The 125,546-nt window shown below is 37.0% G+C and overlaps 3 protein-coding genes across 11 annotated transcripts; 2 read left to right on the forward strand and 1 right to left on the reverse strand.

Annotated features, from left to right (window-relative positions):
- Positions 1-3,661: 3,661 nt before the first annotated feature.
- On the reverse strand, positions 3,662-29,444 carry acap1 (ArfGAP with coiled-coil, ankyrin repeat and PH domains 1). Of its 4 annotated transcripts, none has more exons than XR_010896494.1 (24): positions 29,250-29,444; positions 28,811-29,085; positions 25,809-25,866; positions 24,410-24,529; positions 23,405-23,458; positions 23,216-23,274; positions 22,799-22,982; positions 22,135-22,179; positions 21,202-21,297; positions 18,440-18,514; positions 18,232-18,344; positions 17,644-17,695; positions 17,310-17,410; positions 16,984-17,095; positions 14,238-14,437; positions 14,086-14,155; positions 13,863-13,957; positions 12,298-12,491; positions 10,002-10,049; positions 9,730-9,902; positions 9,526-9,635; positions 7,918-8,028; positions 7,549-7,790; positions 3,662-4,710 (listed from the first exon to the last, which is right to left on the reverse strand). XR_010896494.1 is itself a non-coding variant. In XM_067401721.1 (24 exons), exons 2-24 carry the CDS (start codon positions 28,861-28,863, stop codon positions 4,616-4,618), a joined length of 2,274 nt encoding a protein of 757 aa, XP_067257822.1. In that variant the 5' UTR covers positions 28,864-29,085; positions 29,250-29,443; the 3' UTR covers positions 3,662-4,615. The 4 variants fall into 4 exon arrangements, 2 of the variants coding, with proteins under 2 accessions (XP_067257822.1, XP_067257821.1); XR_010896493.1 differs by having other exon boundaries at positions 6,338-7,790; XM_067401721.1 differs by having other exon boundaries at positions 7,735-7,790; positions 29,250-29,443.
- A 6,957-nt stretch (positions 29,445-36,401) lies between these two features.
- On the forward strand, positions 36,402-56,420 carry agfg2 (ArfGAP with FG repeats 2). 5 transcript variants are annotated; one of them, XM_067401726.1, is made up of 15 exons: positions 37,226-37,357; positions 37,520-37,568; positions 37,874-37,967; positions 41,039-41,154; positions 41,298-41,445; positions 43,461-43,581; positions 43,825-43,929; positions 45,987-46,019; positions 49,732-49,920; positions 50,101-50,185; positions 50,361-50,407; positions 53,038-53,121; positions 55,332-55,436; positions 55,655-55,725; positions 55,923-56,420. In XM_067401726.1, exons 3-15 carry the CDS (start codon positions 37,914-37,916, stop codon positions 55,968-55,970), a joined length of 1,206 nt encoding a protein of 401 aa, XP_067257827.1. In that variant the 5' UTR covers positions 37,226-37,357; positions 37,520-37,568; positions 37,874-37,913; the 3' UTR covers positions 55,971-56,420. The 5 variants fall into 5 exon arrangements, 4 of the variants coding, with proteins under 4 accessions (XP_067257825.1, XP_067257826.1, XP_067257823.1 ...); XM_067401722.1 differs by lacking the exon at positions 37,520-37,568 and having other exon boundaries at positions 36,405-37,357; XR_010896495.1 differs by lacking the exons at positions 37,520-37,568; positions 55,655-55,725; positions 55,923-56,420 and adding an exon at positions 50,553-50,662 and having other exon boundaries at positions 36,402-37,357; positions 55,332-55,385.
- Positions 56,421-60,303: 3,883 nt separating this feature from the next.
- si:ch73-335l21.1 (insulin receptor substrate 1-B) lies at positions 60,304-121,659 on the forward strand. 2 transcript variants are annotated; one of them, XM_067401727.1, is made up of 3 exons: positions 60,304-61,032; positions 83,129-86,512; positions 119,356-121,659. In XM_067401727.1, exons 1-3 carry the CDS (start codon positions 60,684-60,686, stop codon positions 119,361-119,363), a joined length of 3,741 nt encoding a protein of 1,246 aa, XP_067257828.1. In that variant the 5' UTR covers positions 60,304-60,683; the 3' UTR covers positions 119,364-121,659. The 2 variants fall into 2 exon arrangements, with proteins under 2 accessions (XP_067257828.1, XP_067257829.1); XM_067401728.1 differs by lacking the exon at positions 60,304-61,032 and adding an exon at positions 71,815-71,933.
- Positions 121,660-125,546: the final 3,887 nt, after the last annotated feature.

The raw sequence follows: 125,546 nt of genomic DNA on the forward strand, positions 1-125,546 counted from the left end.
ACAAACGTCACATTCAGACACCAGCAGCTGTGCAGTGTTATTTTAGTATCATTGAGATACTGTTATAGTTTTTATTTTATGTGAAGGTATAATGTGCAAAATGTAGCACTTGGAAAGCTGTCAATTTGTAAATTCACATTCTAAAAAAAAGCCCAATTCTAAACTGGGAAATTTCTCATCCATCACCATGTCCCTTTAGGGGCTCTGTAGAAATATCTTTTTATAGTTTTTCTCAATGCAAAATCATTACAAAATAATGATTTGTGCTGATATTGTCCTAAAGGTCAATATTTTCTTAGTAATAGCTACCATGGTATTTGATATACAGTGCCCTATATCAAATACCATGGTAGCTATTACTATCTGACACCATTACACTGTTTTATTTCAGAGAAGTATGTTGGTAAAAATTCTATTTATTTATAAATGATTTTTTTTTTTTATTATATTATTAGAATTTTAGTATTGTAATAGTGACATATTTGACCTCTGGCACTTTCTGACAGGAAACAGATTATGACGCACATGTACAGCTTCAGGTTTTGAAGTTTTGATGACCTTTGTGGTTTTTATCAATCGCAGTTACTGAGGGCCATTTTGTATTCAAGGTTAGTCAAACATGAGGGCTGCTAGCAAGAACTTTCTCAATTCCAAACAAAGCGTTTAAACTTAGTCATCACATATCAGAAATGTTGTCACATCAAGCTAAAGCTAAGATAAAGGCAAAACATTTTCTTGTTTGGTGCTAGAGGCTAGTAATAGTATACAAAGACAGGGATGGCGAGCTAATGCTAACGTAGCATTGCTAATCCTGTTCAGCTCTTTATTCTTTCTCTCTTTCACGCACACTACTAACATTTCCTTGATTACATTTGGTCTTTTCTGGTTCTTGAGTTGCATAGAAATATGAAGTTTTCAAGATGTTCCTTTACATTCCAGGTCTCAGAGTATTGACATAGTTTATCCACTGAGGTCACTGACTTAAATTCACGTCATCATTGACCAAAGTGTTTGTGTTACATGTTGTGTTCTTCAAAGCCTTTTCTTTTTAAATGTTTTATTTGACATAATACAAGAGATGTGCACACACTAGTGTAGATTAATTTCTACCTTTTTAGTTCTCTACTTCACATGGAAAACCCTTGAATACTAGTCATGCTAGTTTTAAAGACACACTTCTCATAAAACCAAACACGTGAGCCTTAATCTTCATAGACTGAGAGTCAATGAGCTCAGCCACTGCCAGACTTTGCTTTCTCATGTGAGAGGCTCTTAGTGCCTTGAGATTGGCTGCGCACACATTAAAGTCAGCACTGCCTTTATGCAATTAAACATGCAGTTTGGCCAGTAGACCTCAGTATGCTGGCATAGAATGAGAAGTGAAACTCTTCTTGAAGTTGGATCAGTTCAGTAGCGTTATAAAGAGAGCTTGACAGCTGTGCAGTTCAATCACAGTAGGTCTATTAGCATTGGATTGCCAAAGCAGGCAATGACATTAAACATTTCATCATCTGGTTCTTTGAACTTTATAGCTTTAGAACTACACTGCGCAAGTTGACTTTTGATCTAATTGAAAGGTCTGGTAGTCTTAACTTTTACCAGTGTACCAGCTGATAGCATGTACCTGTTATGGTTTAATTTTCCAGGAAGAGCACTGTGTGGTAAGATAGTTTGGTTTTATTGGCACAATTAAATCTGTAATTTAACTAGACCGATTTGAGTTTTAATGTGGTTAAATAAAGTGCTATTTTAAAGAAGTCTCTTAAGCTCATCAAGGATGTTTGTCAATAAAATTTATTATAATTAATATAAATGTCAATATTATTATATTAATAAAATAATATAATACAGACATTACAATTTCAAATCACTTTTTCTGTTTTAATATAATTTAAAGTGTAATTTATTCCTTCACATGATCCTTCAGAAATCATTCTAATATGCTGATTTGCTGCTCAAGAAATATTTCATATTACTACCAATGTTAAAAACTATTCTGATCACTTTTTCTTTGATGAATAGAAAAAAAAAAACATTTTAAATATAAATCTTTTGTCACAAATGTTTTGTCACATTTTAAACAATAATGTGCCCTTGCAAAAAAAAAACAAAAAAAACCTTCCTGACCCCAAACATTTGAATGGCAGCGTATTATATTTATGCAATTGTAAATGGTGTTTCATTGCAAAAATTCTGCATCCTAGTTAACCAGTAGCAGTAGCTTAGAAATGCAAGTCACATGATAAGTCATGAATCATTTATTTAATTAGCTACATATTTTACCATTTCCATGGTAATTCATTTCAAACATGTTGCTTAGTACACTGCATGCTCTCATAACAAATCAATTAACCATTTCAAATCTGTTGTTTTGGTAAAAAAAAAAAAAAAAAAAAAAAGAAAATGGAAATAAAAATATACAGTGAGGAAAATAAGTATTTGAACACCCTGCTATTTTGCAAGTTCTCCCACTTAGAAATCATGGAGGGGTCTGAAATTGTCATCATAGGTGCATGTCCACTGTGAGAGACATAATCTAAAAAAAAAATTTCCAGAAATCACAATGTATGATTTTTAAACTATTTATTTGTATGATACAGCTGCAAATAAGTATTTGAACACCTGAGAAAATCAATGTTAACATTTGGTACAGTAGCCTTTGTTTGCAATTACAGAGGTCAAACGTTTCCTGTAGTTTTTCACCAGGTTTGCACACACAGCAGGAGGGATTTTGGCCCACTCCTCCACACAGATCTTCTCTAGATCAGTCAGATTTCTGGCTTGTCGCTGAGAAACACGGAGTTTGAGCTCCCTCCAAAGATTCTCTATTGGGTTTAGGTCTGGAGACTGGCTAGGCCATGCCAGAACCTTGATATGCTTCTTACAGAGCCACTCCTTGGTTATCCTGGCTGTGTGCTTCGGGTCATTGTCATGTTGGAAGACCCAGCCTCGACCCATCTTCAATGCTCTAACTGAGGGAAGGAGGTTGTTCCCCAAAATCTCGCAATACATGGCCCCAGTCATCCTCTCCTTAATACAGTGCAGTCGCCCTGTCCCATGTGCAGAAAAACACCCCCAAAGCATGATGCTATCACCCCCATGCTTCACAGTAGGGATGGTGTTCTTGGGATGGTACTCATCATTCTTCTTCCTCCAAACACGTTTAGTGGAATTATGACCAAAAAGTTCTATTTTGGTCTCATCTGACCACATGACTTTCTCCCATGACTCCTCTGGATCATCCAAATGGTCATTGGCAAACTTAAGACGGGCCTGGACATGTGCTGGTTTAAGCAGGGGAACCTTCCGTGCCATGCATGATTTCAAACCATGACGTCTTAGTGTATTACCAACAGTAACCTTGGAAACGGTGGTCCCAACTCTTTTCAGGTCATTGACCAGCTCCTCCCGTGTAGTTCTGGGCTGATTTCTCACCTTTCTTAGGATCATTGAGACCCCACGAGGTGAAATCTTACATGGAACCCCAGTCCGAGGGAGATTGACAGTCATGTTTAGCTTCTTCCATTTTCTAATGATTGCTCCAACAGTGGACCTTTTTTCACCAAGCTGCTTGGCAATTTCCCCGTAGCCCTTTCCAGCCTTGTGGAGGTCCACAATTTTGTCTCTAGTGTCTTTGGACAGCTCTTTGGTCTTGGCCATGTTAGTAGTTGGATTCTTACTGATTGTATGGGACGGACAAGTGTCTTTATGCAGCTAACGATCTCAAACAGGTGCATCTAATTTAGGATAATAAATGGAGTGGAGGTGGACATTTTAAAGGCAGACTAACAGGTCTTTGAGGGTCAGAATTCTAGCTGATAGACAGGTGTTCAAATACTTATTTGCAGCTGCATCATACAAATAAATAGTTAAAAAAATCATACATTGTGATTTCTGGATTTTTTTTTTATTTTTAGATTATGTCTCTCACAGTGGACATGCACCTACGATGACAATTTCAGACCCCTCCATGATTTCTAAGTGGGAGAACTTGCAAAATAACAGGGTGTTCAAATACTTATTTTCCTCACTGTACATGAGAACCAAGCACATCTCTCACCCAAAGTAACATTTACATTCAAGTTGCATTAACACTGGCTCACAACATAGTGAATAAAACGAAAGAAAAGAAAAGCAACTTGTCCATTGAAAATCATTTGAATGAGGATAAATTCATTTCCATTTAAATGAGAAACGTGAAGACATGCACTCCATCACTACTGTCTGGCTTTATGTTCCACTTGTTGCTTTCATAACATCTGGAATGTAAACTTGCTTAAATGATAAATTATTGGGCTATTAGAAGGTCAATGCAAAAGGAATAAGGATTGTGCCTGAAGAAATAACAGACTGGAAACCGCAAAAATTATTAATGACATCCTAAAGCCTAAACTGGGATAAATATGCTAAAACCCAGATGTTTAGACCCAAAATCATGTGCACCAGAAAAACCAACTGAAGCAGCATTTCATAAGAGGTGTTAACTGTGGAAGCCATCTGGGTGATGTTTCAGCAAAAAAAAAAAAAAGCCATAGAAAGTGGTAACTTCATTATGTCTACTGGAGCGCCAATATGTGTATATTGGTGTAACATTGACATCTAGTGGTCAGGTGCTTTACTTCATGTCAGCGCTACGGCGCTTAAGCTTCTCTGGATTGTTGGAAGCCATTTGGGAGAAATCCCTGAAGATGTCATGATAGGTATCATCACCTACAGGAGAAAAAAAAAACAAAAAAAAAAACACAGAAAACAAATTATTATTTGCAGAATATTGCCATTGGAATAAGCAGCACAACTTTAAAGGGGCTATATGTCATTTTCATGTATTAATCACTTTTTTATATTTGCCAATGTGTGAACAGCTTGTAACCAAACTTAAAAGACTAGACCTTCCTCGACTTTATGGGGTTGCCTATGAAAGCCTGTAGTAGACTAATTTTTATGTGAGGGACTCGACATCTTTGGCAGGAAAATCAAAAGGACGTGATGTTTAAGCATGTTTCTGAGAGCCTCTCTTACGTTGATGTAAAGAGCTATTCTGTACTTAATATCAATGTGTCAAGCAAAGAAAAGGGATTCATGCAAATTATAGTCTCACATAGCCAGATCTATATATTCTATAGTCTCAAATATAAGCTTTATACTAATCACTATCATCACTACATATTATTTTGAATGGAAGAGCAACGCGCAATAAAACGGAATAAGTCCCGCCTTCTAAATAAGAGCCAATCGCCGATTTTTCAATCGAAATTCATCGCGTCCATGCAGCAGCCATTAGAAGCTCCGGTTCCTATAGAAACAGACAGATACGCACCTCCGAAATGAGGCACAAAGGGCGCACATTTAGGACTGTGCATGCATATTAGCTTGATCCAGCCTGAAAAATACAGTTTTTTTTTGTCATGATTCGAGCGTTTAGAAATAAAATTTATGACACAGTTGTTGTCAGGTTTCATTGGTGATTTCAAATATGAAATTTAGTCGAAAGCTTGATAAAAAGCTTTAGAGAATTTGATGTTTCCCCATTCAAAGAGATAGGAGCTGCACTTGGATGCCCGAGAAGCGTTTCAAAGATGGCCGCCGAGTGAAATGACTTGTCTTAAAAAGAATTTTATTACAATTTCAGAGCTCATGCAAACATATCAGCATTGCTATGAACAGATGCTTTCTTAACTGCTATTTTCTCACCGCTGTCATTTTATTTTTGTGTTTATTTTGTTGATCGAGAGGAAAGTGCGCACCACATATGGATGGCGCCTGGATATTTGTCAAAACACTAAAAGGTATTTCAAACTTCTTTTTTCTCTCCATTTCTAAGCAAAGAACGAAAAAGAACTTCGCTGTGAGTATATCGGGGCAAAGAAATCGTGTACAGTCTCTTGAACATTACTGTGCACGTGTGCGAACGCGAGCAGCAAGTTGCTGGCTGCAGTTCAGTCAACGGCCACCGGTGTCGCTAATAACAAGGGTTTCTGACTTCTACATATAGCCCCTTTAAACAGTCTGCAAAACATCACATTTTTGGTTCTTTTGCATATTGTACATATTTGTTACAGGTGTAAACTTGAATGATCCTACAGCACATTTCATTTTATTTCCAAAACAAATAAGACTAAGTTTGTAATAGTCATATACTGTATGAGAGTGTAAATTATATCCCATGTGTATGTGAAGGAAAACCTGGAGTCTAATAGAGTTTAACAAGGTCTAACAAGATGGTTGAATCAGCCCTGATGTCAACACCAGCACCCAGAAAAGAGAAGAGTTGGATTTGTAATTGCACATAAGTGCAGTTGTTATGCATACATGAGGAAGTACGGTAGCAGAGGATTACCTGTAGCACGCAGTGCAGAGGACACACACTGCAAGCAGTAGACACCTGTCCAACCGTCTCAGGACATGCGCGCACACACACACACACACACACACACACACACACACGCACAGCAAAAACAGATTTGTATACAGAGACAGACAGATGGACAAACTGCCATAAACAAGCCCCCACCAGCAAAACAACAGATGCAAAAAGCATAAGCACCACAAAAAAGCACACCTGCAAACATATGGCACCGCAATAAGAGTATCAGATTCAGAGTAACAGAATCCTATTAATTTTCATATTGGAAAGTAATTAAATTAGTGATCATAATGTTCTGTGTAAATGATCACCAGGAACTGAAGTTAATTTAATGCATTTAATGATGGTTAATAGTAAACATGTTGGTAGAATGGTGGAGATACCCCATGCAATGCCAAATGTCCATGCCAATCCCATAACAGCTGAATCATCTGCATTTCTGAAGGAAATACTAGTGCTTGCAAGGTATGATTAGACAAAGTGAAAGGGAGATAGATAGATAGATAGATAGATAGATAGATAGATAGATAGATAGATAGATAGATAGATAGATAGATAGATAGATAGATAGATAGATAGATAGATAGATAGAAACTGTAAAGAATAAGGAGGCAAAGATGATGAAACATTTCAGCATGGTGATATCTTGCAAGCACTGTAATGACCGGCTGCTGAGTTTATCCTTTACATTATGATAAACAAAACTGCAATGCCTAATCGGGTTTCACCAGACATTAAATAAATCAAACCCATACTAGCTTAAAAATGAAAAACACTGTACATTCCACTTCAGGGGGTTTCTAATAACTGAATAAACACCAGCCATACAAACAAAATCAGATTTGTGTAGAAGTATAGTCACAGTACATGACACATCATGCAAAACCATCCTCAGTACAAACAGTACTAATACCATCTAATAAAACATACTATACAACATTTCATCAAAACATTACCACAGGTACTAAAAGAACTAAAATGAAGTCCAATTCTTTTACACAGTGTTTCTTTTAGTGTCAAAGTTATACTCTAACTTTGGTAATGTTAGCGGTGAACTAATATTGTAACAGTTTTGGAGTTCCCAACAAAACCATGATATGCTATTAAAACATAGTGCTATTTATTAACATTCAGTGTTTCTGTATGTTTTAAAGTGCTTTATCAAAGTGCACATATCCACATACCGTCCTTTTTAATTCTCTGTTACACTCAGTTTTCCTCTGTTATGTCATCTAAATGTACAGCTGGTTAATTCTGACCAGCTGATGCCCGACCACTTAGCTGATTCTTAATGGTTTGAAAGCTTTTCTTAGTGTGTCCAATCACAGACCCAGTCCCCCCACCACCACAGCTCTGCCCCTCAGAATGACCTGATGGAGTGCCGTCCATCTCCCGCATCTCCTTGTTCATCTTGGCTATCCGGAGTCTAGAAGGAAAACAACAGTGGAAGAGATGTTAATCAAGTTATTAGCAGGAAGAACTTCATCAAATGTACTGTAAGTGAATTAGTGCCTTTTTCAGCCGATACTCTCTATCTATCCAAGACTACTTACAGCGTGACGATGTCGGCGTTGGCGTTATCTATGGCTATGCCGATTGGGTCCTTATCTTCGATGTCTTTTGCGTTGTAGTCCGCTCCTCTCTTAAGAAACAGACACACCAACCTATGACAGCACAGAGATGCATTAAATCAGGGATCGGCAACCATTTTGTCATGAAGAGCCATTTTTAGGTCCCCCCCCCCCAATACACAACCATATTTGAAAAGTTCATAACAGCTTTGATGATCAAACATGACTTGATCAATTAAAAATTTGCTTATTTAATTGTTAACAGAAATAGTACTGAACCTTAAATATTTCTGAAGCAGTAATTTTATTTTTATTTGTCAAAATCCTACAGCTTTGTTTGTTTTCAGGTTTAAATTAGATTTGAATAACTGATTTCCAATGTGACTCTACTTAACCCCACTACATGTGAGTATGAGTTTGCTCATCATCTTTGCCAACTGACTGAAGCAATTCATTTAGGCATCAATAGTGTTGCAATAGAATTGCATAATTCCCAGCCCGAGGACGTAAACATATTCTTTTATATTCAGAATGATTTTAGAACTATATCTTTATCATTATAGTTATCGTCCTAGGTGTGAACATACTTTTAACTTACCTTTCTTAACGGGTTAGTTCACACAAAAATGAAAATTCTCTACCCAGGTGAAAAAAAGTACACTTCTATAATGTGCTTAAAGTGCTCTATTTTCACACACTAATTTTGTACTTAATATATTAAAAATTCTTCTTTAGTACTTAAGATAATCTTAAGAACATCTAAGTGTACTCAACTGTGCTATTTTGAGACACCATGATTTTGAACTAAAATGTGCTTTTAATATACTATCTCTGTATTTAAAAAATATTTAGTTACCACTTGTAGTACACTATGGGTTCAAATGTACTATAAGTAGTAACTAAACACATTTTTTAAATACAGAGATAGTATATTAAAAGCACATTTTAGTTCAAATTCAAATTGAGTCACTAAAAAGAACCAGTTTAAAAGAGTCATTTGCTCATGAATCAGACTACAATAGTAGTGCTGTATGTTTTTGTACACACCTAATCAAAAAATCATACTATTATTTTGCATTCACATTCAATACAGACTGCAAACTCAAGTAAAATACGACTTAGGCCCTGTTTACACCTGGTATTAATAAGCGTTTTGTCAATCCAATCAGAAGTGGACGACGCTAAATACAGATGTGAATGTCAATACAATTACCCACCCATAGACTCTCCCCTTGAAAAAAATCAGGACAGAAGTGGTTAAAAGTGGACAAAAAGAGACGGATTAAAACACCAGGTGTAAACGTGTATGTGTTTCCCTCATCTACTTGTGACCTGATCAACCAAAAGGCATCTTAATACCAGGTGTAAACTGCCTTATTTGCCATAGCTGTAGATTCAGCTGCGTTAGCACAGATTCAGCAGCAGGGTGCGCCACCGTTGAAAAGTTTTCCAGGAAACACTGGCAATGAGTAAAAGATTGATCTTGGAATTTTAAGAATCGATATCAAGAACATAACTGTTCAAATGAAGATCACTATTAATCGGGAAATTTATATTTTTTATCCAGCCCTAGTGTCTAAGTCTGTTTACCCTGTATGTCCCAGTATGGTAGCATGGTGTAGTGGTCCCCTCCCGTCCGAGTCCACCTGGTTAACATTAGCGCCGTTCTGTAGAAGGAACTCGCAGGCTGCCAAGGAATTCTGCAGAGAGAAATACACAGTAATTATTCACTGTAATACTCATGCAATACACACTCACAACATGAACAATGGACTCTCACACACACACACTTACAGCCAAAGCGGCTTGTATTAGTGGAGTTCTGCTGTCTTCAGCCACATTGACCCAGTTGACATCAGCACCGTGCGCCAGAGCGTCTGCCATGAGAGGGAAATGCTGCATTGCCACAGATCGATACAGCAAAGCCCCGGGATGAAGACCACTCAGATCCTCCTCTTCATCATTCTCTGTACAATAGGTAGAGAGAGAGTCAGTAAAGAGTTTGTGTGGTCAAATGGATGTGTGAATATCATATCCATGTGTGTGTGTGTGTATGTGTGTGTAACCTTTATGAGAGCTGGAGTTGTTCTTCATTATATCACTTGGGCTCAGGCCTGTAGGGGAAACATCAAGTAACAGCCCACTGATTAGATCAGTAGAAACTAGAACAGACACTAGAACAGAAACATTTTCATTTCAAAAATTTACTACAGTTTTTATTTTCAGATATAATATACATTTCAGTTTAGTCTGGGTTTATTTTTGATAGTAGCAGTTTAGTTTTTAATTTTATGAACATATTTCTGTTTAGTTATTATAGTTAAAGGGTTAGTTCACCCAAAAATGAAAATTCTGTCATTTATTACTCACCCTCATGCTGTTCCACACCCGTAAGACCTTCGTTCATCTTCAGAATGCAAAAAAAACAAAAAACAAAATAATGTCTCATATAGTGATGGCCGATTTCAAAACACTACTTCAAGAAGCTTCGGAGCATAATGAATCAGTGTATCGAATCAGCGGTTCGGAATGCCAAAGTCACTTGATTTCAGCATTTTTGGCGGTTTGACACACGATCTGAATCATGATTCGACACAGAAGAATCGTAAGACTCCGAAGCTTCCAGTGTTTTGAAATCGGCCATCACTAAATAAGTCATTATTTTGCTTTTTTGGTGCACCAAAAATATTCTCGTCACTTTATAATATTGATATTGAACCACTGTACTCACATGAACTGATTTAAATGTGTTTTTAGTACATTAATGGATCTTGAGAGAGGAAATGTCATTGCTGGTTATGGAGGCCTCACTGAGCCATCGGATTTCAACAAAAATATCTTAATTTGTGTTCTGAAGATGAACGAAGGTCTTACAGGTGTGGAATGGCATGAGGGTGAGCAATAAATTACATTATTTTAATTTTTGGGTGAACTAAACCTTTAAGGAATCAGTTGAGGAAGCAACAGATAAAATACACACTTTTGATGCAATGCAATCTAATGCAATACGAGCACTGATCACTATAATAACAGCAATGTTTAAGATGTCATGTGACATTTGATTTACATTGAGTCAAATCTTTTAAAGTGCCCCTATTATGCTTTTTCAAATATTACCTTTCATGCAGTGTGTACTACAGCTGTTTGTGAAGGTTAAAGGTCTGCAAAGTTTTAAAGATCAATGTGAAAGACAAAGTTATTGTCTTCTAAAAGAAAGAATTGATTCTGAAATGCAGAAATGAGTCGTCAGCAATTCCAGTCTCACTTCCTGTTACAAACTTATGTAACAATGTAACACATTTGCATAATGCCAGCATATGGTCTTCATTGGCTGCCCATGAATGACGTCAACTTTGACCCTTAAACACTGTAGTTGTAGCTGAGGCCTGGAAGAGTTTGGTTTGTATTGTAGACATGTCGAGAAGACGCTGGTTTCGATTCTGTGAATTCACTTTGCTGCACTTCAAAAGGATGAGAACTCACGCTAATGTTGATATGGAAAAACAATGTCTTTGTTACTGTTTGTATGTGTATGCAAATGCTGAGGAATCCTCCAGAGCTGAAATTCAAATATCAACACACTGTATGCAGTAGATGAATCACAACAGACTGGGTCATCTGACCAAACAGAGCAGAGTAGACTCTCGGAAAGGAGGGGTTTAGAGAGACTGAAACTTCAAACAAACTGTTTTGAGACCTGAGAAATGAGGTGATGTGCAATGTATATTATGACAAAATTAAAGTGTTTTTTGACATTGGATTCATGTAAATCTATTGCAGCTGACCTCCAAAACAACATTAGGAACCTTTAAAATAGCAGAATAGGGGCACTTTAAATACAAGAGAACACAAAATTTACTTAACTTAAAGTAACAATGTATGAAATGCTCTGAGATCAATCAAATCACTGCAAGTTACATGAAAGTTTGTTTCTGACGATGAAAAGTGCACTGCTGTGTCATAATTTGTGTCAATCTTTTATCAGTATCAGTAAATTTACTGGCATCTCATCGCCATCTGCATGTGGGTTTGTCTTCCTCCACACAGACACACAGGTCAGATTTTTCCATGTCAGTTCATTTTTTCGAACACTATTTTTAACTTAGTTGCATTTTAGTTTTTAATTTACTTTGCATTAATTATTTCATTTCAGTTTATGAATATATATTTAAACCAATAGTTTTCATCTTAGTATTATTTTGAGTGCAGTATCTGAAAATAACCCTGGTGTGTGCGCATTTCTATGCTGAACTGTAGCAGAGAAACAAAATACAGTCTCTTGGTTCTTGGGTGCATGACTTTGCATGTGTATGTGTAAATTATAGCATATAATGAGTTTTTTGGGCATATGTGTCTGTGTACCTGTGAGTCGTGGCAGAGTGGCTCGGTTGGGTTTGGGCTTGATGGGAGGGCGTGTACTCGGTCTGTCCTGTGTGGTTGCTCGGTTTCGTCGGGCACTGGAGCGCCGCAGGACCGTTCCTCGACCAGTCTCAGGGAGTTTGTGGATGAATTTCTTTTCTACATACTTAGAGCGAATCCACGACTCCTTATCCTGCCTGAGAAAACATATACTGATTTTATATATATATATATATATATTCTAAACAAAACTCTGTGGTTTTAATGATGATTAGCACAGCAAAACACTCAAACCTATATTTCAATCATGATAACTCTCTGAATGAATTTAAACAGCATTTATTAATATATATGGAATGTACATAAGTTTGGTCTTGGCGGACTACATCTGCTACGCTGCTGCTGGATGATTGAAAATACATCTACAATGCACATGAAAACATTGAAGTGAATTTAGGCTGCTTCAAGGAAAAATAGGGAGCATATCTAGACAGGTGGTGCTGGGGAAGGTGGAGGGCAAGAAAAATCCTATGGTGCACTGCAATGAACTGATCCGATTCGAAGTCAGGAATAAATAGGTTACGTAGATAGATCAAAACGGAATGACTTAATGACCAATTGGCTTTTCAGCTGCTCAGAAGTTTCATGACTGATGATACTGGAATTTATAACTTTGATGCGATACCTTGAAAAACACTGATATTCTATACCATTTTTGATACCACAGGGAATACTGCCATATAGATATTTTTAATCTTATCTTATAATTTTTTGATAATTTGGGTAATTTTGTTGCAATAGCTTACACACAGTACAACTAAATTCACAAAAAAGACAAGTAAACAGTAACAAAATAATAAAAAATAAACAAATTGCAACAATAGTACAAATAAATACAATAGAATAAAGAGATAAATTAAATAAATATGGCTTTAAGATTTTCAGGTAAGTCTAACAGTAGTATTCGGGTAAGAAATACTACAGAAATTAAATAAAGTAATCAAATGGATATGCTTCATTGTAAAAATTAACTACAGATTAATGCTTACAATTAAAGTGGTAAAAGTGATTTTCTCTGTATTTTGTTCTTTGATTACAATGACAGACAGCAGCAGTAATATTGTGTGTATTTGACCTTTTAAGTGCAATAAGTCGCAGGAAAGAACTCAATTTGGTTCTCGCGAGCAGTTTGAGAGTTGGCTTTATGTGTGCGCCACTTATAGAGATTGGTGCGCGGCACAATTATGCGCAACACTTGTTCCGAAATTCAGGCCCTGTAACACTAATCACACGAAGCAAATGATTTCAGTGAGTGAGAGGCAGGTGTGTGTCAATTTGCCATCAGACAGATGAGAGAGCGAGAATGCGCAGCTGGTATTGGTGTATTGATACTGCAGAAAAGAACTGAAATCATTTCAGATATTTCAGTATCGTCAATATGTCAATATTTTTGACAACACTAATACATATTGTACACACATATACACACTCACAGACACAGATGTATATAAAACATATATACACATATATAAAACTGCCAATTATCTAGTACACTGCATTTACTGTACCTCGGACTAGAGGGGTGGGGCTTCTTGATTGTGATCTCATCAATACGTGCCTCATAGATCTTGTTAATGGCTGTGTTTCCTAACTCACACATGAGCTGAAGTAATATACAGATGAAGAAATAGATGGAAAGAGCAGAAATGGACAAAAAGAGGGGTGTGACTAATCAAAGTGCATAATTAAAAACATGTTTATTTCATATATAAATATAAATGCTTTTCTTACTTTGACGAGCTCTGGCTCCCATGAGTCCAACGTAAGGGACCGTACCTTTGAGAAGTGGACACCTAAACTCCTGCAAACACAAAACCCAATTCAGATGCATGTTCGTATGATATGTTATAATATATAGTTGTGTGTGTGTGTATGTGTGTTACCTGTGTATGCCAGAGCAGGTAATGCACAGTGTGATGCCCAGATTAATAGAGGCCCAGTCGGGTCCAGGCTCCCCGCAGTCACAGCACTGTCCGTTCCCTGAGATAGCCTGCACCTCCTCCAGGGCCTCCCGACCAGACGTTTCCTGCTCCCCTGAACTCAGGCGCACACTTCCCGCAGACACTGAGCTACAGCGATCTCTCTATTAAACGCACACAAATAAAATTTTTGCAAATTCTGCTTGATTCAACACACCTATACTCATGAAACGCACTATAAATGTGCTATATTTAAAAACAAAGCGGTCAGATTTGGAAACATCCTGTTTGGAAACAGGTGAAAAAAGGAAGTAATTTTTTGGTTCTAAAAAATGTCCTCTAAAATAAATTATATAGAAGTACTATTACACAACATGCATTTTCTTTCTCAACTATTTGTTACAAAACTGACTGTGTTCACCTGAATACTTGCCAAGACAGGCATTTTGACATCATTTTGTGTGTATTTGACAATTTAAGCGCAACAAGTCGCAGGAAAGAGCTCAATTTTAAAAGTAAAAATTGGCCTCAAAAATAAATTATATAAAGAATTATATAATATTTACATATTATATAATAAAACAACATAAATAAAAGTTATTATTTTATATTATATTTCAAAATATAAACATTCTTTAAAAGGTAGGGGTAATGTTGGGGTTAGCCTCAGCTTCAGATTTCACACCCATGGACCGTTGGCTGAATGTTTGATGCATATGGCACACAAAATAGGAAACACTTTTGGAGTTTCGAAGTCGTCATCTTATAGGTTGAATTCTGCAGGATTTCCGGGAGACGTTTGTGTTGCGTTCTTTAACGGTCCACCTAAAAACAAAGCCACCGTGACGTAAAACCCCCTCATGGAAGAAGAAAGGCATCATGTGACAATGAGCGCTTATCAGGATCAACTAAACACTGGATTTTCTGGAAGTATGTGAAGTATGTAAAGTTCAAGGCAAGGACTCTTTTAAATATGTCCAGGGCAGGCAGGAGTTACAAGCCTGTCTGTTATTACAGGGACATTGTTACATTTTAACACGCTTAAATATGAACTGTGATTGGTTGCTTTACATGTCAGTCAGGGCGATCTTTGGCCAATGAAAGCTGCGATGGATTCTAGACCTTCTGCTGTCAGTCTGAAGGTTTGGCTACACAAAACTCTGTATTTGGATTGTCACAATATCAAAAATTCAATAATTGATAATACCACTGATATTTCATGTTTCTTGAGGCCATTTTTGATAACAAAAAGGAATATACTACTGAACACACTATTTAAAAAAAAGTACCAAAAAAAGAAGAAGAAGAAGAAAAAAAGAAAATTATCCCATAATTAACTCACCCTCAAAGCCATCCTAGGTGTATCACAATCCAGTCAGCCATCCAGTCAAACACAATCAGAGTTATACTAAAAAATATCCTGGCTCTTCCAAGCTTTATAATGGAAGTGAATGGTACCTGAGATTTTGAAGCCCCAAAAAATGCATCTATCCAGGGGTTAATAAAGGCCTTCTGTGAAGCGATGGGTTTTTGTAAGAAAATTATCCATATTTAAAACTTAATGAACTATAATCACCAGCTTCCGGTAATGGCCGTACATGAACCTAGTTCCAGTGAAAGAGTGATAAAACACCAAACACCAGTCTAAAACCAGTCTAGAAGTCTAAAACGAGGATTTTTAAAGAGAAATGTCAGAGGATTTTGATATAACAGAAGAGGAGCTAGAGTTTGTTGCCCAGCCCTGTTTGTTTGAACCGTGAGAGGCGTCTACTTTCACCTAAGCTTACGCTACTCTTACATCCCATGTCATACGATGGGTCAGGGGTCACTCTTCCACCAGAACTCGACGGTCATTACCATAAGCCAGTGATTATAGTTTGTTAAGTTTTAATTATGGATATTTTTCTTACAAAAACCCATCGCTTTGCTTCAGAAGGCCTTTATTAACCCTGTAGCGGTATGGATTACTTTTATGATGGATGGATGCACTTTTTTGGCCTTCAAAATACAATGCCCCATTCACTCCCATTATAAAGCTTTTTTTTTTTTTAAATAACTCAGATTGTGTTTGGCTGAAAAAATAAAGTCATATACACCTAGGGTGGAGTAAATTATGGGATCATTTTCAATTTTGGGTGAAGTAACCCTTTAATACAACATTACTGAACAAACTGAAGTAAACAGTGAGAAATAAGCAAAATAAATACCTCTTAATAGAGTAGTTTGATTAATATTGATGACCATTTAGACAGTGGCAGGTCTCTTTGACTGCATTTGCAACGCCTAACACATAGTTTTAATATTTTGCAATATATATGTGATTTCTTTGCCCCACCAGTTTACATTCTATTAAAATAACTGTGTTGCCAAGTCTCAGGGCATTCTGACCAAGAAGCACATTTGAATGGGGCATGTAGCCACATCACAGCAAGATGGTATTATTCACAGCGCATATGTGCATATATGCATGTGAATGCTGCAAAGCGAGACAGCAGGTATTCACTACTAACAATACTGTAAAATGATTGTCATCGTTACATTATTTTTTATTTTAACTTTGTAGTTTTGACATTTCTAGTAAGTATTAATACAGTTTTAGATTACTATAATAAGTAATATAATATATTAATAAGTAGTTTTATATAAATCCATAGAATTCGATGGAATGTCTGCACTTAGATATTCAGTTAAACGTGTGTGTGTGACGTACAGAGCTAAGAGTGTCATCTCTTCTGTCCTGAAATGCTGAGGCGATGCTGTTCTGGACAGCGCTGATCCAACTTTGCTGCTGTCGCTCTGAATCAGCCTGTAATAAACAGCTCCTACACAAACACACACACACACATCCTGTCATTTGGAGTATGGGTTATGTACAGACTTGCCTAAATGCATTTATAGGACTGATTACGGTTAAATTGCAGCATGAACCCAAACACGACAAGAATCAGAAAAATGTTGCATGCTCAAAAATACAAATAAATATGACAGGCCAGTTCTGACAGTTTAGTGCACACACACACACAAACGTAGACTCACTTGGAGGGAGAGACAACCTCAAAGCAGAATCGTCTGTCTTGTTCACTGCAGGGCTTCACTGTGCATAACCGCAAGTCCTCCACAACAACAGTTATCTGCTCCTGTTACAGAGAGACAGAGAGCTTTTTTAAATAAAAAAAAGTGGTCTGCATGTGCGGTGTATGTTTCTAATGTCATCAAAAAATGGAACCTTTTAAATGGCCTCTAAATTCTTTCCAATGCCCAATATTTGTGGTTGTGTAGAAGTATCAGTATATGTGTGTGTAAAATGATGTAGCATTACTTTTATTGGTTATTGCTACGTGATCCTTATGTTAGACAATCTGACACTTACATTATGTTTCTTTTGGTAAACAAGCTGGTTCTTCTGAATGGAGAACCAGCGCCTGCAGTATGAACACACACACACACACACACACACACACATCATGGCCATGTAAGGTATTAATAATGCAATCAGACATATGATTGTAATTCAACTCAGAACCTACAGCCTTTGAAATCACACTCAACCCACTCAATGGAAAAAAAAAAATGGTAACAGTTAAAAGAGCAAATACATCTGCTTTATGCATAATATAAATGCGAAGGAATATGTAATATTAAAATGATATGAAATATAAGATTAGTTTCAAGCAGAATATTTGCAAATAATGAGTGAAACTGAATTCTGTTGAATTAAAAGATTAAAAAATACAGATATAAGAATAAGACAGATTCACATCATTGCTTACACATGAAATAAAATAATTACCCTTCATTACAGCTTTAAAAATATAGCTAAAGAATTTAAGGTAAAATAAATGCATAACCATAGACCATTAGACCTCCAAAAACTAAACTTAACAGAACCACTAAATTATGATTAGTTTAATAAATTAAAAACACAAATTGCTCTGCAGATATTGGAAGAGTGCTGTACCTGCTCCATGTTTTGAAAGCATTGCTGGCTCTCTTGTACAGGTAACCTTCCATTGCGATGCCATTGGGTGCATCTGGACTGAAGTCCATAATGGAGTCATCATATGACACATCCTAAAGACAGACACACAAATATATCTTCCCTTAGATACATGTATAGTGTCTTTGTGTAAAGATACAATGGTGCGTGTGAGAGAGAGTCTTACTACCTTTTTCTTGACTGCACCAAGTCTCTGCTCCATGTCCCTTTTCTCTCTTGCAGAATTCAGGACCAGTTGAGTATACTAGTCAAAAAGAGGAGAAATGTAGCTACACATTCACTTTCAGCCTTTCTTGTTAAATTATAATTTATGGACTAAACAAACATGGACACCTAATTCCTTTAATGTCAGTTCTGAACTGACAGAACTTTTGTTATTATATATTTTTTTATTTTTTTATTGTTATTATTTATATATAAATATATGCCGTCAAGGGGTGGGGTGATGAATGTACTGTAAATGTTAAAACTTAAAAAAAATCTTCAAAAAAAAAAGAGGAGAAATGTGTGTCTAAATCAAAGTTACAAGAGCAAATCTGTTTTCCCCCCTGCAGATGTTTTTAGTTGATAGTGTCATAGATAAAATCACAGTGACTGATATTTTCAATTCTAACACTTAGTATGCAGTGTTAGAAAAAGTTATATAGCATATAGCATTACTCCATTAAAAAGTAACTAATTGCGTTACTTAGTTATTTTTAGGGAAAGTAATGCGTTACGGTATGTTACTTTTGCATTAATTTTTTTCATCTGGGCTTTTTTGTTGTTGTTGTTGTTAATGACAAAAAAAATCTATTTTTGGCATATGTTAAGGCCCTTTCACAACAAAGTGAAATGAATAAGCCTCAGGCTGAAGAAAATGTGAATTCACGCCTGTACAGTAGAGGGTGCAGCTCAAACAAACATTTCAGCTGTGCTGCCATTCTGGATTGAAGAACAGGACGCAGGAGAAGAAAGTTCAACAAACTTACTTCAGCAAAGACATTGCTTAATAAAGTGAGATAAAATACATTAAGTATATTTCTCTAATTTAATATAGTTATTTTAGGTTTGCATAATTTTATTATAATTTTATTCATTTTGAGGTATACTGAATGTGTTTTGTGCAAGTGAGATGAGTTAATGCCTGCTCACATTTAGTCTAGAACTATAATAACCATCATCTCAGATATTTTGCTGTAGATTTAAAATTAATATATTACTTTACTAGTTACTTAAAAAGTAATCTGATTACATAACTCACATTAACACAGACTGGTTATATGTAGAAATAAATCAATTGAACTACTACACAGAAAGGTACACAAATTTGTTTAAATTTGTTAAAATGTTAATGCTAATAAGTGTATTGCGTTCTTTTACATTCATATACATAAAACAAAATATTATATGATATTCTAACATTTTTGTGGGTGTTACAACGGTTATTTAAGCATGCAAATCAGCCAGGATATCATTGCCTGTTCAGACAAGTATCTTTTACAGGCCAGATTTAAAAACTCATGCAACAACCTCACAAAACATCAGATTTGAGCGGACAATCACAAACGGGCATGTGAACGTATGACACATGATAGGACAAAAAATCCTGAAGAGATGTAAACACTTTGAGACTGAGGTTTGGACCATTTAACTAGATCTCAGAATGGAAGTTTAATTGTATATCATACAATTATAAACACATGCACAGAGGCTCAGCCTAAATTCCCACTGCTGTATATAGTTATTATGTGACTTTTCTTGTCAAGAGTTGTGATGATAAGTTTACTATAATTGTAGTCTATCTGGGGTGTGGCGGGTTTTTGGACCGCAGTTAGTGAGGAGTCAAATTGCATGTCACTCAGGGCTTAACTGAATAAGAAAGGATGTAAGATATGCTGGGACTTGCTCAACTTCCTGACCTGACTATCAAGAAGAGGTCATGAAGATCACCTTCTTAACTTTCGCTTGCTATATTCTGCGGAATTTCCTGTTCTTTCTCCCTCTCTTTTCCACTCCATGCTGTCACACTGCCTTTTCCGCTCGTCTCTAATTCGCTATCATTATATTGGTAAAAACTCAGTCCCAGCCACATCTAATATATTTAAGTTGTCCCTATACCCCGACAGCGTTTCTATTTTTCCATTTTTAATCTGTATAGTGCCCTAAAGAACTTCACTGCTATGAATAGGCTCTTGAGATCTCTCTTGACATTTTTGCTAAGCTTTTCACCATTTCCTGTGCTTACAGGAAGCTATGAGCAGGTTTTGTGGTTTTCGCAGGCCAGTAGAAGGTGAGTAAGTTTCCTGTCTAAAACTTCTACATTTCAACTTCATGTTCCTCAGTAACATCATGTCTTTTGCTTTGTCCAGACATTTCTGCACAAATATATGAATCTTCAACAACTTTTAAACCTCACTTGAGCAGTATTTGATTTCAGATAACTTGCCAGTATGCAGATATTAGCAGATCTTAGAATTTGCATTGAAATTAAGCCCACAAACTGCAGTTGGTGTTTGTTTATACTCTTAAAAAGTGTTGAGGTATTTCTCAGGCAATTTTACACTTCTATGAGCACGAAAGTATGTGCCAACACACACAAACCAGTGTGTGATACATACTGTTTCCTGTTGTTGCTCACTCTAGCAGAAAACTTCCTGTCATGATTGGCCATCATGTGATCTCTGAATGTACCATCACATTCCTGTCATTAGACCTTCTGTCCTCTTTTTCAATCCAAACATTTCACTTTTCATTTTGTTTTCTTTACAACATGATCAATTTGATGTTTTCCTCTCCAAACAACACATGCATTTGTTCTACTTGGTACTTCACACTTTTCCTTCCTTCCTCTCTTTTCAGTCATGTGCACAAGCTGCTTTACGTTCTTATGACACAGACAGACAGACAGACAGATAGACAGACAGACAGATAGACAGATAGATTTCTTACCTCATCACTCAGCTGTTTGCGGTAGTTTTCCAGTTCAGTGAGAGACTGATAGCCCTGTTTGAAGAACTGAGCCTGGGCCTCCATAAGAGAAAGCATCTGAAACATTTACACAGAACACAAAAGCAAAAGTGACAGTAAGTTACCATTTAATACTGATTATTTTAAAGTGCCCCTATTATGGTTTTCGAATATTGCTTTTTGTGCAGTGTGTAATCAATCTGTTTGTGCATGTAAAAGGTCTGCATAGTTTTAAAGATCAAAGTGCATGACAAATAAAGCTCTGAACTGCTGAAACCAGTTGTCAGTAATTCCAGTCTCACTTCCTGTTACAAACCTATGTAACAATGTAACATTGTTTGCATAATGGTCTTCAATGGCTGCCCAAAAATGATGCCTACTTTGATCCGCCCTCAAACACTGTAGTTGTAGCTGAGGCCTGGAAGAGTTTGGTTCATGTTGTCGGCATATCGAGAAGATGCTGTTTTCTGCACTGCTAAAGTAAATCCACTTTTATGCACTTCCAAGGGATGAGGACTCGCGCTGGAATTGATACGGTAAAACCGACTCCATTGTTACTGTTGTGTATTAAGTGGAAGATGGAGCTGACATTCAGATATGGTAATGTACGTTTGGTTTCCGTCACACGCTCTGTAAGCCGTAGACCAATCGCATCAGAGCAGAGTAGGCTCTCGGAAAGCAGGGTTTAGAGAGACTGAAACTTCGAACAAACCGTTTTCAGACTCTTTGAGAAATGATGTGATGTGCAATGTATTATGAGAAAAATAAAAGTGTTTTTGACCTGGGATGCATGTAAACCTATTGCAAAAGACCTCCAAAACAAAATTAGGAACCTTTCAAATAGTATAATAGGGGCACTTTATTAAGATTCCCAATTATTAATAAATCATATACATTCTGTATTATGACACATACCGCATTGAGAATTTCAGTTTTCTTCTTGGACTCAATGACATTAATCTAGATTAGGAAGAGAGAGAAAGAGAGAGAGAAGGTGATTCATGATGATAATAATACAAGCAAAAGCAAATATTCCAAAGGGGACAATACTGAATTGAGTACATATGTCCATGCATGAAACAAGGTGAGTGTGTTTGAGAATGAGTCTGTATATACAGTACCATAAAAGTATTTGGATACAAATCACAGAGTAAAAATATATAAACAAACCAAAATCAGCAAACAAGTGGTGTATGAAAATCAAAAAAGTGCCACAATGTTTAGTGTTTGAAAAAAGATTTTTATAAAACATTTGCTTGAAAGGCATGTTCAGATAAATACCACTCAGTTTGATATTTTAGTATAATAATGCAATGATATCTAGACTTTTAAGTGTGACTCAAGTGTCCAAATACATTCTATTGTATATGAAAGTATACAGTATGTTTGGTAACACTTTATTTTACAGTGTTCCTGTTACACGTTACATGCACTTACTGTAGTATTAACTATTAATTTTGCATAATTACATGCAACTAACCCTAAACCAAACCCTAACGCAGTAGTAAAGTACTTAATTAATATCACTCAGTACTCAGACAAGGACACCTTAAAATAAAGCATAATCGTATGTTTCTACCTGCAGCACATAGTCCAGGGCCCCTGATCTGAAGGCTCTGCGTGCATTCAGTAGGTTATTGCTGGCCTCTTCCACCTCATGCTGTTTCCCGCGGGGTGCCTGAGCGTTCCTGCTCAGTGCCGTCTCCAGGTTCTCACTGCTACGCTCAAACTCCTTCCGCACATCCTTGAAACGCTTCACATCCCTTAGGGGGAGATAAAAAATGAGTAAATAATTGCCTAGAATTATTAATTTTACAACCAATTCTCTCAGAAGGGCCTCTAATAAAGAACTGCAGAAAAATGCATGAGATTTATGATTACTCTGTACTCAATTGTCGAATTCATGCATATGTTTACAGACAGCTTCATATTATTGGTAGAGTGGTACAAAAAAGAAAATGTGCCTTAGTAAAGAGGCAGAGGAAGAAAAACTTACTCTTTCACAAAATTCTGTAACTTCAACTTTACAGACTTTTGTGTGGTTTCAATCACCTCCTGTTTGGAGAAACACAATTCAAGGAATGGGAGACAAGCCAAAAGAAAAGTGAAAACAGGAACACATCCTCAGTTGGCACATTGGTTACTAGTAGTAACAGTAACAGTAAAAAGGAAGAACTTGACTCACCTCTTGAGCACTAACAATGTCTGACAGCTTTTTAGAAAACTTTTCTAAACACTCCTGAAAGAAAGAAGCGCAGCCTCTGTTATGCTTCTGTAAACTCTCAATCATTTTCAACTCATATAGCTACACAGGAACTTTCCTTTTTCATTTTGCAAAAACTTGCTCTACCGTTCAATGGTTTGAGGTCAGTAAGATTTTGTAGAAGTCTCTAATGCTAACCAAGACTGTTCATTTGATCAAAAATACAGTAAAAACAGTAATACTGTGAAATACTAATAACTTGACTCTATTCAATATCTTTTAAAATGTAATTTATTCCTGTGAAGGTAAAGCTGAAATTTCAGCATCATTACATTAGCTTTCAGTGTCACATGATCATTCTAAATCTGATTTGATGCTCAGAAACTTTTCTTAATATCAATGTAGAAATCAGTTGTGCTGCTTAATATTTTTGTGGAAACCGTGACATTATTATTTCAGGATTCTTTGAATAGAAAGTTCAAAAGAACAGCATTTATTTGAAATCTTTTGTAACATTAGAAATGCCTTTTTTGTCACTTTTGATCAATTTAATGCATCTTTGATAAATAAAAGTGACTTTTTAAAGGTAGTGTACATGCTATGTCTAGGCAGACATGTGTTGTGTAAGCGTTTACATTAGTATTTTTCAAACCTTTCTTTCAAACAGTTTCCAAACTGAGGTAAACCTCTACCAGAGAAAGTACAAATACTGTATCTTCACATCCTATTTTTTACACTACACTGGTAATTGCCGTTGTTTCTCATATCTGTCTAGAATCTATCAAACAGACGCATGTTACCGTCCAGATCTGGAATTTACAATCATATTTTTTCACTTCCTTCTTGTTTTGATGCTGTTTTGGGTGATCATATGTTCATTTACCATCACAGGTATCAGTTAACACACGTGGCTAACCCTGTGTGGTTTCTTGTGTACAGTAAGCAATGCTAATTTAAAATCCGTTACAGGACTGTTGATGCACTCACCCCCATAGTTCGGTCCTCAGAACAGTGGTGTCCCAGCTCTTTAAGGCCATTTACAAAGCTCTTGCTGTTCAGGCAATAGGCACGGCCTGCATCCAGCATAGTGTGGCACTGTTTCACCAACTAAACACACATTTTTTTTCAGGATGTTATAATGTCATATTATTCATAACATAAAAAAGTTTGTGAGCAGTTATTTATAAAGGACCTATTATGCCCTTTTACAAAGTCTTAATTTTGTTTTTCATGTCTACTAGAAGAGGTTTTCATGCTTGGATGTTCAAGAACACACCAAATTTGACACTGTTGCAGCACCTGTTTTCCCAGTCTGTCAGTACAGCTCTGTTTAGTTCCCGTCTCTATGAAGCCCCTCCTTCTGAAAAGCGCAATGTGCTCTGATTGGCCATTGAAGACCATTATGCAAATGTTTTGATCAGTATGTTGCGATTGGTCAGTTCGGTGTTTTGGAAATGTCACGCCCCTTACCATAACACACTACTTTTTTGTGTATGCCTTGGGCAGAAATTATTTAAATGAGGAATATTGTGACGTGTTCATTCCTGGAAGAAAACTCAAGACTACAATGGAGGCGTTTCAGGAAGATCAGAAACAGTGCACACTGATATTAAGAAGAACTCCCTTTGGAGCAACATTACACACCAAAGAAAGTTGAACATGCAAAAATGGAGATGACTATTAGGTCTCTGTGGTTTGAAACTGATTGGTCTAATAAATTCAGGGGAAATTATCTTGGATTGTGGTTAAAAGCCTTTCAATTGGCAATTCCTCTTTCTAGTTCCTCTGCATAACATTATATCACTTCACAAAAAAAGGGACAATGACTTTTTTTTTAAATTAAGGAATTGAGCATTTGACCATCAAAACAATAAACGCTGCAGTATTTGGGATATTATTGTATGGTGGTGTAAGCCTAAATATAAGGCTCCGTTCTGTTATGGTTTAAAACGGTAGCAAAGCTTTTTTTACACTTTCTGAAGAAAATGAGTAGGAGTGGGGCTTCTTGTGCATGCAAAACTCACCACAGTGACGGCAAGATGTTGCTATACATTCACTTGTGTTTTGAATTGTTGATTGTATGCTGCTAGGCAGATGCATACTGGCCCAAGTCTCCATGATAATCTGGTCTCTATATCAATATAAGCCTATGGGACATTTATCATCTGTTTTATTATGCGCAAGGTAAAAATCATAAGTCTGAGCATTTAGAAAAGTAGTAGTACTTGTCTCCTCTAGAAGCCACGGGGTTTGAGGTACCAATAATGTCTGGAACGGAATGAGATACGTGCTGACATTTAAAACTAGAGATAGTGGTTTAGTCGTAAGTGAGAGCACTAGTCATAATGATGATGCACTAATAGTGAGTCTCTCAGCATTTCCTCACCTTCTCAAGTCTCGTCTCCAGTTCATTAACGTTGACCTCCACCTTCTCGATTTCTGCCCTATTGAAACATAACACACACATTTTCACACACAGAACTCAAAAAAGAATGATATCCCATTCATCTTAGCTCAACCCTTTAAAAACACTACATTTACTTTGCACAAAACATAACCAGGTTAAATATGATTATTTTACTCGCTAGGGCCGTGTGACTGTGTGCATATATGTGTACTCCAATGAGTTTATATCAGTGACTGTTCGATTATCTGTGTTTTCAGACTTTCTTAAAGAACACACAGAAAAATAGCTCAGCTCTTTGTAGTTTCCTGCTTTTTCACACATACAAACAGACATAGAAATATAATGCTTATGTTTATAATCTCAAAATTTAATTATTAATACATAAACAGTAACTGAGAAAAAGATTATAAAATAAATTGACTTTTTATCACATTTACCATCCAAGTAACACTATGTGTTATCTAAGTAAAGGCTGGAATACACAACACAACTTTTGCCCAGATTTGCCATAATATAGTCTGGGGGAGTCGGTGGTAGTCGCTGAAAGTCAGAAACAGTCTGACGATTTTGGTCAGTCGTAGTAGACCAATTTCACAGAACAAGGCACATGTTAATGCATGAGTTTAGGTGCGTTGTGCATTCACGATATGTAGGAATTACCATAATTTTGAGATTCTGGCTTGTAAAAATGTTCACATCCTCATAGAACTTGTAATTACAACTTACAACAAACTCTGAATTTTCTGAGAGCTCCCAAAGACTTCATATACACAAAGATAGTGCACTTATATTACTTAAACTGCCCTCCAAAAGTTTGGAAACACCCCTGGCAAAGTGTGGTTTTGGACAATATCAGCATAAATCCTTATCATATTTTGGTGCAAATACATTAAAGTAACTTGACATTATCATTGAAGACCAGCAATAATAATTTTCCTTTTGATTACATAATAATGGTAATATATACATGTCAAAGTCAGACATGCCCCTTTGCCAGCTGTGATGCCTGGTTACTGGTTTAAACTTGGCCCAGGTTTGTAAAAGATTTTTGGTTCAGCACACCTTAATAGCTTCAACAATTGATTGCCAATTAAGTTTAGAATACAATGAACCAATTAGAACCCAGTTTAGGTCAGATAGCTGCTAATGGTAGATATTTTGATTAATTTGAGTTTTTTCTATTTCTAGTATAAACTGTTTATGTAATAAAATATGTTTTCATAGTTTGTGTTGTCCCTTATCAGTGCAAAATTAGCACTAATTAAAAAAGATTCATGCCAATCTTGTTCAAAACCCCACTTTTCTAGGGTGTTTCCAAACTTATGGAGGGCAGTGAATGAATGTGAGATAATGCAACATGCAACATGACAGAATAAGTCCTGCCTTCTATATAGAGTCAATCACTGATTGGTAAAGTCATTGCATCACTGCGGGTGCCGTTACCAAGCTCCAGTTGCTATTGAAAAAGTCAGTGTTTGGGACTGCACATGCGCATTGGCTGGTCTAGCCTGAAAAAAGCTTTTTTAATGCTATTTGAGCATAGGAAACAACATTTTTGTTGTCAGATTTCATTGATGATTTCAAATAGGAAATTTAATCATAAGCTTGGTGAGCAGCTTTGGAGAATCTGAAGTTTCCCCATTCAAAGAGATTAAAGCTGTATTTGCATGACTGAAATAGCTGCCTGAGAGGCATTTCAAAGATGGCCGCCAAGTGAAATGACTTGCCTTAAAGGGACTTTGGAACTCCGACTTGACCAGTGTACCACATGACCTCTGTCGATGTACTGTAGTGTTAATAGTGTTGTAGAAATGTATAATTCTAAGTCTGAGGGCATGAACAGCTCTGAGGGGTGTATGATGCCTTGTTCAGATTTTAAAAAGTTGTGTAGTGTATTCCAGCTTTAAAGTATACTGTCAGCTTATACGGATGTGCACTCATCAAAAATGTACGTATTTGTTAGTGCAAAAATGTGTGTTGAAGAAAAAGTTGTAGCTTCCGTAGCCTTCCGCCCCTAAAACACACTTCCTGTCTCCTGTTTATCATTTCAGTATCTCTCGTCTCACTTCCTGCTCCTCCACCACACCACTACTTAGCAACCAGAGACAGCCGCAGTCTGAAGTAAACTAGGCCTCGAATGTGTTTATGTCAGTGGCCTTTGTACACCTTATTTGAAATTCTTTCTTTTCAGTTGCTCTCTGTATCTGAAGGTTAAAAAGTGTCCATGCATGACTGTGTAGATGAGTTCCACATGCTCTGTATGTTTAGATTCGCGTATGACAGATGAAAAGAGATATTGTGTGTGTTTATGCAAGTACATTTCTGAGTGGAAATGACCTCATTTTTTAACTCACTACACCCTCTGATTTTGCTCCCTCTGCAGCCACTAAAACATGGCACTCAAATTTTCCATGCACTCTAAATCTAGAGCCAAACCACAAAGAAAGACACTTTTATCCACAAGTCGCATACAAACAACCAAAAGGTTTTATCCTGATAACAAAATGTCATCTAAACAAATTATTTTCTAGACAATAGTATTATATATTCGCTTGAATGGTTAAAAAAACGTCCCATTATGATGAAAAATGTGCCACCCTTCTCTCCACAGCGCCACTTAATTATCGCCTCATTCATTCCTTCTATATGGACCTAAGCAAATTCTTTCCAGTGACGCGCGCTACACTAACCGTTGGAAGACATTTCACGCTGATCTGAGAACAGCTTTAATCAAGCACGCTCGGGCCAAAACCTCTCATCTGAACCCACTGACCTGATCCTAGAACTACTTAAAGAAACTTGCTACGTCATCCTTTTTGCACATGACAGTCAAGTTTATCACTTTAACGTGCTGCACGTGACCTTTCTTTTTTAAAATTATACGTGTATAAAGATTTAATGGACAGTATGTATTACTTTTTTTTTACATTATTTTGTGTTGTTAAATATTTTCACAGTGATATTAAAAAGGAGGAGCTTACCTGAATCGCGGGGAGTCTTTCAAGCATTCTTCAAAGTCCAGTTTGACAGTCATTTTGAGAATTTAAAACGACACAATTGATGCGAACAAATTTTTTTTTTTTAATTCCCCACAGTTTCCTGCAAGGTGTGTGTCCGTATAGATCTCCTTTATGCTGTAAAAGTCCAACGCTGTGAGACCAATGGTGTTAACAACATCAGGAATCGTTTAGAAAGTATGAATTAAACCAGTCGTTTCCATTGGATGGTTTCGGTATAAATATTAGTCGGGTGTTGCCTGAAAGCAAAAAAAAAAAAAGAAAAAAAAAAAAGCATCGTTTAAACCAAGTTTGTGTTTTTCATTCAATTCACTTGAACAACGAGTCGCAGAAATAAATTAATAATAATTCGTCAATAATATAAATACAAAAATAAAGGTAAAAGAAAATTAAGTAAACATACCTTTAATAATGGCCTCATCTCTTCCTAAATTCTCAAGAACGCGCTTTCATTATAGGTTCCATTATGCGCGTTAACATTTATTATTAGTCCATAGATTCGTAGTTTATACATCGATGTGTGCTTCCACCCATCAACCACCATGTCCTTGTATGTTTCCCTTGAGTGACTAAAACTTGCTCGCACTTCGCAGGAGAACTTTTTTTTTTCCGCTCTTGAATTTGCCACAGTTGGTCCACCCCCCTTCACGCACTGTATTTCCGGGTTTCGGTGCGTCAATAAATAAAGCAAGCAGGCTGTTTTCAAAAGAGATTAATACTATTTATTATGCTTAAGTAATGCAGATTATTTATGTTTAAGGAGACCAAGTACCTGGGTATAACTGAAAAAAATTATATCTTATTTTAAGCATATAGCCTAGTCATTGGTTTCTATAACGACCAGACAAAATGAATGAATACAATCCCAGTTTTAGATGAAGCGTTTTTCAGGGAGTGTTCTAGTTTCTAGCCTCACGTGTCATCAAAGCCACACTACCTTTTACACTAAATAGGAGTCTTTCACTGCAAGCAGCTTATCCATACTTGTCCCGGTTAAACCTGTTGTTCAGAAGCCCCACCTGACAGCAGTGAAAGAAATCAAGCCAAAACTGAAACACAAGCAAAAGATGTTAATCTGAGTCAGCGATATAACCTTAAAATAAGCCTTAGAATCTTAAAATGCCTCACAGTAACTGCACGCCCACTATATCTAACACACGTAAATAAAGCATTTACCAACATTAATTTCTCTCTCCATGTCTCTTGCTGTAAACAACATAGTAGCAAGTCCACACTAGTTAATAATACACCTTTTAGAATAAAAATTATTAACGCATGGGGAAAAAATGGCAACAACTGCTCTCTTTCTGTCTATCTCTTTCTCATATATATATATATATATATATATATATATATATATATATATATATATATATATATATATATATATATATATATATATATAAAACAGTCCTTTCTGGTTCTCGAATCTGATTGGCTGATAGCCGTGCAATATTTTAGTAATAACAGCACTCCTACCTTTTCGCCGTTTGTTTACTCCGCTTGAAGTGACCGTCATGGCGGCCGAGCAAATCCAACATAATTTTTGCAAATAGCTACTACACTTGCTTATTGTACCATGAACTGTAGTAAAAAAGTGTTTTTTAGGCGATAATGTAATTGTTTAGGCTTGAAATATGTGACTTATATTAATCATAGTGCCTATTTTACAATTTGTTTAAACGTTTTCCGAGATGCAAGCTCCAGGCCATCAGGGCCGTTCAATCCTCGTGTAGTACTCGCTGAGAACAGCTTCATCTCGGCCGGCTGTGTCTTATAGAAGTTAAACATGAGATATAACTCTTTTTGGGTACATAAAATGGGCAATCTTTGGTCTTATTAATCTATTTAATATTAAGGCTATATTTACGGCTACTCGTGTGATATTGCTCACGGTGCCCTGAACTTTTTGTTGTGGAGAAGTTTAAACAAATTCCCTTTAAGACAAGTCATTTCACTTGGCGACCATCTTTGAAATGCCTCTCGGGCATCCAAGTGCAGCTCTTATCTCTTTGAATGGGGAAACATCAAATTCTCTAAAGCTGTTTGTCAAGCTTTTGATTAAATTTCATATTTGAAATCACCAATGAAATCTGACAACAACTGTCTCATAAATTTTGTTTCTAAACGCTCGAATCATGACAAAAAAACTATTTTTTCAGGCTGGATCAACCTAATGCGCATGCGCAGTCCTAAATGTGCATCCTTGGTGCCTCATTTCCATAGGGCGTTATTTAGAAGGCGGGACTTATTCCGCCATATTGTGCATTGCACTTTCTCCCATTCATAATAATACGAGTGATGCATCTTGTGTTATTCTATAGTCTTTGGTTTAAAACAGGGTTAGGTTGTAAATCAATATCCCAAGTCCTTGAACATCTCATGGAGCACTGTACAATCCATCATGTTAAAATGTAAAGATTATGGCACAACAGCAAACCTACCAAGACATGACACCGTGAAACATGATGGTGGCAGTATCATGGGGGTTTTTTTCAGCAGGGAAAGAGAAGCTGGTCAGAGTTGATAGGAAGATGGATGGAGCCAAATACAGGGCAATCTTAGATTAAAACCTGCTAGTCTGCAAAAGACTTGAGACTGGGGCAGAGGTTCACCTTCCAACAGGATGACCTTAAACATACAGCCAGAGAGCAATGGAATGGTTTAGTTCAAAGCATATTCATGTGTTGGAATGGCCCAGTCAAAGTCTAAATCCAATTGAGAATCTGAGAATCTGAAATTGCTGTTCACAGACGCTCTCCATCCAATCTGACTGAGCTTGAGCTATTTTGCAAAGAAGAATGGGCAAAAATTTCACTCTCTAGAGATATACCCCAAAAGACTTGCAGCTGTAATTGCAGCGAAAGGTGGTTCTACAAAGTATTGACTCAGGGGGGCTGAATACAAATGCATGCCACACTTTTCAGATATTTATTTACAAAACAATTTGGACACCATTTATCATTTTCCTTCCACTTCACAATAATGTGCCACTTTGTGTTGGTCTATCACATAAAGTCCCAATAAAATACATTTTTGTTTGTGGTTGTAACGGGTAAAAATGTGGAAAAGTTCAGTGGGTATGAATACTTTTGCAAGGCACTGTATATTTCAGTGGTGTGCAGTGGTATTTTAAAAGGAAGCAACGCCCTCATTTATGTCTCTGTTACACAATTTTCCTGGTAAAGTTACATTACATAAAAAGAAAGACCAAATTCAATTCTATTTTTGTATTTTTACACTATGTAATGTTCTATTTATTAAAACCAAGTACATTTCATCAAGTTAGTGTTTTTATGCATTTTTACATTTATTCCAAAATAATAACTAAAGGCATGTAACAATTTAAACAATATATTATTTATGAACTAATATTCATATTTTCTTTTTATTAGTCAATTTATTTTCAGCAGTCATCAAGCTTGTACACACTGGTCACTCACTCACAGACACAAAGACGTACCTTGCTGATTGCTCACTAAAACCCACCGCAGCCATCATGTTTTCAGGCCATTTCGAGTTTGATTTTGACATGAAATAAAGCGGTGATATCTAAGTGACAGTTGTTTACTTACTTTTTAATTAGTCTTCCCATTAACGCCATCACTAGTTGCGTCCCAAATGACGCACTATGCACTTATGCACTTTGTACTCATCCATGTAGTGCGTGAATTGTATAAGGTTATTTTGTCATTTAACAACAGAGTCCGATACCCCCTCTCCCTCCGCTACATAATTAAAGCTGCGACAGTTGAGTGCATGAAGTGTCCAACATTCCACACTTCGTTTTTTCTGTTAATCATCCAGCTATTTAAAGTGCACTTTTTCTTTTTGGAATTTTCTATGTACTACGCACTACCTTCTAACGCACTACTTGCACTATTTGTACTCAAAAACGTCATAGAATAGTACATAAGTAGATGAATTGGGACGCACCTACCGTCTTCATAAAGTATATCAGAGATGACGTGTTTTTGTAGGACAACCCGGAAGTTAGCGGCGCACGGGTTCCCTTGATCGAAAGCCATATGCATTTTTCCCATAAACTTTTGGAAAATCGCAAAAAACAAGCTCTATGTTTAACAAAGCGTTATCAAGATAATCTTTACAAGTTAACACAACATTTATACATTTTGAAGCCTAAATAAAGTCATCAGATATAAAAAGCTAACAGTAGGCTATAAACGGAGCACACCGTGGTCGCGGATCAACGTCACCACCACCAAGCTTCCTCAAACTTTATTTAAAAAACTACTTTATTTAAAAACATGCTTGCTGATTATGATTTGCGCTGTATATGAATACTGATCCACTTTTTCATGAGAAATGCTGTCCGAATGTCCCGTTTTTAATGATGATGTCTAAAGTCCCCACCAAAGGAAGTAGTCCCTTTTAGCAACTTGTTACCAACCGCCGTTTTTAAGACACAATAAAGGTTTAAAAAAATCACAAGCGGGCTATAATTGGTGTATTTTATGTCATAGATCAAAACGTGAAAATATTTAGAGGCTTTGTTAAAGGCACAATATGTAAGATTTTCATATTAAAATATCCAAAAACCACTTGCACAATGTTATATATTTTGTTCAGCTATGTACTTACATTATCCTAAATGTTTCCAAGAATTTGTAAATTCAGAGAAATTCACAATTTTAAATAGCGCCTGTCCCTCCCTTGTCACTTGTCGCCTGTGATTGACGTAATATCTGCGTTATCCCTGGTTTCCTTGTACTGCATAGTAACCATGGCAACAGATGAGAGAGCTGCAGTCTAGCGACACGCTGTTGTTGTTTCGGTCAAACATTATGGACCATGGCAAGCGAACTTTGGGACAAAATGAGAAATTAAACGAGGATCAATATTGTATATCAATCTCAAGTGAAACAGTGCTGCGTTACCTAACAATTTTAAGTTGTCAAGTAAACTGACTTGTATTAGTAGTATTTCAGCTTTGTGAGTAGTTCAGTAGAATGAAATGTCCTCATTCCTTTATATCCCCTGGGACTCGCGTGTGGCTCTGATATCTGTCTCTCATTAGCAATCGCGCCCGCGATTCTCGGCCACACCCTGCTTTAAACCACGGTCATGTTAAAAATTCACTCATCCATAAACATTATTTCGCCATAAACATTATTATATCCATCGGAATGACGACAAGTTTCATGAGTCCACGCTCATTCACCGCGTCATCAATCTACGCCTTTGTTATTGTTTTGAAGAGTTTAGCGACCCCTAGTGGCGAAAAAAAAAAAAAACATACTGTGCCTTTAACCACAGACCTTATTTCAGGCGATTTAGCAAAAACCCATTCAAAAAAATAAACGACTTTAGGGTGATGGAACCGGAAGTCCTAAAAGGCTAACTCGCTTCCGGGTTTTGCATACAAAAACACGTCATCTCTGAGGTACTCAATTCAGGCTGATTCGACGAGAACACGCACAAAAACAAGAGGTGGGATTTATCGCACAAACCAATATGATCGGTTAGGGTGTCCAATCATATCCAGTCATAGTGTGATGGAGGCACTGCCTCCTCTCACGTGACTTTCCCCCATTCATTCTCAATAGAGTACCTCAGGGATGACGTGTTTTTGTAGGCCAACCCGGAAGTTAGCGGTGCACAGGTTCCCTCCGTTGAAAGCCTAAGCATTTTCCCCATAGAGTTTTGGAAAATCGCAGAAATTAAGCTCTGTGTTTAACAAAGGGTTATGACACTTACATGTTTTGTCAATCAAGATAATCTTTAAAAGTTAAAACAACATAAATACATTTTGAAGCCTAAATAAAGTCGTCAGATATAAAAAGCTAACAGTACGCTATAAACGAACACACGATCAACGTCGTCACCACCAAACTTTATTTAAAAACATGTTCGCTGATTATGATCTGTGCTGTGTATGAATACTTATACACTTTTTCATGAGAAATGCTGTCCAAATGTCCTGTTTATCATGATGACGTCTAAAGTCCCCGCCAAAGGAAGTAGTCCCTATTAGCAATTTGTTAGCAACCGCCGTTTTTAAGACACAGTAAAGGTTTAAAAAATCACAAGTGGGTTATAACTGGTGTGTTTTATGTCATAGATCAAAACGTGAAAGTATTTAGAGGCTTTGTTTACCACAGACCTTATTTCAGGCGATTTAGCAAAAACGTAATCAAAAAACCCATAGACTTTACGCGTTGGAACCGGAAGCCCTAAAATGCTAACTCGCTTCCGGGTTTTGCCTACAAAAATGCGTCCTCCCTGACGTACTCTATCATCCCCCCACTAAACCCACCGCACGCTTTGGGAGCTCTGCTTTGTTTCTGCTGAAGGGAGGCACAAAAGACGCGGACTCCCCGCTGTAACTTTACCTGCGGGCGTCGCTGTTTGGCAGTGTTTCTTTAGAAAAACAAGTGACTTTTACACTTTTTAATGTCAGATTTTGTAACATTTGTGTTGTTTTATTTTTGTAATATTGATTATTTTCTCATCCAGTTTTTTTGAGGAGGCACTACCTCCCTTGCCTCCTCGGAAGAAACGCCCCTGGTATATTACATAAAGTAATCTAAGAGATAGGCTAAAGTAATCTTTAATCACAAGTTTAAAAATAGTGTGGATTGTGCAAACATTTACCTCTCTACAGGGGCGTAAATCGCGGGGGGGACAGGGGGGTCAGGACCCCCCCTATCTGAGTGCTGCCTATCTTTGGTATTCATCGTATTTTGGTGACTTGGTTGTAAACAACTTAAAAAAAAAAAAAAAAAAAATATATATATATATATATATATATATATATATATATATATATATATTTTGAAGAATATTTTGGCCAATTTAGACAGATTTTTTCATTGAACCAAAGAGAAACAACTCCATGCTACACTAATAATAGTAGGGTTTCTTCTGTGCAACATTACATATATTCTTTATAAGTAAAATTTTGGCTGTTTTATTTGTGTCCCCTTCAAAAATTGCTCTTTATAAATTTTATGTTTATTGTCTCCCCCCCCCACTGTCAGATGAAATTTACGCCCCTGCCTCTCTATCACAATTATCCCTGATATAATGCTTTGAGGCAACAAAGCATAAAAGTCAGAGAAACTGTAAAAGAAATTAATAAACATCTGAACATTCTAACTGTCCAACATTCTAAATGTCCAAGTACAGGTCTCTGCAGGACAGTAATAGGAGTTACCAGATCAGTGGACGAGGCCATAAACAGAGGGGCGTTTTTGAGAGCGTTACCTGATTTGCCCACGTCAGAGTGTGGGTAGGGTTTAGGGGTGGGGTCATTTTTCATTGCATGATTTATAAACACCCACCAGTTTCAAAACACCCACAAATACAAAAACGCCCACTTTTGTTCCACAGAGACCTCATACTCAAAATTTCTGTTAACCAAACTGAAGCTAAATTAATGTTTTGCAAAACTGTGACCTCTGCTGGCAGCTAGTTGCCACTGCAGGACACGCATCCTGTGTTTTCACTCACTGCAAGACCAGGAACCAGGCCAACATTACATCAGTGTAACTGGTGAGATGTCTCCGTTAATGTGATTTAACTCAAGAATGTGTCAACAGGATGCACTCACTTAAAATTCGTCAAGTGTTTTCGGTTTTGCTTCTTTTTTTTTTTTTCAGTCGTAGTCCATGATGGACACTGCATTGATTTGAGTGCTTCATGCAAAGAGTTAATAAACACATTTTTTATTTCAAACGTCATACAGAAGGGCGTGATAAAATCTACTCGTGTCCAAGATAGAAAATCTCACGTTGCTGGGTAACCCTGGAAATAAATGAGCACAAAATAATGACCACGCAGCCATCATAAACACAATATTGTTAAGCAGATTAGTCCCTACTTATCCCGCGGCGTTTATTCGCCCCCCAGAGGCACTGTAGTACTCAAAGTTGCCTCCTCCGTCCCCGTCTTGGTTTCTGTTCGCAGTCTCCCTAGAATCCCTGGAAGGAAAGACGGGTGCGCAACAGCAGAGAGAGAGACTGCGCGCCGCGAACGATCTGATACTGTGCGAAGGGAGAGAAATCAGCAGAGCGAGGAAGAGTAATGACGAGAATCGGATTTTCTTCGCGCCCAGAGGAGAAAACCGCAGCAATGAATAAATAAACAGGGCGGTTGTAAAACTCCGGCCAGTCGTGACCACGAGAGACTACGCATGTAAGATTCTGTTCATGAAAATTCAATTCAGTGCATGAGAAGACGACCAGCCGCGTAGTCGCTCTCAGAATGCGGGCGTGAGAAACATACTACGGCGGGGGAATTAAAGTGCAACGGTGGGCGAGTGAACGGCTCCCCCACAACCATCTTGAGGGCCAGGGGGTGTGTGCGACTACAGGGCACCAGCATGTCGAACCGAAAGCACCGGGACAACCAGGAGATATGCGCCCGCAAGGTCCGCGAGCTCGCCCAGACGGGAGTGAACAAGCACTGCTTCGAGTGCAACCAACCTGGGGTGACTTACATCGATATCACCGTGGGCTGCTTCGTATGCACGTCGTGCTCTGGAATGCTGTGAGTGATAACACCAAACTGCATGTGATTATGTCAAGAATTTCATTAGCAGCCTATTAAACTCTGGAAAATATGTAGCTATGTCAATGCAGCGCTGTCAGTGAGATTTCTGGTTGTGTTTACATTCAAGATAGTCGGTAATTACTACTTTGTCATTTTCAGGCGTGTCCCAGTCTCGCTTGTGTTACGTATCATTTCGTCATGATTTCAGGTTTGGCATCAATATAGCGTGTTTTTTTCTGCATGTCAGCAAGGGAATGGTGTGATTCCACTTCAGTTTACACACGATTTCAATCTGCAACTGCACTTACGAACAAAAATAGCACTGGAGAAAAACATGCAGCCCTCTTCCTTCACTGTTTTTTTTTTTTTTTTCAAGAGGTTACTCTCATTTTCACAGCCCTGTCACACTCTCACGCTCATTTATATTAAAAATAAAAGCAAACCCGTTGAACGCTTCACTCCTGGTTCTTGTTTAACCACGCAGTTTGTGCTTGCGGTTTGTTTCTGTTTCAGGAGAGGGCTCAACCCACCCCACAGAGTTAAGTCTATTTCCATGACAACCTTCTCCCAACAGGAAGTGGAGTTTTTGCAAAACCATGGCAACGAGGTGAGTGGCGGGTCTTCTAGTACATAAGTGATGCTATGCGACTTTTATGGACAGGAGACATCTGGAAACCACTTGGGGGTCATAAATCCAAATTTCTTCTTGTGCAAAATTCTACACCTCTTGACCACAAAGCGAATAAAGGGTACTCTGTTTGGTGCCTGATTAAAATGTTGCTTGTTAATCGTATATATTACTTTTTAGAATACATTATTTATATAATATGCAAATTGCAGACTTGCTTGGAAAAAATGTACTTCTTCAGAATATAGGGTTATTTTTGAATGGAAATCAATGGGGAAACATGCTATTTGCCATCATAATGGTAAAAATTCCTGACCCCTAAAATAAACAGTAAACCCAAAGCTCAAAGTAGCACAGTCCTGTCACCCATGCAAAGAGGGCATACATTGGAGAAGGAAGGGAAAAAGCAAAAAAACAAACAAAACAAACAAAAAAAAAACCTAGGAAATGACTGTGAACCGTTTTGGTTATTAAAAATGAAATGATTAAAAAAGACCCAAAAATGAAAATTCTTTCATCATTTACTCACCCTCAAGTTGTTCCAAATCTGTATCATTTTCTTTGTTCTGTTGAACACAAAGGAAGATATTTTGAAGAATGTGTTAAACATGACATCCATAGTAGTTCTTTTCCTACTATAGAAGTCAATGGTGCCCCAAAGCGGCCTGTTTACAAAATTTCTCCAAAATATCTTCCTTTGTGTTCAACAGAACAAAGACATTTATACAGGTTTGGAACAACGTGAGGGTGAGTAAATGATGAAAGAATTTTCATTTTTGGGTGAACTGTCCCTTTAAAAACTAACCAGCCACTTTATTAGGTACATGTGCCAGTACCGAGTTCCTTCAGAACTGCCTTATTTCTTCGTGCCATAGATTCAACAAGGTGCTGGAAACATTCCTCAGAGATTGTGGTCCGTATTGACATGATAGCATCATGCTGTTGCTGCAGATTTGTCGGCTGCACATCCATGATGTGAATCTTTCATTCCACCAGATCCCAGAGGTGCTCTATTTGGATTGAGATCTGGTGACTGTATAGTGAACTCATTGTCATGTTCAAGAAACCAGTTCGAGCTGATTTGAGCTTTGTGACATGGTGCGTTATCCTGCTGGAAGTATCCATCAGAAGATGGGTACACTGTGGTTATAAAGGGATGAACATGGTCAGCAACAATACTCAAGTAGGATGTGGAGTTTAAATGATGCTCAGTTGGTACTAAGGGGCCCAAAGTGTGAAAATATTCTGTTGCAGCAGAAATCGAGACTCATCAGACCAGGCAATGTTTTTCCAATCTCCTATTGTCCAATTTTGGTGAGCTTGTGAATTGAAGCCTCAGTTTCCTGTTCTTCGCTGACAGGAGTGGCACCAGCGTGTTCATCTGCTTCAAGGTTCAATGTGTTGTGTATTCTGCTCTTCTGCAGATCTCGATTGTAACGAGTGATTATTTGTTGTTGTTGTCTTTCTATCAGCTGGAACCAGTTTGGTCATTCTCCTCTGACCTCTGGTACCAACAAGGCATTTTCCCCCACAGAACTGCCGCTCACTGGATATTTCCTCTTTTTCACACCATTAAACCCTAGAGATGGTGGTGTGTGAAAATCCCAGTCGATCAGCAGTTTCTCAAATACTCAGACCAGCCCATCTGGCACTAACAACCATTCCACATTCAAAGTCACTTAAATCAACTTTCTTCCCATTCTGATGCTCAGTTTAACCTCCAGCAGATCATCTTGACCATGTCTACATGCGTTGGGTTTCTGCCATGTGATTAGCTGATTAGATATTTGCATTCACAAGCAGTTAAACGAGTGTACCTAATAAAGTGGCCTGTGAGTGTGTGCGTGTGTATATATAACAAATAAATGTATTGTTAAAATTGCAAAAATAGAAAAGAAAAAAAAATCTAGAACATAATATAGCATAAGAAACATATTATATACCATCCATCAACCACCTTATGTGTAACATAAATTCTATTAATAGAAAACCCCACATGTGTAGTGGATACACTTTCACGGTTTATTTTTGGCTGTATTTCTTGTGTGTTTGTGCGTCTAAGTGCATTTCTAAAACTAGCTGGGGAACAGACTAAAAGCATTTGATGGCTTCCATCGTTTAAATTGCAAAAGCAGGGTAACTTAGTTTTGCACTGAGCAAATGAGTAGATTGCTTAATACTAAGAGCTTACATTAAGTTTTATAGATGGTGTGTGGGCAAAGCATAAAATAGATAGAGTTTTTTAGTTGGTAATATACTGCTGGTTTTCCCATGAGTGTGTGACTGAACTTGCCTTTCTGGTAAGCAAATCTGAATGGGGTTCAAGTACAGACAGTGCTCTTTCACTCCTCAGCCAACACACACATACTCACTTTCACACCCACAATTGGCACTACAGGATTTTTGCTCATTGCAGTTGCTCCGAGGGTGGGCGCCATGCTTGTATAACACTGGCAAAAAATTCTTCTGACTCATTCCTCCTCTCCTCTGTCAGTAAAGTATGTTGAATATGAGAAGGGACAGACCAGCACAGCAAATATCAGTGCTGGTGCTGACATTAAAGTGAATGATAAATTAAACTACAGGGCTAAATAACCACTAATCCATACACAATTCACAATGTGTAACTGAGCCTGCTCAATTGCACCTAAGCTCATTCGATGCTAAAAATACATGCCATTTTGACTCCGTTTTACGTATTTTTGTAATTTATGTCACTGAGCATCTGGGTCACTGTCTAATTTGTTAAAGTACCTCAGACATAATATTGCACACAGTTTTCAAACATTATCTGTTTGACATGTTTACATTAACTATTAATGTTCAGTAATAATAAAGCTTCTAAGTTAATTGCAAACACAAACCCCAAAGAAGCAAAATACTTTCTAAATAATGGTTGCACAATCTCAATTTTACATGAAAATCCTAGCAAACATCTCCTTTGAGAAAGTACTCTATGCAATATGAAGATTAGCCTGTATAAGGCTGTATAAACTTTAATGAGGCTTAAAAAGGTGATTAACTGTGTTTTTGGTTTATGGGGGCGTTAGGTTGGAAGGAGGACCTGGCTATGCACATTTGACCCCAAAACAGATGGCTGTTTTGATGCACGTGACACACAGAAGCTGAAAGAGTTCTTGCAGGACAAATATGAGAGGAAGAAATGGTGAGTGAGAAGAAGTGTGGTCATAAAGGCAGTTTCAGTGTGGATCAAACTAAATTATTAATACATGCACTGAACCCTACTCCCTGCATTATCTATAGTTGAAAGTCAAAGAATCCAATACTAACAAGTGTTTGTTTTTCCAGGCATTTCTCTAAAAGCAAGATTCGCAGAGATGCAGAGACACCATGGGGGCCAGGGGTTCAGGCTGTTCCAGCTCCACATGGGCCCGCTCAGAATCAGCCTCCACTGGGACATCCTTTGAACCCCACTGCCCGGCCAACTCGTACACTGGTGAGGAAAAAAAAGGAGGCCCAGAAATAAAAAAAATGTAAAAAAAACAAACGAAAAGACAAAAAAGTTCAATAATGTCTTGATGAATTGTTATTATTATTATTTGACTGATAATAGTATTATCAATCCCTTAAAGGGTTAGTTCACCCAAAAATGAAAATTCTGTCATTGTTTACTTACCCTCATGTTGTTCCACACCCGTAAGACGTTCGTTCGTTTTCAGAACACAAATTAAGATATTTTTGATAAAATTCGATGGCTCAGTGAGGCCTGCATTAACAGCAAGTTAATTAACACTTTCAGATGCCCAGAAAGCTACTAAAGACATATCTAAAACAGTTCATGTAACTACAGTGGTTCAACCTTAATGTTATGAAGCAACGAGAATGCTTTTTGTGTGCCAAAAAAACAAAATAACGACTTTATTTGACAATATCTAGTGATGGCCAATTTCAAAACACTGCTTGATGAAGCTTCGAAGCTTTACGAATCTTTTGTATCGAATCAGTGGTTCGGAGCGCGTATTAAACTGCCAAAGTCATGCCCCCCAGTGGTGAACCATTGAAATTTCAATACTCTTATGATGTAACGAAGCCTCGTTTACTGAAATCACATGACTTTGGTACTTTGGTCACTGATTTGAAACAAAAGATTCCTAAAGCTTCATGAAGCAGTGTTTTGAAATCGGCCATCACTAGATATTGTTGAATAAAGTTATTTTATTTTTTTGGCACACAAAAAGTATTCTCGTCGCTTCATTACATTAAGGTTGAACCACTGTAGTCACATGAACTGTTTTAAATATGTCTTTAGTAGCTTTCTGGGTGTTTGGAAGTGTAAATTAACTTGCTGTCAATGGAGATTTTATCAGAAATATCTTAATTTGTGTTCCGAAGATGAAAAAAGGTGTGGAACAACATGAGGGTGAGTGATTAATGACAATTTTCATTTTTGGGTGAATTAACACTTTAATGTAATTTCTTTCTTTTTTTTTAAATAATAATAATAATAATTATTATTATTATTATTATTATTATTTATTAGAATAATAATAATTATTATTACAAATGAAAATTACTATAAAAGACTTTAGGAGGAAAACAGTATGCAAGGCATAGTGAAGAAGTTTTAAAGCTGTAATTTATCTTTAAAGAACTAAATTGGTAAAATTATTTAATTATTTAACTAAAATAAAGTATACAAATAAGCTTAGTGAACCTTAGTGAAGTTTTAAAGTCCCCTTATGTGTATGTCACCCAATAATTTTATCCCTTAAAACTCATCTTTGATCACCAAAATGACATATTTAAATATTTTTTCCTGTGGAAAAAAATGCCTTAAAATAGCTTGAATGTAACTCCACACCCTTGCTTCATTTATTATATGCAGACCTATGAATATGCTAATTAGCCCCGCCTCCACTCGCTCACATGAGCTCAGATCCACTCTGTCAACTTACTGAGGTAAATGCTGCACAATGGTATCGCTTTTTACAATGTCAGACACATAACATTAATTAATATGATTAGCCTTTTACTTGACTATGTAATAAAACAGCTAATAATGTATTGCTAATGTTACGCAGTGACTGAAAACTGTCTTTAGATCACTGCAGTTTTAAAGATACTACAGCATACTCAGCAATGGTGTTGACTTGCACATGCAACATTAAAAACTTGATTTTCACCACAGGGGGAATTTAAAATTGTAATTTCCCTTAAATTAACTAAATTATTATTATTATTATAAATCAAAAAGGAAAATCAACTATATCACTTGTATCAGTGAACAAGCATTAAAGCTGTAATTTTACTTTCATGAACTACATTATGAGCTCAGTTCTGATTTACTACTGTAGCAGGGCCGTTTAAATTAAACCATGAGAGTAAAGGAGGGTTTGCGGTTTGAGCCGTTTAACATGCTTTCATCTCTGATCTGAAAACCACCCCAAAAATGTGTCATATCGAGGGTGCTGATCTGATTTTTAATATGCATGTGTGTGTGTATTCCCACAGTCGCAGTCCCAGTTGTCAATATGGGACAGAGCTCCTGCTGTCTCTCCAGCTGATAGCCGTACTGAAGTGTTCACTGCCAGACCAACTCGCTCACAGAGCTTCAGAGATCATCCCATTAAAGGTACAGCCTTCATGTGCTCTTCTCTACCCTTCTGCTCTTCCCTCCTTACCTCTGTTTTTCCTTCTTCTTTTCCTGTCTTCCCTTCCCCCTCCTTCTGTCTTGTCTCTCCTGATTAATAACACAGATGTACTGTATGGTAAGTCATCATTAGACTGTGATTTATTATTTAATTTTTATTTAAATGTTTTATTTTTCTCTCCTCCTCTTCTCTCCTTTCCATCTGTTTCTCTCTTTCTGTCTAAGACACATTGTTAAGTGGTGTGGAGAGACAGAGGCCAGGAATATTATCTTCTGGAATGGGACCCCAGAATCATCCCTCCTCCTTTCCAGCCCTTCCACGTCCTTCAGGTACACAAAGACACACACACATAAATTACACATAAAAGACAGTCACATAAAATCCTGTCACATAAAATACAGTTCTATGAAGTATAAAGTGGGGTCCAAAAGTCTGCATTGACAATCTTTTTCAAATCGTTTTTGGATTTTAATACATTTAAAACAAAGAGAAGATAGGATGTAAATTTAATAGTAATATATTTAAAGGTACTCTATTTTTTTTGTTCAAATTTAAAGGTGCCCTAGAATCAAAAATTGAATTTACCTCGGCATAGTTGAATAACAAGAGTTCAGTACATGGAAATGACATACAGTGAGTCTCAAACACTATTGTTTCCTTCTTCTTATGTAAATCTCATTTGTTTAAAAGACCTCCGGAAAACAGGCGAATCTCAACATAACACCGACTGTTACGTAACAGTTGGGATCATTAATATTTACGCCCCCAATATTTGCATATGCCAGCCCATGTTCAAGGCATTACACAAGGGCAGCCAGTATTAACATCTGGATCTGTGCACAGCTGAATCATCAGACTAGGTAAGCAAGCAAGGACAATAGCAAAAAATGGCAGATGGAGCAATAATAACTGACATGATTCATGATATCATGATATTTTTAGTGATATTTGTAAATTGTCTATATAAATGTTTTGTTAGCATGTTGCTAATGTACTGTTAAATGTGGTGCGTGATTTAAAAGGGTCGCGTGCTGAATCGGTGCATAGTTAATGACGCCCTAAAATAGGCAGTTAAAAAAAATCTATGGGATATCTTGAGCTGAAACTTCACAGACACATTCAGGGGACACCTTAGACTTATATCAACTTACATCTTTTAAAAACTGGTTCTAGGGCACCTTTAACTTTTAAGTCAGTACATAACCCGTGACATTCTACCTGGAGCTGTTCACGTCCTCAGACTCTTATATGAATTATGCGTTTGTATGGCAACATTATCAACAGTGAAATGAATCTGCAGCAGTCAGGTGGTACAACTAGAGATCTGCAAGTAGTTTACGTTCATTATTATTGTAATGTTATGCGCTTTGAGACATGAGGTAACTTGACGCTTTGCAGACTCTTCTCTGGCTGTGCGTGTTCATGTGTTTTGAAGGAGGCGTGGCTTTGGAGAGCTCTCGGAAAGGAGGGTGGAATCTTATGCTTTCAAAGCTAGCTTTCTATTGCCAGAAATTGCCAACCATACCTTTAAGCAAATGGAAAAACAAAATATATGAAACTATACAATTCATGTACATTTTACATGAATGTATATCATGTACTTTATTACTTAAAAAATTATAATAAAATTTGCATTAAAGGGATAGTTCACCCAAAAATGAAAATTGGATGTTTATCTGCTTACCCACAGCGCATCCAAGATGTAGGTGACTTTGTTTCTTCAGTAGAACACAAATTATGATTTTTAACTCGTTAGTAAGGTCTGATCGCGTTCTGACAGCGGCAGTGATGTCTCGCTCTCATTGAAGTATATGCGCGAGACATCACTGCCGCTGTCAGAGCGCGATCAGACCTCACTAAGCGAATGCTGAACGCGGTTGGACATAGTGGTGTATTAGAGTTAAAAAAAATAATATAAATACTGTTCGGTTTCTCGCACAAACCGATCGTTTCGTGTCTCAGGACATCAATGTGTCGTCACGAGCTGCAGGGTTTAATTTGGACTTGTCTATGCAAGTTTTATTTACTCTTATAGTAGAAGTTCCCATCCACTAGCATTATTTGACTGACAGATGGCAACGGTTGGAGTTAAAAATCATCATTTGTGTTCTACTGAAAAAACAAAGTCACCTACATCTTGGATGCGCTAGGGGTAAGCAGATAAACATCAAATTTTCATTTTTGGGTGAACTATCCCTTTAAAAATCGTTTTAAATTGGAAACCGAAGCATTTTAATCTGGAGTCACAAAATTTTAGATCCCACTGTATATCAATATATATATATATATATATTTCTGCATTTTTTTTTTTTTTTTTTAAATGTATTGTCTATCAAGTCTTTCTTCACTGTATCTCATCTTCCCTCCTTTATCCTTTATTTCACAGCAAGTAGCACTTTCAAAAACAGCTTTACTTTAGGTAAGTCGCATAAACGATATATATGTGATTCTGACTGATTGTGCACTGCAGACACTTCAGCTTTACCTCAGACCATCTGGCTGCATTGCTGAGTGAGCCAGCCATGACAGGCATAAAAGTGTTGATGTAATTGCAGATACAGTATAAAGTTTGTGTATATGAGGGCTGTGAGTCTGTCAGAGAGAAAGAAACAGAAAGAAGCAGAGGAAAAAACTTACAGTATGCAGACTTGAACCCCCATGGAATAATGCTGTTAACAGTAAACCAGTGGTTTAGATCAAGATCAAATGACCAAGCTAGACACAATGCAAGATAAACACTATTCAGTATGTTTGTGGCCACAGTATTATGTTAGACAGTACATCTAAAGTTAAATAAGCTACAAAAGCTAAGAAACTACTCTTTGGAGATGTTTCTCACTGCAGTGGCCTCAGACGGAGCTTCTAAATACCAGCAGTGCCATGCTAAAGTCACAGAATGATACTGAATGTGTCCTGCACATGCTCCAGCCAGCTACTTCAAAGCCCTACATCACTGCTCTGCCAGGTCAAGGAGAGACAATCTGCTCTTTGATAGTGAAAAAGGCACAGGCTTTAAAGTAAAGGTATATTTAGAAAATCGCCCAGGGCAGTGCCTGCTTTGTCTCACGTCTGTGCTTGCATGTAGCCTGTTGATGTGAAAGAATGTGTAGAATTATTTGTAGAATACACTGGCATGCCAATATAGGATATTACTACAGGAGTATGAAAAAATATGGAATTTGATTTTAATCATTTCCAGGTCTGGATAAGAATATTTGTAAATATATAAAATTTTAAATATATTTAAAACTAAATGTATCATAAAAGCAGAATGTTTTTCATGGTGTTTGGAGCAGGCAGTCAAAAGTTTAGCAATCATTTAGTAATCATTTAACACAATTAATAATTTTCATTATGCAAAACTGCCTTGTCCTCAAAAAGTTTGTCCTCAAGTTGTTCCAAGCTCTCTGCTGAACACAGAGGATATGATGAAGAATGTGGGTTTCCAAACAGTTGAAGGTAGCCATTAACTTCCACAGTATGGAAAAAAATAATATGGAAGTGAATTGCTACGGTCAGCTGTTTGGTTACCCACATTCTTCAAAATATCTTCTGTGTTCAGCACCGCAATGTGTTGGAACAACTTGACGGTTAGTAAATGATGTCAAAATTTTCATTTTTGGGTGAACTATCTCTTTAAAGGGGTCAAGACATAGATTTTTTTATTGTTTTAATATGTTCCTTGAAGTTCTGTCTGAAATGATCTGTTTTTAAGGGGTGGCTCCTTTAAAGGGTTAGTTCACCCAAAAATGAAAATGATCCCATAATGTACTCAACCCAGTGCCCAAGGAAGTCGACCGGAAGTTGAAGTCGACCGCATGCCGCCATCTTGTAGCAGAACTTCACTTGCGTTAGCATCCCATTGACTCCCATTCATTTTGGCGTCACTTTGACAGCGAATAACTTTACATCTGAGGCGTTTAAAGACTCCATTTGTCCATTATTTATTTCTAAACATACATGAAAATGTATAAAGGGCTCCATTACCTTCTATGTTACATTATGGCCCCGTAGAAACAGTTTTTGTAAAAATAGGCTAACGATTGCGTCATAACCACTTGACTCTCTGTCGCACAGTAGAGAAATTACCGAACAGACAGGAGGAGAAGTTCGCAGGCAATAGTATGCATTAACTTAATATGGCGTACTGGCGTTACATTTTAAAATACTATACAAAATAATTAATCAGAATACTTACTCCTGCTCACTCACGCCAAAGAACTCCCCGCTCAAGTTCGCCGTCTCTACAAGATTAACAATGGCAGTTTTCATGCACAGCTACTAGAAGATTTACATCTGTCAGACAGGTTGCTGACGTCATCAAGCTTAGTTTGAGTCTGCGCGTCAGAAACGGAAGTGCTAAAAATCGCTAAAAATGGGCTTCACTTGTCTCAATTGAGTTCCAATGGGGTCGCTGTGTCCATTTCTTTTACTGTCTATGACCTCAAGCCATCCCAGGTGTATATGACTTTCTTCTTTCAGGCAAATACAATGGAGTTACATTAAAAAATATTCTGGCTCTTCCAAGCTTTATAATTTGAGTAAATTGTAACCGATATTTTGAAGCCCAAAAAAGCACATCCATCCATCATAAACGTAATGGAGGAAGAGTGAACTTTGACCTGACACATGACGTATTGATGAACACGGAAGCGCAGAGGATAGAGCAAAACAAACCACAGGGCACGAATTAGAAACGATAATTTTTAAAGAGAAATGTCGGAGGAGCTTGAGTTTGTTGCCCAGAGAGGTGTCTATTCTCACCTAAGCTTAAGCTACTCCTACATCCTACACCGGAACTCGACTCTCCTGAACGGGTGGTATTGTTTTGAATGGGAGAAAGTCGCGCAATATGGCGGAATGAGTCCCGCCTTCTAAATAAGAGCCAATCGCCGACTGGTAAAGTCATTGCGTCACTTTAGCGGCCGTTAGAATCACCGGTTTCTATAGAAACAGTCAGACACGCGCCTCCGAAGAGACGCGCATTTAGGTCTGCGCATGCGCATTAGCTTGATCCAGCCTGAAAAATACAGTTTTTTTTGTCATGATTCGAGCGTTTAGAAACTAAATTTATGAGCCGGTTGTTGTTAGATTTCATTGGTGATTTCAAATATGAAATTTAATCGTAAGGTTGGAGAACAGTTTTGAAGAATTTGATGCTTCCCCATTCAAAGAGATTACATGATGCCCAGGATGCCCGAGAGGCGTTTCAAAGATGGCCGCCGAGTGAAATGACTTGTCTTAAAGGGACTTTGTTATAGTCTACAAAAGTTATAAATATGGATAATTTTCCTATAAAAATGCATTGCTAGTGTAGACGCCATCAGTGATTACAATGGGTTCTATTTGCTTTTGATGCGACACTCACATCCAGTGTAGGGAAATGTCAGCCTTTAAGCAACTGAATGCCAGTTGGTGGCTGACCCAAGTCAAAGGTGCGAAGATGTATAACTATTCATCGTTGTCTTTTTCTGGAGCCTTTTTTCAAGCTTGACTAATAAATGCTTTGTTCATACTAAAGGAGGATGTGTTAATCTATGAAGTTTGCAGGATGTTTTAATGGTACAAATACCTCATATATGTCAAAAGTTAAAGGCAATTTTGAATTCTTGTGTCATGAGCCCTTAAAGGAGAGGAGTGCAATGTACATTTTTGTCTCACAGGTAATAAAAACAGGCAGAAAAATCCTATTAACTTAAATTAAAGGAGGGACATGAGCCACATCTACAGACTAGAATATCATAGAGACTCAAGTGTCTGCCCTTTTGACTTGGGTCAGCGAGCAACTGCCTAGCAACCACCCAGAATAACCTAGCAACCACTGAATGATGCCCCTAGAACAACACCTAGAACACCTTAGCAACCACACAGCAACAGCCTGACATCACTCTAGTATTGTGTCAGCAAGTTGTGCACTTTCAATCTTCTTTATAAAATGTAAAAACTATAGTACCATATCATTTGTCTGACTTATTTATATATAAGTTTTTCATGTAGTATTTATATATCATTTTATGTCAGCTTTATATCAATCAATGAAAATTCTTTTTAATAGTTTCAGGTTACAATAACAACACTGATTGCAAAAGCATTTAGAGCATAATCACAGAGAGCCTCTCTGATTGGTTTAGGTCGCACTCTGTCAACTGGGGGTGGAGCTGCATTTAGAGCCTTCCCTAAATCACTGAGTTTGGATTTTGGGGGTCTAAGCCATGCCCACAACACGCTAAGTTCTGCTGCTCCGCCCCTTGTCACTCAGGATAAGTATGCAGCCTTATCACAGCTTGATAAAGTGTTCTCAGACAACACACCTGTCACAGGTAAGACAAGGTTATGGGTATAATATATATATATAAAAAAAATGCCTTTTTCTTATAAAATTATTAAGCTAGTCCATAAAGATCTCAAAATAATATACAACATTTTGTTGCATTTCTGTTTGCATGGTGGAAATCTACATATGGTATATAGCTTTGACAAGCTCTTTTACACTTTTGTAGCCATTACAACAGCTCCCTCTGATGGACCCCCTCAGTATAGCACCCTCTTTGGTAACCGGCTTTCCTCAAGTTCCACGCCTGCAAGGTAAAACTTTAAATAGAACAGAATTAGTTACCAAACATCAGTCTAAACTAAATAGAACGATTTTTCAACCCACATTACTGTTAAGATGTTTGTTAACGGCTTTAAGAGTTCATTTCTTTGAACTAGTGTATTTTCTTTTTCTGTTTCCCTCAATCTCCTGTGCTCTCTTTTTCAGCTCCCCAGGTGTTCCAGAGGCAACATCTGGATCTCAGACGTTTGCAAGTGAGCAATTCACAGCAGGGCTTTTTAGTTTAAAAATGATTTTGAACTACAATAGGCATGACATTTTGACTTTGACTTTGGTTTTTTAAAGCAGCTATTTGTGAGTAAACAAGTAATAATAGATTATCCCATGTTTTTTAAACAGAACCTCATCTATCATTATCAGCGCTGAGTAGATTACTTTCAAATTGTAGAAGATTACTGATTTCAGATGACATGACATGACCTAGTAATGTAACCCATTACAGATTTAAGGTAATGTAATCGGATTACTTTTTGATTACTTTTGACCTAACTCATTTATCACATTTGATTTGCATAGGATAATCTTGTCATATTGATATAAAAACACAAAGAGAAAGAAAATATATTCCATTCTTCCATTACATTACGTAAGGGTTTCCCAGACTAGGGTTCATGATTTTAATAAAATCATTAAGTAAAAAAATCATACATTTAAATAATTAAAAAAAAAATCTAAATAAAATATATTGTATTTGTTTGCCTGCATGTCATTTGACCATTAGCCAACATCAGAGAACTGTGTGTGAACATAATTATATTATTAAATATTATTATTATTGACCTAACTTATTATTCTCAGGGGGGTACTTCAAGTAAATATATTAGGTCAAAGAGGTTCAGCTGACAAAAAAGGTGGGGAATCCCTGCATTTCATGTAAATATGACATGAGGTGAATTTGTATGTTTTAATGTGTTTGACATAAGCCTTCCAAAACAAGTGAAAGTAACATGAAGGTCAAGTATGGTAACCCATTCTCGGAATTTGTCCTCTTCATTTAACCCATCCAAGTTTGTGCACACACAGTAGGAGTAGTGAGTAGTTAACACACACTGCAAACCGTGGACACACACACCCAGAGCAGTGGGCAGCCATTTTTGCTGTGGCATCCAGGAAGCCATTAGGCCATGACTGCCCAGTAGTACATTATTACAGTAATACATGGTTAGTAATACATGGACAGTAATAATGGTTAAATGACTCACTGAATGACAATTCAAAAAATAACTAGATGAGTAAAGTTTGTAGACAGACTTTAACTAGGCTTTAAAAAGCCTAGCCAGAAGGTTTGGAGTAGTTTTAAAAGCTTGAAGTTTGAAGCATTTTAGTTTAGTTTAGTAGTTTAAAAGCTAGAAAATGTGTAAGTAAGTGTGAGTGAGTGTGTGTAGATATAGTTAGTAAGATAGATAGGTAGTTAGTTAGTTAGTTAGATAGTTGTAGTTAGTAAGTTAGATTGATAGTTAGTAAGTGAGAGTTAGTTAGATAGTTAGATAATAAGTTAGATAGATATATAGTTAATTAAATAACAAGTTAGATATAGTTAGATAGTAAGTTAGATAGATAGTTATATAGTTAATTAGATAAGTTAGATAGATAGTTAGATAGTAAGTTAGATAGATGTTAGATAGTAAGTTAAATAGAAAGTTAGATAGTTATAGGCCTATAGTTAATTAGATAACAAGTTAGACAGATAGTTAGATAATAAGTTAGATAGATAGTAAGTTAGATAGATAGATAGATAGTTAGATAATAAGTTAGATAGTTAGATAGTAAGTTAGATGTTAGATAGTAAGTTAGATAGAAAGTTAGTTAGATAGTTATAGGCCTATAGTTATTTAGATAACAAGTTAGATAGATAGTTAGATAGTAAGTTAGATAATAAGTTAGATAGTTAGTTAGTAAGTTAGATAGTTAGTTAGTAAATTAGATAGATAGTTAGTTAGTTAGTAAGTTAGATAGATAGTTATTAAGTTAGATAGATAGTTAGTTAATGAGTTTGAATGGCTCAGTAATAGTACATAGAATGGAAGCTTCATTGAGTTTAATGGGCTTCAGTTTGTTTTGATTTGAATTTGACAACTGAAGATGATGGAGTGTTCAGATTTTCATTGCAAGTCTATGGGAGTTTTTCCAAGTTTTGATCAGCATTTTTAGGAAAACCGTAAGTCGGATCAGTTTGAAAAGATACAGCAACCCGAGTCAGAACAGTCTGAAGGTCTGGGCCGAGTTTGGTGGTTGTAGCTTTAAAGCTCTAGGAGGAGATAGTGTTCAAATTTTCGGTCCGAAGAATAATAATAAGTTTATATAGCAGATCAGTATAGCCGGGGACACACCTAACGATTGTAAGGCCGATTATGAATGTAAATTGATACTTATGACTGAACGCGCTCAAACGCGTCCAGTCAGAGCCAGTTGCCAGTTGCAATTTAAAACATAAAAAAAAGAAGTAGTAGGGAGAATCAATGAATTATGAATAATTCACTGCCATTGTGAGTACACATGTAATCAATAAAACTGTAAGTAACTGTAGTCTGATGATGAGTAATTTAAAATGTAATATAATCTAGTTACAAGTACTGAGTTTTTGGAATCTCATTATGTAATCCAGATTCCATGTAATCAGTTACTAACCAGCTCTGCTTGGGTGTGACATGCAATATTTGGACGATCGTACAGCATGACCTCAGAAAGCCGCTGAGATGGAAACATCTGTAAATTCACAATAATTAAGTCAAAACAGGGATTTGATCCAAAGTACAGTTCATGTTAATGAGAGACCTTCTGCAGTGTGTGGCTCATAACAACACTTTTTCTCTCTCTGATTCAGATTTCCCAAACCCCTTCAATTCTACAGCCAGTTGCACCCAGCCTGTTCTGTCTCCTAGTAACCCCTTCAAAAGCACAGCCTCAGGTAAGAGATGTGCCCATGCCCACATCATGTTTTGGCTTTTGGAAAACAGGAAGACTGCAATTCAGTATAATTGCATTTTTAGAAGAAAAAAGAAAAAAAAACTGAGCTACTAGGATTAGTTTGTACCTTTACTATATCAATAAAATGCCTTTATGGACTGCGGTTATTGTAAATAAGAAATTGACTGTAAAGAACTGCATACAACTCCTATAGTTTCTCAACCTAAGATTAAGCAAGCCTTCTATTTACCAGTATGGACCACTGAAAGGTCCATACAGGCAAGGGTCAGCAGTAATCTGATTGTGGCACACAATCCCATAGTTATGTCTTGTGAAGGATACATTGTTACAATGCTATAAATCTGACAGAGTGTACTTGGCTTAAAAGGAACTTAATCCATAAAGCAATGAATTTGTTAATTGGATATTGCTGATGTTCTTGTGTGGAACTATTGCGAGACCTTACTTCTAATAAATCAAGCAAAGCGCTTACTCCCACAAATGCTAGTGGTAGATCTCAAAGCCAACACAAACAGTGATGTCACTTGGGAAAATTCCAATGCAAAGAGAGTGGTTTGTTGGATTTATTGTTGAATGAAGTCCAAGTGGTAGAGGAAATAATACACTTTGTCTTTAGCAGTCAGCACATTTATCATTTTATCATGATGTCCTGGATATTGAGTTCAACACACTTTTCAAATATGAAAACTGGCTTTTATGTCCATATCTATCTATCTATCTATCTATCTATCTATCTATCTATCTATCTATCTATCTATCTATCTATCTATCTATCTATCTATCTATCTATCTATCTATCTATCTATCTATCTATCTATCTATCTATCTATCTATCTATTTGAACACAAAACTATCACTGTCGCTATCTATCTATCTATCATCTGATTGTATATCGATTTACACATACAGTACAGTCCAGTCATTTGGAACCACTAAGATTTTTAATGTTTTTAAAAGAAGTTTCGTCTGCTCACCAAGGCTACATTTATTTAATTAAAAATACAGTAAAAACAGTAATATTGTGAAATATTATTACAATTTAAAATAACTGAACTGTGTACTATTTAAATATATTTGACAAAGTAATTTATTCCTGTGATGCAAAGCTGAATTTTCTGCATCGTTACTCCAGTCTTCAGTGTCACATGATCCTTCAGAAATCATTCTAATATGCTGATTTGCTGCTCAAGAAACATTTATGATTATTTTCGATGTTGAAAACAGTTGTGTACTTTTTTTTTCGGGATTCCTTGATGAATAGAAAGTTCAAAAGAACAGCATTTATCTGAAATACAAAGCTTCTGTAGCATTATACACTACCGTTCAAAAGTTTGGGGTCAGTAAGAATTTTTTTTTTTTTTTTTTTAAGAAATTAAAGAAATTAATACTTTCATTCAGCAAGGATCCATTACATCAATCAAAAGTGGCAGTAAAGACATTTATAATGTTACAAAAGATTAGATTTCAGATAAACACTGTTCTTTTGAACTTTCTATTCATCAAATAATCCTGAAAAAAAATATTGTACACAAATATTTTGTACAATTGTACACATTAAATGTTTCTTGAGCAGCAGATCAGCATATTAGAATGATTTCTGAAGGATCATGTGACACTGAAGACTGGAGTAATGATGCTGAAAATTCAGCTTTGCCATCACAGGAATAAATTACTTTGTGAAATATATTCAAATAGAAAACATATTTTAAATTGTAATAATATTTCACAATATTACTGTTTTTACTGTATTTTTAATTAAATAAATGTAGCCTTGGTGAGCAGATGAAACTTCTTTTAAAAACGTTAAAAATCTTAGTGGTTCCAAACTTTTGGACTGTACTGTATATATAAAGAGATAAATAGATATAGATGGATAGAAAGTAAAACTAAAACAAAACTATCACTCTGTGTATCTACACATACATAGAGAGATAGACAGAAAGTAAAAGTAAAACTATCTACACATTCATAGATAGATAGATAGATAGTAAAACACAAAACTATCACTCTTGTCACTATCTATCTATATCTATCTATATATCTATCGTCTGGTTATATATCAATCTACACATACATATAGATAGATAGACAGGCAGACAGACAGTAAAAGTTCAATAGTTTTGTGTTTTATTTTGTAAATAAAAGACAGTTTGCATGTTTAAAAAAAATGCATGTCTTTCTGATTGACAGATGATGCCTCCTCCTCAGCTGTCTTTCCTCAGTCTGTCTCTTTTCCTGCATCTGCCACCCAAAGTGCTTTTTCACACCAACAGTCTAGTAACCAGGAGGCGAACGGTAAGTATAGCAAGCTTAAGTCTTTAAATCTGCTTAATGGCAGCGAAACCAGTTCTTAAAATAGTCCACTAATCAATTAAAAGAATCAGTAAGGAATTAGCACTGAAGACGAGACACTGCAAAATGAAAACTCAAGATGACCGATGTGAGAGGCCGTTTTGTTGATCTGAACTGAAATTTGTGTGCTATTTTGATCCTGTTGGCTTGTTTGTTTGTAGGTTTCAACTCATTTCCTGCCCCAGAGTCCGTCCCCAAAGTCCCACGACCAATGTCTGTCAACCCTTTTACTGTAAGCATGATCCTCTTTCTATGCTAAGAGTCAATAAAACGGGTGTAGTAAATAAGCTTCCGCCTAGATATCATAAATCTTGCAGACTGTACTTAGTTTTAACTGAATGGCAGGCTATGTACCTTCTATTTCTGTAAGCATACAAGTGTGTGTGTGTGTGTAAAGGGGTTAAGAGTGTTTTCCATTTCTTCTCTTAGGGGAATGTTTACCCGAGCAGAGGAGCATCACTGAACCCTTTCATCTGATCCCAAACCGGCCATGGAGAAAAAGGAGCGCGAATGGAGCTTGTTTACTTTGCCATACCTACAGAAAACATCCAACACTTTTGCGTGTGTATGTGTCTTCATGTATGTTTAAAGATGTGAGTGTTTGTTAGCAGATATTGTACATGTAACTATTTGTACATGCTTTGTTGTATGTGTGTGAGAGTGTATGTGCCCTTTTGTACCAGATGCTATACAGTAAATCAAGCTGTGTGTGTGTGTGTTTGTGTGTACATTTTTGTCAGTTTTGCCTAATATCAGTGGTGTTTTTTCTGATAATAGGAGAACTTCAGATGAAAGGTGCTTATGAGAGACATTAACACTCACAAACACACACACACACACACACACACACACACACACACACACACACACACACACACACACACACACACACACACACACACACACACACACACACACACACACACCCCTAAGCTGCTGCTTTGACCAGTAGAATTTCTTGTGCCAATATCATCCTAACCTGAGTGCCCACTTACTTCACTCATACACTGAGGTCAACACATTACAATAAAATAGTAGCAATTCAAGCTTCAGATCACCTCGGTAATGCATTTTTCCCTCAGTGCCGATTTGGTTTAATTGATTCCGATGCATGTTAATAAGATGGCATAAACGATACAGGCATTTACGCCACTAATCTGTCTGTGTATGTATGCCAAGCCTTTTCTATTTATTTTGACGTTGACGTTTATTTCAAGCGTTACTAAGTATTTGTGTGTGCGTTGTCGGACTGCATGCGCTTCTCAAGTTGAGCAGGAAGCTGCTGAATGTACTGCAGTTTCAGTGACTATGAGGGAAAAAACATTTCTTGTATGGACCAAAAATTGTCTAATATTGTCAAGTTTCCTGTATAATGTAGAGATAGTTTCTTTTGCAACAGGATTCATATAGAATGTCTTTGTATCGAGATGTATCCATCTGCATAAAGCTATCCATTAATTGTTGTGTCTATGTGTATCTGATTGTCCATGTGATGCAAATCGAATTGAATTTGCTGCTTTTGAAATTTCATGCAATATCTTTTTATGACAGCTTCATTTATATTTTTCTGTGAAGATCATTATAGCATTATGAATGTATTTGCACTCTATGAACATTAGGGCTTTCAACTGAAAATTAAAATGAAAAGTATAAATTTCATCTCTCTCCTGATGTAGTCTAATTTTTATTACTGGGTGACTATACTTCATCTAGAATAATTAAGTTAAAAAATAGAGAGAGAAGCATTACTTATAAATATTGATTTTGATGAGCCATTTCAGCTTCTAAAAATATCAATGTATCACCTTTTCATTTATTCATGTAAATTTTAAACCTAAAATCCTAAAATTCTTGTCCACAATGCAATGGACCAATTAGTCCACTAGATGTCACAGGTAAACCATTTTAATACGATTCAATGACGACTCAGTATTCAATAAAGAATTTTAAGATTATATTTTCTTCTTTTTTAGAATTAAAATTATGATGTACACCTGCATTACTGACTTATTTATAATGTATAGACAAACCCTTTTTTTTCTCCTGGTGGAAAGTTAAACCAAAAATGTTTGGCATCTTCTGAACATATTAAACAGCTCAAGTTCTGCCTGCCTTTGAAATCAGTCTTTTGGACAATTGCTCTATTGTCACTCATATTTATCTGCCATAAATTAAGATATTTATGATGACAATGATAATACTTAACATTCATTCCTTTAAACTATCAAGTATTTATGTCAGCAACTTAAAAAATACTAGTAAATAATCCAACAGTGATTAGTATGTTTTTTTCCTTGGAAATTAGTACTTATTCATTGGATTCTAGTACATATTATTTTGCTTTTTAATTTTAAATTAAATCTTAAAGGGTTAGTTCACCCAAAAATGAAAATTCTGTCATTAATTACTCTCCCTCATGTTGCCCCACACCTATAAGACCTTTGTTCATCTTCAGGAACACAAATTAAGATATTTTTGATAAAATCCGATGGCTCAGTGAGGCCTGCATTGAGAGCAAGATAATTAACACTTTCAAATGCCCAGAAAGCCACTAAAGACATATTTAAAACAGTTCATGTGACTATAGTGATTCAACCTTAATATAATGAAGTGATGAGAATACTTTGTGTGCCAAAAAACAAAACAAACAAAAAAACACTTTATTCAACAATATCTACACAGCAAAATCTCCAGAGTTAAATCAACTCTGATCAGAGTACATATGGTCCCTCTCTAAATAGTGTTAAAATAACACTAAAGCAGAGTTAAGGTTAATGAGATAATTAAACAATTAATTAAGTGATGATTGAGCATTAGTGATGAACACCTGCTGTTAACAAGCAGAATCACTGATGAAAAGAGAAACACAAGAACTACAACTGACTTCAGTCACAGCCTTATTAATTGCTTAATTATCTCATTAACTTTAACTCTGCTTTAGTGCTACTTTAACACTATTTAGAGAGGGACCATATGTACTCTGAGCAGAGTTGATTTAACTCTGGGGATTTTACTGTGTAGTGATGGGCGATTTCAATGAAGCTTCATGCATCATGAAGCTTTACGGATCTTTTGTATCGAATCAGTGGTTCGGAGCATGTATCAAACTGCCAAAGTCACGCCCCCCAGTGGTGAACCATTGAAATTTCGAAACACTTATGAAGTAACGAAATCACGTGACTTTCACGCTCCGAACCACTGATTCGAAACAAATGATTTGTAAAGCTTCGAAGCAGTGTTTTGAAATCGCCCACCACGTGATATTGTTGAATAAAGTCTTTTTTTCTTTTTTTGGCGCACAAAAAGTATTCTCTTCGCTTCATAACATTAAGGTTGAACCACTATAGTCACATGAACCTTCCTGGGTATCTGAAAGTGTTAGGGTGCGTTCACACTTGTTTGGTTCGATTAAAACGAACCCTGGTGCGGTTGCTTGGTTAGTGCGGTTCATTTGAGCATGTGTGAACGCTGCCATCCGAACCCCGGTGCGCACCAAACAAGCTGACCGAGACCGCTGAAAAGATGTGTCTCGGTCCGCTTCCAAACGAACTCTGGTGTGATTCGAATGATATATGAACGCAACACGGACCAAAGACATGTAACCGAACCAAAAACAGGAAGACGAGACCCTAAAAAGGACAGAATCATCACGCATGTCGGTTTTTCTCGTTATAGTCGCGAGTTTGCCCATGACAGGCATAAGACGCGCGTCTCCATGCAGTAGATCATTTGTGTGTATTTGTGTGTGTGTGTGACGGAGGGATTCCCGCCGGTGTTTTGACTACTTTACACATTTTATAAGCTCTTCACGAGTTCCGAGCTGGCCAAAATACCATCACATGCAGGCTACACACCGCTACGCACACACAACGAGTGCATTTACCTCAGAAAACAGCATTGTTTTGGTTGTTAGGTAAGTTCCATCTCAAAATAGGCAATACGTCATAAAATCCGACCAATCAGGTTTTGAATGTATCCCTATGCCTTAAGGTTCGGTATCTTTTGGTTCGGTGATAAAATTGCCAATGTGAACGCTAACTGGACCAGGACTAAATGTTTTTTTTTTTCTTCTTTGGTCCGGACCAAATGAACCAAAAGAACCTAACTACAAGTGTGAACGCACCCTTAATTATCTCGCTGGCAATGCAGGCCGCACTGAGCCATCAGATTTTATCAAAAATATCTTAATTTGTGTTCCGAAGATGAACAAACATCTTATGGGTGTGGAATGACAAAGATGAGTAATAAACGACAGAATTTTCATTTTTGGGTGAACTAACCATTTAACTACTATTTAATTCAACAGCAAAAGTCTGGTTATGAGTAACAGTAGTTTTAGTTAATGGGAAAATTGATAAGAAACAAAAGGTATAACTGCTAGTATATACTTTAATATTTTTATTTAAATGCATACTAATCACTACTGGAATAAGTATTAGAGTCTAATCAATAGTTAGTGAAACTGAAAAGGATCTCACTATATGTAATCATTTAACTAAAATTATACTAGTTTTTTTTAACGAATAAATGTTTGCCAAAAAGGGATAGCTGGTAAAATTTGTTAAAGGCAGTATTGAGTCAGGACAGTCCACAGGCGAATGAAATCCGATTCTGGTCCGCAACCTCGTGCTCTACACAGCTACAGCCACTCTGCGCGCGCGCGCGCGCTCTCAAGATTCAAATAGCTTTATTCTTTTAATTTTCTCTGTCTCTCTCTCTCTCTCTCTCTCTCTCTCTCTCTCTCTCTCTCTCTCTCTCACACACACACACACACAGTAACTACAGCAGACTGATGAGTGACAGAGCTTCACAGTAGCAGTGAACGCTGCACTGGAGAGGAGGGGTGACAGGGAGCTGTCTACTGTATGCTACAGTAATGAGATTATTCCGCTCCCAAAGCTTCTTCTAAATAGTAGTAGTTGTGCTATTTCTCGCACGCCGCACCACATGTGCCCGCGTGTGCACGGTCGTGGACTCGTCTGCTCACCCGTTCTGCTCGACCAAGAAAAGCGCAGCGTTTGATGACATTATTTTTTGGAAAGAAACTGCTTGTTGGAACCTCTCTCGTCCTTTGCGCACATGACTTTTCTGAAGGAACGGTGGTGGACTGAGGTTACATCTGTTGTCGTTTGCGACTTTTAGGGCTGAACTTTTATTCACCGTGGTTGAGCGAAACAGACCCCGCGAGTTATGGAGAACCAAACCGATCTGCAGAACAGCACCGAGGACGTACGTAAAAGCGGGTATCTCCGCAAGCAGAAATCCATGCACCGGCGGTACTTTGTGTTACGGACGGCTTCAGAGCGCGGCCCGGCCCGACTCGAATACTACGAGAGTGAGAAGAAATTTCGTGGTAAAGCGCCCGTGCCCAAAAGGGCTCTGGCGCTGGAGACGTGCTTCAACATCAACAAACGGGCCGACTCAAAGAATAAATACATGATAGTGCTGTACACTCGGGCTGAGAGTTTCGTGGTGGCGGCGGAGAACGAGGCGGACCAGGAGGAATGGTACCAGGCGATGGTGGAACTTCAATGCAAGAGTAAGTCTGGGAAATACAAAATCAAGCGATTGCAAAAAAGTGTTGTAATTAGGTGATAACGTGGCAAGCTTCGTTTAATTGTATCCTGCATGTCAGCTCATCCAATTTCGCTTGGCTAATAAAATAAATATTTAGTAACTACGTGTGAAATCGTAGATTAGAGCACAGTGTTAATAAAATGCAACACACTAAGGACGGTGTGTCTCTTAAGTTTACTAGTAGTTATTTCTACCAGACAGAAGCGAAACCAGAGATGGTCTTATTATTACTTCGATTTTACATTCTGCACCGTTTCTTAAGGGGGTATGAATACTGCGAATTTGTCTGCTGACATTGGTGAATCACTCGCACAACAATGCTAATGAATGAACAATAACATCAAAGAAACATGAGAACTGCCAAACAACAAGGAAAAACAATAAATAAAAAATATAATTTATATATATAATATGACTTAAAAAAATTAAATGAATTCATATCACCTCTAGTGCTATCTCACTTTTTCCATTTCCTGTCTAATCTCTTATTGGTTCATTGATATTCTATTTATTATTAGCATACTAAGCAGAAACTTAAATTTAAAAAGTACTAGTACCTTTCAAGTTCAGGATTTCTTTGGTCCAAAAGGTTACCAGTTACTAAAAAATAAGTACTAGTTCTAATTTTTCTTAACAAGTGTAATTAAATACTAGACACTATTGGAATAAGTACTAGAATCTAATACATAAGAACTAGTATCTAATAAATAAATACTAGTATCTTTAAAAAGGTACTAGTAAAGAATAAACACTATCTAAAGAATAAGCACAAGTAGAAAATGAATAAGTACTAGTATCTAATGGAATAGATACTAGTAGCTATCTAAAAAAATAAGTACTAGTAGAATGAATATAGATACTAGGCCCCGATAAATCCAATAACGAACTGCTGTGACATAATTTCCAACCAAAATCAGGCCAACACAAAGTTTGTTTGGAGTCGTTTTGTTAGTTTGAAACAGCTTGCCTACGGCTGGTAAACACTCTTGTTTGACCACTCTTGGTCCATGTCGATTACGTAATTGGTAGGTGTGTCTGCCTTCTTTCACATGGAAATACTGGCTGCGTCCGAAAACTGTAAAATGCTGCTTTCTGAGGACACATTTCAAGGTAGGAAGGCATCAAGGCACGTCCGAATCCAATGATAGCCTCACTTCCTGTTTCCTGAGATACCTTCATCTGATCGATTTTTGAAGGAAGCATAGATGTATCCTTAGCTGATATCCCACAATCCTGTGCTTTCCATTCTGTGACAGTTGAGCTAGAAAAATAAAGATGGCATCCGAAAGTTGCATTTGCTGCTCAGTTTGTGTATAAATGTATGATTTTGATCAACATATTTCAATTTTGATATAATTTCTATCGAGAAATTACTACTGTAGTAATTAAATATTTGTTTTGTTCTCACCAAAGCTCGTGCCATATTGCTGTAGATCATTAAACTGTTACGCTGCCTCAGAAGTCTGTCCGAAATCGTGAGGTACCTTCATGTACAAACGCTGCCGTACAAGTCATTCTCTTATAAGACAGCGAGGCAGCAAAGCTACCTATGTTTTCGGACGCAGCCCTTATCTGGGGTGCGTTTCCCAAAGCGAACTATGGTCGCAAGTTTCGTCGTTACCGATAGAGTTCAATGGGACTTACGACCATAGTTGGCTAATGATGCTTTCGGGAAACACACCTAACCCTGGTTCATTTCTCCTGTTCGCTATGCCGAGGTCAGACGTCGGCGAGTGAACACATAAACACGCTGGAGAGCTGCTTTGTAGCAGAACTTCTGATGAAACGAGACACTAACACTGGTTTTAATGTTTAATACGGTAAAACTGCTTGATTTTAAAGCAATTATATAAAGTGCTTTACAAATAAATGTGACTTGACTAGAGTGCCGAATTGCAGAGCTCGTGCAACCATATCCACTTTGCTATGATCAGCTGCTTTTCTTATGCTTTATTAAAAAAAAACCTTGCTGTTTTGCTGTATTTTGTTGTGTGTTGTTTATTTTGTTATTGAGAGGAAAGCACGTAGCACATATTTACATATTCATCTAAACGCTGCTCTTAAGCCGCCTTTCCACTGCACACGACATTTGCATCTGATTGTCGCATTTTGCCCCCTAGCGGCAGTCGCACGGAACTTTGAAATTGGTAGTGAAGCAACCGTTACCCTCGGCTTATTCCAACCCAGCAACCACCATGGTAAACTGAACGATTTTAATGATTGTAATATATCCTTACAAAGCAAATGACCCTCAATATATGAAGAGTTTGGTTCCAAAACGCTATAAATCCATTTTGATTAATTTGAGTAAAAAGGTGTTTTCTTTACCAAGAAATTGGCAAAATGAAAACCACTCTTTTCTGTTTCAAACTTTCACATAGCATCTTTTGGTTATAAAAACATTAAAAATTCAAATCTAGATTTTGATTTTCAAAGGTTTATTATAAAAATTTATTATTTTTTCCCCAAAATGCAATAAATGCATGACACGTTTTTTTGTTTTGATTTTTTTTTTTTTTTTCAAAATGCAATTAATCCATCAATATAAAAGTTATTTTTCATATTGAAAGTAAGTTAATTCACATATATGACAGCCTCTGAACTTTGTCAATACTAATCGTATGTACATGCATTTGACTAAAAATACATTCAGTCATCGCTCCCAAAATGAATTCAACGAGTCATCTTGTTAATCTTATAAATGAATTATGTCTCTGTTTGTCATTACCGATCAAGGCGTATCTGGCGTCACCGCATGGTTAAAATAAACAGTTCAGTTTAGGGAGCGTGATAGAAGTTTGATGCTGTCGTGAAACAAGCAACAGCCGGCATTTTTCCTCCTCCCGACTCGAGTGCCTCGCCTTCTTAATCTCCTCACGTAAATGATTTCGATGGCTTGCGTTTCTTCCCCACCGCAGAAAGCACCACAGGTTCAGCAATGTTCATCGAAATTATTAATTTTTCTGTTTTTGTTGATCACAAAGTACAAAGTAGATAAAGGATGCGGGGTGTATTCAGAGCGCCGCCATTACTGTTTACAGTGCATGGAATGGTGCGCTGTGATTGGTTGAGCGGATATATCGCGTTCTGCAGAGAAGTGAGACTGGCGTTTGTCGCGTTTTGGAAAGAAAGGGAGAAAACATGACAGAATAACACAACGGATATCGCATTTTGCGCAAAATTAATAAATGACTTTTCAATACCGACCAGATACAATACTGATTTTGGCGGAAACTCAATTTTTTTGAAAATGGCGTTTATCGCGTTTTGGAACCAAACTCTTCATATCTAAAATAAAAAAAACATACTAGTAGATTTTATAGAGCTAATACGTAAAAAATGTATTTAATAATCATAAAATATCTTATTTTTTGACATAATTATTAATAACCACCATTTGAAAGAAATAGTGTTTACAGAATAACATTAAAGTGTTAAAATATTGGTAATTCTACCTTCGGATCATATCCGGTCGGCCGGTCGCATACGGTCTAGCCGCCGAAGTTCAAATATTTCAAATCGGATCCGAAATTTCCGCATTCGCATATGATCGGAACTCCACGCAGCCCCCGTACTTCTCTCCATTGGAAATGAATGACTTCTGGTCCAGCGGCTGTCATTTGTCGTGTGCAGTGGAAAGGCGGCTTGAACATTGTGGGCGGCATCGAATATTCGCTAACAGTATATCGCTGGTCACGTATTTCGAACTTCATTTTACCCCTAAGTGAAGAACAAAAAAGAACTTCTCTGTGAGTGTATCGGGGCCTTAAATGTTAAAATGGCTTGCCATACATCCTCCACAGTCTTTCTCATTGCATTAGTAATACAGCTGCTGCTGGTGGTGTTGAAACGACAGTGTTTTTCTTCCTCTCCAGCAAAGTAGTTGCCCCCCCCCACCCCTAAGTTGGGTAGAGGGGCCTCCTTTGCTGTTGAAGAAGGGAAAGACTGTTATTGAGGCTCAGCATGCTCCTTATCCACGCCACCCGAGCATGTGTTATCATGTCTTCTCACTAGAGCTCAACTTGCGTAAACAATTGAGATACGCCGCGTACTTGCTCAGTAACCTTTTCCTCCAATCTTTCTGTCAACACAATGTTATGTCTTTACACTTTCCCTTTATATCTTTTAAATAATATTAAGAATAGGCAAATGTTTCAGTCTCTATTTCAGACAGTGTGCAAATGATTCTATGACGTTTCTAATAGTCAGTCATTTTCAGTCGACTGAGATTGTTCAACTTTTGTATTCGTCAGAAATCGGTTGATGTTCCTCATGCGCAATCCAAATTAACTAAACGTCAAGATGATCTAAACAAAACAAACAATTATTGTGATATTTTTGTGATATAAAATCGGTAATAAATGATAAATAATGATATTACTTACATTTTTAGATTTGTACGGTCACCTCTTTGCAACAAGTTACCTTGACAAGCTGCGAATTTAGCTCACTGACTAACTTGTAATCTATCTTAACGATTGAAAACTATAACTATACTTATATGTATAGCCTTTCTTTGACCACTGCAAATAAATTAACGACAATCCTGCAAATAGCAGCTTCACGCAACCAGGTTTCTTTCTTGTGATACTAAAGCTTTCTTCATTAATTCCTTTTGGCAGATTATCAGCATTTCTGTATTATTCTGCTTTCGTGACACCTGTGTGGAATAACTCAGCTAAATAATCTCTATTAATGCCTTCTAAAAGCTGCAAATTAAATCACATGGATAATTTCTTTACACAATTGGTATTTCAAAAAAACTGAATATTATATAACCCGTCATTCCTCTTAGAATAAACTGTACTGGTAAAAACAGGTACACTTGCAAAGAGTAAACAGACAAAAAGGGCAGTGACCGTGACTCCAACAGCAATTACACAGCCCCGCGTGTTCCTTGGCTCCAGGAGATACCACTAACAAACCCAACATGTGACGCAACCCTTGCAAACCAATATCAAGAGTCCAAGGTGCTATTACTGCATTACATAATGAGTGCATAATTACCGCACCAACCATATGCCATACCATATGTACTTTAATGCCTCACATTACATTAACACAGAAAAATGCTGATTCTGAAAAGGTTTTGTTTGCAACCGAAGGGTGGAATTTCACATATTTACTCTGAATGCAATGCAAAGCCTCTTTGAATATACATGGGATAAAGACAGAGTGACAGAATGTGTTTGTGTTGAGGCAGTGAGGAAAGGTGAGTAAAGGAGATGACGGCGTAACAAGATGCGAGGGTCAGGCTAGAGATGACCCTCCAGTTGTCGTCCATAAACCCCCTAACTGGATAACAAGCTAAACAAACCAGTCTACTGAATGGCTGTTTAAACATTTTGACATATGTCTTACCTCCATACATGCTTTCCGCTGGGGTTGACCTGTTGATGGGCTTGACAACTGCGAAAAGACCTGAGGGAATGTTGTCCATACTTACTTTTACACATTTTAATGCATTTACTCGCTGTCCATATTCTTTACAGACATTACTAGGCATGATGATTGGGAATCTGTCCAACGGTAATCTGCACCCCCTGCTGTTCAAATTACGCTGGGGATGAAATTTCAGTTGCTGCTTTCATCTGCTTTGATTCATTCATATGCTATTCATCCAGTCTGGGGTTTGACCTATTCCTTTAAATGTTTGTTTTCTTTCATACTGATTTTTTTCATTATTTGACTCACTTGCATGCATCAGTGTTAGTTATCAACATATTGACAACTCGACTAGTCACGTATTAAATATTCTTTTTAATGAAGTTTTATTCGGCTTTTTAAAAACCCACAGGATCTATGCTTTGATGTTTACATAAAACTGAGAATTGACTGGTAATCAAAACCGTGGGTATTTACTAACAAGCACAAGTATTTGCACCCTGAACAACCATTGCACTGTGGGTAGGGAGTGGGTAAGTGATGCAAACAGTTGAATATTTTCCCTTTGACTAAGGTTTTGGACTTGCAGCTGTCTATTTTGTCAGTATATTCCTGACTAACCCCATACTGAACATTGAGACCGCAGTCATTAGAAGCATCAACTGTGGAAAGTTTTGAAAACAGCGAAGAACAATGCTGGTTCAGTGGCTGAAACACATATTGAACCGCATGTGTGCACAAAGAAAGTTAAATACAGTTTTTTCATATAAAGAAAATGTTTAGAGGAGTGTTTATCAGATGGGTCACATAAACATACATTAGCGTGCAAAAGTTTGGGGTCAGAAAGTAAGAACCAAATACTTTTATTCAGCAAGTTTCAGTAAAGACATTTATGCTGTTCTTTTTAACTTTCTATTTATCAAAGAATCCTGAAAAAAAATGTCATGGTTTCCACAAAAATATTAAACGGTGAGTTCACCCAAAAATGAAAAAAATTGTCATCGTTTACTCCAAACCCATTCCAAACCCATACGAATTTCGTTCATCTTTGAAACACAAATAAAGATATTGTAAATGAAATCTGAGCACTTTCAGTCCCTCCATTGACAGTCTACGCAACTACCATTTTGACGCTTCATAATGTTCATAAAGAAATTGTAAAATTATCCATATGAATTGAGCGGTTTAGTCCAAATTTTCTTAAAGGTGCTAAAGAGGATGTTTTGTTTTATACATTTTTGCAATATTACTTGAAACTGTCTTATAAAAGACTATTTATTAGGTGCACTGAAAGGAATAATATTAATATACATCATCTGTGCACGAGGTAGGGCCTTAAAAACATCAATATTGGCCCTCTGGCTTGTCAATCACTGCCGTGATGTTCCTTGTGAGAGACGAGCGCGGCTGCGCGCTCCAGTAACTTTCCACACTCCACAGGCGCCGCATGCAATGTTGTTGTCCTGAGACAGGAGTAACAACTGCAGATTATGAGTTACCTGCGGTGAGTCCGACATAATGAATCCACTAACACGACACAGCGAATGCCGGTGGTAAACACTCTTGTTCCAATACTCGTGCATGAGTTTTGGGAGGCGTTCCCTCGAAAAGGAGGGGGGCTGTTCTTACGCATGCGCTCATTTCAAAAACTCACTAACAGTCTTTGGTTTCTCAGTCGAAGAAAAGATCCTCTTTATCACCTTTAAGAGACATGGTCGCTTTATATGATGAACAGATTTAATTTAGAGTGCGTGCGAGACTTTCAAAAACAACAACAAAATAATATGACCAACCCCAAACTTTTGAACGATAGTGTATATAATGAAAAAAGAGGGTCCTGGGAAACTCACCTGCATTCCTGGTGTCATGTGGATTTCTAATGCAAAATTCAATTGAACAAATACCAAGCAGACTCGCCGCTGTGAACAGATATTCCATGTTCGGTATTTGTACAGCTGCAAACAGGGAGAAGAAATTAGGTTGGAGGAACTGTTTTCTCACCATTGGCACCACATATGAGCAATATTTGCAGGTGAAACCCACTTTACTATACAAGCGGGTGTCTGGTACTTTGAGATCAAATGCTACTTTCTGTTCAATGAATCAAAATAAGGGATTTTATTCATTTAAATACTTTCTTTAGTCAATTACAAAGATCAAGCCACGTCATGCAGGTTCTGACTAAATGATTAAACAGAAATGATCTTTGTGTAATCAAACAAATCTTTCTTTACTTTACACAGCACCACATCACATCACCACTGCTGTCTCAAGGAAAACACTGTATTTGTCTGTGTGTATTTGTACAGTATGTGGCTGTGATGCCAGTCTGGTTCATGGCTGATGCTCAAAGGTTAAACTTCCCTAAGCCTCACTCATCTCCTTAATGTGCTGGTAATTATTGTCTCTGTGAGATCTTGGACAGAAACACACAGCCAACGGCAGAGCTTGTTCTATTTTAACAGATAAATCTGATGTAATGAAGCAGATCACAGAGGGCTTGAGACTGCTATATAGCTGCAAGCTTACTACTGTTTGACCCTCATGCACCCCACATAACAACTTAGTCTGTCCTTAAGTGCTTAAGTGAAATGTAAGCCTGTGACAAAAATATCCATTAGGCTCCTCAGTGTACAGTATATAAAGCAGGACTAGCCCAGCAACAGCTTCTTTCTGGCAGTATAATTATTAGGTTCACTGTAATATAATATATATATATATATCTTTTTTTTTTTCATTATGTTTTACTTACAGGAAAATATTATTTCAGTCTTGAAGAAACTGCGTTTAATTCAATGTTTTAGTTGCAGTTTCTTTGTAATTATTTGTGAAATTTAGTAAAATAGTTTTAGGGGCCGTTTACATGACACCATTTTAAACTAAAAACTGAAAATTGTTAATGCGTTTTGGCCGTTCATTTACTAGACAATGGCGCTTTGGCGGCGAAAACGCAAACTTTGGAAAACGGGTTTCAAACTGCACGCTTTTGAAAACGGTCTCCGTGTAAACAACAAAAACGTGAATCTGTGAAAACGACGATGTCATGTATGTGCGCATTACATGTTTACTCTATAGTTTCATCGCCATCTAATGGTCTGCCAGCAGAATAAAGTGTTTTTTGGTCATTTTCACAGATTTGTATGAATGGGGATCAATGGTGTCGTCTGTATGCAGAAAAGCGTTGACGTGTAACCTTTAAAGTAAATCCTACACAAAATTATTTTTAGTGTTACTTTGGATACAAAGTCTGCTAAATGAATACATTGTGAAATTAGAAGAACACACATTTATGTTATCAGTGGTGACTCACAATAGAGACCGAAGATTCTTGACAGTGAGATAGAAAATACATATTAAAATATCATACATATTTGTAATCATTAATATTAATGAATATTTAATATTTATGAATATGTTAGTGAAAAATGAATTACATATATAATTAGAGGGTATTTTAATTATCTAGGAATAAACAAATATATGAACAATTTTTTTTTTTTCATTTATTTGTATTCCCTCTTATATATCAAAAAATATAAACGGTAAATATATTTGAAAAAAAAAAAAAAATCCTGTGTTAATCACAGTAGTCAGGATTCCTTCCTACAAATTTAAAAATCCCATAATTATCCAGACTCAAATTTGCAAACCTCTCTGTAGATTTTTCAAACCATATTTAGCATAAATGGTTCTTACAGCATTATTTTCAGCATTCTACTTGGTATAGTACAGTCTCTGTTCTGTTTTTTTTTTTTTTTTTTTCATTGGTTTAACACATGCTTATATGATGAGAAGGATTCTAAAACGCTTCATAAACTGCATACAGTATATTCCCCTCTGACACATCAGTTTGATACCGTAAATGTGGTTTGATGTTGCACGATCTCAAAACAGCAAAGTACAGTTCAAAGGAGACTCACTTATGGAAAAGACAAACAGTTTTGCGGAATGAAAATGTACACCTTGAATTCATTCAGTCAATGATGACAAACACAACTTGTTTCCATACTCCGTTTTCTTTTTTCCAAACTTATCCAGGCCTGGAAATTACTCAAATCAAATTCCATACTTTTCCAAACTGTGTAGGCTAAGAACCCAGAGTAGTAAAGATGGCCACATGCAGCAGTGGCAGTCAGTTTATTCCTGATCAACACCACAAATCACTCCTACATAAGCATAATAACACTGAGAACCAAATGCAATAGCTCAGGGGTTAACATTTTAGCCATTTTGGACCGTTTCCCCACATTCTACAGACCTTCACACACATATGCACACAATTTATTGACTTAATTTTCTTGTTTCCTGGTTTTGAGAAAAGGACAACTATTGTTTTGTTTCGTTGTTGATCTCGGAGGGCTGCAAGTCAGAGAAAGGTTGTTGGGTTTACTTGTTTAGGACCAGAGAGATATTTCTTAAATATATCATTATAGCCTGAGAATGCATTAAGACATGGCAGCAATCACTCAGCAGCTGAAGCACCACTTAGCCTGGATAAACTTCTGGGAAATTATTGTATTTCTTCTGGCTTAACCAACAAAGCAGTGTTTTTCGTGGAAATCTGCTTATTATTTTTATGGCTTGTGTCGAGTAAAAATGGCTTGTTTTAGGATGTTTATCTCTAAATGATGAGCATACTGCACAATTCACAGGAGAGTGGCATTAATCGTAGGTGTCATCTTCCCTCCTTTCCCTTCCCTCCTCAGTGGATGTTTCATTAGTTTTTTGATTTTACTACTGCAAGTTCCTGTCTGTGAATGATAAGAACTGCAAAGACCATTCAGGAAAACACAAAACCCCTCATAGTCAAAACAAAAACATTATCACTGACAAATTACGTATCATAGGCTAGTAGTTGCTGCTCCATCTACTGTATAGCAATCAAATTAAATATGTTAAATAATGATTTTATGGATATATTTATAACCGTTATCGTGTTCAATTGTTCTGAATGTGAACAACTGATCTCCCTGGACCAATAGATCACATACAGTTTTTTGGCCAATAACAATTACAGATTTTTTTGCCATCTGAATCAAAAGAAAAACAATCCTAACAATTATTATAGAAGCCTTTATCATAATTTAAGAAAAACAAGATGTGATTTTTTTAAAATCGTTATTGTAATATTCATATGTTGTATATTCAATTATTTCATCATTACATTCACCTTTTTCCATTGTGTTAGTAATATTAGTTCCTCTTTTATTTGTTCTCCTGGAGCTTTAATAGGGGGAACACGTGGTCGTGGGGGGAAGCACATGTGTGCGGACTGAACAAGTCGTCTATGGTCCCTACCAAATAATGTTGCTTGTTTGGAAGTTATTTAATAAAGGTTTTTAAATTATACACATAGTAAATACAAACACTAATTGGTTGATGTTATTTTATGCGCGCCTGACGGATATGAGACGATGTTAGACCGACGGTTACACAAGCTCGTCAAATTTCTCACCTGTGGATTGACTGTTGAATAAGGTACGCTGTCTTAAAATTATTAGATGATGTTTCCCCATGATGTATTCATTTCGGAGATCATATTTTTGATTATTTCTCACTCATTCAGCACTTTAGAAAATATCCTGGCATAAAACTGATGTGAAGTCTGCGCCACTAGCGGCTGTAAACGGAAGTGCAGTCGGTTTGAAGGCTACTATTTGTCAAATCTGACAGGTAGCGAGTATTTAAAACTTATTTGAAAAGTCATTTTTTTTCTGTTTGAAATGCTAATTAGGTGAAATTCTACTTTAATCTAATTGTAATCAAAGTGACACCCATGTGTATTATAACGACATTTTCATTAAAAATACACTATAAAATCTAAGTTGAGAAAACTCAAAAACTTGAGGCAACCACTTTCAGGACATTTTTCAGTATACTCAGTATTCATCAACAATTAATGCTGGTCAAACATGAGTTCTATAAACATTAACATTACATAATAGAGTAGTGCAGGGATGACATATTTTTGTAGGCCAACCCGGAAGTTAGCATCATCCTGGTTCCCTCAACAAAAACCCAACAGGATTTTTCCATTGCAACAACAACAAAAAAGGTCTGTGACTAACGAAAGCGTATGATTCTTAAACATTGACTTCAGGATGATGGAACCAGAAGTGCTAAAACACAAACTCTTTCCAGGTTTTGGCCTATAAAAATATGTTATACCTGCAAAACTTATTGTGACATAGAATGTTCTTAGTTTGTGTAAGTTTGTTAAGAAATCTGAAAAGGTTATATAGAGTTACTTCTATCTAATCTAAAAATCCAAACATTTATGTCATCATAATTCCCCATACTTCACCAAAAACACATTATTCAAGTACACCATTAGTGATCAAAGTTGTGTTAGTTGGACCCTGACCACCACACTTGACATTGTAACACTTAACAGTGTTTATTATTTTAAGTTGCTTATTCAAAATTGACTTTATTTTATGTAATGTCACTTTTGCTACATTATTTTACAGTGATATATGCTAGAAGTTGAATTGGCTTGTAAATGAAATTTGTTTGTGTGTGTGTGTGCTCGTGTGTGCTCATTGGGCAGCATCAGCTGCTGGTGTGGAGAGCAGACTCTTCCTTTCGCTTGTTACATCTTTCATCACTCCAGCTCTAGTTTGGCAGAGTGAGAACCACTAATATGCTTCCATATGGCACTGAAACTGAAAACCACAAACAGATCTGGAAACTTCATGATAATGCTGACCAGCAAAGGGTTCATCTGGGTTAAAGTGGCAATACCAGCATTTGTGTGTTTTTGTGCGTTTGTAGTGATAACAGAAAACGTGTGAAAGCAACTTAGAAAGATAGTGTTTGTAAGTAGGGGACACTTCTTTATTCTATGTGGAAAAACTAGATAATCTATTTAAAAGTGCCCCTATTATATGCTTTTAAAGGTGCCTAATGTTGTTTTGGAGTAGGTTTATGTGCATCCAATGTCAAAAAACACTTTAATTTTCTCATAATATACATTGCACATCACTGAAAACGGTTTGTTTGAAGATTGAGTATCTCTAAACCCCTCCTTTCCAAGAGCTTACCCTGCTCTGGTGGTTTGGTCAGATGGTCCAGTCTGTTCTGATTAGTCTACTGCTTACAGTGTGTGTCGGAAATCGAATACCCACTACCATATCTGAATTTCAGCCCCAGTGGCTTCCTCAGTGCTTTATACAGAGTAATAACTTCGCTATCGAACAATAGCGTTTTTCCGTATCAATTCCAGCATGTGTCTTCATCGTTTTTAAGTGCCTCACAGTGGATTTGGTGCAGAAAACAACGTCTTCTCTATATAATGTCAACACGAACCAAACTCTTCCAGGCCTCAGCTACAACTACAGTGTTTGAAGGTCAAAGTAGACGTTGTTCGTGGGCAGCCAATGAAGACCATAGGCTGGCAATATGCAAATTTGTCACATTGTTATGTAGGTTTGTAGAACAGGAAGTGAGACTGGAATTACTGATGACTCGTTTCAGCAGTTCAGAATCGATTCTTTTTTGTTAGGAGACAATAACTTTATTGTGCACTTGATCTTTAAAACTTTGCAGACATCTTACATTCACAAACAGCTGTAGTACACACTGCATGAAAGGTAATATTCAAAAAAACATAATAGGAGCACTTTAAAGGTTGTTTGTGAAGTTGTTTGCTTTCCGTTGGAGCAAGATCACTCAGTCCTTTGGAAGATGTGTGGTGCAGAATAATCTCTCCCCATTATTGCAAATGATGGCTTGTTAGAATTATTTCCTTATTTAAAATATGACATTCATGTTGTGTAAATATTTCAAAATAATATTTACATTATATGTTTTATGTGTAGTTGCTATTTGGATGTCACTTGTGGAAAATATATGCATTTGTTGCAACAACTGCGTAGCATTGTCTGTTTAGTGGAATTTGTGTTCAATTTGTGAATGTCTGCAGTTGAAATGCTCTTGTAAAGCTATTATGGCTTAGCAATGTGAACTTGATATTATTGCATCTGCTGCTCTGCTTTGAGGGAGGGCAAATACCCATAAGCCCTTGCAACTGAATGATTTTGATTAATACATGACTTGCAAATACTAGTAAACAAAATGTGTACTTAATTGTTAGTTTGAATAGAGTGGTGCAGGGATGATGTCAAAACCCGGAGGACTAATTCGCCCCTGGTTCCCTCAAGATTTTCCTATGGGTTTTTATAATGGGGTTTTACAATGTATGAGTAAACATAACATGATGCTTGGATGTTTTGTTTATTTACAATGTAAATTACTCTCACTCATACCAAAAATGCAATTTTTGAAGCAGTTATGTTTATTTTTGAAAACGTATGTTCCAAATAAGTAACTGGATAAACGTTAAAGTATCCTCAAGTTATATTTACCACAGGCTTTATTTTAATTGGGAAAAACCCCATTATAAAACCCCATAGGAAAATCTTGAGGGAACCAGTGGTGAATTAGTCTTCCGGGTTTTGACGCCGTCCCTGCACCATGTTTTATCTCTATTTATCACTTTTGTAAATGTTAAACAGTTTCGCATGAAGTCACTAGTGTTCCCTTTGGTGAGTGTTGCGTAATATTGGGACGAACATTGTGCTGAGAAAAAGAGTTGACAGACGATACTTATCATCACACCCTAGATACTAAAACATTTTTTGATTTGTGTCAACTTGCAAGTAAGAGTCGTCTACACATAGAAGAACACATTGAAGTAACTTGAAACCACAACAGCTGCTTGAACACCGAAGCTTGTTTAAGTTAGATGTTTTTATATGGTAACCTAAATTAATACCTTAAAGGGTTAGTTCACCCAAAAATGAAAATTATGTCATTAATGGCTCACCCTCATGTCATTTCAAACCCATAAGACCTCCGTTCATCTTCGGAACACAGTTTAATATATTTTAGATTTAGTCCGAGAGCTTTCTGTCCCTCCATTGAAAATGTATGTACGGTATACTGTCCATGTCCAGAAAGGTAATAAAAACATCATCAAAGTAGTCCATGTGACATCAGTGGGTTAGTTAGAAGTTTTTGAAGCATCTTATATCGTTGTTTTTGTCGATAAGAACATCCGCGACATGCACACTTACGCACCATTTAAAAAAATAGCTTGAATACAGCGTGCGTCTCCCTCAGACTGTAAATGAAACTCTGGCGCACCAGATAACACGTCAGTAGCGTCTTACGTCAGCAGTGCGCTGCGGTTCACTGAACCCGAGTCGTGTCCATGTCCAGACCCGGAAGAGAATACAATGCTGAATAAAGTCGTAGTTTTTGTTATTTTTGGACCAAAATGTATTTTCGATGCTTCAAAAACTTTTAACTAACCCATTGATGTCACATGGACTACTTTGATGATGTTTTTATTACCTTTCTGGACATGGACAGTATACCGTACATACATTTTCAATGGAGGGACAGAAAGCTCTCAGACTAAATCTAAAATATCTTAAACTGTGTTCCGAAGATGAACGGAGGTCTTACGGGTTTGGAACGACATGAGGGTGAGTTATTAATGACATAATTTTCATTTTGGGCGAACTAACCCTTTAACTTAGACGTCACCTTGAAATTTTCTAGAGTTTATGTGTGAGTAATACTTGTGTTTGCTGAGGGAAAAGGCAGTAGGGGGAGACTTGAGACAGACAGGGACACTTGGCTGCGAGCGGCTCTCATACACACAGCTGTTTCTGTACTTTCATTCTGCTTATCTTTCAAAGTACCAGGACAAAGAAAGATCAGGACTGAACTTTGGTCCTAAAAACAGCAATTAGGCCTTATTTTAAAACCCTTATGTGCTCACATGCACACAGATCTCAGTTTAACAGCTCTGTGCTGGAAGTGATTGTTCATTTTACTGGCTGTCATACTAGTTAAACCATTAGCTGTTAAAAATAAGTTTTACAAGATAAAACAGTAGTGCATCCAGTTACCTCACTTCCTAACTCAACATTACTTTCATTTGCATAGCATAATGTATTCATGTAGATGCAGTCATAAATAATATATTATATATATTATTTATTTAATATCGCTTGAATAAAACCAGTTAATTTAGATTCTTACGTTGCATTGTAAAACATTTAAATAGTGTTTAAATAGATCCTAGTTTTGTTCATTATTTGAATTTTAAGGAAACGTGTTTATTTATTTACAGACAGCTGCGATTTGTGCTGCAGCTACGCTTCAAAACAACGCTTATGTAACAGTTCCTGTTCCCCTCAAATCCCCCAAACCCACCCCCACCCCATCCCTCTGCTGGTGTAAGGTAACACGCATACCGCCAGTGCGGCTATGCTGTCCTCTAAAATACTGAGTGAGTATGATGAGGGCAGACTTAAGCTCAGATGGAGCCACAACATTGGATCAAATGTGGTTTATGGTTCCAAATAAATCAAGACTTTAACTAATAAGTGATGGATTTGGCCTGAAGCTAAATGTAAGGTCATTTTGTTGGTTTGTTTTGTGCCATACACTGCCACAGCTGCATTAACCTTGCCAGACTTAACCGCATTGTTATTTGTGACCTAATTTCTTGTGTGCTAAACAATTATCATTGTGTGTCATTATCTATTCGGCCTGCGCAAGAAAAGATCTTACACTGCCAATAAATATAGGTGATAACAGTGTTTCTTTGTGAGTGTAATGAATCTGTGTCTGTGGTTGAAAGTGCAGTATGTGCAGTGTTGGAGAAAGTTACTTTTAAAAGTAATTCCATTACAATATTAGTTTCTTAAAAGTAACTGATTGCATGACTTAGTTACTTGTTTATGGAAAGTAATGCATATTACTTTTGTGTTTCTTTTTCTCATCTGGGGTGGGTTTGCTTGTTTGTTTTCAATAACAAAAGAAAAAAACACATAATCTTCAGGCTGAAGGAAATGCAAATTCACACGGTAAAAAAATCACATTCCGGGGGGAAATCCACGTTTTTAGCAGGGTTCACCTGGTAAAATTCGCATTTCAGGGGCTAAATATCATGTTATTTGGGGTTGCTTCAATCCGCGGACATGAAAAACAATGCGCAGCAACAGTGTAAAAGTAAAAGTTTCTGCGGAAAACCCGCTGACTTGGCAACACTGTAGAATAAAACACAACTCTTACTTGAGCAATTAAAAAAAAAAAACACGTGATGGTATTCTAAAGTCATTTTTGCTTATTTATATGGTTGAAGGTCAGCAGCAAAGACATTGGTTAATAAAGTGAGATTAAATACATTAAGTATATTTGTATAGTTTTTACAAGATAATATAAGTCTAAGGTGTCCCCTGAACGTCTCTGAAGTTTCAGCTCAAAATACCCCATAGATTTTTTATTAATTGATTTAACTGCCTATTTTGAGCCATAATTATATATGCACCTATTCAGTGCGCGGCCCCTTTAAACCTCACGTTCCCCCGTCCCGAGCTCTCAAGTGCCTTAACCAGCATAAACAAAGTTCACACTGCTAATATAACCCTCAAAATGCATCTTTACAAAGTGTTCGTCATTCATGCTGCATGCATGCATCAATTCCTGTGAGTATAGTATTTATTTGGATGTATTACATTTGATTCTGAATGAGTTTGAGGCTGTGCTCCATGGCTAACGGGCTAAAGCTAACATTACACACTGTTGGAGAGATTTATAAAGAATGAAGTTGTGTTTATGAATTATACAGCCTGCAAGTGTTTAATAATGAAAATAGCGACGGCTCTGGTCTCCGTGAATACAGTAAGAAACGATGGTAACTTTAACCACATTTAACAGTACATTAGCAACATGCTAACGAAACATTTAGAAAGACAATTTACAAATATCACTAAAAATATCATGATATCATGGATCATGTCAGTTATTATCGCTCCATCTGCCATTTTTCGCTATTGTTCTTGCTTGCTTACCTAGTCTGATGATTCAGCTGTGCAGATCCAGATGTTTTGCCCTTGTGTAATGCCTTGAACATGAGCTGGCATATGCAAATACAGTCGGTGTTATGTTGAGATTCGCATGTTTTTCGGAGGTCTTTTAAACAAATGAGATTTACATAAGAAGGAGGAAACAATGGACTTTGAGACTCGCTGTATGTCATTTCCACGTACTGAACTCTTGTTATTCATCTATGCCGAGGTAAATTCAATTTTTCATTCGATGGCACCTTTAACATTTAATTATTGCAGGTTTTTGCGTAATATTCGGAGTTTGCATTTTACTGTTTGTATTCATTTTAATGAATACTGGATACTGAATACTGTTTTTATGCAAGTATGATGAGTAAATACATGTTCACATTTCATCTACAACTGCAATAACCATCATGTTTAAACAGCACACACTCTTGATTTCTCTGAACATGGGGACAGGAAAGGTGCCATGCAGTCAATACATGAGAAAACATAGGAACTTGTGTTACTTATTTGAAAAAGTAATTTTATTTGAAAAAGTAATTTAAAAGTAATGTTACTTTGTTAGTTACTTAAAAGTAATCTGATTAAAGTGTTTAAAGCAAGGATGAATTAATTTTTTAATTTGATCAAATAAATGCTTATACTCATTTCTGTCCATCAAAGAATCCTGCATAACTGTTTTCATCATTAACAATAATGAGAAATAGTTATTGAGCACCAAATCAACATATTAGAATGATTTCTGAAGGATTGAAAATTCAAAGCTGAAAATTCAGCTTTGCCATCACAAGAATAAATTACATTTTAAATTCAAATTGAAAGCAGATCATTTTAAATTGTAATAATATTTCATAATATTCACACCATTAGTTGAGATAAATTTTGAATACACAGAGCAACCTACAAATGACTTAAAGTTGTCTCTTAGCTGAGTTTGGAGGAACCATTTTAACGTTTAAGATCAGCTTTAACTGATATATAAATTCACTGAAAGTAATAGCTTTTTTGGTCTCCTCATAAGCACATCTTGACCCAACTGTGCTTTTCTTTACAGAAAAGTCTTTCGCAGTCTTATGAAAGCTTTAGTAAAATGCTGATTTATGTATGACCCTGCTGCCCTGTTTTTTGGAGATGTCACGCTAGTGTTTAGCAAGGCCCTCGTAATTGTAGATGTACTGTGAAATTCTCTTCTCATGAGATCAGCAGCCAGTTGCTGCCTACAATGATGCGTGCATTCCCACCTATTCTGGCACAGGATGCACAGTTGCTCAAAGTTGCTGTTAAAATGTTGACCATACTCAGATGTGATTTATTTATCGCAGTATCAAATGGAGGGATTCAATCAGGACGGCACGTTATGTTCTAAAGATCAAAGGTACAGGGACTACAGCCAGCCTCAAGTGGTGTGTGCTCATGTAAAATTTGAAGCAAGTGCTGATTATGAACACCGAGCATGCTGTTAAAGGAGTCTTTCAAAGTAATAGGGGTGGCTTTCTCAGACCTTGCTTTATTGTCTTATGTCATGAAAAAAGTGCACTGAAGGAGGCATTAAATATCTAGTATTTATATCATAACTGACAATAGAAACCCACTAGTAATGGTTTAGCAACCATCCAAAACATCTGGTTATTTGTTACTTTAAGCCTCTTAATTTCTCTTATTTTCTTTTGTTTTAAAATGTAGACTAGATGTGTATGTTTAAAAGCAGTGTTCAGGAGAGTAGAACAGGCAGCGAGAGAGATCCTTTGTATGAATAGTCATTAAAAAGTCATGTGTGGCTTTGTCTATGACTCATCTAATGCAGGCTACCAACATCACACAAGCATTCTGGGCCCCCCACATCACATAGAAATCACACACATAAAGTGGGGCAAACGACCTCTGAATGAAGCTGCTTATTCTTCCATTTAAGTGAAAGAACGGAAGAAAGAATACACGCAATTTGTGACCACAACAGAAATATTCTGGAAACGGTAACGGATATGTTCAGTCAGACTGAAGAGGAGGGTGATCTTTCTTATGCATGCTCTGTGTGCTTTTTGTGCATATGGTTGTAATTGTCTTATTTCTGTTGGAAGCATTGTGATTCTCAGATTCACAGCAAGAGACTGGGTACAATGACGTGTTCTTGTGTGTGTACTAGAGCTGTGTATCCAAACAATATGTACAAGCAGTTAAGTAGCGTTTGAATACTCACTTTGAATCACTTTCTAACCTGCTCTTCTTTGCAGGGACACTAACATACTGACTTAGTATCTCAAACTCTATGCAAAAGAGTATTTTGCATAGTATAGTAACGAGAGATCCACTATTTCCAGATCATAGTGGGGTGTTGATACAGTTTGTAAAATTATTCAAACTTGTGACAAGCAAATATTATGCAAACACTGGAGAGTAATGATTTTGACAAGCAGGTTTTGGGGGGCAAGCTGCAGCAGATTAAAAAAAGTCTTCAAATTTGAAACAGACTTAAAGAGCGAGTTCCTACAGGATTATGAACATCTTGTGTGTTTTCTCAGAGCTGTTGGTTGTAGGACTTTGCCAGCACTTGTACTAATAGAGAGTGAGAGAAAGAACATTTACTAACGGTGAACTCCTCAATCTGTCAACTGATTTGCACTCTGTAACTTTCTGTTATTAACCAGGTGTTTCAGGCCTTACCTTTCAGAGAAAAACTAAGGACTTGTTGGAAATTGAATATGAACATAGCCTGCAGTTGATAAATTGATAGTTGATAAATTGAAGATGGCATGCTTTCTCAGCAGGGAAAATCGAGAAGTAACCGAGCTAATGGCCTCAATGTCAAGGTTTTTCTAAAGAAAATCAGTGGGACTTGGAAAAAGTTTGCCACTGCCTACCACATTGTTCTCAAAAAGGTTTAACCAGTGACTGTATCTCTGTTGAAAACCATCAAAGTTTTGTATGATATATGATAGAATGTTTCCTTATCTTATATCTTTATGACCGTACATCACAATAGATTGGCCCTGTCTCTGACTTGCCCAGAAGAGAATCAGGAAATGTTTCATGTTGGATTTGATGCTAACCACTATGCCACTGCTCTGACACTGTCGATATAGACTACAATATGTTAATTTACATTGACTAATGCTGACACTTTTTGCAAGTGTGGTGTGACAGTTGCGTTTGGTTAGTTATTTTAAAAGGCTTCTTTTGCAGCATAATTGTTTTAATTGCATAATTCTTTTATGATTTTGTTGGCCACAAATTGTCAATCTTTTTACTTCTTGGGACACATTGTATACACTGCAATATCGACTGTTGGCTGTTGACACACAGTGCATCTCATATGAGCATCAAGTGTTCATTTGCAGTTGTATTAGTAATGGCCCATTGACTTTAGTCTTTATCAGTGACCTTTTGTCATCCTTGTTTGCACTTTGTCTAACCACATCTAGTTTTAAAGTTCCCCTGTAGTCAATTATTTTATCCCTTAAAACTCATCTTTGATCACCAAAATGACATATTTAAAAAAAAAAATCAAGTGAAAAAAATTCTTCATGCCTTAAAATAGCTTGAATGTAACTCTACAGCCTTGCCTCATTTAATATACACGGATCAATGAATATGCAAATTAGCCCTGCCTCCACTCGCTTATGGCAGCTCAGAGAGTCTACTGTTACTGCAGTGACGATGACGAGGGAATTTGTTGTTTGTGTTGTGGCTACATGAAATAAATGCAAATCCTTGAATAAGCACGGATTTCCAGCTTATTTACTATTCTAATATCTATGGTTTGATCCATTCCAGAGGCGGCCAAAATCAGAATTTATAATGGACTGAATAGCTCTCTCAGAACTTGGCGTGCGATTCCACACTGACTGACATATACACACGAATCACGGTCACACGCACACTCTCAGAGCAATATTGTTTTAGCTATGTTTTATAGTATTAAAGTATTTCGAAGGACAAAAATATGAACGTTATTGGCTTTACTTCAAGTCATCTGTCACTTTACTTTGGCGCTAGCCCCTATGCGCTCGTACACTTGGCACAGCCCTTGCAACAGTTCTGTCATTAATTAATATGAATTAATATAGATAGCCTTTTGCTTGACTACGTTATCAAATAGCTAATATTGTGTTGCTAATGTTACACAAACCATGTTCCCATTCGCGAGTCAGACAGCTGCCTTCTAGCAATCAGTATCCTTACAAACGCTTTGAACAACTCAGAACATCAGTGGAGAAAGGCTTATAGTTCATCATAACATTGTAATAGACTCGCTATATTGATAAATCTACACAATTTTTCATATCAACAGAGAATTTACCGGGATAACCTGGCTTCTCTCGAGACTTTCTTCAGAGCAGTCTTAGTTAATGATATGCTTCAGAGCAGTCTTAGTTAATGATATGCTAAAGCCTGCCGGCACGTTGTTGTGATAGTCTGTGACATCACAAACACCCACGATTTCAAACCACAGGGTTTTTGGTTTATTGAAGTTTTAAACATAAAATACTCAGCAATGATGCTGACTTATGAATTTGCACATGGTTTGTCTTAAAGCATATTAAAAACACCACATAGACATATAAACAACATTAAAAACTTGATTTTCACCACAAGGGGTCTTTAAAAAATGAAGCTTTCTGCTTATTCAGACATTCTAGAATTGATTATATAAAAGTATTTTATATAGGTCATACATTACTTTTTTTGTTTATTTAAACTATATATTAAGTTGTGCTTACTTTCAGTTTATATGGTGGATTGTTACATTTACCTGATTGTTTATAGTTATACTGACATGTTTTGTTTTCTCTCTCTCTGCAGGTAAAGCAATCTGTGACAGTGCTAATGGGGGAGACTATGGAGTACCATCCCCTGGTCCTGCCTTCAAGGAGGTCTGGCAAGTAAAAGTTTGGCCTAAAGGTCTTGGCCAAGCCAAGAACCTGGTTGGCATCTACCGGCTCTGTTTGACTGAAAAGACAGTCAACTTTGTCAAGCTGAACTCTGATGCAGCTGCTATCGTGCTCCAGCTGATGAATGTGAGGCGTTGTGGTCATTCTGAAAACTTCTTCTTTGTGGAGGTGGGTCGTTCTGCAGTAACTGGCCCTGGAGAGTTTTGGATGCAAGTAGAAGATTCTGTGGTAGCACAGAATATGCATGAGACTCTGCTGGAAGCCATGAAGGCCCTAAGTGAGGAGTTTCGCCAACGTAGCAAATCACAGTCGGCTGCTGCTGGAGCTGGAGGTGGCACCACTGCATCAAATCCCATTAGTGTTCCATCTCGACGACATCACCCCAATCCTCCACCCAGCCAGGTTGGATTCACAAGACGTCCACGGACGGAACCACCAGGGACAACTGGAGTATGTAATAGCACTTCTCCAACTTCTCGCCACAGCTTCCCCCGAACTCGAACATCCAGTGATGGTGGAAAACTTGATGATGGAGGTGGTGTAACAACTGGAGGGATTGCATCATGCTCAAGTCCCACGACCAATGGGTCATGTTCCAGTACCCCTATACTGAGATCAACATCTGTTCGTGCTCCAACCCCAGTCAAGGCACAGCATGCCCTAATGAGATCCACCTCAACCCCAGCCCCTTCAGCTGCACCAAGCCTGCCTTCAGGGTCAGGACATGGATCTGAGTTTTGTGCAATTGGAACTGGGACAAACAGCAGTGTCGGGAGTGGTAATGGTAGCGTTTACAGTCGAATACCTCTCCGACAGCCCTCTGTCTCTGGTTCTCTTAGTGACTACGGGTCCTCAGATGAATACGGCTCCAGCCCTGGTGAGCACTCTCTGCTAACCCCAACAATGCAGGCAGGGTCTGCAGGTAGCTCAGGTGGGCATTCTCTTGGGCATGAAGCATCCAACTACATCCTTATGAATCAGAGAGGAGCATCCAAAACTCAGTCAAGCCAAAATGCATTACCACAGACCAAGAGGGTTCTGAGGCGCTCGTCTAGCAGAGAATGTGAAGCGGAGCGAAGACTAATGAGCAAGCGGGCCTCCCTCCCACCCATGGCCTTAGAGAGACTTGCACCACTCCGTCGAAATGGGGAAGAAGCTGCTGAAGAGGATGACTATGCAATTATGACTCACACCAGCGGCCGAGAATCCTTTGAATCAAGGCAGGATTCTGGAGCAACAGCAAGTGAAACAGGATATTTGGAGGTAGCTGCAGAGGTTAAAGGTGATTCTGGTAGCAGTGAAACGAGTGTCCCTGCTGTCATTGGAAGAGTTAATGGAGCGGTAGATAATGGCTACATGTCCATGTTACCAGGAGTTACAGCTCCCCCAGTATCTCTTTCTCACTCCCTCTCAGTAAAAGTTTCAGATCCAGACTCAAAATCTGCAGATGACTACATGGCCATGACCCCCAATAACAGCATTTCACCCCCACGGCAGATCCGTCCACCACCTTCTGGTACAGATGGCTACATGATGATGTCTCCCAATAGTAGCTGTTCACCAGACCAACGAGGGGTCCCTACTGCCTGGGTTGGCAGTAGCAGTGCCGACAGCCGAACTGGCAGTGACTACATGAATATGTCACCAATAAGTGCCCGCTCTGCCAACAGTACCCCACCACCACCTGAGCCCCACACTCCATCTGACCAGCATCCTCAGCAGCCTCCACCCAAGATGGTATATTCTTATTATTCTCTACCCCGCTCATATAAACATAATACTTCACCACACTTTGAGGAAGAACCAGGAAGAGGGAAGCAGTTGGTTAATGGTGGTAGAGGTCTGGGTGGAGGTAGGGGGCTTAGTAATAGCAAGTCCAAGCAACAGGATCCCCTTGTGGGCCGACATCTGTCCCTTTCATCGTCCTCATACTCCTCCAGTTCTGCTAGCAGCGAGAGCCTGGGTGAAAGTGAAGAAAAGGCCATCAAAGTGACAGGAAGAGCAGCAGGTGCTACTGCAAAGGATGTTGAGCAAAGATCCTTGCAGCAAAGACAAGGATCTGGAAGGGTAAAGCAAGGGCATCCTGGTCAGAGGGGCCGACCTCTTAGCCTGTTTGTGGATGTCTCTAAAGCCAACACTCTACCCAGAGTCCGTGAGACATCCATTCCTCCCGAGCCTAAGAGCCCTGGGGAGTATGTCAGCATTGAGTTTAAGGGTGAGAGGAACCAAAAGGCAGGAGGTAATGGAACCAGAGGATTTCGGCAAGATGCTTCTCTTCCACCCAGTGCCCACTGCCACTTACCCAGGCCTACCTCTTGTGTTGCTGGTTTTATGCCATTCTCACATAGCTCCTCCACCCCCATCTCTCCATCAACTGCTTCTGAGTATGTCAATATGGTGCTAGGTGTCTCACCATCCCCCTCGCCTATCTCTCTCACACCACTTGGGTTTCCCCCATTCCCTACCCCTCCTGTCATGCCTGCAGCAGCACCTAAAGCTCACGATGAGCACATATCATCGGTTCTAAATGAGGATGATGCAGAGAGTGAGATGGGACAAAGAAAAAGCAGGCAGGTGTCAGTACCACAGCCAGGAGACCTGCCCACAGCCTGTGGTGACTACACAAAGATGGCCTTTAGCATTAACTCAGTCAGCACGTTAAGTTCTACATCACCAAAAGCCTCTTTGCCCGACCAGCCTGAGTCAGCAGTTCCAGCCCTGGGTTTGGGACTGGGACTAGACTTTCCACTTGCCAAAGTCCCAAACCCAGATCATGGGGCTAAAGTAATCCGAGCAGATCCACAGGGTCGTCGACGCCATTGCTCTGAAACGTTCCAAGCTCCTTCCTCACTTCTACCTTGCTCTGCAACATCCTCTTCCTCTACATTCCCTGATCATGCTCAAGTTATGGGCCGTCGGCTTGGTTTTGAGGGTATGCTTTGGGGGAACAGTGGTTCAGCAGACATCTCGTCTCAATATCTCAACCCTGGACTACCCAGTCTATCAGTTTCACAGACATCATCCATGGAACAGGGCCTCAATTACATAGACTTGGACCTGGCTAACAAGGAAAGCACCCACGCTGCCACAGAAGGGCAAGCAGCTGTTCACACACCTGCTGCCCGTATCTTTTCCTCTGTGCTGGGTGGAGGAGCAGCAGGGAGCTCCGTAGGAGCTGGAGGTTCAAGCGGGAGTGCTTCAAACCTCAACATGTACGCTAGCATTGACTTTTACAAATCAGAGGAGCTACGGACACACCAAGGTAGCAGCAGCAGCAGCAGCAAAGATGGTACAGGTAAGATCAGCTCTAATCTCAAAATGAGTTTAGTCTGAAAAGTATTAAATCTTAAATCTCACATACAGTATAAGGTTAATTCATATGTTCACCAAACTGAACAGATTAATTATACAATTGAGTGCATACGTTTGCATGTTCCTTTGTCTGCTTGGTTTATAAATCTCTTGCAGAATTTAGACCAATATAAGAGATAACAGATTTTATTTTTTATTTAGTACTGCTCTTCAGAAGCTAGATATTTTATAGGATATTTCCCACAAGACAAAATAACATTTTACACCAATAATCCTGTTCAAAATTTAACACTTTACTTGGTTTTTAATAAAATGTGGTCTTTTCACAAAACAGTACAAACAGTCAGAGATCATTGCAAAAGCTGAACTTATATGATGTATACCTTGGATGCACTGTAAGTTGCTGATAAAAGCATCTTCCAAATGCATAAAATGTACCATTTAAAAGGATAAATTGTAAAAATTCAGTTATTTTGCCTTGTGGAATATAAATATCAATTATGCGAAATGAGAATGCACTGAGGGCCGTAATAAATAAAATGTTCTTTTTACAATCTCTTATTTTTAATAAATGAAAAAATTCTTGCATATTCTGCATGGGGTATGCAAACTTGTACATTCAGCATTATATTAGCATTATATTAACACCCAATTAACTCACCTGATGACCTAATCATGTCTGATTTCTTTACAACATGTGGTTGTATTTATCTCATCTTTAGTTCCACTTTAGTCAATAACAGGCTCTGATGATACACTGGAAACATAGTACAGCCTGTTCCATAACAAAACTTTATGAGGCCATGGTTCACTTTTGTTCTTTATTCATACCCACCTGGTGCCTCTATATACAGGAGCCACCTGTCTGCTAGGCATTACAATGTTAACAATACTGATCAGAGAGCAATGGAAAGTTCCCTTTCGCAAATCTCATAACCATTGCTTTTGTCTGCCGCCTCTGTCATTCCCTGGGATCCTAAATTTGATTTACCATTTTAAATGTATTTTAGAAATTTCCAGTGTTTATCTTTGAGCTAAAACATTAAAGTGTCCTAGATAGTTATGTTTACAGAAGGGTTACAATGACAGGGTAAATGGCTAAATACAGTCTTTTCATTCTGTTTGCGTTACTGTCTCTTTGAGTTCTCTCTGCGTGTTTTTAAATGCACGTATGGGTTTGTGGCTGGATTCGGGTTGCCATTCAGTGATGGGATGTTTGCATCAATTGTCTTTTTGTACAAATATCAACAGAGCAAGAAAACCACATATGTCTGAATCTCCTGTTTAGTTTATGTTATGCAAGAAAACAGTGACTCTTGTGGAATAATAGAAAACTTGCAGTGGTTGTTTCTTTAAAGAAATCTCTGATCTAAGTTTCGCTTTTGTAGTTTTTTTGCTAAATTGTTGATGGCCCCAGTTTGCAGCCTGATCTTAAATCAAATGTTAAGATTACCACTGAGTATAGAGTTGGATTAAAAACTAGAGAGAGAAGAGAGAATGATACTGACTCTTTTTTGCAGCAGCGAGTGGGTAAGTGAGTGTTTTGCAGTTAGTGGACAGCATGGCATCGGCGCTGGTGGGAATGCGGCGTGCTGGCTGTGAATGTTGAGAAGGGGCCAACGTTGTGCTGGTCCAACGTGGTCACAACCGCAAGCCCCCCTTTTCTGCATGTAATAAATGATCCTTTTGTTTGTGGCTTTTCTCCCTGGCTGCTCTTTATGTGTGTGTGTGTCTGTGCCCTTGCGTGTGTGTTTCAGCTCCAGTAGGCTTGAACTCATCGCTCCCTTCGTTTTTTTTTTTTCTCTCCTTTTTTTCCCCCTTTTTTTTAAATAAAACGTTTCTGTCCGAGTAGAGTAAGAGAGCACAGACAAAAATAGATTTTTGGGAGAGAATGTGGAATGGGAAGTCCCCCCCCCCCCCCTAAATTTGAGGAAGGATTAAAGCAAATGAAAGGAAGAGGGAGAGATGGTACAAGGGTGAGAAAGAGATGGCACAAGAGGGAGTGAAACAGAGAAAGCGTGAGACAGACAGACAGTGTGTGAATGGCAGATGGAGAAAAGATGGGAAGAGGGGAAAGAAAGTGAGAGACAAACAAGAGAAAGAGAGTCAGATGGGTTTTCAAGTTGTGGGAGTTGAGGAAATCGTATGAACATTTTAGGGTTCATTTGTTTGGGTTTTCAGTACCTTTGAGAGAACAACAATGAAAGCAGTTTCCTTGGCTGAACTCCAGATTGGGTCTCACTGGCCACATCCAAACTCCCACTAGCAGTCGAGGGAAAGAAAATAGAGAATGGGAAGAATTAGAGGTTGCGATACTAGAAGAAAATGAAAGGAAAGTGTTGGGAGAGAAAGTTGAGGTTGAACGGAATGGCACCAGAATGCCTGAGAAATAAAATGTCTCTTACTTAGAATGGTATATAAAGAGGCTTTTTTCTTGTATGTGCACGAAAGGGAAATATCCTCCTATCAGCACGGCAGCCTCTTAATATATGCTTCTCAATGTCTCTCAGACACACACCTTCATACCCATTCACACGCTGAGACTGTTTGAAGCTCTGGCAGGACTTAGTTCTTGCTGTGTGGTAGTGCCACGTGTATCTGAGTGTTCTGTAGAGAGCAGTGGATTTAGACAAGCGCAGCTACTGGCACCGTAGGAGGTGAATTCCTCTACTGTGCCAGTGTGTTAACAAGAGAGAGTAAGAGAGATCATTCATCCAAATCATAACCACAAGATAATATTTACCTAAATGGAGAGTTACGGGTGAAGTGAAGCTAAGGTAGTTTTCAAATCTCCAAATTCCACACACAAAAACCTATAACCACCTAGTACACACATGGAAACTTTAGCAGTTTTGTAACGGTCCTCTACAGTGATATAGTTGCTTAACTGGGTAATAATGGCTTTTTTTTTTTTACTACTCATGGGGTTTTTGCTTAACTGGATCATAGTTTATTTTTTCGCACACATATGCATTTATGGTGTCGCACAAGACACCATTTATTCAGAGAATGTCGTTCCTCGTTCCTTAAACCTATGTACTGTATACTTATAAATGCTACTCTGGGACTTAATTCATGCTTTGCAATGCACACCCAACCACATCTGGCTGAGATGCCAAAATATTTAAAGGGATATTCTGGGTTTAGTACAAGTAAAATCGACAGCTATATATGTATATATGTATATATGTATGTATGTATAAGACGTTTGTTCATCTTCGGAACACAAATTAAGATATTTTTGATAAAATCCGATGGCTCAGTGAGGCCTCCATTGACAGCAAGACAATTAACACTTTTAAATGCCCAGAAAGGTACTAATGACATATTTAAAACAGTTCATGTGACTACACTGGTTTAACCTTAATGTTATAAAGCGACGAGAATACTTTTTGTGCGCCAAAAAAACTAAATAACGACTTTATTCAACAATATGGGCGATTTCAAAACACTGCTTCATGAAGCTTTGAAGCTTTACAAATCTTTTGTTTCTAATCAGTGGTTTGGAGCTTATATCAAGCTGCCAAAGTCTCGTGATTTCAGTAAACGAGGCTTCGTTACGTCATAAGTGTTTCGAAATTTCAATGGTTCACGTGACTTTGGCAGTTTGATACGCGCTCCGAACCACTGATTCGAAACAAAAGATTTGTAAAGCTTCGAAGCTTCATGAAGCAGTGTTTTGAAATCACCCATCACTAGCTATTGTTGAATAAAGTCGTTATTTTGTTTTTCTCGTCGCTTCATAACATTAAGGTTGAACCACTATAGTCACATGAACTGTTTTAAATATGTCATTCGTACCTTTCTGGGTGTTTGAAAGTGTTAATTGTCTTGCTGTCAATGGAGGCCTCACTGAGCCATTGGATTTTATCAAAAATATCTTAATTTGTGTTCCCGAAGATGAACGAAGGTTTTACGGGTGTGGAGCGACATGAGGGTGAGTAATTCATGAGAGAAATTTCATTTTTGGGTGAACTAACCCTTTAATACTACACACCAGACATTGATCTAGTAATCTATCTCTGTTTTTTCCTCTCATCTCTGCATTGGAAACCCGTTGATGATATAAAAAATGCTGGGTTAAATATGGACAAAACCAGGCATTGGGTTGTTTTTACCCAGCCATTTTTTTTCAACCAATTTTGGATTTATTTTTTTTTTAGCCAGCAATATAGTAATATATCACCCTCAAATAGGGGGAAATTTGTGGGGTATTGTAAGCTGAAACTTGACCAGACCAGAGACTTATATTACATCTTGTGAAAGAGGGCATAATAGGTGCCCTTTAACCCAACCTGCTGGGTTTGTCCATATTTAACCCAACTCGGGTTGTTTTTAACCCAGCATTTTTTAGAGTGTAGTACAGCTAAATGTATAAATCCATGGAATGGTCCAACTCTTATACTTATAAGAAAACAGCTATGTTGAATCTTAAAATTTTACAACTGAGTCACTCCTTACCAATATGTTTATCAATGTCAATATTGATTTTATTTATAGCATTCCTTGTACGTGAACTGTGTACCTACATATAACTGATAATCTCTTCTGTAATAATGGTTTATTATTACTGATAGCTGTCATAAAATTGAGTCATCCTCCAGTATCCCAGTAGTCCTGAAGGACCCAAATCTGGATGTAGCTGGTTCGATAGTGGACAGCCAGAAAGGGAAAGTGAGAGATGGAAAGTGTGGGTATAGATTAGAAAGGGAGATGGAAAGAACTTATAGCGAGAGACTGAGAGGGATTAAAGTTGACAGTAGGTAATCTGTGGTTATTTATGCAAGTCCACGGGGCGGAGTAACGTATGGTCCCATAGGATTCCATGTCCTTGCAAACCCTGTGGAGCTGGAGAGAATACAAGCGAATGCACAAGCAAATCTTCTGGAACACAGCGTTCCTACTGAATAATCCGAATAGGATTATGTGCTACTCAGACAGCTGTAAATGTGACTGTACTGCTTTGACGTAAAAGCTGCGGAAAGAGGAATTTTATATATGATTTTTTTGTCTGATTAATTTTAGCTAAAACGCACTAAATTTTGTAGCTATAGTTGTTAAGTAGCACTGGTCCAGGAGGGCAGAAAGTAGGACGGGCTTGGTAAGGTAATATTGGATGTCCTTGTAGAACAGATGTAGCTGAGAGAGACGAACAAAGGTGTCTGTTTCTGTAGAGAAGCCCACACCTGGGCTCTATAGCTGCTCTTTTCCTCAGGGTGGTTCTGATATAAATGGGAATTTGAGTGTTGATGTGGGCTATAGAATTACTCAGGTAACAGCTTATAGAACTAGCATTTTTTTAAAGGTGCGGTAATTATTTTTTCCAATGTTAAAATATTTTCTCCTCACCCAGTTTTATATGCAGAGATGACCATAAATAAGTCACATGTTGGTAGACTTCCCTAAAGAGTGTAAACATTGTTGCTCTAAACATTGGCTATATTTGTAATGGAACACTAACATACTGCATACAGTATACACTGTATAGCATACTATTTTGAAAAATGGTATGTTAAGCAAAACATGACATGGGGGTAAGTAAATGGTGACAGAACTTTCCTTTTTTTATCCTTATGCTTTCAATCCTTTTTGATTATACACTAACATTCAAAAGTTTGTAGTTCGTAAGATTTTTTTTTTTTTTTAAGAAATTAGTACTTTTAGTTAGCAAGGATGCAGTAAATTGATCAAAGGTGGACATATAGGACAATTATAATGCTAGTCTTCTATTTGAAATCAATGCTGTTCTTTTTAACTTCCTATTTATCAAATAATCATTTATAATAATATGATAATTATATGAAATGTTTCTTTAGCACCAAATCAGTATCAATAATAAAATTATTTCTGAAGAATCATGTGACACTGAAAACTGAAGTAATGAATGCTGAATATCTAGCTTTGCCAACACATTCTTTACGTTACATTTTAAAGTTTATTCAAATAGAAAATGGTTATTTAAAATTGTAATATTTCATAATACTATTGGATTTTTTTGTATTAAATAATTGCAACCTTGGTGAACATAAGAGACTGCTTTCAAAAATATTAAAAAAAATCTTATCGACCACAAACTTTTGAATGGTAGTGTGCTTCCAATTTTGTTTGTTGCTGCTGGTGGTGCAGAAATCACATACTTCACCTTTAAGATTCAAATACTGATTTAGATGTTTGTGCATGTGAGTGAAGTGAAAGGGCTCAGCAATCCTAATTCAAAAGACTAAAGCTTCAAATCTCCTTACAGTCCAGGTAGTAACTGTGTGTGTGTGTGTGTGTGTGTGTGTGTGTGTGTGTGTGTGTGTGTGTGTGTGTGTGTGTGTGTGTGTGTGTGTGTGTGTGTGTGTGTGTGTGTGTGTGTGTGTGTGCGCGTACGTTTTTGTGATTTATGAGGACACAAATTTGTATGATGACATGGGTATTACACTGGTATTACAACGTAAACTTTCATGAGTAAAATAGCTCTAAAAACATACTAAGTGAAGTTCCTAAATGTAATTGAGGGAGGAGCGAGCCCATCTAATCTTCCAATCAACAGCCAGAGTATATAAGCAGCTGCTTACCTCTCTTCAGTCTCAGCTGTTCCAGCATCCCTCCACCTCCCCAAACTTCACCTTCATCTCAGGTACCTTGCCCTATGTAATCACATCCTATATTTATTCACTGGGGGGGGGGTATCAGAGCTCGAGTTGAAGCTGCTTCATCGAGCCCCTCCTCAGTGGACAGCAAGCCAAATTAGCTAACCTGTTTAACAATGTTTTATTTGTAAAAATGCAGAATGTTTCCTGTGATGGGCAGGTTTAGGGGTAGGGGTAATGTAGAGGGATACAATGTACAGTTTGTACAGAATAAAAACCATTATGCCTATGGAATGTCCCCACAATTCACAAAAACAAACCTGTGTGTGTGTGCGTGTGTGTGTGTGTGTGTGTGTGTGTGTGTGTGCGCAAGTGTGTGTTTCTGTGTATCTGGTGGCTGCTGGTCCAGCTCTATGAATGGAGCTGTTATGTTTGGTTTTAGTGATTAGAGACTGAACGCTGAACGAAGGTTTCAGATTTAAGATCTGTTGACGTGCCATACAAAACCTACAACATTATCCTTCATCAGTCTATAGACCATCAAGTATAATATCCTGGATCATTTACTGCAAGTAACATTTTAACATTGTATTACATTTTAACGTTAACATTTATATATATATATATATATATATATATATATATATATATATATATATATATATATATATATATATATATATATACACATGTGTAATTATTGTTGTTATATAAATGTTTAATAAATAAGAAATATTCCAATATTTATTTATTTATTTGTATGTATTAATTCCAGTGATGTGGTTATGTAATGCTCATCTATGTAGTATTACATCTGTGGGCAGTGATTACGTCAAAGTCGCTACATCTGTCAGTAATACCAAAGCCACTTGAAGGCAAGCCTGCAAGGTTAGCAGCGGCTGCTGACGCCGTGGTACGCAGGGAAGGAGACCAGAGGCTGTTTCTTTGAATGGATGTCAATAGAGGAGAGGCTTCACTAATGCTTTTGTGAGGAAAGCTTATCATTTAATGAATCATCAGCCTCTTGGCTAATCTTCAACATGTTTGCTTCTAAACATTCATTTTGGATTGATCTATTATTTATTTTTAAAGTTTACAACCAAAAAATGGCTCTTTTATAAGAGAAGTCACGGACAATTGTGCGACGGGTATGATTCAGTTTACGGCACTTCTCATTCATTCCTGTGGTATCCTCAAACATTGATTGACAGTTGCACAACTCTGAATGAAATTCAGTGACATCAAGGCTGTAATGCGATTGGTTATCAAGGCACACGTGATCCAAGTTAGCCGTTACACTTTCTCCAATGGTAGAGCCACAGATCCTTGTATCTCCCAATAATAAGACCATAGCTGTGTCCGAAACTGCTCCCCTACAAAGCTGGCACGGAGGTATGTATAATTACAAAATAAAGTCATTAAGTTTGTTATTGTTATTAATATTATTTTATAAAGTAAGTAATGTAGGATAAAAGTATAGTTTTATCAAGTGTTGAGCCCTTTCTGTGACAGCTCCAGCTCTCCGACACAGTGTATATGTCAGCATCCGAATTCACTCACTTCATTTTATTCACTCTTTGCAGATATAGTGCACTCAAATGCCATGCACTATATAGGGATTAGTGAATGAGTGAACAAGTGAGCGGTTTTGGACACAGCTCATCTCTGGTAATACTGACCCCACTCCACCTGCAGCTATACCCACAATCCTTAGAGGCTAGGTGCTATTGCCCCTCCCCCACCCACACTACTGCTTTGTGCCACCACTCGTCTATTCGGTGGGCCTGCTTAACTCAGCAGAAGTGATTGTAGAGTTGGACTTTTATAGCACCAGGGTGTGCAGAAGAATAAAACGAACAAGGTAGAATTTAGACCCGCACACACAGCTTGTGCAGAGCGTGTTTCTGGGTGCTTGCCCAGCTGTAAATGTATTATACAAGTGCCCAGCTGTGAGTTTATTGCATGGTGAGTGTGTGTGAGAGTGGCATCAGTTTAGAGCCCAGGGCTACTGTTTTTTGACACTTAATCTCCCATTGACTGCATGGAGAGAGAGGAAATGGGAGGATTTCAGAGCGTAAAGGATGAATAGACAACTCAATCCCTATTATAGACTGAGCAAGGGAGAAGGAACAGAAAAAAGAGAGCTAGACTTAGCCCAAAACATATGTATGCAAGTGTGTGATTGCAAACGCTTCTAGCTACACAAGCTTTATTTCATGCATAGTTGCAAAATATGTCGCATTGCATTCAGCTTTTTTCACAAGGGATGCTGTGGTCTTCTTCTGTGGTCTGTTTTCTCATTCAGACCTAGTACTGTTGTGGCGGAGCAACAGTTTGAATTCATAGGCATTGAATTCATTTTATTAACAACTACACCCACCCCCATTCCTAAACCTAACCTTAGTGATTTATAGTGCATACACACTTTATGAGCACATGTGTTCCCTGGGATCGAACTCACGATCACATAATCACATGATTGCATATTGTTATTGCAATGCTCTACCAATTGAGCTACGCAAAACACGAAACATGACGCAGATAAAAGGGAACAATGCATTAAAATGAAAGTGTCCTGTTGTCGAAAGGGGCGCAATTTTAGCAAACGCTCCTATGGGTCGTATTTCATGCATTAAAATGAAAGTGTCCTGTTGTCCATAGGGGCGTCACTTTAGTAAACGCTCATATGGGTCATATTTCAGGGAAGTGGCAAACGACCTATATGGTCGTATTGGTTGGAGAACATGTTGATACTATCCCATGAGGCCACAAGAGAGGATTTGTGAATAGCAGTGACGCAACTGACACTGGTAGGTTACATGGTAATGACAACATGGATTACATTTATACTACACTAATTCATACCATGTAAAATATACCTTTTTAGCGGTCACAAAGTAAGTACTTGATCAGAATAAGTACCTACTCGAGAGTATGCGATTTCGGATGCAGCAATGTGATGTCATGTGATTTTACCGGGTTTATACTAAGACAGTAGCTGCATTTCCATTAGCCTTCAGATTGCGCAAATTGAAATTGCGAATTGAAAATACGCCCAGTGGAAACACGTCAATTTTGCAAAACTCCCATATATCATTCGCATGAGGTGGTTTTTCAGGTAATTTGAAAAAGGAATATTTCGTAAAACTGCAACGGAAACATTATTTTTTTGTATTTATAGGTCACCTGGCATAAGTAAAAGTTGATCATTCTTTAAAGATGCCGCAGTATGTTTGGACAGAAGATGAGACAGAGTTCTTTATTAAACTCATAAAAGACAAAGAATTATGAGAATACTGGATTCTAAACAACAAAGAAATGCCACGATCAAGACCTCAAAGCAGATAGGAGGGAAAAACACCCAGAAACGCCACATACGTAGCCACTCCCAAGTTTAAGGGGCTTTCCTTGCCATTAATGCTTGGATAACACGCCTACGTCTCCTTCGATTAAAAAATGTCTAGTGTGGTGGCTGCGATATACTTAAACATACTAACATCCGTTGCCATGATTTTTGTAATGACTTATGCAAAGAGGAAAAATTACATCTTAGTAACATAAGATCTGTTAATGGAAAGGCATAATTTCGCAATAATTTTGTATCAACATTTAGAAAATTTCGCAACAGTTTTGTACAAATCTGTAATGGAAACCTGGCTACTGATATTAAAAGACCAATTTCAATATACACCTAATTGATGAAGCTTACTATGTACAGGCAGTTTCTCATCAAGTGTTTTTCTATAGAAAACTATTATAAAGAAACCACTTGCGTTTAACGTTTGCTTTCACATTCTGTGCTCATCAACTCATCTGTTTTAAAGTACACACAAAAAAATAACTCTTTGAACGAACATAAAAAAATCATGGAAAGGATTTCCACATGATTAAGTTGCTTTATTTCATCATTATGCAATTCTGTTATTCCAATTTAATGTACTTATGTTGGGTCAACTTAATTTATTAAGGTTGATTCAACTTATATACTATGGTTGGGCACAGCTTAATTTAATAGTGTCAGCCCAATTAATTTGCAATGTTTTGGAAAATAAATAAAAAGCATAAATAAATAATAAATTGTTTTCATATACATTGATTTTTTTACAATTAATTCTTCTTGTTTAATTTTGTGATGTTCTGTGTTAGAAATCTAGATGTAATACTGGATGCACCCTAAATTGCTTTAACCAAAAACATTGTAAAGCCTAAATTGATCATAAGTCCATTGGTGGCAATGGTTTTACAATCAACATAGACTTACAATGCTTTTGGGAAATGCAATCCAGAGCACTACCACAGTGATTACTTTCTTATTAAAGTAATTTGAAAGTTTGTTAGCAGGTCCTCAACCCAAGCACAAGTGCAACACTTCACCACAATGGTAACCCTAAAACTATTAATTAACAGAAACTTTTAAATACCAACATAATAGAACAATAAACATTAAAACGTCTTTCCATTTTATCATCTTCCTAAAAACTGCTTAAAATAACACTTTATTTCAACATTTACACTCCTAGTTCAGCCCCTTTGCAAAGCATGATGGGAAGTGAAAATCCTGTTTGATTGAGTCCTGGTTGTGTTTACTTGATTTAAACATGTTATTCCAATATGAAAACATCAAGTTAAGTCAAAGAGTAATCGTTTCAAGTCAATTTAACATGAATCAATCACATTTAAACCAGAAACCTGATACAATGGTGTTGAAGCAAAATAAATTGTTTATTAAATAAACTGAACAGCATCAAAAAATCTTTTTTTGAGTTTATGCATCATCAATTAGATACTGAATTTCATCTTTTAATATCACTGTTTTTCACGTTAAGCGTTTTAGAAAGTCCACGTTTTAAGTGTTTGAAATACTGAAGCAGGTGCTGTGTATGGATCACAAAGCATATAGACATATTTTGTTTTCTTCTTTTGAGAGGTGATCTAAATATTTGTGGCTTGAACCAGATGGAAAATGGACAGGCATGTGCTGGATGTTTTGCCCTCCAGGTCTCCGTGCCAGTCACATGACTGAAAACTATGAATAGAATCTTGCTGAGCAAATTGGTTAACAGTAGTTAAACTGTCAATAGCACATCCGATTTAATAGCACAGGTAACTCTATCGCCCCCTCGAGCTCTGAGGTTTCCTACCACAGTAATGCAAGAACACACATTCATTTTGTGCAAGAGGCCCATGTTCTTGCTTGCATCGACAAAGTGTTCACATTAAAGTGAATGAGCTTTTACTACCCGTGCACACCTGGATGAATATTATCATATATTCACCATTCCATGTGTTAGTTCTGGAACTGAACAAGTCCTTTATCTACATTATTTACCTATCAGATTTATTTCAATAGTTCTCTTGCACAATGTAGACCAAGGCCAAGCAATGACTCACGACACAGGCAGTAAGGAGCCAGTATTTTGATGAGTAGCCAGAGAGAATGAACAAGAATGAGAGTGTTATCGAGTTTGATCCTCCATCTTATTGCGTCAAAGAAACAGAGATGCGCATGGTTGCCATAGTAATGCATATGACCATGCCTCGGTTTTTCTTCCTCCGTGACCTCACTGATAGTTCTTCCTCAAGTTTTCATTGCTTGTTTCTAAGCATCATGTCTATTTTTGTCCATTTTTTTCACTGGCACTTTTCTTTACCTCGTCTCTCCTATTTTCCTTTTTTTTTTTTTGTCCATCCATACAAGCTTTTTTTATATTATTAATTTCAGGGAAAATTCCCATTCTAAACAGTGACACGGGGCAGTGCAGTCGCCTGTCAATGACGTCAGTTACCTTTGTTACCGCCCTTACTGACGTAGAAACCACATGACAACAGTGTCGTGGACAAATGCGGAAGTAGTGACTAGCGTCCAGCAAACCATTAGCTTGCTTCAAGCAGTTCCTTATTTACTTCTTGCATGTTTTATGATGGATTGTGTTACTTATTTATGGAACATAATTATACTGTTTACCATCTGCCGCTGGTTCTGTCGACAAGGACAGTTCATGTAAACGTAAGCGTACGGGCCAACCAAACGACCCAAGAAGAGTTTGGGACAAGAGGAGAGAAAGAGCAAGGATCAATATCGTTGTTGCATTTTCTAGATGGAGAGAGCTTCGCGACAAACTTCACCTAGAAAGAGATGGCGATCTCGCTTGTGTTTTACTCGACAGGTGAGTTGTTTTGATTCGTATCTTTACAGAAAACGTATGCCATTATAACGATCAACACGATTAGTATTATGGGGCATACACGCCAAACACGGGGCATCGCGTCTGATCCATAGTCTGATCGCGTCTTTGCATTGACATCAAACACAACATTTATATAACTTTACCTCATCCGTTAAATCCATGATTTATCTTTCCGATTGATGCCCGTCAGCGGTTGGGTAGAAGACAACAAATCCCATCATTCCACGTACCTTCTTAGCGTCATCAAACCACGTGATTTTTATTGTTTTGGTAGTGCGCCCTCTAGTGGCAGGTCCTACAACCTGTACCTTTAACAATAAGGATTGTTTCTGCTGACCTCATCAGGTCAGTAGTTCAGATTTCTTTTTGCCAGTATTTTCACTGGCCTCACCACAAAAAAAATAAAAATAATACATTGTATTTAGGAACATCCTTTTTATACGATTCAGAATGAAATACATTTATATTTTTCATTAGACATTTAACTTTTGTTTACAAAAAAGTTACAATGTTTTTAAAGGCTTTTTAAAGACTAATTTTCAATAAAAGCTGTAAATTCTGCAGCAAACTTGCCAGTGTTATTTCAACACTGATCGAGTTAAATTTAACTCTGATCATTTTACTCCAAGGAATTGATATTAAAATCAGAGTTGGAATTATAGCTTGTGTGTTCATTCATGACAGCTACAAATTAAAACAAAGGCATACAGTGAGTTTTAAAGATTTCAGTCTTTTTCTACTGATATATTTTCCTTGATGGTGACAATTTACAACTGTTCACAATGCATTTACAATAAACAAATGTTCAAACAGAAGACCAAATGTTTAAGACATAAAATCACATATAACTATACAAGATCAACAAATGTTATCACAAGATATAGTGAGAGCATCTGTCTTGAGTGTTCTTTTTAAATCAGCTGACACTTTCAAATCGGGCAATCAGAATCAGATACAGCTTTATTGCCAAGTGTGCTTGCACACAAAAGGAATTTACCTTAGTATTGAAGCTTCCAGTACACACACATAAATATAAATGTAAATGTAAAGACACATAACATTTGAAGTCCCCCTGTAGTCAATCATTTTATCCCTTAAAACTCATCTTTGATCACCAAAATTACATTTTTAAATGTTTTTTTTCCTGTGAGAAAAATTGATTCATGCCTTAAAATAGTTTGAATGTAACTCTACACCCTTGCCTCATTTAGCATAATGGGATCTATGAATATGCTAATTAGCCCCGCCTCCACTCACTCGCACTAGCTCAGAGATCCACTCGGTCAACTTACTGAGGTAAACGCTGCACGATGGTATTGCTCTTTACAACTTCGGACACATAACGGTAATTAATATGATTAGCCTTTTGCTTGACTATGTTATCAAACATATAATAATGTGTTGCTAATGTTACACAATCCATGTTCCCATTCGTGAGTCACACAGCTGCCTTCTAACAATCAGTATCCTTACAAACACTTTGAACAACTCAGAACGTCAGTGGAGAAAGGCATATAGTTCATCATAACATCGAAATATACATCCTACACCCGCCAAATTACTAAATCTACACGATTTTTCATATCAACAGAAAAATATACCGGGATAACCTGGCTTCTCTCGAGACTCCCCTGCTAGTTCACTGTTAATGATATGCTAATGGTTTATTGGTTACAAGGTAGTTTGTGATGTCACAGGGTTAGAGATTGTCTTTTTTTACTGTAATTTTAAGGAGAAAATACTCCGCAATGGTGTTGACATGAATTTGCACATGGTTTGTCTTAAAGCATATTAAAAACACCACATAGACATGTAAACAACATTAAAAACTGTTCCTTTGCCTAGATGTTCTAGTGCCGATGACCGATCATCATAATCTCAGAGATCTACAGAACATTTCCATTAAGTGCATGTGTGAGCGTGTGTGTTGCGTGTGTGTGTGTGTGTGTGTGAATAATCTCTTTATCTCAGACCTGACAGGGCTCATTCCGTTGAGAGTGAGGGTGTCAGCTGAGACCGTGAAGACAGAACGATGGTCAGATAAGAAAAGGAAAGCAGGAATAAGGGCACATGGCTCTATCAGGGCGTTTTTTCTCTCTATTTCTATTTTGATTTGGTGTTATGGGTACAGGAGTGCATCGGAGGGTCAATGACTGTGTTTCTCTGTAAAACTTCTGGGTGTGTAGAAAAAGCAAGCATATGTGTGATTGTTTCTGCTGAAACTGGAGTAAGTCTTCTTCAGATCTTGTTTCACAGGTTAAAGGTAATGGAAAGACCCATTCAAGGGCATGTTAGATTGTGAGATCAGTGCTGATCTTCTTTTCTTGGTTACATCTCTCTTCAGGTCATGTCATTGTTCAGTAAGCACTTTTGCTGAGTTTCACACACCCTGAGTGAAGAAAATACAGCAGATTAGATCTCTTACATGCTGCATTTGTAGACATAAATGTGTTTGCATTAGGGAAACATATTTTCAGAATTGACTAGTTTGGGTGTGTGCATAAAGTGCAACAAGTGAAGTTTACAAATCTTACATTGCATCCTGTATAATCAGGCTGTTTTCGTGTTTCTTCCAGGGCCTTTACATGAGACTCTTTGTTGCTTTCAGAATCCGAGCGCAACAGAAATAGAAAATAATTTAAAAGTTCAATTTGATACACCAGATGCATATTGAAAAAGCATATTGCATTTATGAACGCTATTGCGGCAGTGCAGCACAAATGATAATTAAATTTTAAAAAAATCTGCACTGTAATCTGCACTGTAGTTGACCGTTGTGACCTATTCCTAGTTTGTATGTTCTCTGCTGTTCAAAAGTTTGCCACTGGTAAGATTGTTTAGTAAGCTTATGCTCACTAAGAGTGCACTTTTAACATCAAAAATACAGTAAAAACAGTAATATTGTGAAATGTTTTTTTTAATTTAAAATATCTGTTTTCTATTTTAATATATTTTAAAATGTAATTTATTCCCGTGATGCAAAGCTGAATTTTCAGCATCATTAATCCAGTCTTCAGTGTCACATGATCCTCCAGAAATCATTCTAATATGCTGATTTGCTGCTCAATAAACATTTCTGATTATTATGTTGAAAACAGTTGTGCTGCGTAATATTTCTGTGGAAATCATGATACTTTTTCAGGATTCTATAATGAATGGAAAGTTCTAAAGCTTTTATTTGAATATTTTGGTAACATGAATCACTTTGCTGTCACTTTTGATCATTTTAATGCATAACTGCTGAATGGAAGTAGTCAAGTAGTTCTTTAAGAAATCAAATCTTGTTTACCTCAAACGTTTGGATGGTTTGGATGGAAGCATTGTTTAGACTTCCGGACTGCATTGATTCGATTATACACACATTTAATTTGGAAACATAACTACTGTATATTTCTTTAAACCCAGTTTTCCATCTCCTTTTGTATCAAAATAAAATACTGGGAATAATGGAAAGTTTTATATATCCAGAATAACAAGTGCTCGCTCTGTGTGTTATTCTGGAAATGAAATAATTGTGTGTGTGTGTGTGACTCGATCCAGAACTTTCAGTCAAAGCATTTGACAAACAAAAAAACAGCATTCACAAGCCTAAGATGCTTAGCTAGTCTCCCAACCCAGCCAGGCTGGTCTGTTCTAATTGGGGTTTTGAGCACTATTTAACTGGTTTAGCTGGAAGACCAGCATAAACTAACTAAAACCAGCAAACCTTCTTAGGCAGGTTGACATCATGACTCATAAGCAGCTATTTTCTGCTTTAGCAGTTTTTCTGTTCTTTTGCAATGCTTGATATTGCTTAATGTTTCTAATTCAGTTCAGTTGCTCAATTCTGTCTTTGTCCATGACTGCCCTCCTCAAACGCGTGCTTACCCTCTAGAGATGGGAACTGGCCTTCTCTGCACAAACACTCAAATGTAAACACCAAACACATGAGCACACATACTAAAACACGCACTATATACTTTTACTTGCCATGCAATTCCACTGCTAACTAGGATTGTGTGTAAAGAGTTATAGTTACTGGGCCTATGGGAAACAAATTGATTAGAGCCTGATTAAAATCTGCTAATTAATCATATTTCTCACAGCTTGGAGTTTAGTGTGTGTGTGTGTGTGTGTGTGTGTGTGTGTGTGTGTGTGTGTGTGTGTGTGTGTGTGAGAGAGAGAGGGAGAGAGAAATGCAAAAGGTACTGAAGTATTAATATTGTATTGTATCTAGGGCTGGGTATTGACAAAAAATTCACGATTCAATTTAGTTTCAACTCGAAACTTGTTTTTTGAGCTCAAAGTAAAGCAGAAGAGATGATCGCGTGCGCTTCGTGATGCTGCTTCGCTTTAACTTAGGTGCTATTGCAGTCTGTCAAGCCACATTAAAGAGTGCCAAAACGGGATTTATTGTTTGAATTTCATAATAAAATTGACATAGCTGAGAAATTGTTTAATATAACAAATAACAAAGAACAAAGCTTATTGTGATTGTTATTGGATGGAAGGCATGCTACAATGTTTTGTTCATTCGTCAACTGAAAACTGCACAGACTAAAAGATTGATTCTTGGTTCACAGCCAACACGAGAAATCAGTATTTTCAACCCAGCCCTATTAGTATCACAGCAGATGATCCAAAATTATATTGATGTTTTTGTATAATTTTAATATTATTATCAATAACAATTAGGGCTGCAACGATTAATCGCGATTAATCGTTTGCAAAATAAAAGTCTGTGTTTACGTAATATATATGTATGTGTTCTTTGTATAATAATTATGTATATATATAAATACACACACATACAGGTATAAAGTTTAGAAATATATGCATGTATTATAAATATATATATTTATATATATTTTATATTACATATAAACATAAATATTTTATATATAAATATAACATTTTTCTTAAATATATACATGAATGTGTGTGTATTTATATATAAATAATTATTATACACAGAACACACACATATATATTACGTAAACACAGACTTTTATTTTGCAAACGATTAATCGCGATTAATCGTTGCAGCCCTAATAACAATAATGATGATAAGCAATACAATTAAATAAAGCAACAACATTAACAATAATACAAATTTTATTTATTTCTTATATTATCTGTTGTGTAAAAAATGTTTTGTAAATGGATATTAATTTTTCTATTAAATATTTCATATTGTAAATTAGATTAGATTTTATTCATATTATTAATTATTATTAATATTCATATTAAAGGGTTAGTGAAAATTGAAAGAAAATTCTGTCATTTATTACTCTCCCTCATGCCGTTCCACACCCGTAAGACCTTCATTAATCTTCGGAACACAAATTAAGATATTTTAGTTCAAATCCGATGGCTCCGTGAGGCCTTCATAGGGAGTAATGTCACTTCCTCTCTCAAGATCCATAAAGGTACTAAAAACATATTTAAATCAGTTCATGTGAGTACAGTGGTTCAATATTAATATTATAAACCTACGAGAATATTTTTGGTGCGGCAAAAAAACAAAATAACAACTTATTTAGTGATGACCGATTTCAAAACACTGCTTCAGGAAGATTCGGAGCATTATGAATCAGTGTATCGAATCATGAATTGGATCGCGGTTCAAACCCGCCAAACGGCTGAAATCACGTGACTTTGGCGCTCCGAACTGCAGATTCGATTCACTGTGCTCCGATGCTTCCTGAAGCAGTGTTTTGAAATTGGCCATCACTAAATAAGTCGTTTTTTTTTTTTTTTTGGCGCACCAAAAATATTCTCGTCGGTTTATAATATTAATATTAAACCACTGTACGCACATGAACTGATTTAAATATGTTTTTAGTACCTTTATGGATCTTGACAGAGGAAGTGACATTACTCCCTATGGAGGCCTCACTGAGCCATCAAATTTGAACTAAAATATCTTAATTTGTGTTCCGAAGATTAATGAAGGTCTTACGGGTGTGGAACGGCATGAGGGTGAGTAATAAATTACAGAATTTTCATTTTTTGGTGAATTAACCCTTTAAATGTTATTAAACCTTTGAATTTTACCAATCAAAGCCACAATAATCTAACGTGCACATGCTCATTGTGGAGTAGCTCAATGTGCACAATTGTACATTGTGGATTTGAGAGACAGTTTATGTTCTGTGAGTGTAGCGCTCTTAAGACTGGTTTAAGCTTGTTGGGAGCTGATAAAAGAACAGACTGGGCCTCAGGCTGAATTATGTAACACTCTCATACATTCATTTAACTAAATCAACCTGTCTCTCCCCAGCACTCCGTCAGAATGTGACAGTCTCACACACAGAAGCTGCTGTTTCTTTCTCAGAGCTCTGGCTGTTTGCACAGTGTGTAACTATTTAGAGCATCAACCTGTCAAAGACTTAAAGGGAAAGCTCACCCAAAAATGAATTCTGTCATCATTTACACACCCTCATGCCAGATCAGCTGTTGATTTTTCTGTGGTGTACAAACTTAGACATTTTTTTTAAAGGTGCCCTAGAATTAAAAATTGAATTTATATTGGCATAGTTAAATAACAAGAGTTCAGTACATGGAAATGACATACAGTGAGTCTCAAACTCCATTGTTTCCTCCTTCTTATATAAATCTCAATTGTTTAAAAGACCTCCGAAGAATCTCAACATAACACCGACTGTTACGTGACAGTTGGGATCATTAATATGTACGCCCCCAATATTTGCATATGCCAGCCCATGTTCAAGGCATTAGACAAGGGCAGCCAGTATTAACGTCTGTATGTGCACAGCTGAATCATCAGACTAGGTAAGCAAGCAAGTACAACAGCGAAAAATGGCAGATGGAGCGATAATAACTGACATGATCCATGATAACATGATATTTTTAGTGATATTTGTGAATTGTTAGCATGTTGCTAATGTACTGTTAAATGTGGTTAAAGTTACCATTGTTTATTACTGTATTCACAGAGACAAGAGCCGTCGCTATTTTCATTATTAAACACTTGCAGTCTGTATAATTCATAAACACAACTTCATTCTTTATAAATCTCTCCAACAGTGTGTAATGTTAGCTTTAGCCATGGAGCAAAACCTCAAACTCATTCAGAATCAAATTTAAACATCCAAATAAATACAATACTCACATGACCCGAAGCATGCATGCAGCATGAATGACGAACACTTTGTAAGGATCCATTTTGAGGGTTATATTAGCTGTGTGAACTTTGTTTATGCTGTTCAAGGCAAGCGCGAGCTCCGTGGGCGGGGGAGCACGAGAATTAAAGGGGCCGCAACCTATATATCGGTGCATAGTTAATGATGCCCCAAAATAGGCAGTTAAAAAAATGAATAAAAAAAATCTATGGGGTATTTTGAGCTGAAACTTCACAGACATGTGAATCTCCATATTTATCTCTTTCCCCCTAAATCATCACTCTTAGTCACTCTTTACGTCTGCCTGTGAGTTTTGCAAATATTTATCTAATTAAAAGTATTAAAAATAACTTGTGACTAAACCTTGTAACTCCATTGGATCCTCAAGCAGTCAGTAAAGCCTCATAAATCGTGAATGAAGTGCCACACACAGTTTGGACCATCTCTGCTTGTTTGCAATGCAAGGTTAAATACTGGTTCTTTGAATAAGTACAGTGTTTTCTTTATTCAATAAACACTTTATACTGTAATATAAATATAAATATATATATATATATATATATATATATATATATATATATATATGAACAATAACAGCAAACAGTACTTACTTGGAATTACACAAGAGTTAGCAAATAACAGAATTTTCATTTTGAGAATGAACAATGCTTTTCGGCATCGGTTCTTCACATCTTTTTCCATTTGTTCTACATTCTCTTTCAACCATTGCTTCATTTCTTTGCAGATCTTTTAATGTTTCAGCTGTCTTTGTTCTCCCTTGTTCAGCGTTTTTTCTTTTTTTCTGTCTCTTCCTGTCTCTCTTTTTCTCTTTTTCCTCACTTTGCTCTCTTCCTCTGTCTGGTTTGAATATGCAGTGACCGAAAGGCTTGAGGAGTGACGTAAAGATGTTCAAAAACATCAGCTAGCTGCTTACCTCAACATCTGCGTCAGCATTGCTCATCCTTTATTCCTTTGTGTGTGCTCTCCATCTTTATAAGTCCCTCTATAATCACTCTCCATGTCTTGTTTGTGATTTTGTGTGCATGTTTTGTTTTTTATTTAAAAAGGAACAGGAAGGCTACATTTTCTCAGACACAAATAAAACATACAGACACGCACGCACTGAAGCGCACGCAGGTTTTTAACCTGTGAGAGGGAGTAAATGGCCTTGCAGCATCTCATCATCTCTTGCGAGATGAGAAAAAGTGGATTAAACCCAGTGACCCAGGAGGCAGCGCTCTGTGTGTGTGTGTGTGTGTGAGTGTGTGTGTGTGAGAAAACAAACACTCAGCTCTTTTACGTTTTATAATATACATGCCATACCTGGGCTGTGGCTGTGTGTCTATGAGGGTTTGTGTGCTTGTCTGTGTGTGTGTGTGTGCGCGCGTGTGTGTGTGTGTTGGCAGGTTAAATACTGCAGGGCTTCTGTGACATGCTTTATGAACCACCCTGACAAGATGAAAAAATGTTCTTGTATTACTTCCCAGTCTCTCTCGCTCTTTTTAGCTCTGTTTTAAACATAGAGCAGCCCCAAATAGTATTTCAACACTTAAAGTCCTGCTGCAGTCAATAATTTTATCCCATAATACTCATCTTTGATAATCAAAATTACATATTTAAACCTTTTTTCTGCATGAAAATAATTTCTTTATACCTTAAAATAATTTGAATGTAACTCTACATCATTGCTTCATTTGGTGTACGTGGACCCATGAAGCAAACAAACACCTTTTGAGGTGGAAGTTTAAGAAATTCACTTTGTAAAGTAAGAGTATAACTGCACACTCACTTAAGTATTTTTATTATTAACAAACGTTTCGACAGACAAGCAGGCAAATGGAAAACACCATAAATAGAAAGAACAATTACTCACAGGTGAAATCAATGACATCAATGGCATTAATTTAGGTCTGAGAGAAGGTTGTTTGAGTGCACTTGTTCATGGCACTTGGTTTGATATTTTATTTTTATTGTGACTTCAATATAAACTAATAATACTTTAAATTCTGCACACATTTTTCTTATAGCCTACTGTACATCAAATATCTTGTAATCACGACATCAACCTATTCATCCATCCATTTTTGAAACCACCTTTTTGCTGGGTTGAGCAACCTGGATGGAGGGTCTATCACAGTGAAATTGTGGCAGAAATCTTTGTCTATTTATGCAATGGATGTTAATGTGACAGATAGGTGAAAAGAAAAGTACAAGTGGCAGAAAGAATAGAGCTAGTCTCCGTTGTTCGTCCCTCATTTAGAGATGAGCCAGGGAGGAGAGTCTTTTCTGTTTTGCTCATGAATAAATATTTGTTGCAGCCTGTTGCCTATTTGCCTATTTGTTACAAAATGTTTTTTTTAAAATGTAAAAATGCAGAAAGTTTTCTGTGATGGGTAGGTTTATAGGGTTAGGGGACAGAATATACAGTTTTTACAATATAAAAATCATTGTCTATGGAAAGTCCCCATAAAACATGAAAACCCAGTGTGTGTGTGTGTGTAGACCAGACAGGCACTTAAGCACAAGTTCTCACTGAAGCTCTGCCGAATAGAGTTACAGGGTGTAACCTTAAACTTGCAGGGGAAAGGGGGAATGACTGTGAAAGAGAGAGAAAGGAAGATGGAAGAAAGGAAAAAACTAGAGAAGTAAACTCCTATTAATAAATAGTCATTTGATCAGGCGATATTTTGGATCTGTATTTTGGCCTGGTTTTTAAAAGTATGTGTGTGTGTGTGTGTGTGTGTGTGTGTGTGTGTGTTTACTTAGCTATTCTTCAGGGACAGATTGAGCTAAAATGAGAACCTCCAAAACCTCTCTTTTTTTGGTCCTCATTTGGACAAATGATTAATAAATAATTCAAGTCTTTATTATTTAAAAAATGCATTTGTTAGTTTTTAGCAATTCAAACGTATATAAAGCAGGTTTATAAAAACAACAGCTGTCTATGGTACTGTATGTCTTTTTTTAGATGGATAAGTAAACTTTAGTGTGTACTTGTATCTATCTAACTGTCTTTGTGAGGACCGGATTGAGTTTTAGACCATGAGTTTTTGGCCGGTCCTCATTTTCTGAGAGCCCTTTCTGAGGGTCAAGACTTTCCTTTTGGGGATAAGGTTATAATTAGGTTAAGGGTAGCTTAGGGTAAAGGTTCAGGTCAGGCACCTATTTGTAGGGTTAGGGTAAGAAGTGAGAGATTGCATTGTGTCAATGAATGTCCTCGAAAAGATAGATGTACAAGAGTGTGTGTGTGTGTGTGTGTGTATTTATCTGTATTTGGGGATGTGGGCAAATTCAGTCCAAAACTGAAGCTCTGAAAGGGCTCAGTCAGCATTGCTCAATAAATGTTCCGCTTACTCTTGAGTCCTCTTAATACCCAGAGCAAAACTCTTCCTAACTCTGAGAACATATTCACACACACACACACACACACACACACACACACACACATGTTTGTTTTTGTGAATTGTGGGGACTTTCCATAGACTTCAATGCATTTTACACTGAACAAACTGTACATTCTATCCCCCTACCCTGCCCCTACCCCTAAACCTAACCCTCACAGGAAACTGTGCAAACTTTTACTTTTTCACAAAAACTCATTCTATATGATTTATAAACCCATTTACATTGTGGGGACCGCTGGCTGGTCCCCACGATGTAGGTGAACTCAGGTTTATATTACATCATGGGGACATTTGGTCCCCACAATGTAATATAAACAAAAGCACACACACACACACACACACACACACACACACACACACACACACACACATTTGATTTACTTAACTGTCTAAATACGGAACATAGAGTACCATAGAGTCCTTTTTATTTTATTTTTAAAGCTATGCTTACTGCACATGACTGAAGATGTGTGAAATTAGAACAGTTTTGTCCACAAAGTATTTTTAATTAGTCCACATACATACATTAACTTTCAAAATTTGTAAGTCTCTTATGCTCTCCAAGGCTGCCTTTGTTTCGATTAAAATTGCAGAAATAAACAGTAAATTTGTGAAATATTCTTGTAATTTAAAATAACTGTATTCTATTTAATTTTTTAAAATGTAATTTATTCCTGTGATGAAAAAGCTGAATTTCAACATCATTACTCCAGTCTTCGGTGTCACATGATCTTTCAGAAATCATTCTAATATGCTGATTTGCTGTTGAATGAACATTTCTTATTATTATCAATATTAAAAGCAGTTGTGCTGCTTAAAATTTTGACCATGATACATTTTTTTTTTCAGGATTCTTTGATGAAAAGAAAATTCAAAAGCATTTATTTTAAATGGAAATCTTTCATAACATTATTAATGCTACTTTTGATCAATTTAATATATTCTGGCTGGGGAAAAAGTATTCATTGCTATCTTACTGACCCCAAACTGTTTTGAACGCTAGTGTACATACTGTGCTTAGACATTTAGAAAGGGCAGAAAGAACATTTAGCATTTTTATGATTGATGCAATCTTTTATTAAAAGCGTTGCCTGTCTTTCTGCTGCATGTGCTAAACATGCACTAATATCTCTCTAAAACAGCCTGGGGTTAAATGTCAAGCCCAAGGGCACAGCAGTGAGCAGACCTGAGATCTCAGACACCGAATATGCTGTGTGATGGGTATGTGATAGATGTAATTTAATTTTAGAGGGCTGCATGGAAAATTTAAGATTTTAATTATATAGTGACATTATTGCTGCGCTATATTATACTTTATTGTGCCTGGAAAGAGAGACATTCAGATTATGGTCTATGTTGCATGTTTCTGCAAAGACGAAAAAGTTGTTAATCCTGAGGAGCGAGAGAGAGAAGGGTACAGATGAGTCAGCAATGTGTGTTTGTTAGTTTAGTGCTCATTGTTGGGTTTTCACTAGGCCCTGATGGAAAATGCAGACTTTTTTCACGTTTTCAGTGTTGATTTTGGGGGGAAATCTGCAGCATTCTGTGGCGTCGACTTAAAAAGGCCATATTGTGCTCTTAAACAAAGTCTTGTTTTTTATGGGGTCTACTAGAAGAGGTTTTCTTGCTTAAATGTTTAAAAAACACCTTATTTTTCACATATTTTACATCGTTCCAGCACCTCTCTTCCCAGTCCAATAAAGTTTGCTGTTTAAGAGCGAGTGTTGCACCTTTTTCCAATTCCCAAACTGCAACATTACACATTAAAGAATGTTAAATTTTTTTTAAAAAGCATTATAGTTCCTCTTTAAACATGGTCAGATGAGTTCAGCAGACCTATAAGCACTACATTCTTATGAACATCTTGAATATTTATTCAAAGATATTTCAAAAAATGAAATAATGCTCCAATGGAGTGCCTCTAATTCATCTGTTTTCACAAGGCCATCGCAAGCACACAGATTTTCTTTTACGTTACATTTCCATTATACACACAAAGGCTGACTCAAGACATACTTGCTATAGCGATTACACATGCAAACTTGGCTTGCAGGACTTTCCTTTTTCTCACTTTCCTAAAGTCATTCATTTACTCATTCTATTGATGTATCCTGCTCTTTCTTTAAGTGTTTGATATGTGATGGACTTCAGCCACATGCTTTCCCTGAGGACATTCTCCATAAAGTGTATGTGTGTGTTCAGCTTTTCACAGCTGTTGTTTCATGTCAGCGTTGTAAGACCCGATTGAATGGCACATACACATATACACACTCCTGGATAAACATATCATAATGTCACTTGACACGAAGCTGGTCAGTGATTGACAACCAGTGATTGACAAAACGGAATGTCACTCAAATACTATCAGCAGAGGAAAATAAGTGTCACATACTCTCTCACATACAGGCACTCAACACACATAGCTGTCTATACATGCTTTCATAGACAGGAGGCATTGCATACTATATGTCAGTATGCCTATTTAAGGCCTCTCATCAGCTTTTCTTTCTTTGTCTCTTAAAAAGCATAAACCCAAGCTAAAACACACTGTAAAATAATTGTAATTCCATCCAGCAGAGCCTGAAATGTTCACATAGGCACACACAGTCCGCAGACACTATCCCATGCCAGACTACTCGCACTGAACTAATGTATGCTGACCCAGACAGACAGATAAAACATGTCACAGACCAGGCACAGAGAACGAGGGAAGAGAGGGAGAGAGATGGTCCCAGAGGCATTGTTAAATTGATCAGTGTACGGATGGTAGGATACGTGATGAAATGAGAGAGATAGATGGATCTGTGGTCTCATCTCATTAAAGCTCTTAGTGCAGGAAATGGCCTTCTACCTGCAGCGCTGCAGCTGTCGTGTTCAAGCTATTGCTGTCAGCATAAAGTAGTTGTTGTGATTAGAAGTATTGTTTGGTAATATCCACAGTTTTCTATTTGATCGTTGCCACCATTGATTCTCAACTGAGCAATAAAAGATGAAAGAAGGTGAAAATACAGTTGTGACCATTTATATTATTACTGTTATTAAAGGATTAGTTCACTTTCAAATAAAATTTTCCTGATAATTTACTCACCCCCATGTCATCCAATATGTTTATGTCTTTCTTTCTTCAGTCGAAAAGAAATTAAGGTTTTCGAAGAAAACATTCCAGGATTATTCTCCTTATAATGGACTTCAATGGCCTTCAAAAGGTTGAAGGTCAAAATTACAGTTTCAGTGCAGCTTCAAAGGGCTTTAAACGATAGCAGACGAGGAATAAGGGTCTTATCTAGAGAAACGATCGGTAATTTTCGAAAATAATTGAAATGTATATGCTTTATATAAACAAATGATCGCCTTCCAAGTGCTTCCGCCAAAACCGCATTTTCGTATTCTTCAAAAAGCTTACTCTGTATGTCCTACGCCTTCCCTATTCCACTTACGGAACGAACGCAGTGCCAGTTCCATTTTTCTCCCGATTCAATAATATCATGATACTTTGGTCGTGATACAATATGTATTGTGATTTTTAAGAATTGCATTTTTTTTTTTACTCTAGACCATGAGGAAAAGTTGAATGATACACTTATACATGACGGTACAGGTCGTATATCCATAGATCTCTCTGTGTGAGCTGGTAAGAGATATGACATCATGTAATACTCACAGATACAACACATATCGCCCTGCTGAAATAAAAGAGGTAACTATAAACAACGACTAAAATAAAGCAATTTAATATAAATTAATATTAATTCTGGAGAAAAAAAAAATATTTTAAAATTTAAAAAAAAAATGCAATAGGTGAAACAATTATTTTTCTCCCAGCCCTATTATTAATTCAAATTATTTTTGTCAAATAATTTGATTGATTAATTGATCGATTGAGTCAGAGGCTTAAATAAAACAATAATTACAACGCATATAAGATGCAAAGGCAGCAATTGTATCCATTAGTTTTCTTCTTCTTTACCTTCTGGTCTTGAAGTCTATGGCAGCTCATCGAACCGCTTGCAGGAAAATTATGAAATTTGGCACACTGATAGTGTACATTCTGAGTATGAACCACAGCAATTTTGGAGTCTCTAAAGGCCTGTTCACACCAAGAACGATAGCTATAAAGATAAAAATAAAGATATAGTTCTTAAAATCATTCTAAATATAAAAGATTAGCACAGTCCACACCACAACTATAACGATAACGATATAGAGAAACGATATCATTGGGATCACTTTCAGAACTATTTTTTTCCAGTGGTTGAATGATAAGACACTGACAGGCAATCAGAATCCATTCTAATATAAGGGCTCACGCATTTAAAATGGCAGGCGACATTTAGTTAATCGCCGAGATCTAGATCTAGAGATCTCTAAGTTAATCGCCGAGATCTAGAAAAATTCTGCACTGTTTGACAAGTCTAAATGGATATATGGAATACAATCGGTCATACCCTCGGAAAAAATGGTAAGAGAAGTTTGTCTTACTTCCTTTGAAGTTGCAGTGAAAAAGACTAAGTCAACACTATATTGACTTTGTCAGCTAAATTCACTGTTAAGGCCAGAACACACCAAGTCGACGCCAACGATCTTATGGTGATGAAAGCAGACTGCGGGGTTGGCTCACGTCAGCAGCATCTGTGTCCAAAGTTGGCCTGACACACCAAACCAACGCTCAACAGCCAAGTAGCATGTCCTTTCTGCGCCTGCGCAAGATGAAATGCCTTTCCGAACCAGCAGGTGGCAGTATCTGAACAGCCAATCAGAATGATCAGACGGACCGACGAGCTCCGACGACGATTCAACATTTCGAACCGGCAGAAATCAAGCCAACGAGGACCAACTTCAGCCGACCGTGCAGAACACACTGAGAAAACTTTGTCGGCCGACAAAGAAAAACTGCCCGATGGCCGACCGTCGGCTTGGTGTGTTCCTGCCTTTAGATTAGATCGATTGCACTATCTATTTACTTGAAACATAGCATGCTGAGGACATCTGCTGTTTAAAGTCAAGTCAAGTCACCTTTATTTATATAGCGCTTTTTACAATGCAGATTGTGTCAAAGCAGCTTTACATTGATAACTGGTACATAATTTGGCTGCACAGCAGCTCTTAAATAATAGTGTCAATGCAGGCAGATCAGAAGCACTGTTGAATAAATGTCAAGAATACTATTGAATATCAAATGTCAAGTGTCCCCAACTAAGCAAGCCAAAGGCGACAGCGGCAAGGAACCCAAACTCCATCAGGTGGCAAACAAGTGGCAAATAGGTGTTAAAATGGAGAAGAAAAAAAACCTTGGGAGAAACCAGGCTTAGTCGGGGGGCCAGTTCTCCTCTGGCAAACAGTGCTTTGTTACAATCAGGTTGCTATCATAAGTCTGATAGGATCGCAACAATCAAAGTATTTATTTCAGTTCCATCCAGTTGAGGATCGTATTCATAAAGCCATGTAAATGCAACAAAAACAGCAAAAACTCATTGTAAACTCTTTGAAACTGCAGCGTGCAAACTTAGAATAAACAGACCATTATCGTTTATTGGTGTGGACGTAAATATAGTTAAATATAGCAAATCTTCGTAGTTATCATTCTTGGTGTGAACGGGCCTTAACTCAATCCGTCTAGCACCACCAACTATCCAAATTTGCACTTTAGGGCTAGGGTAGGGCTATAAACAAATTCTTGGCACCCTATGATATAATTTTCCATCATAAAAAATGTATCTACTTTTTAGAACTCATCCAAGATGTTTTATCCTATTTTCACCAAAATTGTCTCAGATCATGTTCAGACCGTGCTGGTAAAAATTATTAAAAGCTTTTTGATAAATCCAACCATTCTCGAATAAACAAATTCAATGAATACCCTGCCAAACTGGATGTGAGGCTATGTTTCTGCAACACTTTAGCGTATTTAGATGAATCTTGGGACGTCATCACAAGCATGACCTGAGGCTTCATGCAGCGTTTCGGCACAGTGCAACCTACTGGCTAAATTTTGATTCAGTGCAGCATACCGAGTCGAATGATACCCAATTTTTTCTTATCGGCCATTTTGGGCATCAGCCATTTTGAATTTTGTCATAAAATGCGGTATTTTATGAACGCATTAGCGCATTGTTACAAAACTAAGTATGTGTCATCAGAACCATGACCTGTAGCTACTCAAAAAGTTTCAGAACAGCATCACTTTCTGGTCAAAATTTAAAATGAAATTTCAGAAGTGCTAATAGCTTTTGCCTATTTTAATAAAACTGGTCTTGATACATTCCTTGAGTCATATTGAGAACAACAATACCATTTTTACATATTTGGTCAAACTTGCTGTCCGCTATTTTTAATTTCTTTGAAAACATATTTTTTCGAACTCCTCCTAGACCAATATCACCAAAATTGGTTCAGATCATCTTCAAACCATTCCAGCAAAAAGTTATTAAAAGCTTTTTGATTGACCAAACGATTCTCGAATAACGCATCAACAAATTTGATGGCGTGGCGCCGAGCTGATTCTGAAGCTGTATCTCTGCAATGCTTTGGCATATTGACACCAAACTTTGTGTGTCATTGTCTACTCGCACTGGCCACACAACATCAGTTTGGTAAAAGCTTCACCTATTGGTCAAAAGTGATAAGCAATTTAATCATACTAGAAGTTATTGTATTTGTGTGTTTTTTTAAGCCTAAAAAAGTCTTTAATTACTCATTGTTGCAGTTGCTCTGAAGCTCCCAGCCATGCTTGCATAACTCATCATGCCTTTTTGTGCTTGGCCCCTTAATTGCTGCTTGCAGCTAAGCTTTAAAATGTAGAGGTTATCAGAACACAATCGGACAAGCAAAAAGTAATAGTGGGAAATCTCAATGTTTTTCTTTCCTTGCTGAAAAGACTAGCATGATTGGTAAGCACCAAATGATGTGTCTTGGATGCTGCATGTACATGTATTGATGCTCATCTGATCTCTCCCTTCTTCTCTCTTTCTGATTGAGTCTCTGTGTTCTGGTTGGAACGACTTGTTCTGGAGGGACTAAATATAGCTGTGCTCAGTGAGGAGCAGAGGTGGCGGGGGCAACCTTTTACAATTAGAGCCAAGACTAGAAAATTGAGAGCAACAACGAAAAGAAACATTGGTCAATTTTTGAGTCATCAATAATAATTTTGTTTTTTCCTTCTTGTAAAAACCTCTTGGGTTGCAACAGTTAAGATGGCACATACTGTAAACATACACAGGCTCCTACCCTTTACACTACATTAGATTCCAGATGACATTAGTTTTATAGACTGGGTGTGGTAAACGTATGATGGTAAATGTTGTGTAATGTCTCCAATAGTGATAGACCATTATATCAGCCAAGGCGATTAATATATTTGGCAGTCATGAGATTGTCTCCATGTGGCCAATTAACAGATTCTAAAATCTACTGGCATTATAAATACATATATACTCAGTACTGTAGGTTGAATGCAAAATGAGTGCAAAAGTATCTGGTTGGTTCAGGTCTGTTTTTGTAGATAGATACTGGTAGTGCATAAAGGGTAAATGTTTGATCATTTTGTGTGTTCCCTTGAAAACAAAAATAAAAGCCTATTAAAGCTGTACATTTTAGACTTTTCAAATGTTTGGTGTTCTTTCTAAATTAGTTGCAGTCTTTGCTGTTTGTTTATCAAAATTACTTTTCACAAATAGAACAATAATGGGTGGAAATGAAATGATGTTGGTCAGAGGGAGAGGTTGAGACGTGCTCATCTGTGTTTTTATGAATAAAGACAATCAATTTGTTATTCTTCAATGATTGTTTTGTTTATGCCGGAGTTCACATTTGCAGAACCACCAGTGACGCACACTGGATTGATTAAGTGTCTCGAACACGCATATTTTGTCTCATGCATGCAGGCATAAATCCAATGTGTGCAATATGGTCTTATTGTAAATCATCATGACATTAAGGACAGTTAACCCTGTGCAACTCAATGTACAATGCATGTACAAATAGTTAATTTGATAAGAAACAAGTGCAGCAGAACAGATCTATTGATTTTTTTGCAATGGCACAAATCACTGTCACTGAGCAGCGTGTGAAGGAATAAGACCTCTCAGCCAGAATTTGGGTCGCCTTGTTCTTAGACTGCAAATTTATTCATGTCAGACCTTAAAATTCAACAGCCTCAATGCATTTTATATTTATACTCGAATAAATTTGCTTGGGTAAGGTTGTACTTCATCCAGGATTATTCTTAAAATACCCTGTTTAATACTAAAAATAAAACAATAAAAACTTTTCATTGCTTGAAATAAAATAAACATAAAAAATAATAATACTTTTTAAATTATAATAATAATTTAGTAATTTTTCAATTTTATTTTTTACAAATTTCAAAGTGTGTTTTCACAACTTTCAAAAAGAGGAAAAGAATAGAGAGCGATTGATAACGGCAGTCGGAAAAGAGAAAGATGACATTTTTACTGTCACTCATAATACTAAGTATAGTTTTATAAATGTACATACGTTTTTAAAAAAAAATGAAAATATAAAAAACTTTGCAGGATTTGCAATATTATATTGATGACCGTTAAAATGCGTCATCAGTCTGTGAAAAGGGTCTATTTTATTTGGCTAGTTGCCAAGGCAAACTTTTTCCATTTTTGTTTAGTTTAAAGTGACCCTATTATGCTTTTTCGAATATTACCTTTCATGCAGTGTGTATAGAGTAAATAATATAGAGTAAAGTGCACAACAAATAAAGTTATTGTCTCCTAAAAGAAAGAATCAGTTCTGAACTGCCGAAACGAGTAGTCAGCAATTCCCGTCTCGCTTCCTGTTACAGACCTACTTAACAATGTAACAAATTTGCATAATGCCATCCTATGGTCTTCATTGGCTGCCCACGAACAATGTCTGCTTTGACCCTCAAACACTGTAGTTGTAGCTGAGGCCTGGAAGAGTTTGGTTTGTGTTGTTGAAATGTTGAGAAGACGCTGTTTTCAGCGCTGCGAATCCACCTTGATGCACTTCAAAAAGATAAGGACTCACGCTGGAGTTGATAGAGAAAAACTGATGCCATTATTTGTATTGCTGTGTATCAAGTGCTGAGGAAGGGAGGGGTTTAGAGAGACTGAATCTTCAAGCACACCGTTTTCAGACTCTTTGAGAAATGAGGTGATGTGCAGTATATATTATGAGAAAATTAAAGTGTTTTTTGATATTGGATACATGTAAATCTATTGTAGGTGACCTCCAAAACAACATTAGGAACCTTTAAAATAGCATAATAGGGGCACTTTAAGTTTTAAGTACTAAAATAACAAAAAAATAAAAACTAAACGTAAAACTGTTTGAAAAAAAATGTTTAAAAAAAACTGATGAAAATGATAAAAACACATCAAATTAAAACTTTAAAATGAAAATGAAAACAGAAAATCTAAAAATAAAATCTCATTCAAAATATTAACAAAAACTATAGTAGTATATCGATGATACTAAAATAAGACTTCCCATGATTGCATTAAAACATGCAAATGTTACATCTCATTTTTTACGTCTTTTTCAGAATGTTGATGCCTCAGCAACGTGGAATTCTGGGAAACGGAATGCCGGCGCTCTCCCGTGCACCTGAATGAACCTGCCAGTGCAGAAAGAGAAGAGAGTAAGGTGTGTGCACAAGCCCAGCCAACTTCGCAAGCACTTTCGAAAGACTATTCCACAATGATTGGTTGCTGCAATCACTGGGAACGAGTGCCAAGCGAAACAAGCAACAATCTGTGCTGTCCAGACTCTCAACAGACACGCACAATAACCAATCAGAGAGGAAAAAGAAGACAATGGAGCCAATGACAATGACCTTTGACCTTCAACAGAAGCTTGAAAAGTCTGTGTACAGTATTCTCAAAAACGATTCAGCGAACATATTATATATACACAAAAAGTGCCTTGTTTTCAATTGTAGCTTTCTAAATATAGACTTTCAGTTGTTCAGGCATTGACTGATGTGCTTGAAGAGAAAGATTGCTATTCTTTTACATTGTAAAAGCTGAACTGATACAGAAGGTAAAATCGACAGGAAAAGATGGTCTTTGGGAGCCTTACCGCAAGACATCAAAAACATTGATGGTACTGCTTTTGGTGATAATGATGAAGTAATTACGAATGTCATCATGGTGTTCACCGATGTGTTGATTGACTAGTTCATCACCCTCCCTGTTCCTTGCTTGTTTCTCCACCCTCTTTGCCCCATGCATTAGTACTTAAGTGCCTGTCTCTTTTCTGCCTCTCTTTTTTCTGCTCTCTTCACAGTAGCGTCCTGAAAGGAACCAGTAACAGACATTTGGCTCAGTGACACCAAGTGTCTATTTTTACTCTAAGGGTGGGGTGCTTCTGTGATGGTGTCCTGCGGTAGCTTACCTCGACTGGCACGCAAGGATGCTAGCTGACCCAATCCACACTGGACTATACCAATGATAGTCCAGAACGGGGGTGTTTAAAGGATTTACTTTGGGAATCGTTCTCACAAACTGTATCTCAGTGACACCCTTTGCTGGCCAACAGTGGTAAAATAAAAACAGGAGTGTTAAAAACATAAATCTCTCCTATGTTTTCTATCCCCTTTTTATTTATTTTTTTATTTTTTTTATATTTTATTAAGATGAACGTTTTTTAAATATTTTTTATAGGGATAGTTGACCCAAAAATGAGTGTGTGACTTTCTTTCTTCTGTGGAACATAAAATAAGATATTTTGAGAAATATCTCATTGTTTTTGTCATTATAATAGAATTGTAACCAAAACTACTTGTTCCACAGAAAAAAGAAAGTCATACAGGATTGTAACGACATAAGGGTGAGTAAATGGTCACAGAATTTTCATTTTTGGGTCAACTATCCACATTCTGCCTTGTCATCGGCCTCTGAAAGACCTTGTGTATTGAATATTTATGCTCTTTAGTGTGTGACGGTTGTGTTTGCAACTAGTGTACATATATTATGTTTGTTCCTTACTCTTTACTGTTTGCTTGAATGCAAAAATAACAATTATTGTTTACGGGATCCAGACTGAGCTGGTCTAACACACAGAACAGCCCATAATGCAAATACACACTGAACAGAACCAGTTGCTCCTGTAATCATAAGGGGAATCCCATACAATATTCCTTCAAATCCTATAAAATGATATCCAAACTCAGCTTTGAGTAAATTTCTGCGATCAGAATGCAAATGAATCAAGGTCAATCCAAAGAGTAATACTGAAACAATACCACTGAAGTCTTTGAGGTTGGTGCTGCAAGGAAAAATATGGGTGGTTCATCCAAAAACTAAGAACATTGGGGTCCAAACAACATTGAACCCCATTGACTTTCATTGCAAGGACAAAACAACATTAAGACAAATTTCTCAAAATATCCTCTTTTGTGTTTCACAGAAAAAAAGTCACAAAGGTTTGGAATGACACGAGTAAAGGATAACTGTTTAATTTATCTTATTGACAGAAAAAGGCACCGTATGGAGGGTTTTGATGTTAAAATGAAATGGGGGCTGTTCACACAGAACGTGTTTTTCCATTCCACTCGTGCTATGCTTTTCCATTATTTTTCAATGTAAACATGCGCTAGACGGACATCTTTAGCTGTTGCGCTCGCATCTTTTACAACATCTCACGCATGACACGGCTTTCTAAAAATGTGACGCTCAAGTTAAAATATCTCTAGACCTTGTACTTTTTTCATTCTACTGCCCTGCGTCACACATTTTTAAGAATGAAATCACGTTCTGAACCGGCCCTAAGATGATAGAGGATGTTTCTACAGGCTTTGCTGCTATTTTTGCTGCCTACTTTGGAAGAAACCTTGAGAACTATTGAAATGCACATATATACATATATATATATATATATATATATATATATATATATATATATATATATATATATATACAGTCTTAGGCCTTTTAGCAATGTTTTATTGTAAGATACAAACAGAAAAGACAGAAAATATGTACACATAATGTAAAAAAAAAAAAAATGGCTTAAGCAAAAATTAGTATTTAGTGTGACCTCCTGGACTTCCATTTTCTCAAAGAAGAAAATCTGAGAAACATATTCTGAAAGTTTTTTTGGCCTTTCAGTACTTTTCCATTCCATTTAGGTTTAAGAGAGCCAGTTCCTGCTATTGCTCAAGTAAGGTCACTAAATACATGCCACTAGCCTATAAAAGTCATTTTTCCTGTTTTTCTTCTTTTTTTCTGTGTTTTAATACTTCATACAAATTTCCTGTATTTTATGGTTATATTCTAATAAAGGGACTGAGAAATAATTATATATGGTCATCATATAACAAGCTAAAACAATATCTAATGGTGGCCTAAGACTTTAGCACAGTACTGTCTATGTATATATATATATATAGAGAGAGAGAGAGAGAGAGAGAAAGAGTATGGATAATGGATATATAAATAATGTATAATGGACATATACATATATAAAATGTATATGTATACTGTATGTAGTGTTGAGAATTTAAAGCTGCTTCAAAAAAGGGCAAGCAACGGTTTATATTGTGTTAATCGTGTCTGTTCAATGATGTAACTGAAATCTGAAATCTTGTAAATATTTGCTCTATTTTTTGCTCAACTTCATGGTCAAGTCAAAAGAAATAAAACAACAAAAATATAGCATATAGCAATTATACACTAACGCAAGCACATTACTTGTTACAATATGTTCAGCTTCTATCATTCAGCCTCTATTTCTCAGAACTATGTCATTATTTCTCCGAATTTTGACTAATTCTTGTAATTGCGGCTTTACTGTATATCTCCCACATCTCTGGCTATTTATATCTCTGACAATGATACTCTTTTAAAAACTTTATCGCAATTACTTTTTTATTTTTATTCTGAGGTGGAACCGACTTCCATAGTATGCGCCCTCTCAAGCGTTCACTGTCCTCGAGCAACAGTGTGGTAACATCATCTCAGGCTATACGTCTATGAATAGCAAGCTGTCTAGCTTTACTCCGAGCTGATACCAAGAGTATAGATTCTTAAGGGTCATTCCACACATTTTTCATGCACGTTTCACCAGCACAAAAGAGATCTTTATGTGGAAGGTCTGGTTTCAACTTGTTATGCGCACACACCGACATCGGTAGAAGGCTGGGCGTCTAGTATTGGAAGTGAGGGCACATATTCATGGGTGGCTTATTACCAGAGGAGTACTTGTATTATTCAGAACACACAGTGGCCCCGGGACAGCTCTTCTCAAGGTGAATTAAACCTCAAACTCTGCAGCACTGAGAAACGTTTGCTATGCAGCAGCATTTTATTTTCTTGTGCACATCAGCAGCACATGCAGGAAAAACCTGATGGCCTTTGCACATGATGACACAAACACTCTCACACTCTCACCTACAGGAGAAACACAGCTGTGAAGTTGTGCTCCACCCATGACCTGGTTGTAATCCACACGTGTCGGTATTTTTACCACCTGGTCCCCAGGGTCTGTGGTTCAGCACACGGCTGAAGGTTATAGGGCAAAAAATGCATGACTCTTTTGAACTTTTGACAAGAAAAGAAGTGACAAAAATGTTGCAAAAAACTGAATGTATCAGCAGCTCTCAGCTACAGCCATGTATCTGTAAGCAGCAGGTAAGTGTGTGTTTGTGGGTGGTTCAGGTATTCCCTACGTTGTAGGGGACAAAATGTCCCCACAAGGATAGTAACACCAGAAACCTTTGATCTTGAGGGATCCCATGAGGAAAAAGGTTATAAATCATACTATATCATGTTTTTTACAGTTTATACAGTATAAAAGATATTATGTCTATGGAAAATCCCCATAAAAATCTAAAGCCAACGTGCGTGTGTGTGTTCAGGTAAACCCTAAGTTATGGAAACAAAATGTCACCACAAATTTGGCAAATGCTTTGCTTGACCTTGTGGGGATTTTTTTTGGTCCAGCTTACAAATCATACTAATTTTTTTTTTTTTTTTTTGTTAAAAGTTTTTTGAAAATGTAAAAATGCAGAAAGTTTTCTGTGATGAGTAGGTTTAGGGTTAGGGGAAGGAATATATAGTCTGTACAGTATAAAAATCATTATGTCTATGAAATGTCCCCATAAAACATAAAAATGTGTGTGTGTTTGTTTTAGGACACTTTTATAGAGACAGAAAACTGATGGGAATTTAACCTTTTAACGGTTAATGATGGAAATAACATGCTTTTGAAAAATTCGGAGAGTGTCAGAATTTTAACTTTAACTTTAAATTCATTTACCTTTGACTTTTCTCAATATATTTATTTCACAATGTCATTTTGAAGTAAATTGTGCAACATAATACAAAACTAAACCTCAAGCAAGTTTCAGAAATTAGTACAATACCTTATTTTTAAGTCAACATGAACAGTCAACAGAAGTTGCAAAATTCTTTTCTTCACTATAGTGACGTATAAACAAGTGAAAGCGGTTTCTCGAACAAGAAAAGAAATGTAGGGTGGGATTTAATTTTATCCATGGGGAATTGATTGGATGGTTTGATGGTTGCAGTTTTCTCATGTGAGTGACAGGTTGTCGTGCCCTCCCACCATTTAACGGAATCAGTGAAAAGATGTTGCTGCAATAAAGAGTTATTTTGATTAAAGATTATGAGGGTACATATATATTTTTTTTAATGATTTGCACAGATAAATCATTTATAATAAATACAGGAATATTCCATAAAAAAAAAAAAAAAACAATAATTGTCTATTTTGGTTTCATAGTGACTTTTAAGTATTTATTTTCTTTATTTGACCATGCAACAAATAACCAATCATCCAGGTTTGACTCCATTCACACATTTTTTTTCCCAGTCCAATATATTCCCAATATGTGATGTATAAGTCATGCACTATATTTTTTTTGTAATGAAATATCCTGTTTCATTTAGACAAAGTAAAATGGGTTTTGAATGGCTTTGGAATGTCTAGTAAATATGAACACAGAAAGGGAATATATTACAATACTTTTCAAAAGTGTGGTCATTTTTTTAATATTTTTGAAAGAAAGTCTCTTACTCCTCCAAGGCTGCATTTAGCAGATCAAAAATACAGTAAAATCAATAATATTATTACAATTATTTCTAATTATATATATATATATGTATATGTATATATACACAAACCCGATTCCAAAAAATTTGGGACACTGTACAAATTGTGAATAACAGAATGCAATGATGTGGAAGTTTCAAATTTCAATATTTTATTCAGAATACAACATAGATGACATATCAAATGTTTCAACTGAGAAAATATATAATTTTAAGGGAAAAATAAGTTGATTTGGCATCAACACATCTCAAAAAAGTTGGGACAAGGCCATGTTTACCACTGTGTGGCATCCCCTCTTCTTTTTATAACAGTCTGCAAACGTCTGGGGACTGAGGAGACAAGTTGCTCAAGTTTAGGAATAGTTATGTTGTCCCATTCTTGTCTAATACAGGCTTCTAGTTGCTCAACTGTCTTAGGTCTTCTTTGTCGCATCTTCCTCTTTATGATGTGCCAAATGTTTTCTATGGGTGAAAGATCTGGACTGCAGGCTGGCCATTTCAAGACCCGGATCCTTCTTCTACGCAGCCATGATGTTGTAATTGATGCAGTATGTGGTCTGGCATTGTCATGTTGGAAAATGCAAGGTCTTCCCTGAAAGAGATGACGTCTGGCTGGGAGCATATGTTGTTCTAGAACTTGGATATACCTTTCAGCATTGAT

The sequence above is a fragment of the Chanodichthys erythropterus genome, chromosome 11, assembly GCF_024489055.1.
Source record: "Chanodichthys erythropterus isolate Z2021 chromosome 11, ASM2448905v1, whole genome shotgun sequence".
NCBI classification, from domain to species: Eukaryota; Metazoa; Chordata; class Actinopteri; order Cypriniformes; family Xenocyprididae; genus Chanodichthys; species Chanodichthys erythropterus.

Bases quoted from the DNA above. Each gene is read 5' to 3' on its own strand.
- agfg2 (XM_067401722.1), top strand. From the start codon at position 37,191: ATGTCGAACCGAAAGCACCGGGACAACCAGGAGATATGCGCCCGCAAG. The intron at 37,968-41,038 runs GTGAGTGGCGGG...TGGGGGCGTTAG, and splicing joins TGCAAAACCATGGCAACGAG to GTTGGAAGGAGGACCTGGCT. The intron at 53,122-55,331 runs GTAAGAGATGTG...TCTGATTGACAG, and splicing joins CTTCAAAAGCACAGCCTCAG to ATGATGCCTCCTCCTCAGCT.
- acap1 (XM_067401720.1), bottom strand. From the start codon at position 28,863: ATGACTGTCAAACTGGACTTTGAAGAATGCTTGAAAGACTCCCCGCGA. The intron at 24,530-25,808 runs GTGAGGAAATGC...ATGTGTGTTTAG, and splicing joins TGGAGACGAGACTTGAGAAG to TTGGTGAAACAGTGCCACAC. The intron at 9,903-10,001 runs GTTACACACACA...CCTATTGTACAG, and splicing joins CAACTCCAGCTCTCATAAAG to AGAATGATGAAGAGGAGGAT.
- si:ch73-335l21.1 (XM_067401727.1), top strand. From the start codon at position 60,684: ATGGAGAACCAAACCGATCTGCAGAACAGCACCGAGGACGTACGTAAA. The intron at 61,033-83,128 runs GTAAGTCTGGGA...CTCTCTCTGCAG, and splicing joins GGTGGAACTTCAATGCAAGA to GTAAAGCAATCTGTGACAGT.